Genomic DNA, 144,179 nt, shown 5'->3' on the forward strand with positions numbered 1-144,179 from the left:
ATACCTACCTACTTACCTACCTAATACAAAAGTCCGGTACCTATACACAGAAAGGCATGAAGCAGCAGCTGGTTAGCGAGCAATGAGATCAGCGATGTAGGTACATAGGTACGGTGGCTAACCATACCGTAAAAAATTGTTAAACAAATCAAAATTTTCAAAAATGCCTTTTAATTAGCATCCTCAACTTCACAATGCTAGATGAATAGGTGCTCTGGCAAATTATCGACGCTAACGTGTTTAGCAGTTTTGAAAATGTTGACTACTGACGGTTTAATTCAAAAAAATATGTCCCTATAAAAATATAAAACTTACCACAACTTTTCGTGACAGATAATTTAGCATCGTCAACGTCGACGTATGTAATATTCAAATACTTACAAAACTTTATTTGGTTCATGCTAGTCATCCCTTAGGGAGGAATATTTATGGCTGAAAGGGTCGCTTTTACAACCTTTTCAGTTACAATTCTTGAAATCGAATTTCAAATAAAAATAACGGTACTTTTGTTGCATGGAAATTAACGACAGTCCAATTTTATTTTATCAAGTACCTAAGTAGGTATACCTTGTCTATAGCAGGTATGACTCGTCTAGAGTCTAGAAATACCAATGGACAAATTTAAAAATTACGTAGTAACTTGGGTCACACAATTTTATTATCTGCATGACCATTTTTTGGTCGCACCATGGTTCAAAATAGCCAGATAGCCTATCGATAAAACTAATACCTATTTCTATTTCTTCATCAGAATCACTGTTACATCTAACTAATTATCCCTATTATCTAATAGCAAGAATATTACCTACAGCAAAAACTTTTCTTTGAAACGATTAACTTTTTTATTCATTCTGTCTTAAGCAGATGTGTACTTACATACTCTTCCATCTATAAATAAGTAACTCATTGCGCAGGCTAGTTTCCAATGTTAATGAACACAAATCGCATACATCCGCATAATCATTAATTGAATAAATACGTATTAGATTGTTATAGGAAGGTAAGCTACACCTGTTCTTGATTAGTGCCTGCCATACGTGACGTACTTACATACAAATTCAAAGTCTTCCAATCTAATTTAATATCTGGATAGTGACGAAGCTAACTTCAGATGTTTCTTACTACTTATCTACTAGGTACAATTTCACAAATGTCTTGAACTTATTCCCGTGCCGAATAGAAGTACATACCTACATAAAGATAAAATATTAATTTCATTACAGGAGATACTAATTACCTAGGTTCGTTCAATATTGAAACACGTGTCACTCAGATCGCATGCTGTGAATAAGTCACGCGAATTTGTCATTTTTAGTTTTTGCTTTGCAGTTCTTTTTTGTATCAATATCGAAATAAAATTACCTACTGTACAAAAACAGTGTTCCGAAAACACCTTTAATTAATTCTATGCAAAATAATCACGCTAATAATCTTACCGCGCAGGCTGCAAAGTAGGTAACTACTTATTTTATAAATAAACTAAGGTGATCTTCACACTGCCCCGCATCACGCTGCATCTTGCGTGTCGACGCACCTACGCGTGTTCCTGCGGGAGTGCAGATCTGCATCATCGTGCGGGTTTTTCGCGCACTCACGCGCGTAGGTGCGTTTAGTAGATTCACGCACGGCGGCTTCCATTTTCAAATATACACGTCACGCCCATTCAAAATCACGCGCGGCAATGCGGATTCAGTGTGCCATACCTTGCGTCTCGCCCCGCACCTACGCGCGGGGGTGCGTGTTTCTCCGCATGTATGTGCGTGATCCGCATGAACGCGCGTGGATGCATTTTCAGTGTGTTGGACTATGCGTGTTTTCCATACAAACGGAGATATTTCCATACAACGGAAAAAAACGCATCCACGCACTATGCTGCATCATGCGGGGCAGTGTGATAATCGCCTAACTTCTGTGCTCCCGAATATATATTAAACCTACTATCTACTATATACCTAAGCCTTCTACATAAAATGGACTTGAAAACCTCCTCCTGTTTTGGGAAGTCTGTTAAAAATAGGATCACCTAGCTCTAGCAACGAGCAGGTATGTGACTACACCTAGTTCTAATCGAAGAGAACACAACTAAATAAAGCTGCATATGGCCAGCTACACTTAAGTTTTGCCGGCTAGAACTAAATATAGAAGATTAATATTATCAATGCCAATCTTTAGAATTAAATTAAAAGCATAATTTATATTGAAAAAGTAAAATCAATTTCTTGTTTGCTGCGATCGACTGTTACCACTAGCGCCACGCATTTACCTTGTGGTAACTTCTTGAACTAATGAACATTTACTAACACAATAGATATGACGTACACTCTTTGCACTGATTTCAGATCACAAGAATTTTGAGGAATCTTAATTGCCTATCAATGACTACTGAGTACCTACAGATTATCTCGTAATCCGACTAAGTACCAACCTATCTGCGTGACTAGGCACTAACTTCACTAATCTAATTAACTAATGCTACTAACAGCCAGTTTCTTCATCAAAAGTTAAATCCAAAGTAAAAGTAATGTCTAAAGTTAAAGTAACGGTTAAATTCAATTTTTCTATGAATTTTGCTGTCACTTTAGCCTTGAAAAAACGAATTTGACCGTTACTTTTACTTTAGACATTACCTACTTTAACTTTTGATGAAGAAACTGGCCGTAAGACATCGACATAATATCCATTCTAGTAATTTTTTAAGCATTTTTAATAAGTTAGCTTTATTTGCATTCTTTCATGAACAGGTTTAGCTTACATCACCATTTTACAAAAATCACGGAAAAGGCGCTCCCGTGCCATGCCTACCAAAAAATCGGTGCTAGCACGCTTGTGCATCGTAACCTATACACATGTTCAAATCGATTTTGGTAGATAAGTGTTGTAAATAAATGAATTAATTAAATGGCATAATACTCATAACAAAAATAAAAGACTTTTATACAGCATTATTATATGACTTTTAATACTTCACACAGTAAATTACAAAAGCGATACATGATTCATATTATACTATGTATATAATATATTAAATGTCGTTATGTACAATGAGATCTTCATTATAAGCAGTCAAAGACCGAATGCTTTTCGTTACTTAATCTCGAAGCGAATTTCACACCACCTCTGCTTGAAGATAAATTAATTTATCTATTTACAAAATCCTGAAGCAAAAGTTGACATTAATTGTTACACAAATATTGATACACGTACCTATCTATAGGTACAAAACAGCTTAATTTTAATACATTGCTAATCAAATTGTGGCTAGCGGTTATATTTCCATTGAAAATATGTAAATGTTTCAATGCGGTGCCAATAGTATTAAAAATGTAAGCTCTGGTTTTCCTCCATATTATTTTACACAAATTATAATTATAGATAGAATTTACAGTGGTATACTGAATAAGTGCAAACAAACAAAACTAGATAACACTAATATGACTACCTATGGAACCAAATATTACTCACTAATTTCTACAAATGAAGTGACTGAGCAACACAAGCGTATGAAAACAAGAAATAAACATGTAATCAGCAAACCAACATTATTACCATACTTAATATCATCTAAATTTTGACAAAAACGAGCAAAAATTTATTGAAGTAACAAAAACATGAGAAACTGAAAAAATAGAATAGCAGTGGCAAATTGTTAGCTTCAATTTATTAAAATAAACTAATTCGCAAAGGCATATTTCCCTAAGATTGCTCATTTAATAAATATTTACATTATGTAATTATCATTAGTAATATCTGTATTAAATTGAGGTAATATTACAATAATGTTGTAAAAGCGCACCCAGATCATATTTGTTGGAAAATAAAAATTAAATCAGGAAACGTTTGTGGTGCAGAAAAATTACATAAACAATCCTTTAATTATCTTTGTGATTTTAAACAATAAAACCTTCGAGGTTTTCTTCTAAATGGGACGAAAATGCCCTCAGAATATACCAAACATTTTTTGCTTGTAAGTTAAAGACCCTTAATAATACCCTAATTGATACATCTATCTATTGTGATAAAATTATAAATGAACCATACCCTGACAACATAATGATACTGACAAGCTGCAAATAAATATAGCAAACTAATAAATAAAATAGTAGTCTAAATAAAGCAATTACACAAAAATAATGATTTGGCATGTCAGTTAAATCTAATGGACACTAAAACTAAATATTTACAATATCCTGTCTTTGTTTATATCACCATAAAGTTACTAAATAAACATATAGTTATTGTCAAACACCTAATCAAAATAAATAAATCACCATTCAACCAACAATCCTGCTAGTTCTGCTGCAAAAATAAATACGAAGCGGTAACATTCTATTTAATATCATTTACCAACCAAGTATTTGCGCAAGTGATGATAATAACAAAACTAAAAAAACAATATTTACATAAGATTCATGTCAGATGCGAATGACTTTCTATTTCTATTTATAGGAATAATACTCATGGTAATAAATAATAACAATACACTGGCTTCACAATTTGACATCAACATTCAAGGTTTTTGTATAGCTTTTCACTTGAATTTGATACATAAAAACTATTAATTAAGACAGGTTGTACAAAAGTACCAGCTATGACTATATAACAAATAACAAAATTAATTTGTACTTCATTTTTGGTTGCAAACTGCACTCAAAGCACTAAATATACAAAAAATATATAAACTAACGATTGGTAAATTATAACTAGAACTGTTAATTTTAATATTCTAGAATCATTTTGTATTAACACAGTAAGTCTTGATGAAAGTCTATTCATAAACATAAATTAAGTCATTATTATTGAAATGAAAGTACAAAAAGCAAAAAAATACACTAAAAAGCTGATGGGTATCTAAACAATTGTTGATCCAAAATAAGTATAAGCAAAATTAAAAACTTGACAGGTGATACACAACCCTCCTAATAAATTATATTTTATATCATTTATCAATTTAATACAGCAATTAATAACAAATGAAATAGATGGATTGGTTCATTCAATGTCTAGCTTTTCTTCATACAACAGCTACAGTATTTATTAAGTTTATCAAGAGCTATAATGAAAACTATTGAAAAATCACAAAACTACTTAAGGAAGTGCAAGATTACCATGAAATCCAAGGAGGTTGATTCATTTTACTAATTGGCACATGTGTCATGTTTATTGGCAGATTGACCACTGCATAGCTTTTCTTTAATTTTCTCAATGTACGGAGTATTGTGGCACCACTCCGACCAAGTAGAAATGCTGCTGGTATGTTCACATCTAGCTCCATTCTGAAATGTTTTATACTTCAGTTAATTTATGTACATTTACAGTTGATGAAGCTGAGTAAGTTACGTAATTAATTGACTTCATCATCATCTCAAGTTAGAAAATTATTTTTGCCTCCAAAGTTTAATTCCTATTATTTAATTGTAACAAGCTACAATCATAACAAATTGGAAACCATTTTATTAAAAGGGCGCTGTGTTGTTGCCTTTTTTATAAAGTTACTATCTTTTTATCAGGTCCAAGACAAGTTATATAGCAGATGTAGGCAATAAACCTGCAAAGTTGAACAAGAATTGGGCAGGCCAAATTTTTTTATGCACCCGGATAAGTGGGATAAAATTAGCCCTAATTTGATTCCTGAGGTGAGGAGTGAAGGTAGATGAAGACGGCCTAGAGGCAGACCATGGAAGCTCTGATTAAGACACTTCCCATGCTGACTGGCAACAGCTCGCTTCAGTTAGTTAGGCCAGCAGTGGGAAAGTAAAACAATACTACTACTACAGTAAAAAGATCCAATTTATTTGGGGTTAACTGAAATTTCCTTGTTCCCAATCCCCACCATCAGCTATCATCATTCAGTTTTTATTAATTTTGTCTTTCAGACAATCCATATATTTTAACTTTGGTGTACCCTTCCTCTCTATTCAGAGATCCATATAAATACCTAGACGCACTTATTAATTTCTCTCTATATCTTATGATGACAGGAAAATAAGTAAATCAATAAACATACTTATCGTCAACCATCTCTATTAGATGATCTAGTGAATCATCCCATTTGTCTACAGATTCTGTTATAATAATGGCTCTTGCTCCCGCCTGCTGGGCTTTTGCCGTTTTAAATACAAACGAACATTCCCTGAAATACCAATAAAACATTATGAATATCAAATTAAATGCACATGTAGCAACAACAGACAATCACTCAAGAAAATCATTATAGGATGTGATTTATTCGCAGGTTTGTGTCAGTCACATATATCATACTAGCTTCTGCCAGCGGTTTCACCCGCATCCCGTGGGAACCTCTGCACGAACCCGGATAAAAAGCCTATAGCCTATAGCCTTCCTCGGTAAATGGGCTATCTAACACCCAAAGAATTGTTTAAATCAGACAAGTAGTTCCTGAGATTAGCGTGTTCAAACAAACAATCTCTTCAGCTTTATAATATAAGTATAGATTTAGCAAGTTAAAACTCACAAACAATGTCCTATTCATTCAAACTGCAGGAACTAAATTATTATGATAATAATTCTCACCCTCTTTCTGACAATGCAATCTGCCCAACAATGTCATCATGGTTAACTATGTCAGAGCAGCTATGCAAAGGTACTGTAGGAACCAAACGAGCATCCTGGAATTGTATACTCTCATTCTGAAAAAACATGATGTTTTTATTGAGAAATTGAGTCATTCTACCAAAATGAGCATACATTAAATAATTCATTTATTTTATTACTCATAAAATTATTCTCTAAGATAACGATACTTACGAAAGGTGTACCAAAATCTTTCGCTGGCCTGATCCTATAGGAATACCTAAGTTCGGGAGGATCTAATATTTCGAAAAACACGTCACCAAATATCACGTCGGCTGTAGAAACACCATCATAAAAGTGTAAATCATTTGCTGTAATAGTAAAATTAGGTGTAATAATAAACACTTTCAGGCAATAATACACATAACCTACAACAATTTAAAGAATAATAAATTTACCCCCAGGCGACACAGCACTCGAAAATATGATCAATATTAAGCTAGTATATAAGGGGAAAACCCGCTTTATGGAATTAAATTTCATAATGATTTAGGAAAACAATATAATTTCCTCAGAGAACCCCAAATTTCCACGGGCCGATGCGATGCGATTAAGCTGGATTTTCTCTTCTCTGACAGTTTGTATGACTTTGACAGTGATATGTCACTGCCATTCTAAATCATAGACATAATATAGTAAACAGGACTGCGCTCTTATACCCAAAAAACGAGCCGAGTGAAATAGTTAGTACGGAGGCCGTCTGTCCCTTTCTAATAGGGTGACTATGAGATTAAGCTATGTGAGACAAATATGAATTTGCCAAGATTATTAAACACAGATTGGTATTGAAGTTTTAACTTCCGCAGTTTGTGACCTTAAGAAACGAATATAGGCTTTTAATAATTAGCGGGAATTAGCAGTATAAAAGCAGGAAGATTCGAAGTGAAGACTATTTTTTTTATTTTTGCTTCACATATAGACTGCTGAGCCATTAATGTCACCTTTCTTTATTTTTTGGGAAGCTATAACAATAGTACAACAGTTCTAAAATCCATCACCCATATTTGACTCATTACGAGAATGCATGTTTGCTTTATGAAAATGTTATAATTAACTAACCTGTGGAACGATATATTGCGACCATCATAGGATTCACTTTTGCAAGTATAAAGGCAACACTTTTTCACTATTTCAGTACAAAAAATATATGTATACAAAAATTTAACTACTGAATACGCACCAAGAATGTTCAGGGTTACTACTAGAAAATAATAATAAAAAGCAAAATACAAAATGTTCTTTATGTTTTAAGAATAAATGCGAATAAATTAATGTGATTGTTATTAATTTGTTGACTTACAATTGTTAAAATAAGATAAAAATATAAGTGATTCAATTGTTTCTTGGGTAGACAAAACTGTTGATCATAATTTTTTTTATGTTGGCAAGGTGTTAGAACGAGACACGCGGTCTCCTTTATAACTATCCCTCCCGGATCGGATTTGCCTCTGTGTATTATGCAACCAATTTAGTACCTTATTGCGTTAGAAGAGAGTTCATTTTCGTAAATGTATATAATGATAGTGCGCAATCTTGTTTAGTATATTACATCTATGTTCTAAGTACTCAACTGGGTGACCCATTGTTGGGGTGACCTCCTCAAGGAGGGATTTGCTTTTTTTTTAATTATTTTCATAGCTGATGACTAGATGATGCTGACCTAGGCACATTAATGCATTACAGGTAGGCAGGTAAATAGAGTCGATTTCACGAAAGAAGTCCCGCAGACGCAGCGCTAGTGTCTAAGCGATAGCTCAGTAAATACTTACAAAATTAATAATTCCACAGTTTTCCGCGGGACTTCTTTCGTGAAATGAACTTGACCTGCAACACTCGTACTGGGGAACGATTCTCCTAATTTTACTTAAGCGGCATACGATTCACGTTCGAGTCGATTCGACTGAGATCCAATCCCGACTCGATTACGATTGAGTCGTATGTGGCATTCCGCTATTTTTTCTTTGAAATAAACGTTTGTATCCTTTTCTGTCATTCAATAATGAATCATTTTGTCTGTAAATGATTTACGATTGCAAAATGATTGTACAGCAAACTACCGTATAGACCAAAATCACCAAAATAGCAGACCAATCGCACACCAATCAAATGTCAATCGAATACGATTGGCCCTATACAAAACAGATTTTTTTTATTTTGTTCAGTAATCGGTGAACATACATAGATCCCGAGCGACACATTGAAAGCCACGTGTAAATACTCTATTGTAGGTCTTGGGGCCGCGTCAAGTGCATTTGCATAATCAGAGCATGACGTGTACTTTGCGGCTCTATGGCTTGGGAAAAACCTAACCTCATGAACGAGAACATAAACTTACAAACTAAAGACGTTCCATTTAAAGACATTTTAAAGTTATTAAAAAAATACAATATAATTAATCTATTATGTGATTCATTAAATACTTGATAATGTGTTAGTAGCGATATAGTACAATTAAATGTATGTATTGTCAACTTAAGGACGATTTAAGTGCCTGTTTTTATTTGACTAAAATTTAGAAAAATATTCCGTAAAACGGAAAATGCAGTGGCTCTAAACAGTAATGCCATTTTTTGACAATACGATAAATCTGGGGTAACTTGTATATAACGTGGTGTTTAATCTTTTACATTATTATGTATTTTTGACATTACTAAACTAAAAAGGTTTTTTATTTAAATAATTTCAATGATCTCCTTATGAATGCTTGAGGTCTATGAAGAAAAAAACAGTCTTTAGGAGATATTGAAACTCAATTATATTGGCGAGCTAAAATTCCTTATTGTGTAAACTCCCATAAACAGGGAGTTTTTTCTGTCAGTGTGGTATCCCTCTGGGTGTCAATAAAAACAATAGTGAGTGAGATTTAGAGCCAGATGTAATTTGTTTTGTTCTCGTTGCAGTGAGCGTACTTGTGCTCAGTTAATAATTAAAAGAATCAGGGACAAATTGCAGTCACACTTGGCGTCCAAGTGGGCATTGAGCGCGGACAGAGTGCAGAGTGATTGTGGTCCTCTTGCATCGCCTAATTCAGGTACAAAATTACTATGCATTGTACCGGTCATATCATTATACCGGTAGTTATTTTCACAGAGGACACTTGTGGAAATAATTGACAACAAGGGGTCAGTGGGGCAGCTTAAGCAAAGGCCTATTATTTGGTCCCACCCACCAAGTTACTTATTATTATTATTAAAATATCTTTTCTACTTTATTTACAAAGGCACAAACAGGAATGCCTTCAATTAAAAAGAGAAAGTAGATATTTATTTATTGAGACAACATATTTTATTAATGTTGAAGTTGAAAAAAGTAACTGATATTAGAAAAGACTTGCAGTTTTTTTCCCATACTCTTTAATTTTTTTTTTCATTTTTGGTTTGTAGTTATTTATAAATAGTAATTGCTTGACAAACACAGTGATGCTCATAAAATTAAAGGTCCCTCTCATTTAATCTCCCTGCATTAATCCAAGCCACGTTTCATCTTGAACAAAGCGATGGGTTAAAGAGAAGACTGATGCAGATGGTTTCATCAAGGTGTAGAGGAAGAATAATAAGCCATCTAGTCATAACCAAAACATTGTAAAAATTATCTATAATTGTATAAAAAAGAGAAATATTTTTTTTTGTTTCTTTGTACCCTAAGGGCTCTGAAATTCCGCATTAGGTCTGTAACTAGCTAAAACAATAAATTATTTTTTAGAGAGATTGAAATATGTAGGTATTGTACAAATCAGTAATTCATTAGCCACTAATTCAATTAAAAAGTCTACTCAAGAACAAATTGTCATTGTCAAGGTTCAAGATGGAAGGTGAGGAATCAGATGCAGTGGAACACTTCAAGCCGAGGCCTTATCAGGCGCAGCTGGAAGAGATAGCCGTAGAAAACAACACAATCATATATTTGCCAACAGGTTTGTGCTATTCATATATAAAACAACAAACAAAAACAAAAATATTTATTTCATAAAAACAAAAAACACATTGCACTATTTACAATAAATTTGTCTTGATAACTTGATACAGTATATATTTATTTAAAAAAAAAGTAGAAAGTTGCATAGCAGTTTCGCAAAGACAACATCCTGTACAATTGTGTAACCGGTAGCATAAAGGAGATTGGGCAAGAATGTATGAAGTTTGGTCCAAATGTCCACCACGAACGAGACCTATATAATTAAATAGTCCACTTAATTTAGAGTAACTTTTACTAAGAAAGTAAAAAAAGAAACAATGCCAAAAAAAAGTTATAGCCAAAAATGTATGTTAAGTTTTGGTAGTTTTTGTATGTTATCATTATTATTTTTTATTTTATTCCACTTCCATTTCCGCACTTTATCTAAAATTAAGATTAGTAAGACACATATTTGCATATAAACAGCCCATATTTTTTTGCCCGTTGGATAAACGAATCACTAACCAATTGAGGCGCCAGAAGTGCTTGAATATACTCAGCGGTTCCTGGATCTAAGAAAGTTCGATGTAACTGGTGGTGTCTTCTCTCTAATAATGAACAATTCTATTTTGTCAGAAGTTACAGAAAGTACGAAAATCGAATATTACGAAGAGTAATTGAAAAAATTAAATAGAAAAAATCTAGAAAATGTTTTATTTGATTTTGCTATAACTTTTTTCTGGCATTATATTTTTTTTTACTTCCATAACAAAAAATGTTCTATATTTAACGGGCTATCGAGCCATATAGGTCTCGTTCGTGGTGGACATTTGGACCGGAACCGCCCATTGTCCTTTATATATTGCAGCTTCCTTATAAGTACGATATGAAGATGATCCTTTTTTGGAATAAGTTACAGTATTTTTCTGTTAATATAATACAATTTTAATTTTGCACCTTTTTAGAATATAATTATGGTGAAATTAGATTTGACCAAAAATAATACTATGTTTATAAAGACTGAAATAGTTCATGAACACAATAACGGTTATTTGATATTGATTCTTTATTTATTTTGGTTTGAAGGATATAAAAAAATGACCTCCAAAGCTATTATAACATAAAATTTAAAGTAAATATGGTTTTTGGTCTCTACTCAAGGTACCTACATAAAAGGCCTATGACGGAACACGACGGTTTTTAGTCAGTAAGAGTCTGATACTCCCTCACCGCTGCTAACCCACAGCGGGAGGGGTCATTTGGTGATTTTTGAAGTCGTTAAAAAAAAAATGATGCAGAGAAAGCATGGTATATAATACTTAAACAGATTTCTATCATTTACATCACTTTCAGGTTCTGGCAAGACATTTATCGCGATTTGCCTCATCAAAAGATTTAGGCACGCACTCAAAAAGCCTTGGGGACAGGGAGGCAAAAGAACCTTTTTCTTGGTCAACACTGTGCCATTAGTCACACAACAGGTAATAATAATAAGTTTTGTAGCTAGATTTTGAAGTGACCATTTGTACTTATAGTCCTTTCAGACTATGGTTGGGACACGTATGAACATGTAGCTACAATGTATGACGGTGCAAACGTGTTTTAACCTGTCATCATTCCGCTCTCCCACCTCGCACTCATTTTCCATGTTATTTTTATACACGTACTTGCTTTTGCTTCTCATTTCATACTTGCACGCCTATATTGCATCATCTACTTAGGTATCCGAGTTTATCTGAGCCTAAGCGTTATAGTTGATGGGTTTTAGTAAGGCGATCTTTTGTATTTGCTCGCAAAGCGCTTTAAAGCTTAGGGCTTCAGCTTTTGAAGATTTAGGGGAAACATGCATTTTGATTGAAAAATAACTTTTAAGTAGGCACCTAGCTTATTGGTCGCGAAATAATTTCTAAACTGATACTATAAAGGAGAATTATGGGAGATGTCATCCTAGAATGAAGATCGAAAAGGTTATTTTGTTCTTGGGATATTGAGATCGTAATTCGTTAACAGACCTTTTGTTTTCTTTTGCTCTATAACTAGTAGCCAACGCCCAACATCGGAGGGACAAAGTTATTAGTGGTTAGCTGTTTAGGATAACAAATGCATCATTGTAATGTGTAAACAAGAAATATAACATTAACAAGGCACCATTGTTATGTGAAACTATAACGCAACCCGATAAGCTTATCGAATTTCAGATTTCATTTGGACTCATTTGAACCTTTTAGAAATGTTTGTTTGAGATTATTTTTCCAAATTCAACTTTTGTAATTGATATACCCACATTATTACAACTAGGTTCATCTATTTTAGGTGAATAACAATGAATCAAACATACCCAGCGAGGACATGCTTATCATTAGCCACATGGTAAGGGAAGTTTTCTATCTCTAAATAGGCGTATTTCTTTCTTTTGTTCATTATTCTTCATTCATTTCATTTCCCACATTGAATTTTCATACGGTCCGTCCATACGGTGGTTCAGTTTCAACACAGGTGTTGGGGTCGACGTACCTCTACGAGTATATCAGCCATTGTTAAATAATATTACGCAATATGCAGTACCTACCTACTCTAAATGCAGTGCATGCATAACTGCCCTACACATTGCTTGCTGATTTTGCTAAAGAAGCCATTTGCTTACAGCGTAATTAAACTAGACTAATTTCTCAAGAAATATAAAGATTCAAGATCCTCACCTGCCAAGCCTTTTCCCAACTTTGTGTGGGTCGGCTTCCTGTCTAACTGATTGCAGTGTTTTACAATTAGCGACTGCCTATCTGACCACCTCCACCACCACTATTTACCCGGGCAACCTGATGCCCTTAATAAGACTGGTTGTCAGACTTTCTGCCTTCTGACTGTCTGACCTGTAACGACTGCCAAAGATGTTCAAATGGCAGCTGGGACCCGACGGGACCAATCTAACGTGCCTTCCGAAACACGGAAGGACTCGTTATTACAAGATGGCCACCTATTCTCTGATCGACCCCCAACGGTAACCCAACTTTATATTTAAATTACAAAAATAGGAAAATTAAGTTTAAAAAAAATAATTTTACAGAAAAAGGTAATAGAAGAGCTGTGTGCTGTCGAAGGCGTTGGTGCTTATAGCGGTGAAAGTGGTGTTGATTATTGGGACAAAGATAAATGGGATGCCGAACTTGCACAACATCAGGTATTGTATAAGGAATAAAGAACAAACATTACCTACGTATTAGTTCAATTGATTAATGCAACTTGAATGCAAAAAACTCCTTCTTAAAAATTGAGACGTAAAACAAACGTAAACAAAGTAGGTATTATTAATTGCTCTTTTTATTTTCAGGTTATCGTAATGACGAGCCAAATTTTAAGCGATATGTTGATGCACCAATACATCAGGATCGAAGATATCAACCTGTTGATATTTGACGAATGTCACCACGCCGTCGTTGATCACCCAATGCGTCTTGTAATGAAACATTTCGAGGTCTGCCCGAAGGAAAATCAGCCGCGAGTTCTTGGTAATATAAATAAACAAAACGTTCACTGTATGCAAATCGTTTAGTTTTAGGTGGTAAATGATTTCTGTGAACTATCGATGGACGACTTCCGTTTTTATCGGAAATCTAAATAAATGATCATAAAAAATCAAGACATCTAAATCTATATAAGTGCTTACACAATTCCTAAAGAAATCTTTATTAATCTTATGAAAATAATCAACATTAAATAGGCTTCCATAAAAACTATTAAAATATGGGATGGTATTGCTTTAATTCAGAATTCAGTCGTGGAGAGATATTATTGTAAAATCATCTTCAATTTAACAAAAACAATAACACGAAATGAGGTTAACTATTTCGTGACATCATAAAGATTTATGCAGCTAAATGCGATTCGCGCTTCGCAGGACACAATTTTTGTATCAACGTTTTTGCCGTTAAGTTTGGCGAGAACTATACAAATTGTCATCATCATTATCTCAACTATAGGACGTCCACTGCTGAACATAGGTCCCCTTAGATCTCCACAGATACCTGTTGGAGGCGACCTGCATCCAGCGTCTTCCGGCGACCTTTAAGGTCGTCTGTCCACCTTGTTGGTGGGCAATTGTACCGACAAACTTTTCATTAATATTTTTATTTGTAGGTTTAACAGCGACCCTGCTTAATGCAAATGTGAAAACACATAAGGTCGAGGACACACTACATGAGTTGGAGATAACGTTCCACGCTAAAATTGCTACCGTTGATGAGCTAGGCAAAGTGCTCAAGTATGTATTCATTTATTTGTTCTTAGAATATGTTTTACTAACTAGTTCTAAACTTACCTATAGTTTATTTTTTGTATGGTGTATGAGCATGGCGCTAGATAAAACCCTGGACGCACTTGTAGGCGAATCTTTATTAGATACTAGCTGTTTTTCCGCGTTCTTCCAATCTAACCGGGTGCAGTTGAATACCTGTGTTTTGCAAGGCGCGACTGCCTATCTGACCTCCTCAACCCAGTCACCCGGGCAACTTATAACCCCTAGGTAGGACTGGCTGTCAGACTTACTGGCGTCTGACTGAACACTAACGGCTGCCAAAGATTTCAAATGACCGTTGGGACCTACAATTTATCGTGTTATCCGAAACACAGAAGCACTATAGTTATCGGCACGAATCTTGAGCGCTGACCTTCATCTGCGCAGAAGTGATTTATTAGCAAAGAACCAATCCCGAGTGACGCCTATGGCGTGATGCGCTGCGGGCCAATCACCGCTTTAGCCCGCCCCCGCGCCTCACTTCATACCGCAAAAGGGACCCAATAAATTACTTCTGCGCAGGTGAAGGTCAGCGCTCAAGATTGGTGCCGATAACTATAGTTCTTCGGTCAGCCATCCGCGGACATTACTTAACCATAATAGGTACATGAATAATCAAAATATCTTCATTTAAAATTCCAATTTCAGCTACTCGACAAATCCCAACGAAATGGTACAAACGTACAGCAGAACACAGCCGACTGAGGTGTCAGCGCTTGTCATTAGAAAATTAATGGTCCTTCATGGACTAATAGCCAAAATAGAACTACCTTCGTCTCACTCGAAGCACAATATTCAGTTAAAGAATTCACAAAAGAATATCACTGGCGATCCACAGAAGGTACCTTTAGTTTATTTCTTGTATAATTTTCAAAACAAGCCGTTTTCCCGCGGTTTCATCCGCGTCCTGTGGGAACTACTGCCCGTACCTGGATAAAATATACCCTATGTTACTCGCAAATAATGGAGCTGACCAATGATGAAAGAATTTTTAAAATCGGTTCAGTTGTTTTTGATTTTATCCATTACAAACAAACAAACAAAGTGTTTGTTCCTACACTTTATAATATTACTAAAGGTAAATACACACAATTGTGTAATTTACGTACTGCCCCGTTTTTAGAAAAGAGTTTACCTGTACTTTGTTTCTTAATTAAGAACATTTTTTTTTTCAGGCAGTGAAAGCCGTCAAAAATATGATTAGTTCCATGATTATGTTCATTGAGGACTTCGGCTTATATGGGGGTGCGTTAGCTATACTTGCTTATATCATCATATTTGAACGATTAAAGCGAAAAACTACGACAAAGGAAGAGGAAATGCTTTATAAAATAGCTATCACGCATTCAGTTGAGTAAGTATATACCTAAAGTCTATAGTCCAACTTCACTGACAACATAAACGTCAGTTTTCTCACAGAAGCAGCAGTTTTAAGAAAAAAATGAAATTTATAGTGTAGGTGAACTCGAGCCTTAATTTTATACACATTATACATTTATACCCACATATATTTAATAGGATACATCCTTAGAGCATTTAATACACCTGAGTTGCCAAAAGAAAACTCTATGCCAAGAAAGGGGATGAGGCAAAATTACGAATATTTATATAGCTCAATTTTCTGTTAAAACTAAATAAACTTGACGCATAATGATAATACGGGTATTACTGGCACCCTCATTCCTTTGGCTGAGAATTTTGTTCTCTTGTTCCCTTTTCAAGATATAGAAATCATCAACTTACCCCTCCCGCTGTGGGTGCAGCGTGAGGGAGTGACAGAGTCTTACTGACTAAAACCTACCACGTCCGTTCTTAAGCGTTTTATGTACAGTCAACTGCAGGTCAGTGGTAACAGTTTTATAGGAAAATCGTACTTATTACTATTGAGTCAAGGTGCATGACAGTTACCACTTATGTGCTGTTTACTGTACCAGGGCTGCGGTAACTCTTTCGAACAAACCCGCATCCCCGTCAGGCATGATATCCTTCTTTATTTTTGTAGCGCACGTGCAATTCTGTTAAAAGCAATGGATGACAAGACTGGTTACGAGAAAATTGTGAAATATTCTTCTGAAAAAGTACTGCTCACTTTAAATGTACTTAAGGAATACAGTCCAAAAGTATTGGACACTCCTGGTGGTAAGTTTAATAAATATTTATATCTAATCAGACATTTATAGAACTCATATTTTATTCGTTACGAATCACTTTGGTGTTATTTTATACTGATTAAAGGTCATGGCACACATGAACGGATCGGTTACCCCACATGTTCGCTGTTACCCCACCGTTGGCTTTTTTAAATAAACGTTATAAAAGGTTTGATATGAGATACCTACGATTAAGCGTCAATTTAACATGACAAGTTACTCTAGAGTTGGAGCTGTGCCTTTCATATGTGCCATGACTTTTAGGTTCCAGTTTAAGTGTTTATTAAATTGTTTTTGTGTTAATCCTTTGTGTGCAGTTAGCTATAGATAAGACAATCACCTCTTAACCTTTGTATCGCATTTTATCTCTTAAGTGTGACTTTCCCCCGCCGCGCATATTTTTTCGCTTGTTCAATACTTGATTGATTATTAACCTGCTTATAAATTGGAAGTTATGAGGATAGAATGGAATACTAATGTTCTAAAGAATTTACTTGCTTAAAGGCGCTAATATATTTGGATCTCCGATTAGAAAAAAAAACACAATTGTGAATCCACTTGTCAAATTGTGAAAGCTAGTTTGTAACTATCGTATATCTATAATATAAAAATGAATCGCAAAATGTGTTGGTAAGCGCATAACTCAACAACGCCTGGACCAATTTGGCTAATTCTTTTTTTGTTGTGTTTGTTATTGTCAGGAGAAGGTTCTTATGAATATGAAAAAAATAGGGTAAAGTAGAGAAGTCAGTTGACGGGAGCGAAGCCGCGGGCAAAAGCTAGTTACATTTATATATATAGAAATCATAATTATATACTGTATTCATATTAACGATCAGATAAAAAGGCTTCGCATATAAGCTTTTCGCTATCGTTGAATCTTATGAAATATTTTTTTTTTAGTTACACTGAAAGTAAACAAGTCAAGAAAACCGCTTTCGGCAATTATATTCACACAACAAAGGTTCACAGCGAAAATTTTGTACAATCTTCTGAAGGACGTAATAGATACCAATCCAGCCGAATATGACTTCCTGAAACATGATTTTATTGTTGGTTTTAACGTGAACCCTTACAATAATACTAGAGAGGAATACTACTTGAAAAAAGCTAGTCAACAAGCTTTATTGAAGTTTCGGAACAGGTAAGTTTTTATATTTTTTTAACATTACTGGACCGACTTTAACATGCTCTCTGATGCACGGGTGTATCAATCACCAACTTTAAGACTCTGGGCTTCTTTACGAAAGTTTCTAACACCCACAAAGCGGTTTCAGCCCGACCTCAACCCAAGTGTAGTAGTAAAATAAAACAGTCATCTTAAAAAACTCTTTAACCCCTAGTTAAAGAGTTTTTTCACCGTCAACATAAACGTCAGTTTTCTCAAAACACCTGTTTACTACGACTTTTGTGGCCTTACTACAAAAACTTAAACGTCTGTTTTACACTAGTCTAAAAAAATTGTGGCAGCAAAATGAACCATATTATGTCAACGTCATAATCTGACATTTTTTAGACAAGTCTTAAACTGACGTTTAAAAGTTTTTGCGGTAAGACGGTTGATGTTCATTTTACAAACTACAGATAGTTAAACGGACGTTTTGAGTTGTCGGTGAACTTGAGCGTAATACTTATAGTTGGCTGCTTAATCCATTGTTTATTTCCCAGTGACCTCAACTGCTTGATAGCAACAAGCGTAATAGAAGAAGGAATTGATATTCCACAATGTATATTGGTCCTGCGTTATGATCCTCCGTTAGAATATCGATCATACATCCAGAGTAAAGGTCAGTACACCTACCATTTTCTAATTTAAATAAAATTCGAATTGTGTTTTTTGCAGAAATTAAAACAAAAAAGTTTAACTTGATTCGAAAAGTTTCTGATCACTGATTAACCTCTTTGCATTCATTCGATCAGTCGATTACCTACAAATAACTAAATGCTAAATGTAGACATTATATTTTATAAATAAATTAGCAATTTCTACACTCAACAAAACACTTACGTGTGTTAAAATAATCCTGTAGCTGAAATGTTTTCAAAAAGCCCGACTCATTGTTATAGGTCGCGCGAGGAGTTCGGAATCGAGTTACGTGATTCTAATAGAGAAGTCCCAACAAAATAATTTCATGAAAAGCTATGAACAGTTCCAGCACACAGAACAAATTATACAGAGGGTAAGAAAACATTAAAGCTGGTATCACTAGTTATCGATAAAGTGTCAGTTAGTTATTTAATAGTTAATGCTATCTGCGAAGTAAGTCGTGGTGGCCTAGTGGGTAAAGAACCAACCTCTCAAGTATGAGGGCGCGGGTTCGATTCCAGGTCAGGCAAGTACCAATGCAACTATTCTAAGTTTGTAGGTATGTACTTTCTAAGTATATCTTAGACACCAATGACTGTGTTTCGGATGGCACGTTAAACTGTAAGTCCCGGCTGTCAATGAACATCCTTGACAGTCGTTACGGGTAGTCAGTAACCAGTAAGACACCAGTCTAACCAAGGGCTATTGGGTTGCCCGGGTAACTGGGTTGAGGAGGTCAGATAGGCAGTCGCTCCTTGTAAAGGACTAGTACTCAGCTGAATCCGGCTAAACTTTAAGCCGACCCCAACATAGTTGGGAAATGGCTCGGAGGATGATGATGCTATCTGCGAAGTACGTGCTTAAAATTTCTGCACCATTCAGCTATGATAACTAAAAATATTGATTATATTTTCAGATATTGATCGGTAGTAGCGACGACCGCAACGAGCCGACATCTAGCGCCATTGATCAGCAACTGTATAAAGATGAAGACGTTGAACCATTCATTACACCAAATGGAAGTAAGTGATATATCTTGTTTTTGTATTATTCGATTATTCACATTATTCTTTTTCAAAATATTTTTGTGCTTTATAAAACACATGTAAGCAGGAGTCTTACGTTATGGTAGGAAAACCTTTTTTTTAATATAACGCTTGAGTGTTTGAAATGGTTCATATCTTGGATTAATGAAAATGTGTCTACCGTGTAGAATCTTATTAGCCAGGTTGTATTTCTGAAAGTTATCGAAACCATAATTTTCTATATTTTTAGTAGTTTACCGTGGTATAAATAGGTACCTCAGATTATTATTATTAGCATATCATAAATAAAGAATTCCTTCGTTGTCAATACATTGTGTATTTATTTCCAGGTCGGTTATCTTCAGTGTCAGCCATATCGTTGCTAAACCGATATTGTTCAGTGTTGCCACATGATCAATTCACCGTAATTATCCCAATTTGGATCCAAGAAAGGGTTTTTGATAATAACGGGGTTGAACGCAGGCTGGTCACAATCGTGATGCCGATTGCATGTCCTATAAAGGAAGAAATAAAGGTAATAATATATAATATACTAGCCGTTTTCCCGCGGTTTCACCCGCGTCCTGTGGGAGCTACTGCCCGCACCGGGATAAAATATGGCCTATGTTACTCGCAGATAATATAGCTTTCTAATGGTGAAAGAATATTTAAAATCGGTTCAGTAGTTTTTGAGTTTATCCATTACAACCAAACAAACAAACAAAGTTTTCCTCTTTATAATATTAGTATAGATAGATGACTTAATCACGTCAAAACGTTTGAGATAATTTGGTCGATGCTTGTTGTAAGTTTTCGCGACACACTTAATTTGTATTTAAGCCGAAAGGCAAACGCATAAATATGCTAATACAGCCACGTGAACACAATTTGTACAGACGCCAGCAGGTGAACCTAACCGAATCTGTCCAATTTTACAAATAGAAAATTAACCTTCCACTATTGTGATAAGGTTGAAATTTTATTGAAGAGATTTGTCAGATTTGAGTAGGTTGATGTGCTGTCTGTACTTAGCAAAGAGACTTATTACAAAGGCGGACCTATACTGTATGTTCATCTCATCGCATCTCTCTATCGCTCTAAGGATTGCTGTTAGAGAACCCAGTTCTAGGTTAAGCTCGCCTTTGTACATGTCGTCTCTGTGTTGTGTGTGTGTATGTTTTTTTTATGTTTTGTGTACAACAAAGAATAATAATAATATGTTTTATTTGCATAATATTTCGTATATTTATTCGCCAGGGCTTGCCAAGGTACAATTTAAAGGCGGCGAAACGTTCGGCGGCGTTGAATGCTTGTATAAAACTGTACGAGGCCGGAGAGTTGGATCCACTAACATTATTACCCGTTCGTTATACGTAAGTTACTATTTATTTCTATTTGTTTAAGACTTTGGCCATAGGATTTATATTATTTTATTACTTTATTTCAAGCAACTAAGGCCCATAAAATACATTACAAAAATATGAAAATACCATGAAATCTACGGAGCTATTCGGCCTAATCCTACATTTATACATTTGGAATAATTTAAGCACCTCTCCACATTTTCTATAGGATTGAAACATGTTTTTTTATGAACTTCCAGGTCAACGGAACATTATAAATTATCTTTTACTATCTTGAAAATCCTAATTGTTATACATCGCTATTCCTTCACTTTCATAACCCGATAGGACGGCAATCCAACACGACCGGGAAGAGATCAGGCGCAGGACCGACATTTACGTGCTCTCCGATGCACGGGTGTATCAATCACCAACTTCCAGACTACGGGCTGCTTTGTAAAATTTTTAAAAAAACCCACAATGACATCGCTATATGACCTTTATAATTTGTATTACAGTGCCGTAGACTTCGACGACTCGGATGTCAAATCATGCTTCGCCAACTGGCGAGATGATGACGTGGGTGATGCAGACAGTAATCTGCCTTATCCAGGCACCAAGGCACGAGTACGGAAGCACAGGATTCAGGTTGGTAGAAAAATAACTGAAACAGCAAATATTGCTGAAAATAATTTATATAATTCTATAATTTACGTAAGATCTTGGATGGAAAGGTTAAATATACGTAAGATGTAATGTCGCTAGTTGAGGGAAATAGATGTTTTTCCGTTAAGTGTATCATAAAAATCTTCACAATCTGACATCATCTTATAATAATTAAACTGAACTGTCTTTTTTTTAAGAAGTAATCATGAAAAAGGTAGACGTGTGAAAATTAGGAACATGATTGTTATATAACAAGATCTTTTTTTAGAGCATTGTTTAGGAAACATGAAGACCATAACATACCTTTGACTAATGAATTTTGTATTGGAAAAGCTTGCTTTCATTACGAACCAAAATGTAAGCGTCGATAGAATATTTGATGTCTCAAATCAATAACTATACATTTAAGAATTCTAATAAATGTATTAAATGTTCGCTACCATACACCATCCATAATCAACACTCATATATAAAAAAAATATACATATATCATCATCCTCCGAGCCTTTTCCCAATCCTGTTGGGGTCGGCTTCCAAAAAATATACATATAATTGTACACTAAATAAATTAATAATTTTCTAGTTCCCACGACTGCTGAACAGTGTTCCAGAAGACGTTTACTATTTACACATTATTAAATCCACGACTGCCTTTCAAGAGCCTAAAGATTCCCGCGAGAAGGCGTTATATAACCTACTGCAGAGAAAAGAGGGTTATGGCTTATTGACTCAGCAACCTCTGCCGAGATTGTGTGAATTCCCAATGTTTATGACGGTTGGAGAAGTAGCCACTTCCATAGATGTCAACTATGCTGTTATTAAGCTGAATCAAAAGTTGTTCGAAATTGTCAAAGGGTAAGTATTAATTGTGGTCTGTTTGAATTCATCAACTGATGTCTTCTTAGCCGATTATCGGCTACGGCGGCTGTTCTCATACAAGGAGATAAGCCTACTGCGCAGGACATATTATAGTGCACAAGCATTTGCGCAGACACAGGTGCACTCCCTAATCCTTCACTCTCATAACCCGATGGGACGGCAATCCGACACGACCGGTGAGAGATGAGGTCTGATTCCCCTGAATTCATAAGTTGTGACCATAGAGGACAAAATGACTAATTTGATCTGTTTTAAATATTTAACGTATTACTTCTGTTATAATTTTTGGCCCAATTGTTTCTTTTCTGATAGTTAAAGTTAAGTTTATTTTTTATAAAAACTACTTTTTGTCTGCATATTATTTTTCATTGATAACCAAAGCGTATTTTTTATAGATTTCATTACTTCCTATTCGAACAAGTACTGGCTATAGCCAAAAAGTTCTTGGTCTTTGAGGGCAAAGTGAACTGCATGTATGTTGTTCCCGTGAAAGATGACAATGGATATGATATAGATTGGAATGTTATGACTACCTATACTGAGATAGCGCCAGTCCAACCAACTTCTTATGAGGTAATTATTATTTTTTACTTTGTGTAATAGTAGATGCTTAAGTACGGTAGACTGCACATCAATGGTAACTGTCATGCACCTTAACTCAATAGTAATAAGTACGATTTTACTATAAAACTGTTACCACTGACCTGAAGTTATAATGAACGTATAATGTAAAAATATCTCTGTGTTCAGGAAAGGCTCTTCATAAATGTGACACCAGAAAACTATAAGGACTGTGTAGTTACGCCTTGGTATCGAGTTCAGCCAGATAGGTAAGTCATTTTTGATCTTCAAGAAAATTTTATATGTTGTGTTGTCCTTATATATTTTTTTGTTTTTTTTTTTTTACTATTTTACTTAAAAATTAGTGATACTAAGCAATATCAAAAATAATGTGACATCAATACATAACTTTGATATATCCCCCTGCTGTACACTTCGGTTATAAAGAAGACAAACATCGACGGCTCCTCTTTCAAGTTCCCGTTCAACTCAAAACAGTGAAGAGCAAGAAATATCACGTCCTATTAAATAAAACTTATTGTGACAGTGTTACGCAACCAAATCTAGCCGTACCAGCGTGGCAGAGAAAAGTCGAACGCCGTATCGACCGAACCAGACTTCTCATAAGCAAACTACACCGCTTCAGGGAGGGTAGTACTGAACCAAGAGTAATGCACTTTGTAAAACAGGCGTTCTTGGGGTCTGGAGTGAGCCCTCTCAGATATAAGTCCCGAGTTACAGAGCGCATTGACTTCTTGAAGCGGAAAGTTTGCACATGGACTAACAAAATACGTAAGCATAAGCGACGGATTGAACCAGAAACAGAAACAAAGAAAAGCCAGAAACGCAAGGAGCAGTATGAACAAAGGTGGGTACTGGGCAGATTTTGGAACTACGTCGTCGAAGTAAATGAACGCTTATATAAAGCTGTGAGATTGAGGTTGATTGGATCAAAGTTGTAGTACCTATATGTAGAGAAATGTAGATAGAGTATCTAGAGAAATGAAATTAAAATGTTAGTAAAAAATAGAATTTGGAGTTTCTTAAAAGAATCTGAAGATCAGAAAGAAATATTTTTTACGGTGAGAAAGGCGTACAATTCCGACAGCCATTTTTTTATGTTTGTGATTAACATGGAAGATGATAGCTACAAACGAAATTTGAAAGCACCAAAACTCGAGCAATTTTAATTAAAAGTTCGATTCTTTCTTGCGAACAATATGTCGGTTGGGTTCTGGCTGGTGACTAGCTCTCTTACGTGATCAAAAAAAAACGTATGCGAGATAACCATGGAGAACAAAATGACTAGCGGAGGTGCCGTGACGGAAAATATCTTAGGAAAATAGCTTGCCAAAATGCAGGTGTTTGGTCGACGACGAAAATTACCGTCTTCGGTATTAACCCGTCCATTTTTTGTAATACCAAAAATAATTGACAAATGACTCAAAGAACCCTCACGTCTCATAAGATCACTCGTAACTGATCGCTGTGGTCAGGCCCAACGTACGTATTTGACGAGAAGAAGGCGCCTGATCGGCATCTCCTTACTCCGTGTAGATAACAGACAGATTTATATTGTGGCAGTGGCGTGAAGTAAGGTAATCTAAACCTGAAACAAATGAAAGAGCGATTTTCATCAGCCACTCAGTGCCGGCGTTAGCACCACTGACGCCCCGGGTCCCAATAGTGTGTCCCCAGTTTTAGGGTATGGTGCAAGCAAGTAAAGGTCATCAGCCACACACGAGAAACTGTCGCATCGTCAGTCCCAGGTGCCCAGGCGCCTCGGGCCCTCGCCCCTCCCTAACGCCGGCACTGAGCATAAGATATATGCTAACACTCGTGATGACCTATAAGAGAGGGGGCGAGAGGGGCCAACTGGGACAAATGCTAAAATTGCATCAGCCAACCCGACTTTGATATCGATATAAGATTCGGACTACTATTTAAAAAGTTTTTCTGAGCAAGAAACAGAATGTTGAAATAACGTTCTTATCCGCGTCGAAGCAGGGTTATAAAAACCGTGGATTTATCCGAAGTAACTGCTTTCTCCGCTTTATAGAAAAGAATGGCTAACTATCGGCAAAAATAGAGATAAGTGGAAACGACTGGAGGCCTGTACCCGAAGAGGGGTCTATATCCAACCAAACAAACACTTATTAACATCATCTCCCGAGCCTTTTCCCAACTATCTTGGCGTCGGCTTCCTGTCTCACGGGATGCGGCTAAGTACCAGTGTTATTACGACTGCCTAGCTGACCTCCTCAACCCAGTTACCCGGGCAACCCAATACCCCTTAGTTAAACTGGTTTCAGACTTATTGGATTCTGACTGCCCGTAACGACTGCTAAGGATGTTCAATAACAACCGGGATCTACAATTTCATGTGCAATCCGAAACACAGTCATTGGTGTCCAAGATGAACTTAGAAAGTACATACAAACTAAAGTTGCATTTGGTACTTGCCTGACCTGGAATCGAACGCATGCACTCGTACTTGAGAGGTTGGATCTTTACCCACTAGGCCACCATGACTTTTTCAAACTAACTCTTATTAACTTTTAGACAATAAGCAAAACATAACTAACATACTAACACCAACATTTGAAATTAAAAATTAGGATAAGGAAATAAATACTAGCTTCTACCCGCGGTTTCACCCGCGTCCAGGATGGTGACAAAAACTATCCTTCTCCCGGATCTAAGCTTCCCCCAATTTTCAGCTTAAACGATTCAGCTATTCTTGAGTTATAAAATGTATAACTAACTAACACGACTTTCTTTTATATATAGAAGATAAATTCTCGATTCACCATTACTGGGAAACATAAACATGAACTCAAGACTTTAATTTGGGAACGCCGTTTCGCGACTTCTTTTGTGTCTCCTTTAAATGTATATTTTTCACAGGTACATTGTGTCAAATGTTTTGGAGTATATGACCCCGCAATCTCAATTCGATTCCGATTCCTACTTGACTTTCGCCGATTACTATGCCGATAAATATAAACTGGAAGTCATTGGAGAAAAAACCCAACCTTTATTAGAAGTAAGTTTTTGAACCCTAGTTCTTACTGAATATTAACCTAAATGGCTGAACTGATGAAGATCAAGTGTATATCATAGAGGCTTTTATCATCCTCCTTATCAGACAGGTTTGTTATTTTAGCTTTATTTGAATTCAATACTAATTTATACCTATCCGTATCTGTGATGATGATGCTTATATTTACGCGTCGTCAAGACCCACGAAATAGCTAATCATGTCATATACCTAATTTATATACCTACTCCAAAATATTATAACAAACTAAAATAAGATTGTACTGTAAACCGCACTTCAGTGGTAACTGTCATGCACCTTAACTCAATAGTAATAAGTACGATTTTCCTATAAAACTGTTACCTGGCGTTGACTGTACTTGGTATGATTTAATATGTCATTTTGCTTTCAGGTGCGTAACATAAGCTCTAGAATGAACTGCTTATTACCGAGAGCGGCTACTATAAACGCGTTGACAGACAAGCAAAGGAAACTAGTGTCGGCCTCACAAGGCGACGACAAGACAAGTAGGGGCTTTGCCGAGGTATTTGTCGCTGAATTTTGTGTCAAATACGATTATCCTGGCGTTCTGTGGTACAAGGCTATAATGTTGCCTAGTATTATACACAGGTACTATATTTTTTTTTGTATTGGCAACACATGAATTCATTTGATCTCATTTTTGGTTTACTCAGTTGAAAATTATTGAATTTTTTTACACCAATGAATAATTGTAGAAAAATATGTTATTTTTCAGAGTATTTATGTTGTTGGTGGCGCACGAACTGTTGACTGAAATAGCTGAAAAGACAAAATTCGGAACTCCTATTCGCAAAAAATGCAAGTATTTAAGTTTTTTATAATTTTCAGCTTTGTGTTTTTATAAGGACGTTTTCTATGCTCGCTTGATAAAATATGATAGATCATAAAAAATCACTCTTTAACTTTTATTTTTTTTTTCCAGCTACCGACTGGCTTCCAGTAAAGGGAAGTATACTAATCGCAACAAACTCTCTGCTTGCACAAGTTGAAGAGCCAACACCTATAAATTCAGTTGACAGGTTGGTTACACGAAAAGAGTTAACTATTAAAATTATTAAATTCATTAAAGATTCTCCCTGTGAGAAGAGGCCTGTGCCCAGCAGTGGGACGATAAAAAGGCTGTAACAGTAACAGTAACAATAAAGATTATACCGGACTTATATTTAGAGCACAGCTTCCTTTTTGCATTATGTAATGAAATATATTATCAAATCTTCTTCCTCCTTCCTTCTGCTTTTCCTTCTGTCGGCACTATATGTGTTTTGCTTCCATTCCTCCCTGTCAGTCGTCATAATGGCACTCACCCCCTTCTTATTCATGTCATCTTTCAAGTAATCCATCCATCTTTTCTTAGGCTTTCCACTCAATTTCGATCCATCTTCATTCATACTTAGCACACCCTTTGTTGCATGCGTGTCATCCCTCCTCATGAAATGCCCATACTATGACAACTTCTGACCTCTCATCTTTTCTGTAAGTGATGCTACTTCCAGAAAAAATATATTATGAAATATTTTTACATATTTTAGGATTAACAATGCTGTGGACGATGACAGTAGCAGACGTCCTAATGTACTTTCTATAAAAGACAGTTTGTACCGCCTGCAACAAAAGAAGCTCAGTAAGGAATATCCATGGGATGTAAGTATTTATTCTTGAAAGTCACGTTTCTGAAATTAGTTGAGTTTTATAATTAAATTACTTTACTGATTTTCTAATAATAGTTGTCGTTTTGTACAGTGTTAAAACGAAACTGACATGGACTTGTATGCCATCTCGGATATTTGAAAAGAAAATCGCCAAATACGTAGAAAAATGTACGCTAGATCAGTACTTATTCTATTAAAGATAAGTTTTAATGAGTCAAGGAGCCTAAATTTCAAGTTATTTTGCTTAACTTCTGCTGCAATTACCATCATACTTAATTTAATAAATTGACCAACTAAAGAATGTCGTTCAACTAACAGATATGTTAATATAATCCCTCCTAGCTAATAATACTAAATGCGTAATACCTTTCAAGCGAATTTTCTAGTTCAAGAATAATATTTGTACAGTATCTGACAAAACTAAATGCTCAACTTATTTTTATGCAGTTTGATAGGTACTAAACTGGTTACATGGAAACAACTTTGAATGACGTGATAGTCTTCTTTTTATTACGCTTAACACGTTGAATGTCGTTCACAGGAAAGAATGGAACCGATCGACATAGAACGTAACTTGTCGTCTGTGTCGGTAATGGACGTGGAATGTTATGACGAGTTCGTGTCGGCGCCTCTAATCGCCTCTCCACGTTCCAACTACAATGTGAGATCACCGCAGTCTGTTTATACACATTCTGCGGCTATATCTGCGCCTCCTGCTAAGTAAGTCTTTATTTTATCATCTGCCTACCCTTATCTATACTAATATTATTAAGACGTCAAATTGGTAAGTTTGTATGTAGGGGATAATCTTTGGAACCGCTGGTCGGATTTCCAAAATTCTTTCACTGATATATAGCTACAATATTGATGAGTGCCATAGGCTATACTTTGTCCCGGTACGGGCAGTATTTTCCACAGGACGTGGGTGAAACCTCGGGAAAACGGCTAGTCTCAAATATGTTGAGGTCGGCTTTCAGTCTTACAAATTGCAGCTGAGTACCAGTGTTCTATATGGATCGATTGCCTATCTGATCTCCTTAACCCCAGTTGCCTGGCCAACCCGATATCTTACTATGGGGAGCAAGACTGGTTCTCAGACTTTCTAGCTTCTGACTAACCACTGCCGAAGATGTTCAAATGTCTGCCTGTCACCGATTTATTGTGCCTTCTTAAACACGGAGCACAGATAAGATATTGTAAACATACAAGTTTACACTACTTTTTATTTATTTGGCTCACCAATAATAAAATTAAAAAATGTCTACTAACCACATTCAATTCCTACAGGTACAACGATCAAATACAGCTTCTCAAAGCATCAGCCACCGGCAAAGGGCCCGAACTAAGGGACATTCTAGCTGCGTTAACAACGATAAAATCTCACGATACCTTCAATTTGGAGCGAGTTGAGACACTCGGAGATTCATTCCTTAAGTTCGCAGCCAGCTTATATCTGTACCATAAGTTCCCGAAGCTCAATGAAGGCCAACTGACTAATATTAAATGTCGGTTAATTAGTAACAGGTAAGTAATTTTATTTTCTTATCCTAGGAAATCTATACTTAGGTTATTAAGTTATAAAGTTGTTTTTTTTTTTGTTGGATGTGCTTAATCGGAATCTATTGAAATTATTTGAATGTAAAGTCAATTTAAAGATTGATTTGCACTTTTTAACCGACTTCCCAAAAACGAGGAGTTTCTCAATTCGGCTGGATTTTTTTTTCTATGTTTGTACATCGATTAGGCCGAGGTTTATAGAACGATTTCTCTACAATATTTTCAAAGTATAGGACCCTCAAAAAAGCCCTTTCACGACTTCCTAGTTCAATGCTGGAAAGTAGAAGTGGTGATGAACAAACTTCCCAGCAACACACACAGCTGTCTATTACAATTTAATTATTGGAATTACAGTTCGTTTAAATAACTATAATGCCATTAAAATATGCTTTTAATTTGCATAAGGAATATCTCCTAAATACTTATTCAGGCATATATACTAAACTGCACTATTTTGTACTTTAGAAACCTTTACTATGCTGGCGAGCGGTTCAATCTGGGAGGTCGAATGAAAATAGACCAGTTCAGTCCAAGGAATGATTTCATGCTGCCAGGGTTCTTTGCGCCAAAGGAGGTTGAAGATTTTATTGCTGAGAAACAGGTTAGTTCAAATTTAATTTGTTTATATGTTCAGATGTTATGACAAAAAAAAAATTCTCATTTGCCTCGTTTTAGCAAACTATATTTGGGTCAGTTTCCAATCTAAACCAGATGCAGCTGAAAACCAGTGTTTTACAAGGAGCGATTGCCCATCTGACCTCCTCAACTCATTTGCATTCGGAAAGACTGAAAGCCGACCCCAACAAAAGGGAAAAGGCTCGGAAAATGAGATTTGATTTTTTACTTTCTTTTTGCTACCATTTTCTCTTACCAATACAATTCCGGTATTAACTGTTGATAATCCCTAAATCCCGGGACTAGAAACAAACAGCACAGTTCTTTCGGGATGCAGGAAGCAGATATTAGGTAGGATATACATTGGTTAAAATATAAAAAAAGATAACATAGAAAATTATTTAATACTTGCAGCTTAAAAAGAAAATTTATAAAAAGTTTGGAGCACTCGGACACAAGCAATTTATTATTTCTGTGATCGTCACAGAATTTCGTACAGTTAGGACTGATCTTACTTCGGTAATAGTTAAATTTGCATATTATTCACTCTTTAATTTACGCATGTGTTAGAGTGAGGTAGATTGAAAAGAAAAACGTACACAAGTATTGTACAAAAACTTAATTTCATCACTTAGTTATTTCTTCATTGAGATCGTTGAATTTTCTAGAGTTATTTAACTTAAAACTTAGTCATGAAAAACAGTAGAAATAAAATATTACGTTTTGTGAAAAACAAGTGAATGTGTCTAGTCTCAAGCGCGTTGTTTTTATATTAGTTTTTTTTTTGTAAGCAGCGTATAATTTAAATATCACTATCAATCATCTCAAATATTATATTTAATTCAAGTTTTATAGTATACAAAACAAGGTTTTTTTTTATAAAATAAATGCAATACTAGAATAACTTGTTCCTTTAAAAGTCTTATATGTACATACATTTTTTATATTAAAAGTATAAAACACTTAAAATAATCTCCAACACACTCTACTTATTAAAATACTTCAAAACATTAACATGCATCGTGCAAACTAGATGATTTTTATAAATTCGCCTGATCACGTCTATTACAATAATTCATACAAAAACAAGCTCATTTTAAATGTAATAATGATATGTTATTTTTGTGTTCATTCTGACAAGGCGTTAAAAATATTATTCAACTTATAATCTGCAGTTCAATCGATTTGAAACTTATTTAATTTTCTTATGTAGGTAAGTACCAATGCACGCAAATTAAAACATAGAATTTAGATGATTCCTTTTAATTTGTGAATCCAAACGATCTAAAAAAATAGGTATGTATGTGACGCATTTAGCTGGCTTTTTTATTTCGCAATTCATTATGATTAGGTCAAGGTTCCCAGACGTAATGAGTCGTTGTCAGACTGCGACAAAAAAGAGGTTCAAATGATATGTACAAGGACACTTAGCATGCTAGACATAGTTCCTATTCCGGACACACGATTAATTAAAGTACATTATTTCTTCTGCCGCAATAACTAACAATTTTCTTATTTTTTGTTGTGGAACTTGATAAATTCTTCGACAGAAGCAAATACGTCGTCAGCTAAAACCTTCGGAGTGTGTAGGGCGGCAAAGTGTCCTCCGAAATCGAAAGACGTAGATCTCACTAAGTTCTGGAACTTGTCTCTTAATATCCAGTCTGGTTGATAGGAAACTTCGTATAAGAATTTTATTGCTGCCGTTGGTACTGCAGTCGGTATGCTGAAAAAGAATTCAGAGATTAGTCTTACTGGTACGGTAGATCCACCAGAATCATTTGTTTGAAATTAGCTGACATCATCCCTTCAAACAATATAGGTAGACAGACACTTAATTCGTTAATTTGCTAGGTAATTTGTATCCTAATAGCGAGATTCCTCCAAGAATTTTCGCGCACTTTATTTGCAAACAAAAATTGTGTAGCATCTGTACAAAGGTTACAATTTCGCGGACAATTTAGGCACGCAGTTTGTTGGTGCTTGCTAGAGCGAGTACAGCAGAAAAAAACATTTCAGCGCGTCACGCCACACGCGGGAATTTTGCGTAGAGTCCTACATTCCCGAACAACCAAAGTCTATTCTAGTTAAAACAATGCTTCTCTGTACTCACTTTGCAACAATACTGATATCGGGATGGTAAAATCCTTCTGCATAGAGTCTCGAAGAGGTGACGATGCATTCGTTCACCCAGGTAATGGTCACTGTGTCCAACACGTCATCGATGTCGAGGTTTTCCAAACCTCCGTGAGGTGTGTCCAACTGGTCCCTGTTACTGCAGATGGCTATCTTTTCCATCATGTAAGCTGCTAATCCCGCTGGAGAATCGGTGAGGGCAACTCCTGAAAAGGCAATAATTTTAATATTAATCGGTATTTTGTCAAAAAGCGCAAGTCATTCATGTGGGAAAATAGTAGCTGTTCAAATTCTTAAAGTTGTTGTTAATGTTATTCACAAACAGATACATGATTCTAGCTCATGATTCTAAATATAACAAGATTTGTTATATTTTCCACTTTATCAAATCTTGGTTAAATTATCACGTTCATGCCAAGTCTATTTGTCCCGAATTTAATACAAAGAATAAAATCCATAAAATATATATATAGGTAAAATATATACATAATATATAGGTAACATTTAAATTATGTAATTATAAAAGAGTACCATGTCAACACGATATTACGTGTCTTTTTCTGTTTAAACATACATGTGTAGCGTTATCCGAGGTCATTGCCAAGGTCTGTTCTGTTTATTTAAAACAACGTTTGGTCGGCGCATAAACTTCAATCAAATACACCTGTTTCATGTAAAACTAGATTCTTTCTAGATTTTTTAAACTACCGCTATCTTGCGATAAACATTGCTATAATAATTCGCTTACCTATAGTATCAGGTTTAGTCGATTGAATGTGGAAATATCCACTTTCTCTCATGAGGTACGTGAAATGCTTTTTCAAGGGGTACACTCTTTCTGGGTGATCTGAATCTACGAGGTTCGGGGCTAGGGATCCTATGAATAACTTCAGATAACTGATGGCTCTTGAAGACAGTGGCATGTTGCAGTGGTATCTGGAAAATAATGGATGAAATTGAGTAAATCAAAGATTAATTAGTAATTTTGTTAGTTGTTGTTTTCTCTTTGTTAACATATTTTTGTTACATTTAATTTCTGTGAAAATTCATTTCAAAATAAATTAGTTTTTTTTTTCAAAGATATCGTTATGAAATAGTAAATAACAGAAAAAAAATCTTTAATTGCTTGTTTTTTAGTTTAATATTTTATAAAGGAGCTGCGATTGATTGATGCGCTTTCTGTTGCTAAAAAGAAATATAGTCTTAACTACAAATCCTACAGTAATAAATATTATCTCTTATGTAACTTTTTTTGCAAATTTCCCACCACGTGTATGGTATATTATAGATATGGAATAGATAGAAAACTGATGGATAGGTATAATTTTGGTCATATCTCTGATAACGATATTTAGAAAGTTAACCTTTGGAGTATGTACGTAATAGGCCTGCGGTTTAGTCCCTACAAAACATTTATGTTATGAAATAGTAGTTCATTATCAAATAAGCAAGATATATGGCATAACAACAGGTTCGATTAGATATCAATCTTCTTTGATACCGTTTTCAATAAATTATGGACTCAGGTGTTACTTTGCTAAAATCCATGACATTATGTTTTCCTAATAATTACTGTTTTCAATATATCCTATAACTAACGCCGGCTTCGCATGGGATAACAGTATTTCCCCACTATTTATTGCATGTTATTATACATGTAAACCTTCCTCTTGAAACAGTCTATCTATCTGATAAAAAGAACCGTATGAAAATTGGTTGCGTAGTTTTGAAGATTTAAGTGTAAAAAGGGACACATTGACAGTAAAAGCGACTTTGTTTTATACTATGTAGTAATATTGTTGGTTATTTCTATTACATACTAGCTGACCCAACAAACTTCGTATCGTTTAAACCTTCCCTGGACCTCTACGAACATTTTAAAACCAAAATAACCCAAATCGGTCCAGCCATTCTCGAGTTTTAGTGAGACTAACGAACATCAATTCATTTGTATATATAAGAAGAAGATGTGAAAGGGCCTTACCCTAATACATTTTTAGGAAACAGTGTTGTCATATGCGTGGCGGCTTGTGAGCCCCAATCTCCGGCTTGAACGTAGTACTTGTTAAAACCAAGACGCAACATAAGATTCCGCATCATTATTCCAATCTGCAGTGGGTTCAGTCCTGGCTTGTTGGTACCCTGAAAGCAAAGAAATGATAAGATTCAAAGATTTGACAATAAATACACGTGTATTCTGATAATAATGCACCAATTAGTTATATTTATATCTAAATAAAGAAATCATGATTTTCGTTTCTAGCGAATGGAAACCTGCAGAGTAGGTACTTTTTATTTATTCAAATATTTGTAGGCTTTGTTTTGTAAAAAGATAAAGATCCATTTGTATGCAATTTTTTGTACAAACTAAAAATTGCTATAAAAATACCAGAATCAAACAATTTTGACAATGTGTCACCTATAAACTATCATTTTATTTATTTATAACTCACTACTTTAAATACTACCTCGTAATACACAATAATGTTTTCTTATTGAGGTCAGGTTCGCGAACTTTTAACGCTTCCTGTGTCAAAATATCGAATTACCATGTGTGTGTAAATTTGACCATTCCATTTGGAGCAGCAGACTTATTATGTTCTTTATTTAGTTCCATTTGCAAAATCCGTTAAAATCTTTAAATAAATGAAAATTTGTTTACGTAAATTTTCCTTTGTGTGAAAGATGTCGGTCGAGATAGGTAATTACATATGTATGTACATACTTCTTGCATATATACCTACATCATATAAATAAATCAGGCACATTGTTACAACTTGTCATTCTTGTGTTACTTTCTTACCTCGGAAAACCCGAAGCCGGGCAAGTCTGCAGCGATCACTTCAAAAACGAACTTGTATCCGTCTTTGGGTGTCGTCAAAATTGGTATAATTTTGTCAAACTCCTTAGACGAACTAGGCCATCCGTGCAACAGGAGTATAGGCAGCACTTCGATATCTTTGCTAACTTTAGGCTTTACATGGATGTAATGTAAATCTAATCCCTGAATCTTCGTTTTGAAATGAGGGAATCGATTCAACAATTCTGCCCTCTTTTTGAAGTCATATTTATCTGTCCAGTAGTTCAGTATTTTCTCCAAGTAATCTGTGTTCATTCCGTACTCAGATTGTATGCCTTCCAGTGGTTTTGTAAACCTCCGCCTGTTTTTTAATCTTTGTTTCAAATCTTGGATCATCTGTAAAAAATACACAGGGAATATAAATTATGCCGCAGTTATCATAACATAATATTATTTTCCTCAATGTTGATGATGGTGTTCCAACATGTTATTATAATTTTACCTACATGTTGATTTGACAAATGAGCGGACATTATTAGAGACGAATTTGCAGCCAATGAAAAAATTATGAGTCATACAGTTGAGTTTCAAGGTCTATTACAGTAAATATAGTTTCAATATTTACCGTATCATTAAATTCGATTTTGAATGGCCTTATAGACTCGTCTTCCTTCTGAGGTCTTTTACCGGAGCCCCACCATCTTTGGACATCTATTTCTGGCGGGTCAGGTACTCTAGTAAACTTCATCACTATGTAAGCGCCTGCTAGGACCACAATTGCCGAAAATATAAGTAACTTCATCTGAAAATACAAAAAAGGAATTCATTCTTATGGGCCACAATACGACATTCCTGTTTCACAGCGCAGAACAATCTATAGCTGTTTTAAATGTATGTTTTAAGGCTTAAGGTATTATACATTTAACGTCAGTATGTCTGACATACTAAAATATAATGTGCAGGACTGAAAATCATAGTTCAAATAGAGGAATATTTTTATAAGTTGTCAGGTATGTTCACATGTATTCAGTGTGTTACAGCCTTTTTTTTTTTTTTATCGTCCCACTGCTGGGCACAGGCCTCCTCTCACATGTATTCAGTAGTTAGAATAAATTATTACTAGGTACTAATTACATGGGGTTGGTACTTTGTAATGTATAATGAGAGACTAGAATCTAGATGGTCATTTGATAGGAATACCTAGACAATAGCCAAGATTTTGAAATAGGTACATCATTATATTCTGAGCAAATGTAGGTAAGCGTATTTTGTTAAGAAATAACTGTTAGACAAGCACTAACGACAACATATTATAGTGATTAGCTTTTATCGGAATAATTGATTAATTTATAATCAGCGTTGAAATTATGATACCAAAAATAATTAGTGTATAAAACGGTACCGTTATGCCACCCAAAGACCTGACTTTGAAAAAATAAATTTCTAGAGGTTTCCTAGAGGTATATCTGCACATCGAAACTTGTAGTTTTAGGTTTTTATAAGCGTTTTATTCTGAGTTGTCATATTTGATATATGATAAGTACATTCCTTTGGTAATTGTAACTTTTCCCAGATTCAATTTTTATGAACACTTTAAATAGGTAAAAATAGACAAAGACGTCTGTAGTGCTAAAAATAAACAACTTATGTAACATGGATAAAGATATTATACTTGCAAAATCTAATCAAGAAGTATAATAGGCAGGTAAACATTTTGGCGCGAATTAAAATACATATCGAACCGGTTTTTGCTTGTTTCAGATAATTGTGCCACTATTGAGGTTTTATTTTCAGGTCCGATAAAATTTAAGGCGGGCTAGCCTTCAGGAGAAATGAAGGCGGGCTAGCCGTACTTACGTAAAAAAATATTTCACTTATATTACCCACATTGAGCAACAAATTATCGAAAAAAAGACTCACTTTTACGTTGATCGGAACACTCTTAAGCTTAAAACATACACTTCACGATTATAAATAACAGTTCAATATAAAGTTCGGAGTAAAAACCACAGAAATCTTTTACATTTAACGCGAAACTTTAAAAAGAAAACGTGATAATTTGTTCGCACTTGGCACGTGCGGCGCCGGTGACCGCCGAAATGATATTGTGAATCTGTGATAATAATGCGTTCACCGCATGCCGGCGACCCGCGCGGCGACCGGCACACCCCCGGCCTTGACCTCATTAGGCCCTTATGACTACCTATCACATTTACGTTTTACTACATTATTTATACTCGAATGGATCGTACGTACTGTTCAGTTTACCTTTCGAAGTTAGCCTGAGTTTCTAAAGAAGTCTTAGCAATGTTTTTATGTAGCTTTAAAAATTTATTGTTATGTTGCTAAAGCCTTAACTTCTTCCTGCCTTGTTCGTATTTTTATCTGGAGTTGTCGCAAAATATATTCATTTTCCATTTCTAGCCAAGCGCTAAGGCGGCGCCAACACCTATAATAAAATTGTCCAATCATTATCTATACTTAAATCAATGTAATGGGTCATAACATAAGCGTGTTAATTACAGAACCGATTTGAAAAAATATTTCACTATTGGATACCTTCACTATTTCCGAGTAATATATTATGTAGGCTATATTTTGTCTGGGCACAGACAGAGGTTCCCCCGGGGTGCGGATTAAACTGGGGGGAAACAGCTAGTAAAGAAGCTGTTTTCCCCCATTTTCCCATTTTTTGTGGTCTACGAATCATGCCTGGAAGGCTGGATTTATTCCGCTAAATTCGTATTACTTATGACGAGCAGGTGCATTGACAATCAGTTCTCTCGAGACCCATTATTGTAATATTACAAAATTACACACCAAATCGCTGGACTAAGTGTTTAATTATGTGGGTAACACAAAAAAACATAACATTGCAAGCCTGATAAACTCTCACTTATATCAAACTGATATCGAATAAAATATTTTTAAACCAATTCAGATATAAAAAAATACGCTTCGTATGCTAAGAATTCTTATCTTGCTCAAGTTACCTACGTAACTGTGGGAAATAGAATACTTTTGTTTGTTCGGGAAGTAGGTACTGCAGGAGTATCAAAACATTATTGTTAGGGCATAACTTTAGAAGTCGTTTAACTTCTCTAGAATATTACATAGACTATACATACTATACCGACGTCGGAGTATTAATTAGAACATAATGTGACACAGACTAGAATTTTCGTTGCAATGGAGGTGGGGAGGTATAAATCGTTGAGCCTTTAGTTATTAGATCGGTTTTAATGATCGCGGATCTTCTTCATCTTTTCAGTCACAGGCTGTCTCATGTAATTTTAACATTCGAAAAATGCTGTTGTAAGCCTATTTTGAATAAATACTATTTCATTTGGACGTTCACTATTACATACAAAATGTTTACAGGGGCAAATTTACAGAGCCAGTATAGATTTTTAAATCAACCTGACTTCCTTTATGATCACATTTCAGTATTCAAAAAACTATATTTATTTTCAGATTCGTCCGATATTCCTGATCGGAGTACAATTCCCGCATTCTGAGGTCCTTGATGGCAATCTATCGAAGGAAAGCATGGATATGGTTCGGGATAGATACACCGACTGTGATGGTGCCGCGGAGATTGAACCCCGTGACCGCGCTCAAAATGCAATGCAGCTGTATGTTCATTCACAGGCCGTGCCCGATAAGGTATGTATTTTCTTTGTTGGGAAATCATCAAATGATTCCATCCACTGTGGGAGCAGCAAGAGGGAGTGTCAAGCTCATAAGAGCTTGGTATAAACCCGCCGTGTTCCTTCTTAAGCCCTTTATGTACGAGGACCGCGGTAACTCTTTCGAACAATCCTGCAGCATAAGGTATGTATCAGGTTTTGCTACGCTAAATTGAAGCTTGTTTCAAGGAGAAGTATGTTGGTAATTAAGAACAATGTCATAAAGGTCAAGTTACATAATAATAAATTGAATATGTCTATGAGTGAGTGTAGGTAGGTACTTAATATTTCAAAGGTTATAAGTACGGTATGCGCCGTAAAGGGGAAAATCTTTGTTGTCTTGACATTTTCAACTGATTTAAGTATATTTGAATAGGCAAATTAGTCTATTATTCGCATGTGCTTGATAGTACCACCTTCGCCACACTGAACTTATACCTTGCCTTGCCTGTACAAACACTGAACTTGTTATAAAATCTTCATAGTTTTGGCTGAAGTTTTAGTTAATTCTCGAAAGTTTTAACTCTGAAGCGGATTATAATAATATGCCTAGAACTTAATTCTCGCCTTCTTTGTACCTAGCTTTATTTTTTGTCTTAATGCGTTCCTCAATTCGAAAGAGCATTTAATTTATAAATATAATTTATACAAGTTTTTATTGTCTAACAGATTTTTTAGGTATAATAAATTATAAACAGTAGTCATTCTATGTTAATCGAGATGTTGCTTTACCGACCATGTAATTCATCTGCCTGTAGCATATTTTACTAAGAAGGTGAAAAAATACGTGGCCATTATTATGATTAGGTACCAGTAGAACTGTGAGTACCAGTAACTTGCCTAGCAATTGCCAGGATCGAGCCCTTAATGTTGTATTCTCGGTGGACCAATCAATCGGGTCCATCGATCATACATATAAGGTTAAATAACGCTTGACGCCGTCGATCTCTTCCTTGTTTCGAAAGGCACGCTAAATTAGCGAGTCTCGGTTGTGAAAATGTAAAATAGCACATCGATTTTTTTTGCCTCCGGTGTGTATGCCGCTGTAATTCTAATTTAAAAAAAACTTGTTCGAAATCCTTGAAACAAAAACCGCCTAATCCATTTTTAGTACTGAAGAGAACATCTTAATATTTTTTCTGTGTATATTCGCTGCGGAATCGTTTACACGTGCCATTTCCGACACAGGGCGCTGACATTAATTCCGTTGGCCGAATGTGGAAGATAATAAAAACTGTTTCCACGTGCAAAAATTCGTTCATAGGTCTATGACATTCACACTATGTTTTTTGGACTATGAACCTACCTAATTATTTTAATCTGGCGAAATCTGGTGAATCATACTTAATTGCTTTACAATATACATTTTTTTAATTATGAAAGTGAGTAGGAACGTGGAAAGAATAGGCATGGTGAATGTAAAAAAAATACGTGGTCCATCTTTTAGATTACCCTAAAATAATGGACACGTATTTTTTCTTTTCTCTTAAAAACAATTAACAATGAAGATACAAAACGATTGACTTTTGTTTTTCGTCACTTCTGAGTATACATTTGACGAAAACGTGACGTCACGAGCCCCCACTCTCAATCTTTGTTGCGTTATATCTTAGTAAATATTAAATGTTTTATATAAACTAAATATAAATTAAATAAAAAATGCGTGTCTAATATTTTTTACCAATTTAGAATGTGGACTAATTAGAATCACTACTTTTTAACCCTGTCATCACGCCTATTGACTTATAAACATATTTGTTAACATATGGGTAACAAACAAGTTGAATGTCAATAAATTGAGGTAACGACTTATGACATCAGAATCGTATTTCGGGGTCCATCAATTGATCTCATTGATTAAGATCTGTCGATTTCATGCGTTCCACATCGGAAATAGTACTATAGATATTTATCTATGCCAATATAATAAAGAGGAAACATTTTGGTTGGTTATATCATTATACGCAACACTAGCAGGTTTCCCACAGTTTCTTCTGCGTCCCGGAGAACTTCTTCCTGTACCCAGATAAAATATAGCCTATGTTACTCAGGAATAGTGTAGCATTCCAAATATCCAACAGTGAAAGAATTTTTCAAATTGTTTTAGTAGTTTCGGAACCTTTACAAAAAAATATTCCACTTTATTATATTAGTTTAGAAGGATTAGTACAGATTTACTGTTTATGTTATGTTATGTTTGGACTTTAAAAGATACTATGACCCTAGAGTTTGTTTCGGCGTTTCTTCTCAGGGATAAGTCAGTTAGGAAATGCCGACCCCAGCGTTCTTAAAATGACGCGTAAAAGTGATTTTATGTCCAACTTGCAAAATAAACGATTTCATTTCATTACATTTATACTGTTGACTGAACATCTGAACAGTTCCCATCTTTCTTTTCCAGTCAGTGGCTGATTGCGTTGAAGCACTCATTGGCACCTACTTGTTGAGCGGTGGACTGATAGGGGCCATCAAAGTCATCGAGTGGATGAGGATCATACCCCCACAGGTACCTACATATGTTTATATTTATAAATACAGTCAAAACAGTTTATGGCGACATCATTTAGAACAACATACCGGTTAAATTGACGGAAATCAAAGGTCCTGGCTGAATGCTATATATAAATATAACAACTATCGGTTTTACGACTAAATATGAGTAGTCCCTTCGATGTCGTTATAACAGATTTTGACGAAGAAAAAAATGGTATTAAATGGATTAATTGTCCCTCTGCTGGGCATAGGACTTGTCGCACAGTCAATACAGGAGCATTGACCTTTAACACTAACCTACTGTCGATATATTATTTCAGACTTTTCCAGACCTTTAGTTAGTTAGTGTATGTACCTACCTACACCTACAATATACCAACATCTATTCTATTTGTGAAAGGAAAAAACATTAAATGATCTTTGATCGTTCACAAAGTGGCTGCAAAAACCAATATTTACTTACCGATTGCCAAACATATTCTTTACTAAATTTTTGTTGTAGAACATGTATGTGGGCTAAAAATAAAATTATCGCATACACGATAAGTTTATATTTAAATATTTATTGAACTGCTTGTCCCGAATTGAATTGAAATGAATTGTGTTAAAGTATTTGAATTGAATTGAATTGAAATATTGTTAAACTGTAATGTTCTTAATGGTTGATTCATTTAGTTTTTTTTTCTTTAATATACATATTTTTGATGTACTATTTATGTACACAGTAAACTCATGACAGAAATAGAAGTACCATCAAATAGTACAAAGGGACCCATTTCCATCCTTAAATCTTGACGTACTTGAAATTTTCGTTATGTTATATTTATTTATTTAACAGTTTTTATACACATAAAAACACAGACTAGAATAAATAATACAAAAAATTGTACAAGGGCACAGCTTATCTCAAAAGAAATTTCTTCCAGCAGGCCCGTTATGGGAAAGTTAGAATAAAAAAGAGATACAGATAGACTGTGTAAAAAGAAAACAATTCTATTCTATAGATATGTGGTCCCCTAATTTAAGTAGGTACATTGTCTTGTTCCAGGATGATTTTGCGGAGTATTTACACTTGCGAGTACCGACTGCCATTACAGATAAGAAAGCGACCGAGCAAGACATCGATTTCCTATTGAGACATTGCAGAGATGATGTCGAGAAAATCTTAAATTACAAGTTTAATGACCCCTCTTTCCTATTGGAGGTAATTGATATTCATGAAACATTATTTTTCTTTAAGTTGCTTATTTCCTGAGGCTAGCACTTTCCGCACCGGGATTAAAAGCTATTTTATAACTATCTCCGCCTAGCCTATCTCCAAGGCACCACTTATGTTCGTTCACGTTCGCATTTATAATATTAACAAATATTATTTTCTACCACTCGGCTTTTTCCCACCTAATTTATTATTTATTCTTTTTACAGGCATTATCGCATCCATCATATATTCGGAACAGACTGACTCGTTCATACGAACGTATGGAGTTCCTAGGCGACGCCATTTTGGATTTTCTAATAACATCACACATTTTTGAACATTGCGGGGAATTGAAGCCTGGTGAAATGACTGACTTAAGATCAGCGCTAGTGAATAATGTCACTTTTGCCTCGTATGTGGTCAAACTTGGACTGCACAAGTAAGTACCTATAGTTGAAAATAATTTGATGTTTCTCGACAAACATAGTATTTAGATAACTGGCGAGCCAAAATGGTTGTCTTACAGCGAGTCCAACTATTTTCCATGTTTGGCATGAAATGGAACCATAAAAACAAAAGTTTTTGTGAGTGTGCAAGCGATGTAGGAAAGATAACACCCCGGTTTCAATTGAAATTTAGAACGAATGCGAAAATATATAAAGTTGTTGTTGAAAAATGTGTAGGTACGCGCTTAGGTATTTATTTACCGTTAATCTTCAGTTTGAACCGGCAGTTATATTTTTGAAGCGATTTATTTATATTCGCATATTTAAATGTTATGAATTATGAATTTTAGATATTAAAATACTATTATTAAAATACTACCATGTACCTCTAGAATGAACATGCAAATTTATTCGATACCTATGCTGAAGCCAATAACTAACGGATTTAATATCGATCTTCAATAAATTAATGCAATTTATGTAAATGTGACTTTTTAATAGTGACAACAATTTATTCAATCGTATTAATAATTCTTTCAAATAAGCATATTAATAGCATGGGATCGTGAAAAATGCTTTTCTCATGCAACACAACATGACAAACCAAAAAACATGTTGTTTTATTTTTTTTCTCTCCGTAGATTAAATAAAATTTTGACTTAGAAGAAAGCGCCTGACCTACCTGCCTTATTTCATCTCCTTTCATCTTTCCTTTCTCCATACTAATAGCAAACTTTGTAGAACAAACGTTATTTCACTTGAAAAATTATTATATTGTGTTTCAGATTCCTTTGCTCCGAGCTAAATCCGACTTTAGACACGGCTATCGTGACGTTCGTCGAACATCAAATACAGAGGGACCACGAAATTGTTGAAGATGTACTCTATATGATGGACGAGGAAGAATGTAGTCTTGCGGAATATATTGAAGTTCCTAAGGTAAGTACAGTACTAGTAAGGTAGACCGCCAGCCCCGGATCTTCAATTTTTTTTAGGCGGGGCAAAAACTGAAAAATGCCGCCCCGCCTACCTACTTATGTTTATTTTCACCAACGAAAGTCACTTTTTTGGTAGGTAAAGGACTTAAAAAAATGTGTTCAAATCATTGTAGGCTCAAACTGTAGGCCAAGTTATGAAAGTCGAGACAGATTAATGTACACAAAAAGTTAATAAGTTTTGAAAAGCGTTGTAAAGTAACAAGCAGTCGGAAGCGCAATTTTTTTTGTTTTTGAGGACCCCATAAATATATATTCTTTTGCTACATTTGACGTATAAAAGGTAAGACAACGTGGATTTGATTTACGAATCTAACAAGGAAATGTTTGCATAACATTGCGCGAGCGAAGCGAGCGTGAAATTTTTTGAGCCTCATCATCCTCCGATGATTTTTTGAGCCTATGGCTCAAAATTACCTGATCAAGTACATTGTCAAGTGACGAATTTTTTTAAGATATTTGTTTGAAGACTTACAAATTAAACTGGGAATTATGTACAAATAAAAATAAACCGTGATTAGAGCGAATGCCATTTGTGTTCGTTGATTCGGTGCGTCAATAAAAATAATAAACCATCAGAAAAACAGCACACACATTGTCATTTAGCCGCGAGCGTAGCGAGCGAGAATTTTTTCATTTAGTTGGAGGATGTCAAAAGTGAAAAATAATCTAAATGATCAATCAAACAAAGCGAAGGCAACTTTTTTAGAAACTTTTCTTGTCAGTATCGTGATACGATGGAACTTCCTTATCAAACGGGTGTAATTTCATGGAAATTTCCTGGAGGTGGGGCGTCCCGCGGCGCCCCTGAGACCGAGGCGCCCGGGTTATTCGCACACAGTGCCGGTTTTAAGTCTACCAGCGCCCTGCGTGAGACATATATAGTTGTCGATTGCGCGAGCGAAGCGAGCGCGAATTTCTTTTATTGTTACCAAGTCAAAGCAAAATTACTTAAAATGTAGCCCAAACGTACATAACTCTTTGTTGGTGTTGGCGCCTATGTATAAAAATTTTGGGACTTAAAGTAGTACCGTAAATAAGGAAACTAGAAGTTACTTTCTTATTAATAAAATAACTTAAAACGACGCTACCTTTTTACCTTTTTGAAAAATAAAAACAACTGTAAAGTGAAGCAAGCCCGAAAATTTTTGAGTTTGGGATCACTAAAAGTCCTAAACATCCTACTAATATTATAAACGCGAAAGTTTGTATGTATGGATGTATGGATGTTTGTTAGTCTTTCACGCAAAAACTACTGAATGGATTTTAATGAAACTTTACAATAATATAGCTTATACATCAGAATAACACATAGGCTACAATTTGTAAACATATTGTTCGAAATACTAAACCTGCGCAGACGAAGTCGCGGGCACCAGCTAGTATATAATAAAACGAGACTATGGAGTGAAGAAGCCGCGAGCGAAGGGAGCGCGATTTTTTTTTAGTATTGGGACATAAAAGTAGCTGTATGTGATAAAAATGTAAGAGTAAAGAAGCCGCGAGCGAAGCGAGCGCGAAAATGTTTGAGTTTTGGGACATAAAAGTAGTGTTTGTTCGAGAATTTCTCAAATTTAACGCGGAATTTAACACAAATTCGCTTCGGCGCCCCTGAGCCCGCGGCGCCCGTGTTATTCGCACACCCTGCACCATAGGTTAAGACAGCCCTGATGCTATCCATACATTTGGATACAGTTCTTATAAGTTGCGATCTTTGATGATATTTAAAACAAAAATAGGAGTAACATTGTGATCAAGGATTGGTTGAGGGCGCCTGCGGCGCCCCCTATATAGGCGGTTGGCCCCCGGCGCCTGGGCCGTCGGCCAACCGCACCCTACCCTAAAACCGCTACTTTTCGCACAACTGCACCATAGGTTAAGACGGCCCTGTAGGTAACTATTAGGTATGGTAATCTGTGATGCAGGATTTAAAATCAGGCAGCCGCCTGATTTTGCCGCCCCCTGAATTTGCCGCCCGGGGCATGGGCCCCGGCTTGCCCCCCCCTAGATCCGGGGCTGTAGACCGCACATCAGTGGTAACTGTCATGCACCTTAACTCAATAGAAATAAGTACAATTTTCCTATAAAACTGTTACCACTGATCTGAAGTTGACTGTAATAGTTTATATCATACTATGGTCAATTATTTTTAAACAAAGTACCTATTGCTTTTACCCGCGCGCGCGGTTTCTCCCGCGCCCCGGAGGAACTTGTGTCCGTACCTGGATAATATACTGCCTATATTACTCAGGAAAAGTGTAGCTTCCCAATATTTTAATACTTTTTCAAAATGGTGAAGTAGTTTCGGGGCCTTTAGACTAGAGTAAAAAAAACCTCTTTTTTTGCATAGATTTAAGATTAAGTTACATGAAGGTCGGTTTCAGGTCTCTCTCTATGAAGGGGAAAAATGTCCCAATTTTAAATGGTTTTTAAAATGGAAAGTACTTTTTTCCAATCTTGTTTAGGTTATCAACAGAAGTTTCACACTACAAATACACCTTCGACCATTTTCGACTTGTTGTTGGTAAAAAGTGGCCTTTTTACACCGAAAAATATTTTAAATTTTGCTTTATATACTGTAGGCAGGTATTTTAATAATATGTTCTTAATACTTAACAGGTGCTGAGTGACATATTCGAAGCGCTAGTGGGCGCGATATATTTGGACTGCGGCGGCGACCTACAAGTTGTATGGTCGGTAGTTTACCGTATAATGTGTAAGGAAATACATGACTTCTCGTGCCGTATACCGCAACAGCCCGTTAAGATATTGTACGAGAAAATACACGCGTGCCCCACTTTCAGGTGAGCTTAATTTTATGGATATGAATATAAATGTTACTTGGGAGATGTTTTATGGGAAGCGTTACCCCGTGGCTTCGGTTTCCCTTACATTAATTAGTACAAGTAAATGGGCTCTTGGTGGCCCTAGTATGTAAAGGAACAATTCGCTTCTAAAATTTGTAAAACTAATGCTTGCAGCAATTTCACATAATTACCTACATCTTAAATATTAGATTTGTAGGTCTCATATTTATTTATTTGAAATGATAACATAGCAAGTTACGATTTAAGACGACCGATAAAATTTATCAGATAGGAATATTATTACAAATGCTCCACGTGCATTTAAAATATGAAATTATGCAATCAGGCGTTACTTAGCAGAAATCCATGACACTTTAAATATTTCCAACCTTTTGTTAAAATTAGATATAAAATACATATCTGACTGGACACTGACCGCCAATTTTTTAAAAATCTTATCTCCAATCTATTAGTGGCAATCTTTGACAGATGTCTCAAGGAGCTACGAACTGAACTACCTCCGTTATGGCATCTCACCTCGCTGGACATGCGTGTTGTTAAACGTGGCCTAAACAAACAGTTCAAATTCAATAACTTAACATTTACTTTCATCTTTTCAGGAAACCAGAAGTCATCGATCCTGACATCCCAAAGATACGGATAGGGGTTACAATCACGAAGAATGACTGGCAACACACAGTCTATGGTATTGGTCGAAACAAGGCTCAAGCAAAACGGGCTGCCGCGAAAATGGCTCTTAAAGTCTTGGGCCTTTAAAAAGTTAAAAACTTTCGTCGGCAACATCTTTCTTTACAATATCACGACGTCTTTAATGTTAAACTAAATATAATGTAAATTTTATATTATTTTTAAACGTTAGATATATTTTTTTTATATTTTATAGAATGAATGTTATATGTAAAATTTTATGTAACTAATCGAACACTCAATATATTGTTTAATGTAGGTATTGAGGGAATTGAAATGAATTATTTTAGCGCAATTCTGAATTATATGCTTGAAATATGGTTAAAATTATAGGTCCTAAAATACAATTATGTTTCTTCATATCTCGCCTCATATTCAGCATGCATATAAAAGAACTAAAGTTCGAGAAGAGGGTAGCTTTCAAATCGATTCAGTGCTTTAGGAGCCTTTATAAACACAAAACAATTACTATAGATAAATAATCGTAGTCAAGTTATAATCGGAATAGCTCTCCTATTATTAAAGGAACCAAAAATGTTTAGAACTATATATAGGTATACCTAGGTAGAACAAGGAATGTGTGTTAAAAGTTAATTGATTACAGGGAATGTTCTTAAAAGTCGAGATTAAAATTGAGATAAAAATGATCGTATATAAATGTGAAGTACCTAAGGAAAAAATTGCATGACTTTAAAAATTATATATTTGGTATGTTTCTTGGAGGAGGCTTTCACTCGTAGCGGTTCCATACAAACGTAATACTAAACTTGTGAAATAACTACTAAAAACCGGCCAAGTGCGATTCGGAATCGCGCACGATGGGTTCCGTACCATTATTTAGAAAATGAGCAAAAAAACACGATTGTTGTATGTGTCCCCCAAAATATTTTTTTTTTATTTATTAAAATTTGAAAGCTTAATTTTTTTATAGCATAATAGAAATGTGTTTAATATAAAATATATAAATGTGCATTTATTTTGTCAAAAAATATAATGAAATTATAATTATTAGGTATAAGTCAATTCGCATCCATTAAATGTATAAGTGTAGACATGATGCTAACTCTGGACTTTACTCTCCAAGTTTTTTTTTAAATAGGTAGTATTTTGTTTTTTGAAAAAAAATTAAACAAAAAAACTATTCAATTAAAATTCTAATTTGTGAGTAAAAATCTTGCGTTGGAAAGTAAAGTTATTACACTGTTGGCAGCATTGATTATTTTATGATGAAATCTTCGTTTTAATTACTTCTGTGATTATCTGGCCCATTTTCACCGATAACATAAACGCCCGTTTTTTTTTCAAATAACTGTTTAGGTTAACTTTGAAAATTGAACGTGAAAATTCATAATAAACGGTGAACTTAGACCAAGGATAAATAGTTTGGAAATCTCAAAAAAATATATAGATGAAACCTATCTGAAAAGGAAGAGAACGTACCTACCTATCTGGGAAAACGGGATCTCAATAAATTGGGAAAGCGGATAAGGCGTAGTCCCAAATGTAGTTTTGCCGCAAATCTAAGTAAACCATATTCGAACCCTTCGCCTCACTGTTTCATTTTACTCAAACTTTTTGTATATTCCCTCTTCCTTTTTCAATGGATTTCATAATTTTAACTTACGATAAAAAAATTGTGTGAGAGCGTAGTCAAGCCGAGCGCATACGCGATGATAAAATCTGCGAGTCTAAAATCTTTCGTAAAAATGCTTTGTCGTGATACACAGGTACCTAGTTTATAGGATATGTTCGTTGCATATTATGTTGATCGGCCATAGATAGTCGGGCAACAGTATAAAGGAGATTGGGCAAGAATGTATGAAGTTTGGTCCAAATGTCCACCACGTACGAGACCTATATAATTAAATAGTCCACTTAATTTAGAGTAACTTTTACTAAGAAAGTAAAAAAAAAACAATGTCAAAAAAAAGTTATAGCCAAAAATGTATTCTTAATTTCCGGTAATTTTTGTATGTTGTCATTATTATTTTTTATTTTATTCCACTTTCATTTCCGCACTTTATCTAAAACTAAGATGAGTAAGACACATTTGCATATAAACAGCCCATATTTTTTGCCCAATGGATGTAAGAATCACTAACCAATTGAGGCGCCAGAAGTACTTGAATACTCAGCGCTGCCTGGATCTAAGAAATTCGATGTCACTGGTGGTGTCTTCTCTATAATAATGAACAATTCTATTTTGTCAGAAGTTACAGAAAGTACGAAAATCGAACATCACGAAAAGTAATTGAAAAAATCTATAAAATGTTTTATTTGATTTTGCTATTATAACTTTTTTCTGGCATTATATTTTTTTTTACTTTCATAACAAAAAATGTTCTATATTTAACGGACTATCTAGCCATATAGGTCTCGTTCGTGGTGGACATTTCACATCGCCCATTGTCCTTTAAAAAAATGTAGGTATTTAACTAGATACTGTAATTCCTATAAACTTATTATTTTATCAATTTTTTTACTATATATCTAAGGTACTTTATTTTTAGATCCTGCGTATTTACTACATCTGTATTTATTTAAACATCGAAATAAAAAGATGATAAATATGGACGAATTTTATTTTCAGCAGTTAGTGACATCGCTCGTTTCGCACGGGCGGTTTATACCTATCTGCACGCATGTAAAGAACTGAACGTCATAACTTAATTACCTCCTCCCCACTCAATGGTTACTTAATCCATTCCTTAGATTTGTATGACATTCTGTCACTAAGGAGTGACTTAATCATTCTGAGGTGTGTGAATCTATAATTATGGGTGTGTGCAATAGTAGTGAGTGGGGAGGTAAGAAAACAAAAAATTGCCTAGCCCTTTTAAAACTTTGTTGGTATTGGCTTCGTCTAACAGGATGCAGCTGTTCAGTGTTTTCTACGGAGCAACTGCCCCACTGCTGGGTAAACTCTTGGGCCCTGGCCCTGGCACTGTCTTTTATAAATGAAACACAAAATTTGTCCCACATCAGGATGTGGATTTAAATTATTTTATTAATGCATAGGTACATAATAAAATTAGAGGAAGTAGGTGCTGGGCCTCTTGTATGCGAAGGTGTTGAGGCGTTTGTGGTGGTGCACGCGCTTGGGCAGCGGGAATCTGATGTGGCTGTTGTGGAACTGCTTGACCTGTGGCCGACGGCACGCCGACGCCTTGATAACTTCCACTTTGATGATCTGGAACAAACCACAGAAAATTTGTAAAGTTATTAGGTAAGAAAAAGAGAAGAAAAAATGGCTCATAGTAATTATCGATAACATTCAACTATCTGCAGCATTTCAAATAAGCGCTTACTGTTTGACTAAATTAGTCATACTGTTATGAATCTGGGATCATTGAATTCCATAGATGTTGCAGTTAACTGCGGCGTTCAAAAAGGCAGTTGGATGAAACAGCTAGCAATTTGACTAGTTAGCGCCATCGAATCTTATTTGCATTCCATATATCGTTCAGCCAACTTGTTACTGGAGCATTGCAATGCTTAGCCAGCTCATTTTTCTAGTCTAACAGACCTTAAGACCTTGGTAAAAAAATGCTAGCTGTAGAACTACTTCAATTATATGACAGCCCTTGAATTCACAATAATGATCAATGTTTTACTCAAGTACAAATATTATAAAGCTTTGAAGGAGATGGTTTGTTGGATAGAAACTATCTCAGGAATCACTGGTTTGATTTGAAAATCATTCAGATCTAATATAGGGATGAAACTATACAGTAATACAGCTTGTACATTAAAATAGCACTCAAGATGTAAGGAATGGCTCAGAACGAATCAAGATGTTAATAATCTAAAAAATCCCATATGTTGTTAGTTTTATTTTAAAAGTTTACCTGGATAGAGTGAGCACGGGCTCTGTGCCTGGCTCCCATATCACGGTAGCACTGAGTGACTGCGCCTCCAACACTGAGGTCACGGTACTCGCGGTACATGTTGTGTACACCGGAGCGAGACTCGTAGCGCAGCCAGATACCGAAGTTCTTGATCTTCACAGGGCTCTTCTCTGGGATTTCCTGTAAAGGTAAAATTCACAATTTTAAGAAAGTCTTTTCAAAAATATTTTGATTTCTTGTTAAGAGTGAATTAAAGAACCTATTCCAACCACTCCCACTACTGGGCAAATGGCATAGGCTTTGTAAACAGACTGTTCATGTGGAACATTTAAACCGGTTTTCCTCGGGACCCCTGGGACCGATTTCAAAAATATTTTAATTTCATGTGTGAAGTAAAGAACCTATTTCAATCACTCCCACTACTAGGCAAATGGCTCAGGCCTTGTAAAGTGACTCTTCATGGAGAATATTTGAACCGGTTTTTCACCCGGACCCCAGGGACCGATTTCAAAAATATTTTAATTTCATGTTAAGAGTGAAGCAAAAGAACCTACTTTGACCACTCCCACTACTGGGCAAATGCCAAAGACTTTGTTAAGTGACTATCTAAGGAGAACATTTGAAACGGTTACAGATTTCAAAAATATTTTAATTTCATGTTAAAGTGAAGTAAAGAACCTATTCCAATCACTCCCACTACTGGGCAAATAAGACAGGCTTTGTAAAGCGACTGTTCATGTGGAATATTAGAACCGGTTTTTCTCCGGACCCCAGGGACTGAGTTCAAAAATATTTGGATTTCATGTTAAGAGTGAAGTAAAGAACCTATTTTGACCACTCCCACTACTGGGCAAATGCCAAAGACTTTGTTAAGTGACTATCTAAGGAGAACATTTGAATCGGTTTTTCTCGGGACCCCTGGGACCGATTACAAAAATATTTTAATTTCATGTTAAAGTGAAGTAAAGAACCTATTCCAATCACTCCCACTACTGGGCAAATAAGACAGGCTTTGTAAAGCGACTGTTCATGTGGAATATTAGAACCGGTTTTTCTCCGGACCCCAGGGACTGAGTTCAAAAATATTTGGATTTCATGTTAAGAGTGAAGTAAAGAACCTATTTTGACCACTCCCACTACTGGGCAAATGCCAAAGACTTTGTTAAGTGACTATCTGAGGAGAACATTTGAATCGGTTTTTTTCTCGGGTCTCCTTTGACCGATTTCAAAAATATTTTAATTTCATGTTAAAAGTGAATTAAGGAACCTATTTCAATCACTCCCACTCCTGGGCAAATAAGTCAGGCTTTGTAAAGCGACTGTTCATGTGGAATATTAGAACCGGGTTTTCTCCAGACCCCAAGGACTGATTTCAAAAATATTTTGATTTCATGTTAAGAGTGAAGTAAAGAACCTACTTTGACCACTCCCACTACTGGGCAAATGCCAAAGACTTTGTTAAGTGACTATCTGAGGAGAACATTTGAATCGGTTTTTTTTCTCGGGTCTCCTTTGACCGATTTCAAAAATATTTTAATTTCATGTTAAAAGTGAATTAAGGAACCTATTTCAATCACTCCCACTACTGGGTAAATAAGACAGGCTTTGTAAAGTGACTGTTCATGTGGAATATTAGAACCGGGTTTTCTCCGGACCCCAAGGACTGATTTCAAAAATATTTTGATTTCATGTTAAGAGTGAAGTAAAGAACCTACTTTGACCACTCCCAGTACTGGGCAAATGCCAAAGACTTTGTTAAGTGACTATCTGAGGAGAACATTTGAATCGGTTTTTCTCGGTCTCCTTTGACCGATTTCAAAAATATTTTAATTTCATGTTAAAAGTGAAGTAAGGAACCTACTTCAATCACTCCCACTCCTGGGCAAATAAGTCAGGCTTTGTAAAGCGACTGTTCATGTGGAATATTAGAACCGGGTTTTCTCCGGACCCCAAGGACTGAATTCAAAAATATTTTGATTTCATGTTAAGAGTGAAGTAAAGAACCTACTTTGACCACTCCCACTACTGGGCAAATGCCAAAGACTTTGTTAAGTGACTATCTGAGGAGAACATTTGAATCAGTTTTTCTCGGTCTCCTTTGACCGATTTCAAAAATATTTTAATTTCATGTTAAAAGTGAATTAAGGAACCTATTTCAATCACTCCCACTCCTGGGCAAATAAGTCAGGCTTTGTAAAGCGACTGTTCATGTGGAATATTAGAACCGGGTTTTCTCCGGACCCCAAGGACTGATTTCAAAAATATTTTGATTTCATGTTAAGAGTGAAGTAAAGAACCTACTTTGACCACTCCCACTACTGGGCAAATGCCAGAGACTTTGTTAAGTGACTATCTGAGGAGAACATTTGAATCGGTTTTTTTTCTTGGGTCTCCTTTGACCAATTTCAAAAATATTTTAATTTCATGTTAAAAGTGAATTAAGGAACCTATTTCAATCACTCCCACTACTGGGTAAATAAGACAGGCTTTGTAAAGCGACTGTTCATGTGGAATATTAGAACTGGGTTTTCTCCGGACCCCAAGGACTGATTTCAAATATATTTTGATTTCATGTTAAGAGTGAAGTAAAGAACCTACTTTGACCACTCCCAGTACTGGGCAAATGCCAAAGACTTTGTTAAGTGACTATCTGAGGAGAACATTTGAATCGGTTTTTTTCTCGGGTCTCCTTTGACCGATTTCAAAAATATTTTAATTTCATGTTAAAAGTGAAGTAAGGAACCTACTTCAATCACTCCCACTCCTGGGCAAATAAGTCAGGCTTTGTAAAGCGACTGTTCATGTGGAATATTAGAACCGGGTTTTCTCCGGACCCCAAGGACTGATTTCAAAAATATTTTGATTTCATGTTCAGAGTGAAGTAAAGAACCTACTTTGACCACTCCCACTACTGGGCAAATGCCAGAGACTTTGTTAAGTGACTATCTGAGGAGAACATTTGAATCGGTTTTTTTCTCGGGTCTCCTTTGACCGATTTCAAAAATATTTTAATTTCATGTTAAAAGTGAATTAAGGAACCTATTTCAATCACTCCCACTCCTGGGCAAATAAGTCAGGCTTTGTAAAGCGACTGTTCATGTGGAATATTAGAACCGGGTTTTCTCCGGACCCCAAGGACTGATTTCAAAAATATTTTGATTTCATGTTAAGAGTGAAGTAAAGAACCTACTTTGACCACTCCCAGTACTGGGCAAATGCCAAAGACTTTGTTAAGTGACTATCTGAGGAGAACATTTGAATCAGTTTTTCTCGGTCTCCTTTGACCGATTTCAAAAATATTTTAATTTCATGTTAAAAGTGAAGTAAGGAACCTACTTCAATCACTCCCACTCCTGGGCAAATAAGTCAGGCTTTGTAAAGCGACTGTTCATGTGGAATATTAGAACCGGGTTTTCTCCGGACCCCAAGGACTGATTTCAAAAATATTTTGATTTCATGTTAAGAGTGAAGTAAAGAACCTACTTTGACAACTCCCAGTACTGGGCAAATGCCAAAGACTTTGTTAAGTGACTATCTGAGGAGAACATTTGAATCAGTTTTTTTCTCGGGTCTCCTTTGACCGATTTCAAAAATATTTTAATTTCATGTTAAAAGTGAATTAAGGAACCTATTTCAATCACTCCCACTCCTGGGCAAATAAGTCAGGCTTTGTAAAGCGACTGTTCATGTGGAATATTAGAACCGGGTTTTCTCCGGACCCCAAGGACTGATTTCAAAAATATTTTGATTTCATGTTAAGAGTGAAGTAAAGAACCTACTTTGACCACTCCCACTACTGGGCAAATGCCAGAGACTTTGTTAAGTGACTATCTGAGGAGAACATTTGAATCGGTTTTTTTTCTTGGGTCTCCTTTGACCGATTTCAAAAATATTTTAATTTCATGTTAAAAGTGAATTAAGGAACCTATTTCAATCACTCCCACTACTGGGTAAATAAGACAGGCTTTGTAAAGCGACTGTTCATGTGGAATATTAGAACTGGGTTTTCTCCGGACCCCAAGGACTGATTTCAAATATATTTTGATTTCATGTTAAGAGTGAAGTAAAGAACCTACTTTGACCACTCCCACTACTGGGCAAATGCCAAAGACTTTGTTAAGTGACTATCTGAGGAGAACATTTGAATCGGTTTTTTTCTCGGGTCTCCTTTGACCGATTTCAAAAATATTTTAATTTCATGTTAAAAGTGAAGTAAGGAACCTACTTCAATCACTCCCACTCCTGGGCAAATAAGTCAGGCTTTGTAAAGCGACTGTTCATGTGGAATATTAGAACCGGGTTTTCTCCGGACCCCAAGGACTGATTTCAAAAATATTTTGATTTCATGTTAAGAGTGAAGTAAAGAACCTACTTTGACCACTCCCACTACTGGGCAAATGCCAGAGACTTTGTTAAGTGACTATCTGAGGAGAACATTTGAATCGGTTTTTTTTCTTGGGTCTCCTTTGACCGATTTCAAAAATATTTTAATTTCATGTTAAAAGTGAATTAAGGAACCTATTTCAATCACTCCCACTACTGGGTAAATAAGACAGGCTTTGTAAAGCGACTGTTCATGTGGAATATTAGAACCGGGTTTTCTCCGGACCCCAAGGACTGATTTCAAAAATATTTTGATTTCATGTTAAGAGTGAAGTAAAGAACCTACTTTGACCACTCCCAGTACTGGGCAAATGCCAAAGACTTTGTTAAGTGACTATCTGAGGAGAACATTTGAATCGGTTTTTCTCGGGTCTCCTTTGACCGTTTTAAAATATTTTAATTTCATGTTAAAAGTGAAGTAAGGAACCTACTTCAATCACTCCCACTCCTGGGCAAATAAGTCAGGCTTTGTAAAGCGACTGTTCATGTGGAATATTAGAACCGGGTTTTCTCCGGACCCCAAGGACTGATTTCAAAAATATTTTGATTTCATGTTAAGAGTGAAGTAAAGAACCTACTTTGACCACTCCCACTACTGGGCAAATGCCAAAGACTTTGTTAAGTGACTATCTGAGGAGAACATTTGAATCGGTTTTTTTCTCGGGTCTCCTTTGACCGATTTCAAAAATATTTTAATTTCATGTTAAAAGTGAATTAAGGAACCTATTTCAATCACTCCCACTCCTGGGCAAATAAGTCAGGCTTTGTAAAGCGACTGTTCATGTGGAATATTAGAACCGGGTTTTCCGGACCCCAAGGACTGATTTCAAAAATATTTTGATTTCATGTTAAGAGTGAAGTAAAGAACCTACTTTGACCACTCCCACTACTGGGCAAATGCCAAAGACTTTGTTAAGTGACTATCTGAGGAGAACATTTGAATCGGTTTTTTTCTCGGGTCTCCTTTGACCGATTTCAAAAATATTTTAATTTCATGTTAAAAGTGAAGTAAGGAACCTATTCCAATCACTCCCAATACTGGGCAAATAAGACAGGCTTTGTAAAGCGACTGTTCATGTGGAATATTAGAACCGGTTTTTCTCCGGACCCCAGGGACCGATTTCAAAAATATTTGGATTTCATGTTAAGAGTGAAGTAAAGAACCTATTTTGACCACTCCCACTACTGGGCAAATGCCAAAGACTTTGTTAAGTGACTATCTGAGGAGAACATTTGAATCGGTTTTTTTTCTCGGGTCTCCTTTGACCGATTTCAAAAATATTTTAATTTCATGTTAAAAGTGAAGTAAGGAACCTATTTTGACCACTCCCACTACTGGGCAAATGCCAAAGACTTTGTTAAGTGACTATCTAAGGAGAACATTTAAACCGGTTTTCCTCGGGTCTCCTTTGACCGATTTCAAAAATATTTTAATTTCATGTTAAAAGTGAAGTAAGGAACCTACTTCAATCACTCCCACTCCTGGGCAAATAAGTCAGGCTTTGTAAAGCGACTGTTCATGTGGAATATTAGAACCGGGTTTTCTCCGGCCCCCAAGGACTGATTTCAAAAATATTTTGATTTCATGTTAAGAGTGAAGTAAAGAACCTACTTTGACCACTCCCAGTACTGGGCAAATAAGTCAGGCTTTGTAAAGCGACTGTTCATGTGGAATATTAGAACCGGGTTTTCTCCGGACCCCAAGGACTGATTTCAAATATATTTTGATTTCATGTTAAGAGTGAAGTAAAGAACCTACTTTGACCACTCCCAGTACTGGGCAAATGCCAAAGACTTTGTTAAGTGACTATCTGAGGAGAACATTTGAATCGGTTTTTTTCTCGGGTCTCCTTTGACCGATTTCAAAAATATTTTAATTTCATGTTAAAAGTGAAGTAAGGAACCTACTTCAATCACTCCCACTCCTGGGCAAATAAGTCAGGCTTTGTAAAGCGACTGTTCATGTGGAATATTAGAACCGGGTTTTCTCCGGACCCCAAGGACTGATTTCAAAAATATTTTGATTTCATGTTAAGAGTGAAGTAAAGAACCTACTTTGACCACTCCCACTACTGGGCAAATGCCAGAGACTTTGTTAAGTGACTATCTGAGGAGAACATTTGAATCGGTTTTTTTTCTTGGGTCTCCTTTGACCGATTTCAAAAATATTTTAATTTCATGTTAAAAGTGAATTAAGGAACCTATTTCAATCACTCCCACTACTGGGTAAATAAGACAGGCTTTGTAAAGCGACTGTTCATGTGGAATATTAGAACCGGGTTTTCCGGACCCCAAGGACTGATTTCAAAAATATTTTGATTTCATGTTAAGAGTGAAGTAAAGAACCTACTTTGACCACTCCCAGTACTGGGCAAATGCCAAAGACTTTGTTAAGTGACTATCTGAGGAGAACATTTGAATCGGTTTTTTTCTCGGGTCTCCTTTGACCGTTTTAAAAATATTTTAATTTCATGTTAAAAGTGAAGTAAGGAACCTACTTCAATCACTCCCACTCCTGGGCAAATAAGTCAGGCTTTGTAAAGCGACTGTTCATGTGGAATATTAGAACCGGGTTTTCTCCGGACCCCAAGGACTGATTTCAAAAATATTTTGATTTCATGTTAAGAGTGAAGTAAAGAACCTACTTTGACCACTCCCACTACTGGGCAAATGCCAAAGACTTTGTTAAGTGACTATCTGAGGAGAACATTTGAATCGGTTTTTTTCTCGGGTCTCCTTTGACCGATTTCAAAAATATTTTAATTTCATGTTAAAAGTGAATTAAGGAACCTATTTCAATCACTCCCACTCCTGGGCAAATAAGTCAGGCTTTGTAAAGCGACTGTTCATGTGGAATATTAGAACCGGGTTTTCTCCGGACCCCAAGGACTGATTTCAAAAATATTTTGATTTCATGTTAAGAGTGAAGTAAAGAACCTACTTTGACCACTCCCACTACTGGGCAAATGCCAAAGACTTTGTTAAGTGACTATCTGAGGAGAACATTTGAATCGGTTTTTTTCTCGGGTCTCCTTTGACCGATTTCAAAAATATTTTAATTTCATGTTAAAAGTGAAGTAAGGAACCTATTCCAATCACTCCCAATACTGGGCAAATAAGACAGGCTTTGTAAAGCGACTGTTCATGTGGAATATTAGAACCGGTTTTTCTCCGGACCCCAGGGACCGATTTCAAAAATATTTGGATTTCATGTTAAGAGTGAAGTAAAGAACCTATTTTGACCACTCCCACTACTGGGCAAATGCCAAAGACTTTGTTAAGTGACTATCTGAGGAGAACATTTGAATCGGTTTTTTTTCTCGGGTCTCCTTTGACCGATTTCAAAAATATTTTAATTTCATGTTAAAAGTGAAGTAAGGAACCTATTTTGACCACTCCCACTACTGGGCAAATGCCAAAGACTTTGTTAAGTGACTATCTAAGGAGAACATTTAAACCGGTTTTCCTCGGGTCTCCTTTGACCGATTTCAAAAATATTTTAATTTCATGTTAAAAGTGAAGTAAGGAACCTACTTCAATCACTCCCACTCCTGGGCAAATAAGTCAGGCTTTGTAAAGCGACTGTTCATGTGGAATATTAGAACCGGGTTTTCTCCGGCCCCCAAGGACTGATTTCAAAAATATTTTGATTTCATGTTAAGAGTGAAGTAAAGAACCTACTTTGACCACTCCCAGTACTGGGCAAATAAGTCAGGCTTTGTAAAGCGACTGTTCATGTGGAATATTAGAACCGGGTTTTCTCCGGACCCCAAGGACTGATTTCAAAAATATTTTGATTTCATGTTAAGAGTGAAGTAAAGAACCTACTTTGACCACTCCCACTACTGGGCAAATGCCAAAGACTTTGTTAAGTGACTATCTGAGGAGAACATTTGAATCGGTTTTTTTCTCGGGTCTCCTTTGACCGATTTCAAAAATATTTTAATTTCATGTTAAAAGTGAATTAAGGAACCTATTTCAATCACTCCCACTACTGGGTAAATAAGACAGGCTTTGTAAAGAGACTGTTCATGTGGAATATTAGAACCGGGTTTTCCGGACCCCAAGGACTGATTTCAAAAATATTTTGATTTCATGTTAAGAGTGAAGTAAAGAACCTACTTTGACCACTCCCAGTACTGGGCAAATGCCAAAGACTTTGTTAAGTGACTATCTGAGGAGAACATTTGAATCGGTTTTTTTCTCGGGTCTCCTTTGACCGTTTTAAAAATATTTTAATTTCATGTTAAAAGTGAAGTAAGGAACCTACTTCAATCACTCCCACTCCTGGGCAAATAAGTCAGGCTTTGTAAAGCGACTGTTCATGTGGAATATTAGAACCGGGTTTCTCCGGACCCCAAGGACTGATTTCAAAAATATTTTGATTTCATGTTAAGAGTGAAGTAAAGAACCTACTTTGACCACTCCCAGTACTGGGCAAATGCCAAAGACTTTGTTAAGTGACTATCTGAGGAGAACATTTGAATCGGTTTTTTTCTCGGGTCTCCTTTGACCGATTTCAAAAATATTTTAATTTCATGTTAAAAGTGAAGTAAGGAACCTACTTCAATCACTCCCACTCCTGGGCAAATAAGTCAGGCTTTGTAAAGCGACTGTTCATGTGGAATATTAGAACCGGTTTTCTCCGGACCCCAAGGACTGATTTCAAAATATTTTGATTTCATGTTAAGAGTGAAGTAAAGAACCTACTTTGACCACTCCCACTACTGGGCAAATGCCAGAGACTTTGTTAAGTGACTATCTGAGGAGAACATTTGAATCGGTTTTTTTTCTTGGGTCTCCTTTGACCGATTTCAAAAATATTTTAATTTCATGTTAAAAGTGAATTAAGGAACCTATTTCAATCACTCCCACTACTGGGTAAATAAGACAGGCTTTGTAAAGAGACTGTTCATGTGGAATATTAGAACCGGGTTTTCTCCGGACCCCAAGGACTGATTTCAAAAATATTTTGATTTCATGTTAAGAGTGAAGTAAAGAACCTACTTTGACCACTCCCAGTACTGGGCAAATGCCAAAGACTTTGTTAAGTGACTATCTGAGGAGAACATTTGAATCGGTTTTTTTCTCGGGTCTCCTTTGACCGTTTTAAAAATATTTTAATTTCATGTTAAAAGTGAAGTAAGGAACCTACTTCAATCACTCCCACTCCTGGGCAAATAAGTCAGGCTTTGTAAAGCGACTGTTCATGTGGAATATTAGAACCGGGTTTTCTCCAGACCCCAGGGACTGATTTCAAAAATATTTTGATTTCATGTTAAGAGTGAAGTAAAGAACCTACTTTGACCACTCCCACTACTGGGCAAATGCCAAAGACTTTGTTAAGTGACTATCTGAGGAGAACATTTGAATCGGTTTTTTTTCTCGAGTCTCCTTTGACCGATTTCAAAAATATTTTAATTTCATGTTAAAAGTGAATTAAGGAACCTATTTCAATCACTCCCACTACTGGGTAAATAAGACAGGCTTTGAAAAGTGACTGTTCATGTGGAATATTAGAACCGGGTTTTCTCCGGACCCCAAGGACTGATTTCAAAAATATTTTGATTTCATGTTAAGAGTGAAGTAAAGAACCTACTTTGACCACTCCCAGTACTGGGCAAATGCCAAAGACTTTGTTAAGTGACTATCTGAGGAGAACATTTGAATCGGTTTTTTTCTCGGGTCTCCTTTGACCGATTTCAAAAATATTTTAATTTCATGTTAAAAGTGAAGTAAGGAACCTACTTCAATCACTCCCACTCCTGGGCAAATAAGTCAGGCTTTGTAAAGCGACTGTTCATGTGGAATATTAGAACCGGGTTTTCTCCGGACCCCAAGGACTGATTTCAAAAATATTTTGATTTCATGTTAAGAGTGAAGTAAAGAACCTACTTTGACCACTCCCACTACTGGGCAAATGCCAAAGACTTTGTTAAGTGACTATCTGAGGAGAACATTTGAATCAGTTTTTTTCTCGGGTCTCCTTTGACCGATTTCAAAAATATTTTAATTTCATGTTAAAAGTGAATTAAGGAACCTATTTCAATCACTCCCACTACTGGGTAAATAAGACAGGCTTTGTAAAGCGACTGTTCATGTGGAATATTAGAACCGGGTTTTCTCCGGACCCCAAGGACTGATTTCAAAAATATTTTGATTTCATGTTAAGAGTGAAGTAAAGAACCTACTTTGACCACTCCCACTACTGGGCAAATGCCAAAGACTTTGTTAAGTGACTATCTGAGGAGAACATTTGAATCGGTTTTTTTCTCGGGTCTCCTTTGACCGATTTCAAAAATATTTTAATTTCATGTTAAAAGTGAAGTAAGGAACCTACTTCAATCACTCCCACTCCTGGGCAAATAAGTCAGGCTTTGTAAAGCGACTGTTCATGTGGAATATTAGAACCGGTTTTTCTCTGGACCCCAAGGACTGATTTCAAAAATATTTTGATTTCATGTTAAGAGTGAAGTAAAGAACCTACTTTGACAACTCCCAGTACTGGGCAAATGCCAAAGACTTTGTTAAGTGACTATCTGAGGAGAACATTTGAATCAGTTTTTTTCTCGGGTCTCCTTTGACCGATTTCAAAAATATTTTAATTTCATGTTAAAAGTGAATTAAGGAACCTATTTCAATCACTCCCACTCCTGGGCAAATAAGTCAGGCTTTGTAAAGCGACTGTTCATGTGGAATATTAGAACCGGGTTTTCTCCGACCCCAAGGACTGATTTCAAAAATATTTTGATTTCATGTTGAGAGTGAAGTAAAGAACCTACTTTGACCACTCCCACTACTGGGCAAATGCCAGAGACTTTGTTAAGTGACTATCTGAGGAGAACATTTGAATCAGTTTTTCTCGGTCTCCTTTGACCGATTTCAAAAATATTTTAATTTCATGTCAAAAGTGAATTAAGGAACCTATTTCAATCACTCCCACTACTGGGTAAATAAGACAGGCTTTGTAAAGCGACTGTTCATGTGGAATATTTGAACCGGTTTCTCTCCGACCCCAAGGACTGATTTCAAAAATATTTTGATTTCATGTTAAGAGTGAAGTAAAGAACCTACTTTGACCACTCCCAGTACTGGGCAAATGCCAAAGACTTTGTTAAGTGACTATCTGAGGAGAACATTTGAATCAGTTTTTCTCGGTCTCCTTTGACCGATTTCAAAAATATTTTAATTTCATGTTAAAAGTGAAGTAAGGAACCTATTTCAATCACTCCCACTACTGGGTAAATAAGACAGGCTTTGTAAAGTGACTGTTCATGTGGAATATTAGAACCGGGTTTTCTCCGGACCCCAAGGACTGATTTCAAAAATATTTTGATTTCATGTTAAGAGTGAAGTAAAGAACCTACTTTGACCACTCCCAGTACTGGGCAAATGCCAAAGACTTTGTTAAGTGACTATCTGAGGAGAACATTTGAATCGGTTTTTTCTCGGTCTCCTTTGACCGATTTCAAAAATATTTTAATTTCATGTTAAAAGTGAAGTAAGGAACCTATTTCAATCACTCCCACTCCTGGGCAAATAAGTCAGGCTTTGTAAAGCGACTGTTCATGTGGAATATTAGAACCGGGTTTTCTCCGGACCCCAAGGACTGATTTCAAAAATATTTTGATTTCATGTTAAGAGTGAAGTAAAGAACCTACTTTGACCACTCCCACTACTGGGCAAATGCCAGAGACTTTGTTAAGTGACTATCTGAGGAGAACATTTGAATCGGTTTTTTTTCTTGGGTCTCCTTTGACCGATTTCAAAAATATTTTAATTTCATGTTAAAAGTGAATTAAGGAACCTATTTCAATCACTCCCACTACTGGGTAAATAAGACAGGCTTTGTAAAGAGACTGTTCATGTGGAATATTAGAACCGGGTTTTCTCCGGACCCCAAGGACTGATTTCAAAAATATTTTGATTTCATGTTAAGAGTGAAGTAAAGAACCTACTTTGACCACTCCCAGTACTGGGCAAATGCCAAAGACTTTGTTAAGTGACTATCTGAGGAGAACATTTGAATCGGTTTTTTTCTCGGGTCTCCTTTGACCGTTTTAAAAATATTTTAATTTCATGTTAAAAGTGAAGTAAGGAACCTACTTCAATCACTCCCACTCCTGGGCAAATAAGTCAGGCTTTGTAAAGCGACTGTTCATGTGGAATATTAGAACCGGGTTTTCTCCGGACCCCAAGGACTGATTTCAAAAATATTTTGATTTCATGTTAAGAGTGAAGTAAAGAACCTACTTTGACCACTCCCACTACTGGGCAAATGCCAAAGACTTTGTTAAGTGACTATCTGAGGAGAACATTTGAATCGGTTTTTTTCTCGGGTCTCCTTTGACCGATTTCAAAAATATTTTAATTTCATGTTAAAAGTGAAGTAAGGAACCTATTCCAATCACTCCCAATACTGGGCAAATAAGACAGGCTTTGTAAAGCGACTGTTCATGTGGAATATTAGAACCGGTTTTTCTCCGGACCCCAGGGACCGATTTCAAAAATATTTGGATTTCATGTTAAGAGTGAAGTAAAGAACCTATTTTGACCACTCCCACTACTGGGCAAATGCCAAAGACTTTGTTAAGTGACTATCTGAGGAGAACATTTGAATCGGTTTTTTTTCTCGGGTCTCCTTTGACCGATTTCAAAAATATTTTAATTTCATGTTAAAAGTGAAGTAAGGAACCTATTTTGACCACTCCCACTACTGGGCAAATGCCAAAGACTTTGTTAAGTGACTATCTAAGGAGAACATTTAAACCGGTTTTCCTCGGGTCTCCTTTGACCGATTTCAAAAATATTTTAATTTCATGTTAAAAGTGAAGTAAGGAACCTACTTCAATCACTCCCACTCCTGGGCAAATAAGTCAGGCTTTGTAAAGCGACTGTTCATGTGGAATATTAGAACCGGGTTTTCTCCGGCCCCCAAGGACTGATTTCAAAAATATTTTGATTTCATGTTAAGAGTGAAGTAAAGAACCTACTTTGACCACTCCCAGTACTGGGCAAATAAGTCAGGCTTTGTAAAGCGACTGTTCATGTAGAATATTAGAACCGGGTTTTCTCCGGACCCCAAGGACTGATTTCAAAAATATTATGATTTCATGTTAAGAGTGAAGTAAAGAACCTACTTTGACCACTCCCACTACTGGGCAAATGCCAAAGACTTTGTTAAGTGACTATTTGAGGAGAACATTTGAATCGGTTTTTTTCTCGGGTCTCCTTTGACCGATTTCAAAAATATTTTAATTTCATGTTAAAAGTGAATTAAGGAACCTATTTCAATCACTCCCACTACTGGGTAAATAAGACAGGCTTTGTAAAGCGACTGTTCATGTGGAACATTAGAACCGGTTTTTCTCCGGACCCCAGGGACCGATTTCAAAAATATTTGGATTTCATGTTAAGAGTGAAGTAAAGAACCTATTTTGACCACTCCCACTACTGGGCAAATGCCAAAGACTTTGTTAAGTGACTATCTAAGGAGAACATTTGAAACAGTTTTTCTCGGGACCCCTGGGACCGATTTCAAAAATATTTTAATTTCATGTTAAAAGTGAAGTAAGGAACCTACTTCAATCACTCCCACTCCTGGGCAAATAAGTCAGGCTTTGTAAAGCGACTGTTCATGTGGAATATTAGAACCGGGTTTTCTCCGGCCCCCAAGGACTGATTTCAAAAATATTTTGATTTCATGTTAAGAGTGAATTAAGGAACCTATTTCAATCACTCCCACTACTGGGTAAATAAGACAGGCTTTGTAAAGCGACTGTTCATGTGGAACATTAGAACCGGTTTTTCTCCGGACCCCAGGGACCGATTTCAAAAATATTTGGGTTTCATGTTAAGAGTGAAGTAAAGAACCTACTTTGACCACTCCCAGTACTGGGCAAATGCCAAAGACTTTGTTAAGTGACTATCTGAGGAGAACATTTGAATCAGTTTTTTTCTCGGGTCTCCTTTGACCGATTTCAAAAATATTTTAATTTCATGTTAAAAGTGAATTAAGGAACCTATTTCAATCACTCCCACTACTGGGTAAATAAGACAGGCTTTGTAGAGTGACTGTTCATGTGGAATATTAGAACCGGGTTTTCTCCGGACCCCAATGACTGATTTCAAAAATATTTTGATTTCATGTTAAGAGTGAAGTAAAGAACCTACTTTGACCACTCCCAGTACTGGGCAAATGCCAAAGACTTTGTTAAGTGACTATCTGAGGAGAACATTTGAATCGGTTTTTTTCTCGGGTCTCCTTTGACCGATTTCAAAAATATTTTAATTTCATGTTAAAAGTGAAGTAAGGAACCTACTTCAATCACTCCCACTCCTGGGCAAATAAGTCAGGCTTTGTAAAGCGACTGTTCATGTGGAATATTAGAACCGGTTTTTCTCCGGACCCCAGGGACCGATTTCAAAAATATTTGGATTTCATGTTAAGAGTGAAGTAAAGAACCTATTTTGACCACTCCCACTACTGGGCAAATGCCAAAGACTTTGTTAAGTGAATATCTAAGGAGAACATTTAAACCGGTTTTCCTCGGGACCCCTGGGACCGATTTCAAAAATATTTTAATTTCATGTGTGAAGTAAAGAACCTATTTCAATCACTCCCACTACTAGGCAAATGGCTCAGGCCTTGTAAAGTGACTCTTCATGGAGAATATTTGAACCGGTTTTTCACCCGGACCCCAGGGACCGATTTCAAAAATATTTTAATTTCATGTTAAGAGTGAAGCAAAAGAACCTACTTTGACCACTCCCACTACTGGGCAAATGCCAAAGACTTTGTTAAGTGACTATCTAAGGAGAACATTTGAAACGGTTTTTCTCGGGACCCCTGGGACAGATTTCAAAAATATTTTAATTTCATGTTAAAAGTGAAGTAAGGAACCTATTCCAATCACTCCCAATACTGGGCAAATAAGACAGGCTTTGTAAAGCGACTGTTCATGTGGAATATTAGAACCGGTTTTTCTCCGGACCCCAGGGACCGATTTCAAAAATATTTGGATTTCATGTTAAGAGTGAAGTAAAGAACCTATTTTGACCACTCCCACTACTGGGCAAATGCCAAAGACTTTGTTAAGTGACTATCTGAGGAGAACATTTGAATCGGTTTTTTTTCTCGGGTCTCCTTTGACCGATTTCAAAAATATTTTAATTTCATGTTAAAAGTGAAGTAAGGAACCTACTTCAATCACTCCCACTCCTGGGCAAATAAGTCAGGCTTTGTAAAGCGACTGTTCATGTGGAATATTAGAACCGGGTTTTCTCCGGACCCCAAGGACTGATTTCAAAAATATTTTGATTTCATGTTAAGAGTGAAGTAAAGAACCTACTTTGACCACTCCCAGTACTGGGCAAATGCCAAAGACTTTGTTAAGTGACTATCTGAGGAGAACATTTGAATCGGTTTTTTTCTCGGGTCTCCTTTGACCAATTTCAAAAATATTTTAATTTCATGTTAAAAGTGAAGTAAGGAACCTACTTCAATCACTCCCACTCCTGGGCAAATAAGTCAGGCTTTGTAAAGAGACTGTTCATGTGGAATATTAGAACCGGGTTTTCTCCGGACCCCAAGGACTGATTTCAAAAATATTTTGATTTCATGTTAAGAGTGAAGTAAAGAACCTACTTTGACAACTCCCAGTACTGGGCAAATGCCAAAGACTTTGTTAAGTGACTATCTGAGGAGAACATTTGAATCAGTTTTTTTCTCGGGTCTCCTTTGACCGATTTCAAAAATATTTTAATTTCATGTTAAAAGTGAAGTAAGGAACCTACTTCAATCACTCCCACTCCTGGGCAAATAAGTCAGGCTTTGTAAAGCGACTGTTCATGTGGAATATTAGAACCGGGTTTTCTCCGGACCCCAAGGACTGATTTCAAAAATATTTTGATTTCATGTTAAGAGTGAAGTAAAGAACCTACTTTGACAACTCCCAGTACTGGGCAAATGCCAAAGACTTTGTTAAGTGACTATCTGAGGAGAACATTTGAATCGGTTTTTTTCTCAGGTCTCCTTTGACCGATTTCAAAAATATTTTAATTTCATGTTAAAAGTGAATTAAGGAACCTATTTCAATCACTCCCACTACTGGGTAAGTAAGACAGGCTTTGTAAAGCGACTGTTCATGTGGAATATTAGAACCGGGTTTTCTCCGGACCCCAACGACTTATTTCAAAAATATTTTGATTTCATGTTTAGAGTGAAGTAAAGAACCTACTTTGACCACTCCCAGTACTGGGCAAATGCCAAAGACTTTGTTAAGTGACTATCTGAGGAGAACATTTGAATCGGTTTTTTTCTCGGGTCTCCTTTGACCGATTTCAAAAATATTTTAATTTCATGTTAAAAGTGAAGTAAGGAACCTACTTCAATCACTCCCACTCCTGGGCAAATAAGTCAGGCTTTGTAAAGCGACTGTTCATGTGGAATATTAGAACCGGGTTTTCTCCGGACCCCAAGGACTGATTTCAAAAATATTTTGATTTCATGTTAAGAGTGAAGTAAAGAACCTACTTTGACCACTCCCACTACTGGGCAAATGCCAAAGACTTTGTTAAGTGACTATCTGAGGAGAACATTTGAATCGGTTTTTTTTCTCAGGTCTCCTTTGACCGATTTCAAAAATATTTTAATTTCATGTTAAAAGTGAAGTAAGGAACCTACTTCAATCACTCCCACTCCCGGGCAAATAAGTCAGGCTTTGTAAAGCGACTGTTCATGTGGAATATTAGAACCGGGTTTTCTCCAGACCCCAAGGACTGATTTCAAAAATATTTTGATTTCATGTTAAGAGTGAAGTAAAGAACCTACTTTGACCACTCCCAGTACTGGGCAAATGCCAAAGACTTTTTTAAGTGACTATCTGAGGAGAACATTTGAATCGGTTTTTTTCTCGGGTCTCCTTTGACCGATTTCAAAAATATTTTAATTTCATGTTAAAAGTGAATTAAGGAACCTATTTCAATCACTCCCACTACTGGGTAAATAAGACAGGCTTTGTAAAGTGACTGTTCATGTGGAATATTAGAACCGGGTTTTCTCCGGACCCCAAGGACTGATTTCAAAAATATTTTGATTTCATGTTAAGAGTGAAGTAAAGAACCTACTTTGACCACTCCCAGTACTGGGCAAATGCCAAAGACTTTGTTTAGTGACTATCTGAGGAGAACATTTGAATCGGTTTTTTTCTCGGGTCTCCTTTGACCAATTTCAAAAATATTTTAATTTCATGTTAAAAGTGAAGTAAGGAACCTACTTCAATCACTCCCACTCCTGGGCAAATAAGTCCGGCTTTGTAAAGCGACTGTTCATGTGGAATATTAGAACCGGGTTTTCTCCGGACCCCAAGGACTGATTTTAAAAATATTTTGATTTCATGTAAAGAGTGAAGTAAAGAACCTACTTTGACCACTCCCACTACTGGGCAAATGCCAAAGACTTTGTTAAGTGACTATCTGAGGAGAACATTTGAATCGGTTTTTTTCTCGGGTCTCCTTTGACCGATTTAAAAAATATTTTAATTTCATGTTAAAAGTGAAGTAAGGAACCTACTTCAATCACTCCCACTACTGGGTAAATAAGACAGGCTTTGTAAAGCGACTGTTCATGTGGAATATTAGAACCGGTTTTTCTCCGGACCCCAGGGACCGATTTCAAAAATATTTGGATTTCATGTTAAGAGTGAAGTAAAGAACCTATTTTGACCACTCCCACTACTGGGCAAATGCCAAAGACTTTGTTAAGTGACTATCTGAGGAGAACATTTGAATCGGTTTTTTTTCTCGGGTCTCCTTTGACCGATTTCAAAAATATTTTAATTTCATGTTAAAAGTGAATTAAGGAACCTATTTCAATCACTCCCACTACTGGGTAAATAAGACAGGCTTTGTAAAGCGACTGTTCATGTGGAATATTAGAACCGGTTTTCTCTCGGACCCCAGGGACCGATTTCAAAAATATTTGGATTTCATGTTAAGAGTGAAGTAAAGAACCTATTTTGACCACTCCCACTACTGGGCAAATGCCAAAGACTTTGTTAAGTGACTATCTAAGGAGAACATTTGAATCGGTTTTTCGCGGGACCCCTGGGACCGATTTCAAAAATATTTTAATTTCGTGTTAAGATTGAAGTAAAGAACCTACTTTGACCACTCTTACTACTGGGCAAATGGCTCAGGCCTTGTAAAGTGACTCTTCGTGGAGAATATTTGAACCGGTTTTCCTCGGGACCCCAGGGAGCGATTTCAAAAATATTTGCATTACGTGTTCAGAGTGCACTAAGGAACCCCCTGGAACTACTCCCATTGCTGGGCAAACTATGAGCCCAGACCCTGGCATTGTCCTTTCAAAGCTAGTATTAAACAGAAGAACATGTATACATAAGTAGAAGGTAAAAACATCATCATCCTCCGAGCCTTTTTCCCTACCATGTTGGGGTCGGCTTTCAGTCTAACCGGATTCAGCCGAGGTAAACAGTCTCAACTAAATACCAGCTTAAGGATTAATCTACAAAAGTTATAGAATGCACAATGTATTGAACCATTGTTGAAGTTTTTACCATGTTCTGTTTGCTATCTTTCAATTTTCTCAATGACCAGACTATTATCCATACTGAAATGTCATTGAGAGCTATTTATAGTATATGGATTTCAGATAAACAGTGACGTTCAGTAACACTGGCACTCAGCTGTATCCAGTGCAGTCTAGAAGCCAACTACAATGAAAACGGCTGGCTATCAAATAAGACCTTGTTTACACTTCAACTGCTTGTGACCTAGACCTAATCCTCATGGGAATATGAACAACTCAAAACATATTCTACACAGACAACATAATTCCGATTGGCTTGATCCTTTAAGGAGATTGACAAGGACTCTTGTCTGCAGGCTGAGCTCTTAAGTTCAACAAGTTCTTTATTGTCTTCAGTAAACTGTGTATAATAATTTACTTTGTGTACTAACCCTGATAGAGACAATTTCACCAGTGGTCTTCTTGAACTTCTTCAACTGACGCAAGAAGTACCAGAAACGGGACTTGGCCACAATCTGGTCTGGGGAGAAGATCCTCATCTTGTATAGAGGAGGCTTGGGCTCGCTCTCCGAAGGGAGCTTGCGGCCGATGACCTCATACTCCTTCAGCTACAACACATATTGACAAATTTATTAGACCATTTCACCACTGCATTCTAAGTTCACAATCATTAATGGAATATAGTCCTTATTGATATATGTATTTTTCTGCAATATCTTGAACCAATAAGAGATAAGGTTTATATGAAAAGCAGGCAGCATCACAACATGACATAACCTAAAAATGCACCTATTATTTATGTTTCAATGTGATTACAACCAGCAAGTTAGGTATGAAATTCATAGTAAATACTAAATTAACAGCATTGCGAACATTATTATAATTTGAAAATGTAAAAAACAATACAGCTTCCCGAAAAAAAATTGACGGGGTGCACCGACAACGTGTACGCCACACTCATATCGACAATTTCACTTTTTAACCACTGTTTTTAGTTATTCACCTGTCCGTAGCGAAATTTTGATTTACTTTATCCATTTTTGTGCGATTTTATCACCATTTTATATCAATATTTCGAGACTTACCTCTCCTTTAGCCTTCATTTTCGGAGGTTTTATTCTAAAAGAATCTGTCAACGGAAGCCAGTGTTGCCAGATGATGATCTAGCATTCTCCCCAAATCTCACTCAAAATCCCCCCAAAATGTTAGTATTTTGAGAAAAAACCCCCCGTACTTAGAAAAATATTTATTTAAATACAACCATTTATAATAATTTAGCAATTTTGCTTCCATGACTGGATCAGCATCCTTACTTGCGTCGTCGGCTGCAGTTCCATACATTTTCTCCGAGTTAAATCTCTTGAGCATCTTTGAAGTTACTTTAAAATTAACACATCCTTCCGGCATTGAATGTCTTACTCTCAAAATAGATTAGGCCGTGTTGATGGCTAATCTGTTTCTCAGTATGTCTCTAATAATCGCAACTTGCGAGAAAGCTCTTTCCACAACCTCGTTAGAAAGAAAAAGGCAACGACAAAATTCCTAATGCCAATTTGCTTACATGTCCGTAAGTTTTATCACCAAAACTGCATTTTTGAAGCCATATGCCATATGTGTATGTTTTTGTACGTGGTTCTATGGTGCGTTCAAATTAAGTAGTGAGTAATTTGGTCGCGTTCATTCATAAAACTTTTTCGAAAAATCCTCCAACTCCCTCCAAGCCAATTTTTAATCCCCCCGCTGATCCCCCCAAAGGATTTGTCCCCCCAAAAAATCCCCCGCGGGTAGAAAATACCCCCAAATTTGGGGGGAATCCCCCCAATCTGGCAACACTGACGGAAGCGGAACACTGACGCGAAAGAAAGATGGCGCCGAACTTCGGAAGTTGCCACTAGAAGAACATTTATTTCTTCTAAAAAACACAGTGCGTACAAACAATATACAATGTGTCCCGGGGATAAGTGACCGCCCGAATTTTTTTGAATATTTGTACAAAATTAAGGATAATTTCTTTTATATTTTTGAAAAAAATCATTAAAATTTTTTTATTGTCCGGCCTGTTAAAAACAGGCTTTGCTCTTTTTTTACCGAGTTGGAGTCAAATTTCAACTGACTGTATTTTTGCATTTGTTTGAAATAGCAGCAAACATTGTTCTGAGCTATTGTAGGAAATATCATGTAGTTTATTAATAAATTAAAAGAAAGTGATATTAAGGGGGCATTTATTGGACTTATTTTGGAAAAACTGAAAAGAAAGGCGTTATTTTCTTTGAATTTTTATTTTCTTTTTTTTCTAATAAATGTTTTATTACATTTTTGTTATGTTTGATAATTTTAATTGATAAGATAGGAAGATAGGCTAGTCAATAAAGAAAAAAGAATTTTAAAAGATGTAAAAACTTAGGAAATATCTTAAAAAAACTGCAGCACGTCACAGTATTTACTAAAAAAAATAAAAAAAAAACGAAAGGCGGTAAGTCCCAAATATAAGGGAAATTATCCTTAATTTTGTACAAATATACAAAAAATTTCGGGCGGTCACTTATCCCCGGGACACATTGTATACAAAGTAAGTATTTACAATAATCAAAATTACACATATTGAACTAGAAAATCTATGTTCAATTTTTCAATGAATAAAATTTTGACTAGTCAAGTATTGGTGTCGTGGTGGCCTAGTGGGCAAAGAACCAACCTCTCGAGTATGAGGGCGCGGGTTCGATTCCAGATCAGGCAAGTACCAATGCAACTTTTCTAAGTTTGTATGTACTTTCTAAGTATATCTTAGACACCAATGACTGTGTTTCGGATGGCACGTTAAACTGTAGGTCCCGGCTGTCATTGAACATCCTTGGCAGTCGTCACGGGTAGTCAGAAGCCAGTAAATCTGATACCAGTCTAACCAAGGGGTATTGGGTTGCCTGGGTAACTGGGTTGAGGAGGTCAGGCAGGGCAGTCGCTCCTTGTAAAGCACTGGTACTCAGCTACATCCGGTTAGACTGGAAGCCGACCCCAACATAGTTTTGGAAAAAAGGCTCGGAGGATAAGTATTGAAAATTCTGAATACTTTTTTTTCTACCAAAAGATTTTTCCTTGAAAAACGTGAGTAGTACATTAAGGGTAAACATTACTATAAGCAGAAAAACTATGGAAGCAAAAGATTTAAATTGAACAAAATATATGGGGAACCTTTTTTCATTCTCACGACTGTAACGGCTGGTTTACACGGTACGAGTTAGCGTGCGAGTCAGCCTGCCGAGTAGCTGCACCGCAATAACTCGCACTGTTTGCACTTCACTTACGAGTAACTCGCAAGTGCGACTTGGACAGTAGCTCGCATCCGAGTTTCTTCAACTTTTTTTGTTTTCACTCGCCTGCTCACCCGGCAGCAACTCGCACATGACAGCGACTCGTGCGTCGCTCGCATCGTTTGGACGCGTTCGGCTGTAGCTCGCCAGTGCCAGCAGGGCAGTTGTGAGTGAAACCCATTTTTTTTGTGTGCTACGCCTGTGTACTAAATCCTGTTTGAAATGGCTGCGGATAGATGGTCTTCTGACAATAATATTTCATTTATGAAACATGTTCACTCGACATCGCGACACGACTCGTACTGGGCTGTAGCTAGGTGTCGTGTAGACAGCAAAGGCAAGCCGAGCTACTGGCGTACGAGTAGACAAACCGAGTAGTTGTCTACTGGCCAGGCAGCAGCTCGCACTGTGTAAACGAGCCTTAAGGGTAGGTACCATGGTTCCACCTTCCTTATCCATGTTTCTTTTTCGCATTTTGCATCCTTAAACTAAGAGGTAAAAAAAACTCTATCTATCTATCACGAAATTATTCTTTTAAATCACTACTTTAAAAACAATTGTAGTTGAAACTGCGATGACTTTGAATGCAATACAGAAAGCGTTCTCGACAGCATCACGTTCTGGGATCCTTAAGAACACTTATTACGTGCTGTACGTCATATACAGCACGTAATAGGCTCCATCTAGGCCGCCGTCGGGTAAAAAGAAAGGGATATTATTTCCATTTTGCTTTGATTGATTTGATCTTTTAGGAATGGGAAGTTATTTAAGAAAATGATATGGCAATATTGAAGATACCGTCATGAACATAGACATAATATTAGTAAACAGGACTGCGCATATGAGGCATCGTTCAGACCAAACGTATTGTCGGCCGCTGACTGTGAGCGCGCGTTACGCAGTTTATTGCTTTTCCATATATATTGAAATTGTCGTTCACACCGAACCGACTATACGCTGTTACGTCGTCTGTTGTAGCTGACTCTCAGTGGCCGATTATTTTACTACGCGACTATGCACGGCGGACGCGGATTGGCTACGCGGACGCACTTGCCGAATAGCGCCGCTCCGCCACGTACGCACCGCCGCGCCTCGGTTCAGTACGTCGATAATTAGTGTCCCTTTTATATAAACTTAAACGTATTAAAGATAGTAACTCATCGAATGTTTTACTGTCATACGAAAATATTTCTTGAACTTATTTGGATAAAGTCTATATTCGAAATATAAAGTATGAAATTGACCAAGAAAACATCTCTTCAAATTTAAGGGATGTACCCACAATATCTTCTTTTTATTATTTTCGTCTTCCTCTAGAGCTTCGCAAATGGCAACTATCTGAATGCGCATCATTTAATTGAAATATCAGTAAAACGTCTGATTTGAAAAACATAAATTACGCTAGTTTTATCGTTTATAAAATACTACGAGCAACTTCAAATACTGAGCCCTTTTATGTGTAGAATAGTCAGCCGCTCAGCGTACGCATCTAGTGTGAACCTACAAGAGCCTATTCTTTTGTTCACACATGTAGCGCATCGTACGCTATAGCCTATTGTCGGCTTGGTGAGTACGCGTACTGCAGATTGAGTCGACGTTCACACTGGGGCAGACAGTGAGTATACTCACAGTCAGCGGCGGACAATACGTTTGGTGTGAACAATCCCTTAACCCAAAAAACGAGCCGAGTGAAACAGTTAGTACGGAGGCTGTCTGTCCCTTTCTAATAGGGTGACTATGAGATTAAGCTATGTGAGACAAATCCGAATTTGCTAAGATTATTAAACACAGATTAGTATTGAAGTTTTAACTTACGCAGTTTGTGACCTTAAGATACTAATAAAGGCTTTTAATAATTAGCCAAAATTAGCAGTATAAAAGCAGGAAGATTCGAAGTGAAGACTGTTTTTTTTGTATTTCTACTTCATATATAGACTGCTGAGCCATTTATGTCGCCTTTCTTAATTTTTTGGGAAGCTATAACAATAGTACAACAGTTTTAAAATCCATCACCCATATTTTGACTCGTTACAAGAATTCATGGGCACCCTAGTAGTTTGGTTTACGAAAATGTTATTATTAGCTAACCTGTGGAACGATATATTGCAATCACCACAGGATTCACTTTTGCAAGTAGAAACGCAACACTTTTTCACATTTTAATAGTTTAAATTGATTTAATATAAAAAAATATAAACAAAATTTTAAATGCTGATTACGCGCCGAGAATGTTCAGGGTTACCGCTAGAAAATAAAAAAAAAGTAAAATAAAAATTTATGTTTTAATAATAAATACGAATAAATTAATGCGATTGTTACTAATTTGTTGACTTACAATTGTTAAAATAAGATAAAAATATAAGTGATTCAATTGTTTTTTGGGAAGACAAAACTTTTGATCACAACATTTTTTTATGCTGGCAAGGTGTTAGAAAGAGACAAACAGCCTCCGTTCGAACTATCCCTCTCGGCTCGGATTTGCCTCTGTGTATTATGCAACCAATTTAGTACCTTATTGCGTTAGAATAGAGTTCATTTTCTTAAATATATATTTTGAGCGTGCGCAATCTTGTTTAGTAATATTATATCTATGGTCATGAATGACTTGATTTTGTCATTGATGTATTCCTGCCCTATGGGCAAAAAAAAAAAATCATTGATGTATTGAATGACATTGACAGTGAAATCGTAATTGAATGATGACATTTCTTTCAATGTTCACGTCCTATTTGCATGGCTGTTGAGTGCCTTCACGTAGAAAACAGTTTTAAGTAGTAATATGTGACTATTACGTAGCAACTAGAAACTTGTAGATTATAAAGATGTTTTCGAGAAAAGTAAGTCGGGTGGTGAAGTATGGACTGTACGGCAGTGTAGCAATAGGTGGTTCAGTCACCGCTGCCGTAAAACTTAACGATGGTGATTATGACTCCTTGGCTATCGTCAGACTCTCCAGGACAGCGTACACGGCAGTGGAAATTGGGAGGACGTATAAGTCGTTGCTCTACAGCAAGGAATGGGATAGAAGCTCAAAAGAATATTTGGAGGTCAAGAGTCAAGCTCATCAAATTGGGGCACAGAAACTGCTTGAGCTATGTAAAGCCAACAAAGGTGTGTACATAAAGGTAGGGCAGCATGTAGGCGCCTTGGACTACTTACTGCCCAATGAGTATGTGATGACAATGAGAATATTGCATAAGGATGCTCCACAAAACACTGTGGAGGAGCTGTATAAAGTGATGAAAGAAGATTTGAAACAGGATGTAAGTAGTGTACCTTATAATATTATTTAAATAATATAATATTGTGTAAAGTTATATATGTATATTTTACATCATATGTATATTTTCAAAGTTTTTAGTAGGACAAGATTATTTCACAATAATTTCATGTTTTAGCCCAAAGATTTATTTGAAGAATTCGAGCCTGAACCACTTGGTACTGCCTCACTAGCACAAGTACATAAAGCTAAATTGAAAGATGGCACAGACGTGGCAGTTAAAGTTCAACATTTCTTTGTCAGAGACAATGTGAAAATAGACCTCAAATGGATGGAATTCATCATAAACACAATGTCAAAAATATTTCCTGACTTTGAAATGCAATGGTTAATTGATGAAACCAAAAAGAATATAGCAAAAGAGCTGGATTTTATACAAGAAGGTCGTAATGCAGAGAGAGTGGCTGAATTATTTAAGAACTACACATGGTTGAAGGTGCCAAAGATTTTCTGGGATTACAGTACTGAAAGAGTTCTTGTTATGGAGTATGTCAGTGGTGGTCAGGTCAATGATGTTAAGTACATTGATGTAAGTATGAACATATAATTTCACAATATCTTTGTACATTACACATGAATGAACATAAGGATGTTTCATGAAATAATCTATACATAGGAACTCCTTGTATTTGCATGACCTACTTTAGTTGATTGGTGTATTAAACTTTTCAAGTTTTTATTAATATAGGTAAAATTATTGCATTTTTTATCCTAGTAACAAAATTCTCAATATTTTAGGAGCATAAAATCAATAGGTTTGATCTGTGTAAGAAGCTGGGTGACCTGTATTCGCACATGATCTTCATCAGTGGTTTCGTACACAGTGACCCTCATCCGGGCAACATACTTGTAAAGAAAGATCCCAAAGATAAGGATGTTACCGTCTACCTATTGGACCACGGTTTGTATGCTGTAAGTTGTAGCTTAGTTTCATACAGGTATTGACTTTATCTAACTTTTTAAAATGAATTCAAACACTAGCCACTTTTGATGTCATCTGTATTTACTGACCAAGTTATTTCAATATGAGGTAATTTTGGAGAATCTATGTTCAAGGTTTTGTAAATTACAAAATGTTTGCATAATGCTATGAGGTACATTACTCAAATACGAATGAGTAGGTACTGAATGTTTCACTGTCAATATAATAAAACTATGGTGCTATGTGAAATAATCACCAACCATTATTTAAATAATTAGTACCTATATAAGAAAATTATGTTAATAAGACTATGTTATGGGAACTATTTATGTAACAATTTTGGAATTTAGAAATTGACACCCATAGAAAAAAGGGAGTTCTTCATTTTGTTGGCAAAGTACCAACTGTCGTATATTTATACTTCTCACTCACGATGGTACCTACATATGAATAAATATGGATTGGTCTGGAACACGTGACTGATAATATCGCAAATTGCGTGACATGAATAAAGACAAGACAGGAGTCACAATTATGAATTAAGTTAACCATTGTATTCTAGTTTAAAGGTTTTCCATTGTAAAGTTTCGATCGATCTTGATTAGCTGTTTTGAAGGTGGAAATAAGCCGTCCATGATGGTGACGCGAAAAAAAATAACAGTATAGTTATAGCACCTGCGTGATCAAAAATCGGTCCACGAGATTTTATACGTCACAAGTTCTACAGCCTTATCATATTTTCCTTTCCAGCAATTGACGGAAAAGTTTAGATATCATTATTCAAAGTTATGGCTATCAATAATTGATCGCAACCGGGATGAGATGCGGGTTCATGCGGAAGAACTGGGAATACGCAAGGAGTTATACGGGTTATTTGCATGCATGGTCACTGGGCGACCGTGGGACACCATTATGAAAGGCATTGGTCGGACCAGACCAACGTCTGATGAGGCAAGTATACGCCAAAATTCCTCATCCTCCTACCCTTATCCCAATTATATTTGGGTAACACAGCATGTTTTTTCATCAATACTCTTCTATTTGCCGTCACCTCACAAGTAACATTATTTCTAGCCAAATCGATTTTCACACAATCTATCCATGGTTTCTGTCGTCCCCTTCCATATTCACGCTCAAAACCTTCCTCACGACAGAATCTTCATTTCTCCGCAAATGTGATACAGAGTAATGAGCCAGACATTCCTACCTTTCGGATCTGTTCTCCTTGCCTATGATGCATGAGAATTCTAGATTTTATTACTATACTATAATATTTTATAATTAATTGCGTGCGTTCTTTGCAATTATTCTTGAATATTTTCTGAAGACGTACCTAATTTATTAGTCGTAATAAAAGTCGAAGAATAATAACATTTTATTTAGTAACGCAAGCTAAATTTTTATGTTTTTTTTTTGCAGAAATCAACATTCCAAAATGAGTTACCGAACATTTTGCACTATGTTACACAATGTTTAGAGCACGTCGACCGACAGGCTCTTCTAGTGTTGAAGACGAACGATCTTATTCGCAGCATTGAGTACGCTCTCGGTATGCAAGACCGAATGTGCGGCTTCGTTATCATGAGCCAGTGTTGTGTGCAGAGTGTCTACAACCTCGAGTATAAGGTAGGCAAACAAATTGCAAAATTGACTATAATGTTTGTTGAAGTTTGTTTGAGTTTTATTCAAGGCTGTATTACAGTAATCGGGTATTAATTTCCATCAGCAGATGAAGACCCAGTTGCACCATTTAACTATAACGATAACCAAACCATAACCAGCCGTATATTTGGCGCTCATTGGTCTAATCGACGAATTTAACCATTGGAAATGGTTCGATTATCATTATAGTTAAATGGTACAACTCGCTGTTAATGTTATTATTTCTTTTCCATTTAATGTAAACGGGAACTAATCAAAGAAATTTATTAAATTAATTTGTTGTTTCAGAATACATCGTCGCTGCTCAAAAAGTCTTATTTAAACCTTAAGTTTGGCTGGTCATTAGTGTTGTTATATTTCTACAGTTTATATTTAAAGGTACACTTTAAATTTTCATAGAAATAGAATAGCCAATATTAGTCCAATTTGGGTATGGTAAAGGGATTTGTAAGTCTGAGCAAAGCCACTAGAAGCTTTGAATATAATGTACCTACCTATTTATTTGTTTAGAATAGCTCGCGATGTATGCACAGCGCATTCAAATAGTTTACTGAAAATGCAGTCGGCTTGAATATGTAGAACGTTTGCTACGCACAATTTGCTAAATTCAGGCCATAGTTTTGATAGCATTTGACATATTCACAAGTGATGTTTTTCTGTTGCTGTTATTGCAGCTACTATCGCTATTAGAATCGAATTTATATTTTAGAGTGGTTCCATACAACTATGAGCGCATTGCTATCGCGATTTGCACTGACGATGATTGAAACTTGTCTAATGCTAGGTAAATGTACGTAAATTTTCACGTTTTATACATAGTTTTAACAGATTGGGGTTGTGTTTAGCATAATAATAAACAATAATGCAGATAGGCAAGACAAGAGTAACGTTAATATCCGGTATGGTTCACAAAGGTGACAAGTTGAGAAACTTGTAACTACAATAGTTACGCTAGTCCAAATAATACCTCCAAAGGCAGGCAGAGTATTATTTTTGTACATAACCAGTGTTAAACTGATATTTGTAAATAATAATCAGATACAGCAATTTTATACCATGTATAACATAAATTATTATTAAAATATGATAATGTTACATTGTTAAGTTTTATTTTTGAAATAGAGATGTATTTATTGTAAATAAATGCCTTTTTATTTTACCGAAATACTGTTAGACTTAATAACTTAAGTAAGAATAACAATAGAAAACGTTATTCCAGAATAAAAGACAATATAAAGGAGGATTTTATATTTAAACGTAAATAAAATTCTCTGAGATATAAAAGTCAGGATGGCAACTTGTTTTCTAAGACTGACAATTTATTGCTCAATGTGGATAAATCGCTTTGTATTTTTAGCAGAATATTAGTGAAGTTGTCTCGGCTCTTCCTTCCACTGAGTTTGAATATAGAAGTGCTAGAGATACGACAAGACATTTCCGACTTTTTATTGAAGTCCGCTAGGAAGTTGCGTGTTGCCATTTTGGGCTCAGGAATCCGATGTTTGTTCAATGCCATTGTATCATTCGAGACTGTGGTTTGAGCTGGAAATAACAATATCACGATTAGCATGGCTGGCCATATAGGTAGGTATACACCTGTTTTTTTGTGATCTCTAGAGCTAAAGTGTTTATTTATTTAAATGATAAAGCCCTTTCTACTGATTCCTATGCGCTTGTAGTTTGTAGTGTTGTTAAATGACCCGCATTTCTCAAATAGGTTGATTTCTTACTCATAACTACTATTGATGTTTGCCCGGATAGAGACAGTTCTTGTTGGCAGCGTCTGGGCGGCCAATAATTTTCGAATAGAAAACTAATTAGCACATGTTTAATCGTCAGTCTAACCATGACCGTGCATACATATACGAAGGCCGACTTTACATTATAATGAGAATGGTGTCCAGCGGCGGCCCTAGCCATTGCGAGGCTACGTGCGGCAGGTCTATGCGAGGCCCTTTGTCCTACGTGAAAAGTATGTGTTGCGAGAGTAAGCTGGTGTTTTGATTTAGCTAATCATCATGTTTGAGGAGAAATGCTCAAGTTAAACAATTTATTAAAATTTTATTTTTACTACAGTTTATATTTAAAGAATCACAAAATTAACAAATATTAAAATGATCAATATTGATGAAATATTGCTTGCGACTTTTCTTAAGACTAAAATCTTTAATTATTGTAGTATTGAAAAAAACACCGTAAACTGAAGAAGCGAGCGCGAAATTTTGATTTTTGAGACGCAAAGAGGTAGAGAAAGAGATAGTGTAAAGTGGAAGGCGCGAGCGTAGCGAGCGCGAAATTTTTGAGTTTTTAACAGAAGTTCCCAAAAAAGTTTGAAAAAAAATCGGTAAAAAAGCTTTTAAGTTAAACGGTTTTACCTTATGTGTACTGAAAACTAGAAAATAAAATAAAACTTTACTACCTATCCCGGTCATATTAGACTAAAATAAAAACGTGGGGCCCATTACCTAACTATTGCTGTAAAACTTCTAGAGGTATAATAGGTGTGGATTGCATCGACTTACTATAATCGTAACTGGAGATTTTCACAATCAATAATCAACCGTAGCGGCTTCACCAGCGAACGCCGAGCTCACGATCTACCAAAGTATAAAGATATGCTTTGCCATAGGTAGGATTTCAGAGGGCCCCCAAGTTTTTATTTTAGTCTAATATGACCGGGACCACCTACGTAGGTTTATAGGTAAGTAACAGTTTTATTTTATTTTCTAGTTTTCAGTACACATAAGGTAAAACCGTTTAACTTAAAAGTTTTTTTACCGATTTTTTATTTTATAGTTTTTAGTATTTAATGAAAATGCCTACCGAATATTCCTCAATCTAATTATGGGTCAGCAGCGGTGAGGGAATGCCAGACTCTTACTGACTAAAAACCGTTGTGTTTCGTCGTAGGCCTTTTATGTACCAGGACCACGGTAACTCTTTCGAACAATCCCGCAGCCCAGGCAGGCCTTGGCCCTGTTGGGCCCCGCTGGGGTTGCTGACAGTATTCTACTTGAGTAGCCCTTTCATTTGATACCCATATTGAGAGGGTTGTGGAAAAAATATGTAATCCACCATTTTGTACCGGCGGCCATCTTGGATTTACAATGTTATTGATATTACTATATTGTATTGTCATCGGAATTGAAGGTGTGTACCAAATTTGAGATCAATCTGACAACAGGAAGGTACTTAAATTTGAATTACTAAATTTGACCCAAGAATAAATAATAAAACAAACAGGGTGAGCTAAATAAAACCGTTTAAAAAGCACTGTAAAGTGAAGAAGGGCGCGTAAGTTTTGATACTTGTGACGCAAGAAGATATCTAAAGAGATTATAGAAAAATTACATTTAATTACAATTATAGAAAAATTACCGCCAAGTGTAAGGCGCGAGCGCAGCGAGCGCGAAATTTTGAGTTTTGGAACAATCAGACAAGTTAAAACAAAAAGTAAAAAAAACTCTAATTTAACTTAGAATTAAGCACAAATTAAAAGAAACCGTGACTTAAGCGAGAGTCAGTTTGTTTTGCTACTTCGGTGCTTTCTTTTTGCTAGATTGAGGACTCAAAACGTAAGCGAAGAAATTAGAAATGAAGATAATTTTTTTTTTTAACTTTAAGGAATTAATTAAAGTAATCACATAAAAGCAAAAATACAAGAGAAGGGTGACAGTCGGACTGAGAGGGGTGACCGCCTCGATGTCTCACATATGCACTGTTGTACTTTTGTTTAAAATTTGAATATCGCGCAGTAAATGGTAGTGAACCTAGGCTTCGCAGATTAGAAAGGCACCCTTAGTGACTTGTCCCTTCTGCCCGCGCCATCCTGGTCGTGCAGATGATGTGCCGACCGAGATGGCATCCCCCTTGATGTGGCACCCGGGGCGGACCGATATTTCAGCACCGAGATAATATTCAGCTCTTCGTGTAACTGATTCAGGGCCGTCTCTAGCTCATGTAGCGCCCGGGTGCAATCATGACCCAAGCGCCCCTATGTATTGAAAGATTGTGACTTGAGTAATTCAAACGTCGCGTCGTAAATAAGAAAGTTCATACGGAAACTAGGAGTTATTTTCTTGTTAATAAAAGGACTTAAAAGCGGCGCTACCTTCTAGGTTCGGCTAAAAAAGGATGAAAAAAATTAAACAAGTGAAAAGTAAAGCCACCGCGAGCATAGCGAGCGCAAAAATTTTTGAGCTTTGGGTCACTAAAGCACCTAAACTCGTATAACGAAGAACAGTGCAAGGTGAAGTCGCGAGCGTAGCGAGCGCGAAAATTTTTGAGCTTTGGGACATAAAAGTACTCTAATCAAGTTAGAAGGAAAGGTACTGGCAAGTGAACAGTCGCGAGCGTAGCGAGCGCGAATTTCACATTTTTTTTCTTGGAGCTGATATATATTTTTAATTATATTTTTTTATATTTGTGTGGGTTGTAGCGCGAGGCCCCCCCAAGCGCGAGGCCCTGTGCGGTGGCACAGTTCGCACACCCCTAGGGCCGCCACTGATGGTGTCTGCATGAAATTTCCTTTTAAGTGTGTCAGCCATAGGCCTGTTAAGTGACTGACTGCTAAGGAGGTAAAATGATTCACTTTCTATCTATCTATCTTTAAACATTTGGTCAAAATGCGTATACTCGGATACTCGGCCTCATTTATTAATTATCTATTTTTGCTGTTTATCCCTTACACGTAGTAAGTAATTGCCCTATATAAAATCTAACTTTCCCATGCAGAAATTTCTGGAATAAATCAAAAAGTTGGTCAACCAGTTTTACCAAGCAGCATTAAGTTGCCAGGGTAACTGGATAAAGGAGATTAGATAGGCAGACGCTCCATGTAGGTACAACACTGGTAGGTACTCAGCTGCATTCTAGTAGACTGGAAGCCGACCCGAAAATAGTAAGGAGAAGGCCAGGACAACGCTCAATCCTTCTGTATGAGAGGAGTCCTGTGCTAAGCAGTGGGACGATAAAGAAGCTGTTGATGATAATGGTACTTACAAAAACATGCACAGACACATTTTTCCTCAACATCACGACGGTCTTCGTAAATTGTATTGTTCGTAGACTGCATTTGATTTCCATAGTGTGACTGGTCGTCCCCATTGCCAATGGTCAGCATATTATGCATCGTGGTCGAAGCTGTACATATACGAACATATTTTTGGCAATCGCTACGTATAAGCGTGATAATTTATTCAGTAAATAATGTGCGTCAGACGGAACGTGGTACGAATCGGTTAGCACTTAATTTATTTGTCTCTAATGTGTTTACTTATTTCATACTTAAGCTTTCAAGTGAAAGTTGAGGTTTATTTATAGTTATATTTGTCCCGTGGTTTCACCTACGTTCCGAGGGAACTACATCCCACACATGCATAATAAAAGTAGCCACTTATTTGGTATTCTCATAAAATTGTTGCTATGAAAGAGGAACAGTCATCAATGTACGAACTGTAGGTACTTACATAGTCGATTATTCGGCAACCAAACTTCGAGGATATACGGGTACTGGGGGTCATTGCCCTTTCGCAGATCAACAAGAGGAATCACGACATCGTTGCTAGACTTCAGCACGATAATTTCTTCACAAAAATCCGGCAAGTCTAGCAAATGCCACACTTTTGTACGCAGCACTGATATTGACGCAGAGGGTTTCACAGAAATGTATCGGAGATTTTCTTCAAGAACTGGGAATATGGAAAAATAATCTCGTAATATCTGGTACCTTTTAGCAAACTTATTGATTACAGCCTCCTTAGCAGCGATTTTCTTAGATAGGAAATATATTTACCTATACAGGAATGAATTTTATTCAGTGCGCAAACGTTGTCAACTTATAGTTAAATAATTTTATAGATACGTATATTTTTATTTTGTCGTGTTTTAGTACAAAAATAAAAGTTATTGATATCGAAAGATGTTTATTTTGTAACCGATTGTACGGTCACAGTCGTCATAGTAGGCACGGGGGCGACGCGAAACCGGTTTACTGACGCGAGCGCTGCTCCAAGCGCGTAAGAATAATTGTATTTACATATTTTGCTGATTTTAGGGCGGACAAGAGTGAATAAATTTACTGATGATGCAGATATGTTCTGTTGATGATTCTGGACCACCAGTTTTTTTTTGTGCACTGCTTAAAATTCATTCCTGTATGTTAAGGCATTACCTACTTATATCTGTAGCAAAGAAAAAATATAGCAAGTACTTACTTCCCAAGTCGTACCTCCGAATGATGACAAATGTAATGACTTCTTTCTTAAAAAGTTTAATCGGTGCTTTTAAGAGCTTAACTAGTGACATTATAAATAAAGATGTCACTTTTACCACCCTTAAAAGCTAGGAAAAAATAAGTCTCTCTCATAATATTCTTATCGCATTTTTTAATTTTGTAAATATTCTTCGATTTATTTTTGGCAAAGTCAGATTGACAACCGATTTTGATTATTCGGACTTTTAATTGTTAAGTAGAAAATAGGTCAAATAATTATGATGCAACACAAACTTCATGCATAAATAGCATCTGCGATAATCATGAGTTTTGAGATTGTGTTGTAAAGTGGTTGGAATAAAATATATGTATGCTTGAATCTAAAAAGAGTTAAACAGGTGTAGGTAAAGTTCTCGCAAAACTCAATGGCGGTTCGCAACAAATTTCCGAACATACCCAATTGGTTTCTGCCCAGCGACTCGGGCAATGTTCTTTGACGGCAAAAGTTTGGCGAAAACTGTACTGTGCGCTTTAAAGTACACAATCAGAATTTAGTACTTTTATATTTTTTTATTTTGTTAGACTTGTTGAATACAAAGTTATCAACGTACCTATGGCTCAATCTTAGAGCCCTGCCTCACTAAGACGCCATGGCAACGTCGCCAGAGGCGCAGGCTTGGCTACTTCTGGCATCCGTAGGTCGCCAAGTCGAGTGGCCATGGCGTCTCGACAGTCAGTCGTTTAAATCAAATAAGTACTATATTTCGAGTGAGCGTCCATAAAATGGCTGCTTACTGGCGACCACACTGGCGACTGAGTGAGGGAGGTGCGCTTTACCGTGTACATTAATAGTGGCAACCGTGGTAGCGTCGCCAAGCTGCCACGGTAGCCAGAAGCCACGTAGGGAAGTGAAGTGTTGCCAAACCGTCGCCAAGTTAGGTTCCATACATTTCAATACTAACTGCTTGAATACGTAGCCGGCGACGTCGCCATTGGCGTCCTAATGAGGCAGGGCTCTTAGATGAACCGATATAGGTTTTTTGGTATAAAATTAAGTGTTACAATATAAAACAGATAATAAATAAAACATCGAAAATAAAAACAATTAAGGTAGTTATATTGCAACCACTTTTATAAATAACACTTTTACTTCTAATGACAAATAACAAGTACATATATGTATTTTGATTGTGAAGCACAACTTATTTTCGAACAAACAAACGCCTATGAATTAAATTCTTACCACAACATCACTTAACTTAATTTCACAGCCTGAATAGCATACATTAATTGTTGGAATTCCGAAAAGTCCCATTTACCAGTAACTGGGTTAAAAGTTACGCCGTAAGTTAGTTCCACATGGCAATTATCTGAAAAACAAAAAACAATTTTTTATCACTTATTTTTCTAACGGTTTCTATATTATACTTCAAACTTCAAATACAATTGTATTCCATCTGCATAAAGAAAAAATAGCACGAATATTACGACTTCTGAGATGACGGCAGATAGAAGACCATGGAAGAAAACATGCTGCGCCGATCCTAAATAAAATTGGGATAAGGGCAGGAAGATGATAATGATGATGAACTGAAGACTTTATGTAAAAGTTAACTTGACATAGTCACACAACTTCTTGATGTACCTATGTAATATTCTATGTAAATAAAAAATCTTAAATGAATTTTGCTATTGTGTTGACAGCATGTTTAAAGAAGGAACTAAAATACAGAATTACTTTTTCTTATTCGCCATTTACTTCAATGAGGGTACTTACTTCTTTCTAACAGGAAAGTGAGTTCAGTAGGGGTGATAAACTTCTCAAACTGATGAGCTCCTTGAGGTATATATTTGAGTACATTTTCGCCGAGGAATATAACAGCAAACTGTGACATTCTCGTTCTGTTTGGTGTTGTGAAGAAAATCCTCCCTCCTGGCTTTAAAGTGTGGACACAGGATTTGACGAATAATTCTTGGTTCTGCACATGTTCTATAACTTCAGATGCTACTACGCCATCGTAGAGGTTGGAAACTTTCTTGGCGTGGTCCTGAAAAATTTGAAGTTCAATTTATTTACTGAGTTTATATCAAATACGTTGAGACGACTTTAAATACTTTTGGTGTTCTTTCACCTAAAATACCTACTATCAGTCTCTGTAATTTTTGTAATTAATAAAAAATCATGATTGATGTTACATGTTTTTTTATTAGTGTGAGTTATTGTGCTCAAAATAAATATATGCAATTTTCTCAGGTACGAAAATAACGGTATGATGGTCGGTCACGGCCTTCATGTTTGGAATTATATTGATAGTAGTGTTGCAATATAGATTACAATCCTAAATTACTTAGAAAACATTTAATATTATAAAAAATCTTACCTCTACAGTAGTATGCAGGTATACAGGTTTATTATATGCTATTTTTGGGTCAACATTTTTATGTTCGTCTGCCACTCGGATGAGATCCTCGCTTGCATCAATCCCCGTAACGAAAGCGCCCAACCTTGCTAGTCCCTGAAAAATATTTAGTTATAAACATTTCATAATAGAGTCACACAACAATGAATTTTAAATGGTACAAGTGGTTATCATGACATAGCTTAGGCTAGACCAATCATTCATTTCAGTATTGTTTTACTGAAATGAATGACATGTATTTTTGTACTTGATAAGGTAAATCTGGGAAGGAAGGAATATTTTATATTAATTGTTTATTAAATTATATAACTGTTTGCTGATAGCATATACAATACATATCCCTCAAATTGAAATTGTTACTAATATTAATGTGAAAGTAACTACTGTGCATCTTTCATGCCTAAATTACTGTACTAATTTAAATAAAATAAAGTACCCCAGATATTGTAGAGCTCAAGAAAAGGATAGGTACTATGTACCATGTACTATGTTTGTTAATTAACAATTTTTACATTATCTGATTCCATCAAGGTAATGAAAACCAGGTAATATTGCAATTATTAACCTTTTATTATTTAAAAGTTCATAAAGTACAGAATAAATGTGAAGGTTGTCCTGGCCTAGATAAAAAATGATCAAATTGATTAAGCTCTGCTTTGTCTCTCAGGGTATAATTAGAATAGTTATTACAGATGAACACTGATAATCCGAATTAATTGGGACTAGGGTTGATTTGGATCTACAGTAATGCTCATTTAATTATCTCAATCATAGTAAGTTGTAATCCTATCAGGCCTTAACATAAATTACAAATTATAAAAATTCACAATAGTAACATGGTAACAGTCACTTAGGACTGATTTTAGATAATTGGCATTCTACTGTATAGTTATCGGCGTGGATATTGAGCTCTCGGCGGAAGAGTGGGGATTGCTTTGCGCACCGTACACTTAAGGCAATAAATCACTTCTGCGCAGGTGAAGGTCAGGGCTCAATATCCTTCTCGATTATTATACATAATATTAACATTATTACATAAGAAGCTAGAAACAGACATTAGTTTATACTTATTCACATTTGATCTTGCTCTTACCTCAGATAATATACCTCCTCCGCAGCCAACATCCAATATCTTTTTATCTTTGAGCGGGTACAATTCTTTTTGTGCAGTATTTACGAGGCCATCTCGGACAAAAGGAACTCTGGAAATGAATTATGAAAAGGCTTAATTTTGGGAATCATAGTAATTTCATTGTTTTTTTATTTGCATTTCTTACTGAAGAAATTTTAGTGGGCTAACAAAACTAGCTGAACAACATATAATGTGATCGAACTTAGAAAATAGGACACTTATCTGGGTGCAGAAGTAGTATGCGGGTGAAACCAGAGTGGAAGTCATACAAATAAACTAGGTATAATTATATATATTAGGTTCTAAATAATGATCATGTACTTTTGAGTGTGTAACTATAACATACACATGATTTTGTTGCTATACATAAGGAGACTCCATGATTTAAGATTTAGTACATTTGTATATGTAGGTACAGCTAGGAAGCTCTCAAGTACAGCTAAGTGATTTACCAGCAGTAAAACTAAAATGGCTCTGCAGAGAGTATATTCTGAAAATTCGAGGGCTATGTTTTATCATCAAATGTTTTATTTTACCTCAATAAATTCATACTATGTAGCAGACGCATTTTTCCGTACGGATCCCACCACTCATTCATTTGTTTTGAAAAGAACTCGACATCAGCGGCATCAACGGTTGACTGGGATTGTGTAGTACGACCTTCGGTTTGGAGACATCGTGACGATATCACGGGTTTCCATCTAGGTACTTTGAATACTGTATTTCTGTAAAAAGTAATTCAAAATATTACAAAAAATTTAACACTCAGATTTTGAACACACTACACAATCCAAAGGCAAAATGACTTACTTAGTTTTATCTAAAATACTTCTAGTTAATTTTTGAGACCACATTTTCGTATTAGTAAGTAAATTATTTGTAAATAAACGCCGGTTTTGAAATCTAAAGCACTTTGACGTTTAATAACATAACCTCACTCACACAAATGTCAAAAAATATAGTTACTGTGCTAAACGAAACGAAACGGTCAGTATATGCGATTGGTATAAAAAAATATTTTAACAGGATTTATTAATGACATCAAACAAATTAACGGACTGAAGTAACGTGCTGCTAGTCAACGTCTTTGCAACTAACTGAGTTGAGTGGGTGTTACACTATTCAACGAGTCGTGAGCCAAAAGATAAACATAAAAAGGGTTCTTTATAATTCACGATTGAAGTAGTGAACATATATATTTTTTAACAATAACTTCGGAAGTAATACACTGACAATAAATATTAGAAATGATATTTAAGAACCATAGAACGATGTCTGTAGAACTTTTGTAATTCTTCCAGACTTTTTTGGTTTCAAATATCATAAATGGTGTAAATTATTTTCTTAATTACCTATGTATTAAATCGTTTACATGTAAAACAACCTAAAAAAAAGACTTGATTCTCAAACACGGAACGCATTTTAATGCTACTCAATTGTAGACCACAGATATTGTGAACATTTTACATCAAAATGTGACGTTTTGTCATCGGTCGGGTTATTCCCGCCATCTTTAAAAGTTTGAGAAACATAGTTTTTTTTGTTAACACTTTGGCTCAAGCCCAGTTGAATAGGGTAAAGGTGGAGTTTAAAATTTAACTGACGCATCCGTATCTGCACCGCGAGTGCTAATTTTATTCTATTTTTGGTTAGTGGCAAGCGGACTTCTAATTAATTGTGCTTAAAGTGTTCGTGACTTCGCGTCAGCGAGTGACAGGAAGTGTCGATGAAAAAAGTCCGAGAATCGTACCACCGTGCGTTTTCACTGCTACCGTCATGTTAGGTTTGTAATAATTTTCGTAAAAAAACTTTTTTGAACATATAAATCGTAGGCTTTCAGAGAAGAGATAGTGCATTGCTGGAAGCCTAGGTCTCAAACTATAGGTAGCATAAAAGATTTTTTGGTTAAAATATTGAAAGTAGTTTAGGTTTAATAGGCAATAAACATTATTTGTAAACGTATTCTTGTTTCTCTGACTATGCGTAGGTACGTCCAGTTTTTGAGTCTAATCGTAAAAATACAGACCACTCATCGTCATCATCAAGAACCAGAGACCAGCGGGGCGTTAGCGTCTTGGAAACCATAGCACTAGTTCCTGCTACTGGCTACGCCCGTCCCGAACAATTTACGTTATGAATTATTTTACGGTTTGAATATTCTTTGCCACTAATCAAGTCCTTCGTGGATATGTTAGCTACATAGGATATAGGAAATAAGATTTTTTTAAGTTAGCTAAAGTCGTACGTAATCACATTTCAGAAAAAGGAAGAATTAATCTCCTAGTGGGTGAGGCAGTTGCGTAGGCCAGTTGGCCTTTTGCTAAATAAAACCTTAAAACCAACTATGAGCAAAGATAATATTAATATTTTCAGTTCAATCAAAATGCAATAGATGCGATGACGTCACTGCATTGTCATTTTGTATGTCACATTACTGGAAGATCATTTTAACTATTATACAGTTAATTTCATATTCCGAATGAGTAATAAGAGCTCACCGAGTAAGGCCCCAATTCTAGATTTATCTAGCTTTTGCCCAAGTGCATTCACCCTAACTTTCGTGGTCGAAGTAGTTGGAATTGATGTGTGGCATGATTGCAATGAGGGATGGCTAGACCTTGGACCAATTGATCAAGGCCTCAAGCTGACTTATCAATTGTATCCTGGGCAGATATTTGAAGTGGAAATTGTGATATGGCCACATGTAGCGAAGGTGATGGTTGATTTAAACCTATATAATGTGTACCTACTTACTATATATATCTTCCCATGATGCATATCCAATCAATGATTTATTCAGAGAACGACTCACTAAACACAGGGTGATTTTTGCTCTTGCTTTTGTGTAGGATGAGACATTTTGAAGATTTCATCATTATAATAATTAATAAGAGAACCTTGTGTGTTAGGTATATTACGGAAATAACTACGACTGGGTTAGAACGTGGCAGTTCTTAGAAAGAAGATGGCTTACATTCACAATTCGCCATGCGTATCCAGTACGAGTGATGGAACTGCGCAACTTCGTGGCAACTGTGGTTCCACATGCTGGATTGGGAGTTCTTAGTGCGACGTAATTAAACTATGACTATTATATTAATTATATGTAGCTAATGTAAAGTCACTATGCTTAAATTATATATTTGGCTTGAAAATTACTACATTAGGTACCTGAGGCATAATATCCAACATTTCCCATAAACCTGACTAATTCATTGGTATATAAATAATCGCTCCGCTCTTGTGTAGGTTTAAGTTTGGGTACCTACATAATATATTGTCGAAATGTACCAGCAGCCCACAGTCTGTATTAAGAGCGTGTACGTCAACCGCGCGCCATTTGGCCTAAAATGGTACTTTTCAAACCACCGTTTCTCAGTAACTACTTTTCCTATAACTATGTTATTTTTTAATAACGCAAGGTAATTTCACTGTCCATATAGTTAATTGAACATAAATTTCAATTTGTGTAGTTTATATACTTAAAACCCCTATAACGTAACAGATGTTTTATAAAATTCCCGTTCAGCGTCTATTTCGAAGCTTAAATTCATATGAAAACAGTGGCAAATCTAATCATATTTATTTTTTTACTCATAGACGAAATCCCCATGCCTATAGTTAGTTGAAAACATTTTTTGATTTAGGTCTCTATCTTTCAGAAAAAAATATTTTAACAATGTGAAAAATTGTGATTTTCAAATGCTTTTTTTACCTATCTATCTTACTTAATTTAATATAACAATTATTTACTATAGTAATATAACTCTTTCTTTAAAACATAAATTTTATATTATAATTTAATCTCTCGTTTTTATTTTTTTATAAATTATTTAAAAACTACTATAAAACGCTGCACGCGAGTCAACTCAAACCAGACCGCCGCAAGGCTTCACAGAGAGAGGACGTGTCGCTCCGTCACATCGCGTAGGGTGAATAACCTCTGCCGTGGATACCGAGAATAGAGTACATTTCAAGCGCGACCAACAAATCTTGATACATTACTATTTTATTTAAAGCTCAATTTTGAAGCATATTTTTTTTATCGATTGAGTTGAAATTTTGTTTGAATGTTCAGTTTTAATGACAATGTATGATTCTATATCCAATATGGCGGTATACCCAAGATGGAGAAAAAATGTTTTAATGCATTCCTACGATATGGGTATCAAATGAAAGGGCTTGCTATGAATAACTCGAAAAAAAATGTGTCGCGAGTCTAAATCCAATATGGCGGACTCCTTAGGCTAGAAATCACTTATTGCAGATGTCTGTTACCAATCAAGCGATAATTTTTTTTTTTCATTTTGGATGTACCCAAATTTTGACTTTTGATCTCGAATAACTTTTGAAGCATATAGGATAGATAACTTAAAACTTTATTTGCAATGGTAAACCCAAGCTCTTCACCAATATTTGGCTTTCCGGCAATTGTTGTTATTTGACCACAATTTTTCGGTCTGGATGGACTGGACCATTCATATAAACAATCAATTTTTCAAATCGGTCCAGGCGTCTTTGAGAAATGAGAACAATCAAATTGAGAACAATCACAAAACAATCTAATTGAAACCTCCTCCTTTCTTTTTTTGAAATCGGTTAAAATACAGAAACTCTTAACATTGTCATTAATCATCAGTCGACTATTTAGTACTGTTGAAAATTGTATGTAATATACAGAAAGTCCTCAAAACCAAGGTTTTCATAGGTGCCCGATTTTTTTGCAAAAGAGTGTAAGTATTAACGACTTATTTTCATGCTTTTATATTTTAGACATCCATAGACTTACACTATTTTCCCGCTATTAACTATTTACTAAATAATATATTTTTTGTTCTACCAATTTCACTCGAAAGGATCAAAATGGTTTGTGTGACTATACGTGAAGTATGATAGGCACGCACACAGCCGCGACGCTAGTCTGCGCGGTTTTTTGCGTTGAATTACCTAAAGTTGACATCGCGCGCCGAGCGTACACGCTCTTAACTTTTATTCAATTTCTTAGAGCAACAATTCTCTGTTCAATGGTATAAAGCAGTAGTAGGTACTAGCAGTAGTTCTCGTGTAGCGTGAATCTATCCAGTCTTTGATTTTCTTCAGTGCTAAAGCCGAGAAGGCTACAGAAGTATACCTGCCTCCTCTGCGATTTAATGAACGTCGTCAGTTCGCTCAAGTTGTGGAGTCAGAGTACCCCATGAAGAAGTATATCGAAGATATGATATGGTTTCGCGTTGTTGTTTACATACCGACCTCTTATATGGATGGACTGTTTGATACTCCGTATCCAGTACAAGGTAAAGAAGTAGTTTTTTCCTGGCTGTGTCAGAAGGAGGTTGGGTTTGTTTGAAGTGTTTTGCAATCGCTCTAATTTTCTGTTTATTGAAGTAACTTTCTGTATACTGTCTTCAACACCTACCTCGTTAAATTTCTGCATGATACGGAACTTTTATCAGCATACTTTGATTGTGTGGCATTGTTATTCAGACAGCATATTTTCGTAGGCTTCATTTCTTAAGATTAATTGGTCATTGAATTCACTTGAATTAGAGTATCCTTTGCAGACATAAGACACCAAGATGCAGCACTGTTTCAAGTACAAAATGTCATCTTAAATCGTGCAGTAGAAGAAGAAGTGGAAGAATTGGAGGTTCCTACTGCCCCTGTGAAAAGCTCGAAATTGAAACTTCCAGTCAAACAAGAGAAGAAGAAGCCTGTAGAAGTTAAATATGAAATCAAGTTGTCTGGGGATTGGTTATTAGCCGGTAAAGTTTTATAAGAACATCCTGGATAGGGCCTAATAGTTTACAAGTAGGAAAATATATTAACAGGATTTGGGCGCAACTGAATCTAGAACCAGATTACTGCGTTAACAAAAAGGTAAAATGAATTACCTAAAAGTAAAGTAGTAAGTAAGTACGCCCAATATTTCAATAAATTGCCAATATTTTTTACAAAGCAGCTAAACTAACGTAATTCAAGGGCTCGAGTCAATTTATGTAGTTGGAAGGGTCGAACGCCCTATTACGACCTTTTTAGACATGAGTAGTTATATACGATGTTACCACGCTATAGGTAACTTAACTATGGAAATTTTATGAAGGTAAGTGATTAAGCTATTTATTGCCAATCTATCTAACAGAAATAACCAGGAATAATTTTTAATCAAAGATGATTCGGTTATGTTTTGTTCATTTATGAAATTGTCCTAGATTACTGTTTTTGTTCGTCTAAAAATTATTCCAGAGTATTGTCTATTCTTATATTTTATTACTTATAGGAATAGGCAGAGTGATACCATTTCAAGTGGTTGGCGATCATCCTTCAGACCAAGGAGAAATAATGGTTGTGATAAGCAGCACCAATTTGCCCGCGCAAGATGATTACCCAGTTTTCTTCGTGAATTCTTGCAATCTCACTGAAATTCCTACGGCACATTTAAAGAAACACAGGTGCATATTTAAAACTTATTTTCCGTCTTATTAGACACAGTTGGGATGTGGTTCTGATTTGAAGTAGTGCAAATCCTACAGGTAGGTATATCTTGCAAAATAGGTTTGACAGGTTCAATTTTGAAAAGCAAACTTCTCGAAGAATTAGTTCACCAGTAGGTACTAGATAGCACTACAAAAAAACAGAAACATAAAAATCATGATGACATAGGCCACGCCTATTTCCAGAGTTATATATATATAGGCCACGCCTATGCCTTCTGGTGTTGACCACATTTGTGGTCAACACCAGAAGGCAGTGTCCGTAATAGTTTGACGATTGTTTGTGGTGCAGGGTAACTGCCTATCAAGCTCAATGGCTATTCTATTCCGCTATTTATCGGTCATTAGAACCTTGTTATGGGCCAGTGGTAAAGTGAACCACGCAATTAGACGTGGTAACGCAATGAAATGAATTTCTCTTCTAGATTTACGCATATTTATACAAGGTGGACTCTCAGTGAAGAAGACCATTCCTCAGAACGTCAAGCCTTAAACTCAAAAAAACTTAAAACAGAGATTAATTTCAATGATCATCATGCGGTGCCGTTGTCAAATGTTTTGGCTTCGGAAATTATGTCTATATTTTTGGATGAGCCTTTTCGATTAGAGGTAGATAGATTTATTTTACTAACTTTAATTAATGACGTATTATTTTACGTGTTTCTTGGAACGAAAAAGAGAGATTGAAAAATAGTTTATAATAGTTGTGTCTAGTAAAGTATGAACCTTAATGTCCGCATTCATTTCAATCTAAAATTATATTTTAGCTCCGCGGAATAAGGACTCCACCACCAATAACTGAAAAGCCGAAATTTTTTGGTTACGAAAAAGGAGACCGTGATTTCGGCATAGGCGTCCCTCCTCCCTTTCCTAACCAGGATGTGGATATTCTCATCGCGCAGACAAGAATTGATGCAAGAGCTTTAACAAAAATTAATGGTACTCTCAATGGAGAGTTTCCATTGTATCCCCCTGAAACATATTTGGTGCCATTAGAACGCGAGGGAATTTGCACGAACGATATTAATGCAGTAAGGGCGAAGGTGCAGCCAAATTTAGTTATTCAACCATCAGTTATATTAGAGGCACAGATGACGTTAGAACTATCTATGGGTCTCGTTGGATGCAAACCTCCGCAATTAACTCAAAGATATTCTCGACTATTCTGTCTTATTAGCGATGCTGCAGCTATAATGACTATATTACGACAGATAACAGAAATAAACGAGAACGTTTTGATATCAGGGAGTAGAGAAGGTTTGTTGACAGGATTCGGATTGGATACAGGAGATACGGTAATGTTGTACGTAGAAGGTCCAAAGGAGGGACAGATTCTGCGTGTTTGGGAACGTACGGAAGACTTTCATCCAATTGTGAAACCTGTTTTTTCGACTTCAGCCAAGTATCGGGCCCGTTTGTATCCCGGTAAGGAATAATTACTTTATTTCTGTTATTATAATAGACGTTTAGTGAATTCTTTTCTATCCACCTTTTAATGACGTATTTTATAAATCTTTAGTTTAACTATGTGTTATTTTTGAAATGCAATCTTTCTTCTCAGAACTACTACTTGCTGCTATGCCATTTAACATTTTGAAGATGTTCGTTCCTCTGTCAGTATTATTAGGTTTGACACCGATTTACGCTCGTCCATCATTACCATTGCCAACTCGTACTGTAAGTAAATAATTTCTTATTATAAATACATTGAATCTATACTTATAATAAATCTGTAGAGAGGTCAATTCTGTACATTGAATATATTTCCAAAATAACTATTAGGGGGTGATTAGTGATCGATACTGATGCCAAAACAGCAATCAGTAAAATTTTTGTCTGTCTGTCTGTCTGTATGTTCGTTATGGAAACAAAAACTACTTGACGGATTTCAACGAAACTTGGTACAATGATTCTTCATACTCCTGGGCAGGTTATAGGACACTTTTCATCACGTGACGATCAATAGGAGCAGATCAGTGAAGGTAAATGTTAGGAAAACGGAAGAATTTACTCCATTTGTTATGCTTCCGTCGCGTGTGCCGCCTTAATGGTTAAAGATACACAGAAACCATGTAGGATAAAATTATGTAAAAAATATACCATGACACATTACAAATTATTAATAGTTTACATTTTATTTCTATTTAGGTAAAGTAGAGGTAGTATCTAGTAGGCACGCAAAGATTTAGATAATTGGATAGGCTGGTGTTTATTATTTCTTCCCCTCTTTGCACCAAGTCCGAATCTAACGCGAACGAAGTCGCTGTCAGAAGCTAGTATTATAATATATTTATAGACATATAATTTACATTTTTAAAATATTATCTAAATATAAAAATAAAATACATAAGAAATTATAAAAATAGGTGGCCACCGATATCAGGCACAGGGTCCGAGGTACCAGTGGTGAGGGTCCCATAATATTCAATATATTTATAACGTTGTTAAGCTGTAAAAATCCGTAGCCTTAGTTTGGCATTATTGTTTCACAGCGACAGCAACTCTATGGCTAAACAGAGCTTACAATTTCTTTACCTTAGAAAAGTAGTCCTTTTGTAACTGAGTCTTGCATATGCCTCGTTTTTTTTACAGGCAGTCCTCAAGATAGGTCGTTTGGTGGCCAGTAAGTTCCAATGGGCCCCGAGTCACCATGAAATGCCAACAGCCATGGAACTCAAGAGCTTTAGATTGGAGCTCTGCGTGGCACCGCGGCCCCCGCCCGTTATCATTACAGACACAACACCCAAAATAAACAACTCACCTTCATGTGCGTCAATAGAGAAGAAATCGCCTACCATCACCGTTGAAATTATAGATCACAAATTATCGGTTTCAAATTCTGGTGACGGCTTGTAACAGTCATCATTCTTGGCCCTGAGATTGGTGATCTTATACTGAGGTGGATGTTAGAATTCTTCCAATTCAGGTCTCTCACTAAATGGGGAATTATTACTGACAAGTACAACTTGTACATGCCTACAATCTTGGATGATACGACAAACATCACTTGCTGTTCCATTCAAAACATTGTGATTTCTGATGCAATGTGATTATGATATGTAGAAGACTTTCTGGTAAAAAATGGGAGGTTATCAAGTACACAAAAATTACCTATCTATAGAGATAGGTACAATTTCAATTGGCACTTAATGCACATGTCAATATTAATTGTATATAGAATAAAATATTTATTTATAGATCCCTCGGACCAACAAAATATTCCTTCAGACCAAAGTGTAACGAGGATCAATTGGGACAGGAAACTCTAAAAGAAAACACTGAATTCCCAAGATACCTGCAAATTCCTGAGGTTGGAGGGTAATAATTGAAATGAATCACAATTTTTTATTTTCAATTTTTCTTTTGTAACCATGTTATCATTGTTTGTTATGTTTATTTTGCACAGATTTTTTACCTATTGTTTAAATTCAAAATAAAATGCACCTCCCAAAGTTTTGTATTTTTCACCTAGTTAGAAGTCTATTTGTACATCCTCCATTGGAATCTAAGCACATATTACACATATACTTAACACCCATTCAATAACTTTTTGTTACTTTGTTTTCTTCAACAAAGTAACAAAAAGTTGCTTTTAAAATACCCGAACAAATATATGCTGCTACAGTTTATTTACTTGTGATCTAATTAAGGTTTCTAGAAAAAAACATTACTAATGTAGATAACGAGTCCTCAACCAAATTTCACTTCTCACTCAAATTCTAATTTGAACCCCTTCTATGTCAAGTCACATACGCTTGAGCTCCCAAACTTATAGCAAATCGCGTCAAACTTGAAATTTATTATGTTTACAACTAAAATTAATTGTAGTCGCGTGTAACTACTTAGCATTCTTAGAACTTTAAGAACACGTAAACTTACATCATTTTGCTTCAGTAGGGTACGAAGAGTTATTTAAGGCAGTAGGTTGGTTAAACTTGGGAGTTACGTGGCTTGTTGTCTTGTGCCTCTTAAGTCAGGTAAGGAGTTTACTACGGCGCTGGTTTGGGTTTCTGTGTTCACAATTTGTGATACGTTAGCGAAATTGACGTGATTGACAGAGCTGGGGTCTTAGATAGAGCGATCGAGTAACAATATGTTGTAGGTACGATGTTATTCGTCGGGTTTATGATTGGGAATAGAACGGATGGGCTGTACGTTTAATCGAACCCAAGATATTATAACCAGGAGTAAAACTGGAAAACCCACCTAAAAATACGAAATGAAAACACTGAAAGTCAAGTCATTGTTAGCATAAAAATGAAATAAGCAGGCATTCAAGATATAGCTCCAGCAATAAATTAGTGTGTCATAAAAATGAAAACGCGATAGCAATAAAATCTGTCAACTTAAGTAATGCCGTCGTGTTTTAGGCTTATCTGTTAACGACGACAGAAATCTACGCCTCCGTGAAATTGGTAAGATGGTAAAGTAAAATTTATCGCATCGCTTGGGATAACCTATTTTAACTAACAGATAATTAAACGTGGCTCAAATTGACGGGTGAATTGATCGTCTTTATATGGATTATATGTTACAGGTCGCTTTTATTACTAAAGGAAAGCTGAAGCACTTAAGAATTGGAGCTTCATTCGAACCCAAAAATACCACACTCATAAAGATAGCGAGTATAAAAGAAATATTTTTTCTATTTAATGGAAAAGAAGTCGACATAATTTATAGAAAACATAACATATCAAAGTTGGATTGTGTAGGAACGATTTAGGTTAGTCTGTGAAATGGCCTTTTGAGGCAAGTGCCATACAGAATGGAGTGGACGTGTCCAGTCAGTTGGCACGCGTGTGTAGGACTACACATAAAGTCGTCTATATAGTTTATCTCAAGCTTTGAGTGGAGAGTATAAAAGGCTTAAAATAAGAAAATCCTTTAAATAACAATATAAACTTAAGATTCTTTTAAATTAGATGTATAGTATCGGGGCAGCAACGGTGCCTTTGTCGCCCGGCGCGCGAACGTCGGCCTGTCATGCGGTTGCCGCACTGTGGCCGCACCGCAGTCGCACCGATTTTGAAAAGGTGATAACGTGGTGGGAAGGGACTTTAAAAAAACCCTATAAGAGATCTCTCTTTATCACCTTTTCAAATGTTATGAAAATTGGTTCAGCAGTTTTCCGGTGCTAGCAAATTAAACGGAGTAAAATCCGAGAATGACTTGCCGAAGTCTAAATGCTATGGAACAGTGTAACGGTCATACATAGTAAACAATAGAGACAGATTCTCAGCTCCAGCTATTAAAAAAGTACTCTTAACGTCCTCACAATGAAAAATAGTCGCAATGAAATATGTATAAATGGAAATGCATTATTCATTTGGATCTTTTCCAGTGGACATAAAACATTGAATCTTTTATCACTGCTACTTACATGACATTTAAAAGTCGTGTCTCATCTCATGTTGAATAGCATGAATTTCAAAAGGTTTTTTGTTAAGTATAGTAGGTAACTGTTTGTATTTATAAATGTTCATAAAATTAACATCTTTTGAATTGAAAAGCTCCTAGTAGGTATATATGAAGCCATGGTTGGTGATTCAGATACATTTAGTTATTAATAGTGGAATTTATTTCTAAAAAAAATGATTATCTAATATGACTTACTTACCATTAGGTCGCATAGTATAAGCAAAATGCTTAATTGCAATAAATCAGATTGATAGTTTGAATGTATGCCGTAATAATTATTCATGATGTGCATATTCTCACTGATTTTACAACATGTTACACTAATGGCGTATGACAAAAGATTCTATTTACTACTCAAGACTATTTAAGATCAGTGACTTTGCTGTTAAAACTTCATAAATCATTACACAAAATGGCTTGAAGTATTTTATGAATAATCTTGAGGCGCGTAATGGTGGAAACTTGGTGAGAACGCAGTTGACAACAATATAGCATCACTTATTCATTTTAACATACTAGGTACTCCCGACGATAAACATTCCTTTAAACAAAGTGGGACGTTAAAACTTCAGTGTTTCTACTAACTTAATACAACATTTCGCACACCTAAGCGGAATGAAGTTGATAATTATCTAGACACACGGCAGTGTGTCCGCCAAGTTCGAGCAAAAAAGGCGACACACCGGCCGTGGGTTATATTACACGAACCATTTCGGGCCAAATTCGACCCCCCTGTAACTCAAAATCTATTTTATTTACGCATATCAAATTTCTAGTATCTGTTGAGACCCCCTCACTTATCTAAAATACAAAATTTCATTAATATACCTATTATAGGTCTTGAGATATTGACGTCAGAAAATCGCTATTTTTACTATACACTGATTCACTTATTCACTTATTCACTTATTCACTGATTCACTGATTCACTGACTCACTCATCAAAAACCTAGACCACTTCCAATGGTCGTATTGACTTGAAATTTGGCATGGAGGTAGGTCTTTATGTCAAGGTAAAGGGAAAAATCTGAAAATGGCCAAGTGTGAGTCGGTTTCAAAATAATGAAGGTGTTTTATACCCGGTGTAAATTTATACCCCTAAGGAACTAAAACGAACTAAATTTATCTATATTTATATAATATATCTTCGAATGGTACAAAGGTTTGTATTTAGTCAAAGTAAAGTAAAAATCTGAAAACGGCCAAGTGTGAATCACTTTCGAAAATAACGAATGTGTAACTTTGATCCACGAACATAATATATGATAACATGCCATGTCAGTCAGTTGGTAAATCTAGTCATAGTTAATCTAGTTCATTTCTTTGTAAGAAACATAGTGCATATTAAAAAATCTAAAAGATAGTATAAATGAGACATTTCTTTAACTAACTTCATCATAAGAAAAAAATAAAATAAACAACCTTACAAAAATAAATGAAATCCCACCCAAAACAAAAATGTGAAAGACTGCCAAGTTCGATAATATGGGAATGCTTCGCCTATAAAAGAAGTGAGATCTGAATAAGTACCAAGTTCCATACACATACCTCAGTTAAAAATAGTTACTTTTTAATGATGATTACTTGGCAAGTTTTAATAGAAAATTAAATACTTGATTCATTGCGTTTAGTAGGTTTATAACAAGGTATATGAAACTTGCCAAGTAACATCATTAAAAAGTAACTATTTTTAACTGAGGTATGTGTATGGAACTTGGTACTTATTCAGATCTCACTTCTTTTATAGGCGAAGCATTCCCATATTATCGAACTTGGCAGTCTTTCACATTTTTGTTTTGGGTGGGTACATAATTTACTTTTACAACTTTATGAAAGTTTACGCGAACCAGCCGGTAAATTCGGTAAGGTGCTGTAACTTTTCCCCATGTCATAAGTTGGTAACTTTGACATTATCACTGTGTTGTGTTCACACTTAAGTTATTGTTAAGCGTCTATTATATTACCACCACGTGTTACAAATTCAGAGACGAAATTTTCAATACAATGAGACAAAGTTGGTGTCTAGTCTGTGTGTCTTTTGAAATTATGACATTATTTTGTACTTTCCACTTTGAATAAACACCGTATCTTATTTGGTTAAGTAAAAGTTTTTTATTATTTCAGTAAAGACGAAATCCTTTAACCTTATTGGATTCGTTCTGAATGCTAAACTAATCCTTGACGGATCATCTCCACACTTTTCAATTTCAATCTATAAATCTCCCGTTGAACGGTGACTTTACAGGGCTCGGGAATCTTAGAGTGATAGCTAAACATCCCCCTAGTAAGATTAATTTGAGTTTTTCGAAGTAGATTTATGGGGAAGGTTGGATCCCGAAAGCATGGGCGCGAGCGTCGACCGTTCAGTTTCGCCGATCATTTGTCAGTGTCTTGGCTTTATCTGATCCGAAAACTGAATGAATTTTGGCAAACGCTTTCAGAATGCCTTGATTGGATCACAGTAGACCGATGTGTTTATGTAGTGGTTCCCGAAGTTAGTTTAATTACCATTCGTTTGAGCGGCGGCAATTTGTCACCTAACCTTTGTGTGGTTTCTCACATTACAAAATAGAAATTAAGTATATTCTAAAATATTTTCTTTCTTAACATCTAATTTTAACAATAAGAGGACGAATTAAAATAAATCCTAAAATGTAATATTTATCATTGTTTTATCGCAAATACCTCTGAAACTTAAATCCTTGCTAGGTAACACCTCCGTTAAGGTAAAGACATCAAGAAGGGCCTGAAATAATACGAAGAGGTGTCTTTCGAGACATGGGACACTGGCGGCGGACTACGGGAAATAGCCTTTTCAACCCTTACGTGACATGCTTGCAGACTATCTGATTTTTATCACAATTAATTTAGCTTTACAGACCCAAATGTTCCTCGCAAAATATATGTCGCCGATTTTATTGTAAATGCCCGATAAGATTATTTTATTGTGTTGGAATGTTGTTTAGCTTACGGATTCGGTTTTAAAGGAAATATTTAAATGTAAAACTAGTATGTAACAGCCTGTAAACTGTAAACAATTGTACAACTGATATTTATAAATATATTTTTGAAGTCAAAACTTCATAAGCGGCGCTGTGTAATTTGTTTCAAGTAACATAACAGTGAAGAAATAAGTAAAGGCTTGCAACTATTCGAACTATTAAATCCAAACACAAGATATGACATTGACCTCATGCTGAACATTTAGTATATAAGAACATTCGAGCAGGCATTCGAATCATTTTTTAAAATCTTTCTATTTTTCATTATACTGAGCATAAAAATGATATTTGAAAAATATTTAGTTGATATGGACGAAAAATAAAAATAATTCACCAATTTTCCAAATAATTTTAAATTTCGAACAGCGTCACGCTAAATAATTTCACCCGCAATATGAAAGGGATAGATTGATATGTGAGAAAGAGTAAACAAATGTTTATATCTAAACAAAACACACGCCAATGACGTCACGCACGAAATGAAAAGGACAGAGTGATATGTGGGAAAGAGTAAACATATGTTTATGTCGAAACAAAAGACACGCCTATTACGTCACGCACGAAATGACAGGGACAGATTTATAAATTAGACAGAGATAAATAGATAATTAAAGCAATTTTCAGGAAAAACAAAAGTCCAATTTTTTTATATGAAACTAATTCTAATTTTGAAGTGCATAAGATTGATATTTCCTGGAAAGGATTTGAAGGCGCTGCACTAGTTTGGGCAGTCGAAGCTAAATGCTGCCTGTAGTATGTTTATGTTTTATAATTCAGATTTTTACATGCGAGCTACTTTCATTTTCCTACAAGCGGGTGGAACTGCAGGCAAACAGCTAGTTTTTACACGCTTTTTATTAGCTTCACCTGTATGTTTGTATGTTTGTAACCGACTTCTTTGGGCGCGATTTTGACCCACTTTAAACGGCCAGATTTCGTTCAAACTTTGTAGATTTATTGAGGACCGATGACAATACACTAATTTGATAAAATTATTCCATTTTTAACCGACTTCCCAAAAAGGAGGAGGTTACTCATACACATCGATTACTCCGAGGTTTATAGACCGATTTACGTGATTCTTTTTTTGTTCGACTCGGAATAGCTGCCAGTTGGTCCCATAGTCTTCAGGTCAGGATCTGATGATGGAAACCCTGAGAAATCGAGGGCAACCTACGAAAGTTGTAGGCATACATAGGGTAAAAACTTGACACTCAGGTATACGCCTAAAAGCACTATTCAACTGTGAAGATTTGGAGCTGACCTGATGATGGAGACTAGAGAGGGTCCAGGGAACTCGACAACTGAATATGTAAACTACCTCGTGTTTGGGCTTAAATTATTTGTATTGACAAGACCTTTGCAACAGTGAAGGTTTGGAGCTGACCTGATGATGGAGACCAGAGAAAGTCGAGGGAACTCGACAACTGAATATGTAAACTACCTCGTGTTTGGGCTTAAATTATTTGTATTGACAAGACCTATGCAACAGTGAAGGTTGGGAGCTGACCTGATGATTGAGACCAGAGAAAGTCGAGGGAACTCGACAACTGAATATGTAAAATACCTCGTTTGGCCTTATATTCTTTGTATTGATGAGAACTTCCCACTTGTATGGGCAGTGACAACTATTCGTATCACTGAGAAGCTTTAAACAAAAAAAAAAGTAGAAAATAAATAATAGTTTAAAAAAAACTAAAAAACACGCTTTTTATAGAAAACCGAACTAAAAATTAGAAAATAAATTTCAATTAATATACATTAATAATAGTGTGAATACAAAAAAAAATATTTAAAAAAAAGCGTGGGGTGCATGGTGTCAATAGTTATAAATATTTTATTGACAGATATGAGTAGAGTGATTTTCATTTCGATAAGAACTTAAAAAGCACCCCACGCTTTTTTTTAATATTTTTTTTTGTATTCACACTATTATTAATTTATATTAATTGAAATTTATTTTCTAATTTTTAGTTCGGTTTTCTATAAAAAGCGTGTTTTTTAGTTTTTTTTAAACTATTATTTATTTTTCGTAAAGTATATTCATAGTTAAGTGAGTAAGTATATATTTTTCTTTCTATTTATTGTTTGATGATAAAACATAAAACAAGTTTATGTCCAACTTATTTAACCGCGAACCTTCCTAGGATGAGGTTATAAACACAAATGATATTTTCTCGTAAAATCTCGCGAAGAACCTTAAAATTTTATGTGTTAAATTATTTTCATCTGATCATCCATTTTTGCAGATTAAATATCTGATGGATTTTTGCTTTATGATACAAACTTCTCCATACGGGTTCTTTTATTAGGTATATCTGGACATTTTTCAAAAACTCTGTATAATTATAAACCTAACTAGGTACGTGGTTGTATCTCTGTGGTTTTAACTATTGATCAAAAGAAAACATCAGTTAGTCTCTATTGTATTTTGTAGATAATATGCATAGGTAGGTAATCTTAAAAGACAGATCAGAAGGACAAACGACGTTTGAAACAAAATAAGTTCTGAAGAATATCGTAGGTATTCTTGATTTAAAGATTGATAGAATTAGAAAGCCAGGTTTAAGACGTTTTTAACTTTCTTGAGAAAAATGTTTGCTGCTGTGTATGGTAACTTGCTTTTTAGGTACCTACATTTTATTGCTGCAGTGGAGGCAAAACTGCAAATGATAGATGCTCATTTATTTCCATAGCAATTTTCTGAATCATAGAACAACGAGGTCAAGTAGGTACTGGCAACCAAAAATCTGCGGATCAGCGTTTATTCGAATTTCAAATGCTTGAAGCAGGCACGCTGCCAACTGCACTGTTTGATCGCGACAATTGCTCCCCGCAGCATTTCATACCGCGACCTTATAAATCCTTAGCAATAAGTCATTTTCACAACTTTTTACGTCGAAATGTCAGGAGGCAATTTGTGAGACTTGTTTTGTGTGCGTCGTGATGCTCACGGCATGCGATTTATGAAACTGCACGTTAAAAACTACCGGGTTTAAGTTGCATTGGACCTATCCCTTATCTCAAAGTATTAGAGATCATTTTCCAATGTTTTGATCGTCGTAGCTTTATTCCAAAGCAATATACAGGGAGCTGAATAACGGTCGGGTTGTCTGCGATTTATGCTTGGCGAAATCTGTTATTGGGATCCGGTATAATAGACACTATTTATTACTTTAAGTAGGTGTTTAAGTCAATAGATGTTTGTTTGTCTTTCTGTGAAATGTAATAACTGAATATTTGCGATGGAAAATGTAGGCATTTCCTCATTTTGTAGATTTCACTGTTTTTAATATATTTAGACAGAGTCTTTTACGGTGACATGGCTATTCTATTAGCTGATGCACCTACATAATTATCACAATGGGTTTTGACATTTGAAAATTCGTCTTCATTTGAATAAATAGGTACTTAATTTAAGTGTTACTTAGTAAAACTTGTCTTACGTGTAGGTAGATGTACTTTTACATATCTACATTCAAACCCATATTAAAGAATGCAACTTTATTCGTTCGTTTATCTTTGGCTTCAAAGGTCGCTGCATTTTCCAACACAACAATATTCAGCAGAAATCTTATATCAGACATGCGCCAAGAACTAAAGCACAGAAAGAATAATAGATTAAGGTAGACAGTCTAGGCGAGGTAAATGGGCCATGACGGGGACTTTTCAGGTACCTTCTAACGTTAGAGCTAGGCTAGGTAGGTATATCTTTTCAAAATTTATCTGGAACGAGTGTGGTGTGGTTTAAGATCTATAAAGGTGTCTACTTTTATATGCAGAGATTGTTGTTTTCCTTAAAGAAATCTTAGTCTTGTACTTATTTGTTAAGCTTTTACATTAGCAAATTGAGATTTAATAATTCGATAGGACCCTAGAGTCGCCTACCTTAGGCAAGTAGTTGTTTTTTTTTTATTAGGATATGGGTACCTAAGGGTAGGATAGGGTATAAATAGCCTTCAAAACATCCTAAGGCGGGATTTCACCAGTGCATGTGGGCGTTGTGACGCACACAATTGTTTACCTGGTTTACTCGCTGTAGCAAACATTAGTTGATAAATCACGAGCGAAAATTTATAAGAAGTCCGCGAAATTGCAACCTTTGTAAGTGACATCTTATACCTACATTATATATTATCTAGGTACATTTTTTGTATAAGAAAATGTGTGCGAACAGTTTTCGTAGAATCTCGCCTCTACGCTACCTATTTAAAATATAGCCAAATTAGACGTTTTTGTGCGTAAATTGGCGGCTTGTGGTAGCTATTGTTTAAAATTGCTATCTATGGGCTCTGAGCGAGTACCTTTTTCAATCATTTACGCCATAACGACTGAAGGGTTTCCAATGAAAAGGGTTCGAACATTTTTGAATGGAGACGAGCGTAGCGACCTACTCCTATTGTTTTTCGTGGCGTACGGTACTAGGCTGGTGGTTTTTGTACTTATAGGTACGCTGTTCTATGTATAACTATATAGATTATTTGAACCATCAATATATCTCCATGAGGAAATAGTGTCCTAGAGTCATCTTATTGAAATAATTCTGGATCACTTGATTATGTAATATGGTGCGTGAACATTGCCTAATTTATTTTAGTTTCAGTTAATCTAAAGTGCATAAGTCAATTTTTTACAAAATCGCCATGAACATCTAATAAATAGTAGGGGTGGTCAGAAGCTTGTAAGCTAACTTATGCACAATTGTACACTAAAATTATGAAACGTGTTTTGAATGGCCAAACAGAGCTATGTATTTACAGAGTCTTGGGACTGTTCGAGAAGTTTTAATAAATAAATAATGCAACTTTATTGTAGTTTATACCATCAATCATGTTATGAATAATACGAAGTAGGTACAGTGTTAAGACAAATTGATTGTCATCGTAACAAGAGTCCCAGTTTCCTAACCCATAGCTTGTTCTATTAATAATTCAAAATTTTGTCCTACCCCGCCGTTAGGGGATTTGTTTCGGTACAAATTGTACTACCTACATACAGTAAAGAAAATAACCTTATAAACCCCACATGATTATTTTGAACACATAATGGGGTATTCTATAAATGTACTGACAATGCCACTTTTTCCTCTTCCGGGTGTTCGTTGTAAATGATAATTTAATGACAATGCTTACCCAAATATAATACTGTTACCAACGTCTAATTTTGACATAGAAACACACAAATGAAAACAATCGTAATACTGTTACTATGCTCAACAGTTGCTAAAATAAAACATTATTTTGACTACACATAGGCTTAACTTAATTTCAATAAATTAGTTCATCAAAAACTATCTGATACTGTACCGTACCGTACCGTACAATATGTCACACGTTACAGTAAGTTACGACCGCGTTAGTTAATAGTTATTCAATTTTGCTACGATACTCAAACCTTTTCTATAAATATTATTTTGACACATAGGCTTACTTTACTTATATAATTTCAATAATAATTTATATCTGCCCCTGTACGTACCTACCTACATGTCACACGTTACAGTGTATTACGTCCGCGCTAGTTATTCGCGGACTGTTCGTAATTCTATTGCTATACCTAGATACTCAACAGTTTCTAAATTCGAACACAATTGGACTGCACATAGGCTTAATTTAATATCAATCAACAGAATAATAATAGCTAATAAAAAAAGCAATTAATTTATCATAAAATATCTGCCCCTGTACCGTAGGTACCGTACATGTCACACGTTACAGTATATTACGTCCACGCTAGTTATTCGCGGGCTGTTCGTAATTCTATTGCTATACCTAGATAGATACTCAACAGTTTCTAAATTCGAACACAATTGGACTACACATAGGCTTAATTTAATATCAATCAACAGAATAATAATAGCTAATAAAAAAAGCAATTAATTTATCATAAAATATCTGCCCCTGTAGCGTAGGTACCGTACATGTCACACGTTACAGTATATTACGTCCGCGCTAGTTATTCGCGGACTGTTCGTAATTCCGCTGCTATGTTCAGTGAATTTAAGTGGCTATTAAGTAGAACGGACGGTACCGTCGACGTGCTGTATGCTTTACTGCTGTAAAATGTCTAACTATTTGGTAGGACATTTGGGAGTGTGTAGTATGAGAAACCGTATGGCCTTTTCTATGCTTACCATCTATTTGGGTTACAAAATAATCTTTAAAAATACCTAAGGAATACCTACACGCTTTGTGCGGCAAGACGGCAAATCTACCTGTACCGACCTATTTTGAGCAGCTTACAAACTATTTCTACTTCCAATTAAGTCATATCATATCACTTATTCTAAGTTGAATAAAAAGAGTAATTATGCCAGATAGAAAATTCCTTCAACACATTGGAATAATTACGTAAGAAAATAGAGCTGCATGCGATCTCATTACAGTTTCTTGCAGAAAAATCCACTTTTATCCCGGTTTCACGTGGCTTGCACATTAAAAATGATCCCATTGTCTTTCTGATATTAAAATACTTATGTAAGAACGATTCTCTCTGCACAGACTATTGCACTACTCTATCATGGGCGCTCCTCGAAATTGCATCGTGCCCGGAATTAATTTGAGATAGCATAGCGGAATACCTAACGAGCTTATTAACGTTTTTTATATTAAGTTCGCCTTAAAATTTCATCATTATATCACGGTTCAAGGCTTTCAGTTTCCTTTCTACCTAAGAAGGAATATTTCATGAATCCAGATAGAATATCTTATGGTTTTTTTTATTATTAGGCAGACAATTTTATAGTAATATTTATTTGCACAAAAGTATAGGTGATATGAGATTTAACAACGAAATAAAGGTATTGCAATCAAACTATCTAGGCCACGAAACCAGTAACTTTTCCTTCCATACAGAAAGTTGAAGGCTCGATACTGTTGTTATACAGCTTCTAACGAAGCGTTATCAACAATGCTCCGCTGTATGTTTCGGCAAAAGTTGTTATCGGAACCCCTAACTTCATTCCCATTGCAGCCGCCAAGGAAATACAAAATGTTCCCCGTATACATCAAATTCCATATTCATATCTGATTAAAAGTTGTCAAAATCCACTTGAAACATCTTATAAAAGTTAGGGGTGCTTTGCAACGCTTGGTATGTTCTCGCGAATAAATTTGATTTAGTTATCAGACCCTAACCTGCTTTACAAAGGACGTGACCTGCATACATTTAAAAGACATTCAAGCGGAAACGTTTTCTCGAGTTCCGAATAAAAATATAGAAATGAGGCCCCAGATTGTGACTGGGTTTCCTATGAAACACATCGGTATGAACGTGGATTGTTATGTGAATGGAATTGCGAACATAAAAGTTAAGTGTTCGGGGTTCTAATCAAAATATCACTTATCATATTTTTATCGGTTCCCTTTTGGAATAAGTCACATTTCCTGACTCGGTAATTTTCCACCGCGTTCGGAAGACAAAACCGCTGGTATCTCTGTACAAATCAACTGACTGATTTATTCGGCCGAATCTGTTGGGATTTGCTTCGGAATTCGGAACATCGGATCACATCGGATGCCAGTTGCTAGATGCTGACAGCTAGATTAAATTGTGTTAAAGTACAAATGTATTACAATGTAACGACAAAGTCATATAAATGAGGGTAAATCAATAAGGGTTCAGATAGCGGAGTGTATTGATGTGGCTTTTAACAATACGTTGAATAATAATTATTCAAGTCATCTGTGGTTAATTGGAATGTGCATTTGTAAATTAAATTACAAAGCCTTTTCATAAAGTGTTTTCTGTATATCGGTGTTTGTGTGTATCCGATGTTCGCTGCCCAGTGTTCGAAATAAATTTTGCCTTTTCTTTTTTCCTTTTATTCGCTATGAATAATGATGATCGTGGTCAATATGAGGCGATATATTAAAGCAATAAATAAACATTGCTATAAAACAATTGTTGCATATTTTTAGATAAATTGTTATGCTTTCGAAAATAAATTATTTAAAGTGTATGAAATTCTAACCGTCATTGGTTACTGTCATTACGGGAACGAAGTTTTATTTCTAACGGAACCATAATTTTATTGTAGGCACATCTAAAAGCCTTACCTCTCTTTGGCGTCGGAAGATTGACGGAAAACGACTGCATGGTATTTCTCCCCTCCAGTCACGTACGCTACGCTTTTCAAACTTCCCGTCCTTGAAAACTCACTGGCGGTTGCATCAAAATTCAAGTCGTTTCAACACGTACCTTTTGCTTACCTATACCTACCTACTATATTTTATTATGTTACATTTCATGGGGACATGAAGGCAATATAGTAGACAAATTTCAAATAGAGAATTTATTTTTTTAAACGTAAGGCACTCAGATTTTTGGAACCGATGCGCAAAAATTTTCTACTGCGAAATAATCTACCAAATAAATGTAGGTCGAACTGAAACTGTCAAGCAACAACTTAGCTCTCCACTTTGTACCAAAATTAAATCTTGGACATAAAGTAAGTGCTTTATTCGTCTCCTAACTGTCGCGCTATGAGACGGCAACACTTTCCGAATTTGTATTCGTCCCAAAGCAAACATTACTTGACTGGGATCTGGCCTTAATTACGGACGGCCTTAATATAGTCCTTCATAAATTATAGGCCACTTTGACGGAATAGATCAGACCACCGTTGTCTAGAAGTCTCTGAGGGACAATAGGTTTGTGGGGTCGTGCTTGAGGATTATCTGTTGTCCGCTTATTTAGATGGAATTAAGTTTTGAGGCGACTTGTAACCTAGCAGATAATAGGATTTGGTGTACATGCTACAGATTAGAGGGAGATATGTATTATGTAATGGAGAAAGTTGACTGATGTTTTGGTGACTTCGAATTTGGTGTTTGGTAAGAAAAGGAATGACAAGATTATAGATATAGGACTTAATGACATACAGACAAGGAACGTGTGTACTGTGTAAATTAGATTTTCTCAAGATATTTTCTTTAATCATTGCTCAGTCGTTAATACAACATTATCAATATGAATAAGAATCCAACCAAAGTTTCTTGTGGTTAATAAAATACCTGCATTAGGAACAAGTCCTGCTAATTGGGCCGTTCAAACAATGTTGTGAAACACAATCTTTTCAAGGAACGATATGTCGAAGAGAACAAACCTCAAGGCATGTTTTGTAAAAACAACTGGAACCTTTGGTGCGGTCAGACACATTTTTCACGTTCAGCGTCGATATCCGGGCTATTTCGCACTCGAATAGCTTACACTGAACGGACGACATGTATCTTTTGTGGAATACTTATAGCTGAATAGGCGAGCTTTATTGGTAAGAACATTAAAAATAGTTTTCTTGATTTGTGACAAAATGTCATTTCTAATTTTACGCACATTACTTGTCTGTATCTCCAACCTCTTTATGCTGTGCCCTACCGGATCCATATTGTTTCAACTTTATAAAAATACCACCTGTATTTAACATATGGGACGCAAATAAAGAATTGAGTATTGAGGTTTGTGCCGTTCAGGGAGACAGTAAAAAGGCCGATGATGCGGCATAGCAACGTTTTCTAATAGGAAGAGGTTTTCCATCTTTTAAAAAAATAAATGAATTGGAACCTCACGTCTTGCAGTGATGTTTTCATCTACTGAGTCACAGAGGTAGTCACTTACCTATACTTACTTTATTGCATTATCTACCTCTATAACGTAAATAAGTACCTTGTTGTGGCGTTCGTTCACGTGTTTACTCAATTGCCTTCAGAAAATATGTTTGTGAACATTTTTATTCAGTTCGCGATAAGTTAACTCATACTTAGATATGGGTCATTGACTTTTACATGTTTGCCAAAGTTTTTATGGTTGGATCATTTATAAAGTTGTAACAATTGATGACATCGAAGGGCACGTATTAACTGTTTCTATGACATATTTTTATGGATATTTTTTTAGGTAAATTCATAATAGATGACAAAAGAAAAATGTTAATGAAAATTTGTAACATTATGAAAACTAAATACTGAAAATAATTAATGGTCCAAAAAAAGCTCAAAGTTCACATTGTGTGATTAAAAATTTACATTCAAATTGGTTCTTTAGCAAAAACTAACCCGACTAACTGAAAATACTAAGAGACGTGCAAAAATTCCTAAAAATTATGCATGAAAATGTACAAAGAATACGGGGGCCTAGAATTATTTAAATAAGGTAAAAAGTAAGTCTACTTAACCTCTTTGGGGCTATTAGGATGATTTTCCGTGTCTATAAAGTGAATACAAAATCTGGAAGGTTCACTGAGCAAACCTCTTTACCCTTTCATAGCTGAAAGATTATAAGAAAATATATATCTGAATTGATATGTCGATGTTGGCCATTGATAACTTGAAAGATTGAATTAACATAAAGAACGAACGGTTCATGATACGAGTACCTACTGTTGCTGACGTAGGAAATCTATCAAAAATCTGAAATTGATCTAAGTATTTGTGTAATTTGTATTCTCTTTCTAGAGATAAGTAGATAGTATGCTGTGGGAGTATGTGGGAGTTCATACTGGTTTAGATCAATAGGTACTCGATATATTTGCACAATGCCTATAGGTACCTGTAAAGTCAGAAATTAAAGAATACTGAGCAAAGTAAAGAGTACACTGGTCTAGTCTACACAAACAGAGGTTGAGTACAATAACCCTTGAGATTAGGCTAAAATAACCACTGTCATAATCTTCGTTATTTCTCTCCAAAATTAAAGTACCAATAGAAGTCAAGATAAGATCGTTGCATTACAAAATGCGCAGCCAGATACACATCTGGCGTTCGGAGTTTATAATCAAATTAAAGAAGATCGTCTTAGTAGATTATTATCTAAATTTGTGAATGCTAATGTTGGGTTTGTGTTTGTAAGCCTACCGGACGGCTATTGTGGTGAAGGGTATTTTGACTTGTTTGTCCCTTTGTTGCCTAATAAAGTTGGGACTGTTTGGGCTTAGCTTGCTGCCGTACTCAACTTGTTTAGTTGAGTTTTCTGGCAATAGATAATAGATGTTTAATCTTCTATTGCGTAATTGTATCTTGAAATAACGAATTTAGTCGTGCGAAAATTTCGAGTTGTCTTTTGTTTTCTTAATTTTGGATTTGTTCTTTTTGTTCTTGTCTGTCAACGACCCTTTATTGTATTGCCTATAAACATTCCAGTCAAGGAGTTGTTTTTAAAACAAGCTCTGAATTTTATCAATTCTCCCACCTCCCAAACTAAAAGGAAATAAGACCTCCAATAAATCAATTAACGTACTCGACTAACAAGCTAAGAGGTATTCTACAATGGGTCAAGCCAACAAAGGCCTTAAACAATTCAATTGCAAAACAAAAAAAAAAAAAACATACAAAAGAAAATCAAGTTAATATCGTTACTCCGGCGATATATTATGTAGGTACACACGACAACACAGGTATCGAGCCATTTCATTAGCTCTTTCCGCATCCCCAACAGATTACACAAAGAGAAACGAATAAAAAACATATTTTTCACCTTCGCCACTTATCTTGTAGGCCGTAACGTATTGTTGTGAATTAGGTGATAATACGAAACGTAGCACGGCGTGATACGTACTTGAGTTTGTTTATTGCATTTTCTGTGTACCAACTTAATGTATTTAAAGGACGTTTTTTTATGAACTGATTATTTTTGGTTATGAAAAGGAAATTGTCACGGTGCACTGCCACTAACTATAACTAAACGGATTTCAGTTGTCAAATCTCCAATTAGACTAATATATTTCAAGTATTCGACTGGTTATGGTTTGGTTATTGTTATAGTTCAATGGTGCAGTTCATCCGTGCACGATAATTCTGTAAATTGCTCTAGTTTCATCAACCCTTCATCCAATAAAGCATACACCAATAAATAAGCTTAAGACGAAAGTAAGATGTACCTTTATTTTGGTAATGGTTTTACGACATGAAAATGTAGCTAATAACAAATAGCCATAAGTACATAGGATAGACATAAGTACATAAGGATAGATATAAGTACATAGGGACAGACTTAAGTACGCAAGGATAGACATAAGTACATAAGCGTAGACATACATACATAAGGAGTAGAGTTTTGCCCTTGAACTTACACCCGATCAAAACCACACAGATTATTACATAGAAATAAACCAATTTCTATTAAACGGGACTTATCTCGAAAGTTCTCGGCTGCATCACGTCTTTGCGTCTTAATCCACAAAGATACGTGTGACGCAACAGTGATTCAAGTGGTAACTTAGTCGGAACAGCCTCAATCAATAATGCACGAACTTGGTTCATCTCTTCAGAAGGAATACGTGAGAGGATGCTGTACCAAATTATTGAGTTACGGAAACAGGTAATGGTATTATCAACTCATAAATTGTAATCGAGGTTATTCTTATTGGTTTAGTTAGGTAGTAACACATAATATTATGTATGTATTTACATTATAAGAAAAGGATATGTTCGTATATCGTACATGTTATTTTTAAGACCCACGAAACATGCACAATTTATCATCGACCAACTATAAATTGATAGACAAGGCGAATGATTCAACGGAAAAAAGTTAAACACCTTTTACGGGACATTACAGTTCATAAAAATAAATATCATTTTTATCTAATAAGCTTAACAACATCAAAGAAATATTACTAACAAAATAATAATACTCCATACTTATAACTTATAAGTTGTTCGTTGTGAAATGTTGTTATATTCCAGCACAGAGGTTCGCAGATCAGATGGTTAGTTTCCGTCCAAGTGACAGCTCGCGTTTGTTCTTCCTAAAAGTATAAAATTGTCCGGGATAGCTTTCCGTACGTTGTTACGTAAGAGTGCGATATCACGGACTATATATTTTTATTTCCTACGTTTAAGCGATATAGTACTGTGATTTCCAACATTTTCAACACAAAAGTTCAACAGGATTCTCTGGCAATAACATGGAAGTCAAGAAAGTCTTATAAATTTTATGGCTACAAGGAGATCGGGGGCAAGTCGACAGATAAAATTTTACAACAGACTAATGCGGACTTTAATATATTTTTTTATTGCTGAAAATTTCATGATCCCTCAGATGTTAAGGATTTCCGATGCAAATACTTCCTAACAGATTTTTTACATCGGCTTATCAGTTAGGTTTATTCACATTAACTGAAATACTAAAATTTGGAACCAAAATAAAGCAACAATAAAAAAGTGGTCAATGTAAGAGTTCCGGCTTTTAAGGATCGTACGTTAATGTTACGTTTTAATTTATTTAATCGCATTAAGTTTGTGGGTTACTCAGGGACCGCATCGCTGAAAGTCGAACGGTGGTCGAGTTTCGGTTACGGCTAGGAAAACATGTTCATCTTTGTTATAAAAGGTGTATTACCGTAACGTGTACTTACCTGTACCTTCAGTACTACTGGACATGAAGTATGGCTGACGTAATTGAAAGTTATGGCCGTGTAGGCACTTTACATTACAGCGTAGTTCTTACGAATGAAAACAAATGTATGCGGAGGATGTTTCCTATGCTCTGTTGTAATGAAACAATGACGTAAATAGAGCAGGACGTCGTCCCACTACTTTTCGGTCATATACAATGAGAGCACTGAATACGGGCCGGAGGTAAGATGAAGATTTATGTCGAAGGCTCTACATCCAGATCTGACAAGCAGACTAAAGTAAAATAAGAAGAAAATGCTTACTATTCCATTTAACAAAAAACTGCTTATTACGCCAAGGGATATGACGAATAAAGCATTGCGACATGGAAGTGAACGCAATGATTGGAAAAGCGTTGGCATACGCCCATAACTATTCAATACTCGCATCTCGACTTCAATAAATTTTTTCACACCATTCATATTCGAACCACGATCGGGAACAGATCACGAACAAAACTAGGAATATCGGAGATCAAGTGGTAGGTCCCAGGGGAGTGACTAACTATAAATGTCACAACGACGCAACCCCTGCAGCTTGTTGAAACGGTTTATGGACTATAAATCGGAACGTAGCACCCCCCTTAAGTCCTCTGCTTGGTCAGATGTTGAAATGTTTTATTCCCGACATTAAAAGGGTGAAAACCTTTAAAGTAACAAATTATACTTTTTATTGAATCGTAATTTACTCATTGAGTTTACAGCCAAGCAATGCTTTTAATCGAGCGACTCAATTGCTTTGACTTAGTTGAAGTAAAATTCCCAAGAGCAAGCTTTAGAACTGATTTCAAATGACATTTCTCTCTATGCAATTTTGGTTATTTGAATTGGGTTCACAGTTATCTGAGTATTCTAAAAGGGGTTCTTGGAGTAAAAGATTGAGAAACGTATGGAAACGAGCAATGTGTTATACGCTTAGCCTTAGGCTATTAAAATACCTTCCAGCTGTATTGATGACAATAATGGCGAGGCCTTTGCTTAACAGACCGGCGATAATCTCCTAGTATTCTATTCCACCTAGAATAAAGGATAAAGGTCAGAATAAGGAATTTTAGCGAAGAGCCGAAATTAATTACGTGATATAAGGGTGCGTACTTGCGAAGCTATGTAATTTCGTCGTGTTGTTTTCAATTGAACTGTCTTATTTTACTCGGCTTCATTTGAATATCTTTAATATAATAGAAGAGGATTATTTATGAGCATCAAACGATTGTACTTTTGAATGAAATAAGACAATCGACACCGTCGTGGTAAAGGGTTCCCTGCCTCTCAAAAAGGACATGAAAGCTTAAATTATTATTGAGAAAATTGAGCGTTTCCAGGAAAAAATCTACCGTTTATCCATTTGGGAAAATAAATAGAGTAGGTACTCTGTTGATTTAAATCTAGCTTGAAGTTAAAGAAATACTGTTTAAGTACCTGTTCAACGAATTAGTATTCACTAATCGGGTTCTAATTCTAAAGGCCTCTGGGTACCGATCGCCATTTGATTGGGCGCTGACAAGGATTCAGAATAATTGATAGGATTAGAGTACGCACTTAGTGAACGATGTTTAACTTTACGCTAAATACCTGGAGTTAAATACTAGGTTAAAGTTCCCTCTACTAGAATTACTCAATTCTTAGCAATACAATACAATGGGTTTGTGAGAACAAAAGGAAATGAGGGAAATGATTTTAATTCTTGCAATCACATTGGCTATCTTGGTCAGTTGCAGTTCATAATATGTGGATGTGGATCTACTAAAGATAAATCATTTAACATTAAATTATAATAATTCGGTGTTAGCTATATCAACTGCGTCAATATGTACCTGAAGCAATCTTTGACAAATTATATACTTTCATGTAAAATATTTCAAAAACTTTATATAACCTACATATTATGTATATTGACCGTCGTACAGCTTATTCCAATATATAAACAATTTTCCGACCCTAATTATTTACCATGTGTAAAATATACAACTTTGTATCAGGTCATGCTTACCGAAATTATATTATAAATAAACGCCAGATACGTAAAATTGAAAACCAAATAAGTAAATGCCTGCTAGCGAACATTGATTTTGCTAGCGATGTTATCGTAATTTATTACGCTGTTAATGTGATTCGATGCGATACGTCTAATCTGGATAGACTATTGGGAGGGATTGGTGGGATTGCTGCTGCAGGTGGATACGTCCATATGTTACATAGTAACTATTTATTTTATTTGTCTTATCCTTAAATTTCTATTTGTTTTATCCTCAAAATATTAAGGTAAGTAGGTTCTGTTTGTTTTAGGCAACCTATAGAATGGCTTCAATATGTTTTAAACTATGAGTCAATGAAAATATGTAGCGAAACGGCGCTCGGCGAAAAAGTTTTGTTCAAGACATATTTTCGCGAGTTTCCTTATTCAATGTAGTACCCATGTGTCTTATTTTGAGGCATCTTTACAATCATTCATAACACTACTAATAAACTATGAATAGTCCTAATACAATGTCCGGATAAAATTAAATTAATAGGTACACGTGTATCAAGATCTAGACGGGTGACGCTACGTGCTATCCCGTACGTGACGGTAAGATTCGAGGTTGTGTTTACAATGAATGGCTTTCTCTATAGCATTCATTAGTTATGTTAGAATAACTAGATGGAATGGGAAGTAACCATGGAGAACAAAATGACTAGCACAGATGTCCTTACGCAAAAAGTTTTTAAGAAAGTAGCTCGCCAAAATGCGAGGGACGAGGAACGTTACTTCCTCCGCTCTTATGCGCCTTCTTTGGAACACACCTATTTTTGTAATACCAATTATTTTTACAGAAGCTTCACATAACAAGAATCGTTTCAGTCATGCTCGCCGTACGTATTTGACCTAGAAGAAGGCGCCTGACCTACCCGTAGTATGTCATCTCTGGTCACTTTTCCTTGCGCAGTGAAATAACTAGACGGAAAGGGGAGCTACAATCAGTGACTATCCTCTTCATGCCGAGTGCTTTCCAATGCGTGAAAGGGTCATCTCTCGGAAAGCACTTCTAGCCGTTGGCCGGCTGTCATTTATACCACTTTGATAGACGTTACGGGTCGTCGAAAGCCTAAAAGTGTAACAAATAGTCTGCCAAATGGTTTGTTTTACCTAATAGCTACGGTTGTGATTAATAATAGGACGAAGAAGTAAGCTAATGAGCTATTAGGTACAAAATGGTGTCCTTCCTTTAACAATGCTTGTGAATCAGGACCTCAAACGCGACCCAACCACAGCTTTTACAAAAGGCTTAGGTTATATTAATAGACATTAATTTAGTCCTTGTTGAATTCCAAAATTCGGGTATCCCTACACAGTCTAATACATAATCTACTAACTACCCAAATAAAAGCCATAAATACGTAGTCCCGAATCGACAAAATTAGAACAATTTAACTATTACCCATTATTAGTTGAGCTGTGAGCAAAATGGCCGGCCTCATTGATTTCAGGACGACTCGATTAATAATGCCTGGGGTTTGAATGGCCCAACAAATTGGCGTAAATTACTTCGATTCACTGATGTCGCTTACGACCTATTCGTCTGGATTTTAGGTACAGGTTTATTGGGTTTAGAATGTGATTTAATTTTCGCCTAAAGGGTATTTCGATCCCATGTTTGTAGTCGACGAACGGTGTAAGTACCTATTGCCGTTGAAATACATATAAGTAAGTATATTTATGAATTTGTGGTTTTATTTTTGCCAAAGGCTTATTGTTGTCATCAGACATGCTGTCAGTCTCTTGGGTAAACTTCCAACCAGATGACAGCGATGAGGAAAAATTTTATGACGCTATTTCAGGTGTATTTTTTATGATTGTTTGTTTTGTTACGACGACACATGTTATAAATGTTAAGTAGCAGCGAAAAAAGAACGCTGTAAAATACAAATATTACACAATAGATATGTTATTTCTTGTAATAGTCTTTTATATTTTATAAAAAATATCTGCCTAGAGATAGTTTTAGGTGAAAGAAGAAAATGAAAAAATAAGACTTAACAACTCACGTACACAAATTAAGCTGAATAGGATACCGTCACGTTCTCAAGTACCTACCTAAATCAAAGAAAAAAGTCACTAAAATCCCAGGTGACATCACAAACGGGCCAAAACGTTTAGTTTGTCAAAAATTTGTACATCAAAAGAAATCCTTCCACTCAATTCCCGAGATCTCAACGGAATTCGGCATTATTGATACGAGAATTTGCAAATATACGAAAAATATTCTCTTGGGGGAGGATTGCCCGTAATATACAAATACGTAGCTCGGAGAGACGTCTTTTACGACGTGCCAGCGGGCTGCGATACGGAATAAGGATATTATGTCGAACCTATCCGCACCGCAAAATAGTGTTTTCTTATAAACATGGCACGGAGTACATTTTGATTTAATAAAAATCTCTGCCTAACCTTAGGGTGCGTGAATACGGAATTACATCACGCTCCTGTATGCGTGTGTTGTTCTTTTTTTGACGGGTAAGTTGTGTACTGTAACTGTAGCCTACTACACTGTTTTTGTGCAACATATCAGTAAGATTTTTTTCTTTTAGTTTCAAGATATATCTTTATTGTATTATGTGCATGAAAACAAGCTACTAAAATAATAATAATTTTAACAAACCTGAAGCTCAGCATAAAACGTATTTTTTTATCGACACAAATTAATACACTTCATTCAACCTGTCACAGAAATATTGTAAATAAATCACTCAATAAAATTATATAAAATTAATTGAATTTTCGTATGTAATTCGAATGTAATAAAACGAATAGTGCGTACCATTCGGCCAAAATGGCAGCCAGTCAGACAAACCGCGTACAAACGACGCGTAATGTGGTGTATTACGACACACTCATTCTGATATATTGCACAGAGACCTGACAAGATTAATTTATTCAATCACCACGAATTTTGGTTGAAGCTCACTCTTTATTTGTTCAAGCGTGCCCTGTTATTCCTGGATACGGATAAATTAGTGACCTTCTTCTAGTCGGTGTCGGAAAAGTTATTAGTTAAGGTTTCGTGAAATTCGTTCGTATAGTGTACGCGTATTAATAGTAATAGAATCGAGTAGTCAGACAAGGAAATACACTTTAGATAATAATAGATGAACTACAATTAAATAAGGTACATTTTAATGTAATTTAATAGATACTAGCTAGCCATTTGAATCAGTTTTGTATTGCGTTCATACCACATTTTATATGTTTGAGTTTTTCACAACTATCTGTTTTCTATGCATCGCGTTGAACGTAATTAACATTTAAAATTCTAACCCAAACCACTACTGACAAGACAAGACAACCAAAAAGCTCCTACTATTTTCCTCACTCGAACCATTTTGGGTGCTCTAAAACTCGTAGTGGTCGTTACTAATGGCCTCACTGTGGGACATATTATCTGGTGAGTCAGGTCCTGAATCACACAGTATGCATTTCCTCAGGCCACAAGAACAATATATTGTCCCAGCGGACACATCGGTAAGTGCATGCTCTTTAATGTGCGGACGCTTTGCTAAGAGAGAAATTTACCGATCTAGTTTATGGAACAATTGTGAAGGAAATTTGGTGCTTCAAAAAAGATGTTGTTAATAAAAGAAACGAGAGCTTAATTCTGAGAGCAAATAAATTAGTTACGCAAGTTTTTACTGAAAATAACAGAACGTTGTATGCGATAAATTGAACATAATTTTGACCATATCGAACATCTACTCAGCAGAATTTTTAATGTGCATTCTTAGTTGAAAAACATCATCAATTCATCAGTCATACCAGAGCTACAAAACTTCATAACAATCCTTATATCACAATGGCTTATCAGCTATTCAATCACACAACATAAGCAGCCTCATAACTTATCCCCAAAAAAATATGACACCCCTAAATCACAAACCATTCGCGACATTGAGTTATGCATAAAATTCAACTAGAGCGTAAAATGAACCACGAAACAAATTTAAAATTACATTTTCCGCTACAGAGTCTCAATTGGTTGGCAGATTACCAGCCCAGGGTGACTGGGGTTATCAATCAGAGGGTGTCGAGGCTTCGTGCCTGTTCCGCTTATAAATCGTGTGTCGTGAAGCTTTAATGGAGTTCCTTGATTATTATAGAGAGGATGGGTTGGTGGTTTGACTGAGAAATTTCATTTTTTAAATAATATGCACCAAATTTTATTATAAGAATGAATAACTCGAATGAAACATCAGAAAGCTTATTAGAAGTCCTATGAAGAAACCTTTTAAGTGCACAGCAACTATAACATAGTTAACTATTAAAATAATTATTACAACGATCTTCAAAGAGACCTCAATTTACACAGAAAAAAGTATCACACATTTCAATGTAACATTCACCCATTCACAGATGAAATGATTTTCATAATGAATAGTCAGGCAGTCATATAGGTCCCCAGCCCCTACTTTATAACGAACGGTTTCACCGACAGCACTTTACTTCAGCCTGAAAAGCGCGTGCGATGAAAAACTTTGCGATTTAATTAGAGACTGAGCAATCTCCCTTCGTTTTGAACTAGTTCAATTAGTTTTGCGTTTAGTTACAACGTTTTTTTGCTAAGTTCTGTAACTAACGCGTGATTACAATCCAAACTAATATTATAAATGCGAAAGTAACTCTGTCTGTCTGTCTTTTCTTCACGCCTAAATTACTGAACCGATTTGTGTGAAATTTGGTACAGACATAGTTTGAAACTTGAGAAAGGACATAGGATAGTTTTTATTACAAAAAAAAATAAAAATAAAATTATTCCGGACATATAGCGCCATCTATTGGTCAAATCAAAAATCTGCTGGTAGTCACTATTCCACGCGAACGAAGTTGCGGGCAAAAGCTAGTAATTTATAAATCATAATGTTCTGTATTTCAGTATGTCTTGGTGTTGTCTATTTAGTTTCTAAATGTGAAATTAAGCGTTGTTCTCGTCACAAAAGTAGATTAGATTCCTGTAAAAAAAAAACAACCAACTAGGCAAAACATCGACAAAGTGGCAAGCTATACATCACACACCATTACGTTAAACAACTACGTCACACTATATCCTCTAGCTAGAGACATTTCCCACCAATCCCTTACAAACAAACTTCTCAAAGCCAAGTCAACAAAAAGCTTGGTACTCGCAACAAAATCTGGCAAAAGATTCCGCGTTCATATTTCGGTCAATCTCGGTGCGTGATGCGCAAGAACCAGAATGATGGATTAATCCTTAATTGCTGTGACAACACCAACTGTTCTCGAGTTTCTTCAGTTCAATTAGAAAGCGAATTATGCTTCCAAAACACTCTCCCCTCTTTAATTTTTAATGCAGTTTCACTCGTGGAGGTTACTTGAAAAATATTTTGCAAGAAAACGAGAGTGAAAGTCATTGTCTTGTTGAACAATATTTTGACAGGGTTGTTTTGAAGTTAGTCGAGTATCAAGCAATTTCAATAGCTAACACCAGATTTTTCTCTGTATTTTTTACTCATAATCATCCCCCTCCATATCATGATGACTCATAGTAGGTATTCATTTTTTAATTGCAGTCGGATTAAACACTCTTTTATTTAGTGCTAATGAATGCAAAAGTAATAACTAAATTAAACAAATATAATAATACATTTACAGTTTACAAAAACGATTTAAACTAACTGACGTAAAAAGCTTTTGTCTCCACTATCCGCTTAGAATACAAAGCCACTCTATTTATAGTTTCATTCCATTCATAATAGGGGCGTACGTGTGTTTTGGCACAAAACGCTCGTCCGTTCAGCCGGTTGAAAACAACGACAACAAAGATAGTTTTTCCTCAATAAAAACTGGAGTATAACAAGCTTTGCCATATTGTTGTGAGACCGGCGACATTCACGTAATGTGTGAATAAATGAAACTGGCGAGGACTGGTGTCCGGTAGGCCTTTTGTGTTGTTCCTTATAGTTGCGTGCCGATTATATTAAGGTCAAGCTACTTTAAGTACAAGCTATTTAATACAAGCAGACTGTATCATATAGGCAAAGGGTTAGTGAACCTGAAAAATCAATCACTAACAAAAAGTAATTTTACTGTATAATATAAAAAATCATCCTTTAGACTGTAATTGGTAATAATTGAGTCGTTTTAATAGACTGACACAGATCACTAGCTCTCAATTAATAAAGTGTTTTTTCTTCAAACTTTCTTCTTTGAAAAAGTTTTGTAAACTCATCAATCACGTACTTCTTCCCTTTAATTATTCAATAATTCGAAATTTCAAACGATCCGCCGGATATTAATAAAGATAATTGACCTTTAGTTCGAAAAAACAAAGGAAATTGCGTTTAAAAAACCTTCAAACTTTTCTTCATGTAAGTAGTATGTATTACCAAAGGCAGACAAGAATTCAAATGATTACAAATAAAAGTCGGTTAACAAGAAAGTAAAACCACTACGTATTCAAATAGCAAAAGAACAAAAACAAAACACAGTCGACATAGCCTTAAGCAAGGCAATGTTCACACTACAAACGAAACCAGAGTGAAGTTGTACAAAACTGCGTTCTGCGGGTCTCCCCAACCTTTACAAATCTACTATCACGGCCATTTCTTTGAAGGTGCTATATTAAAACGGTCGCAGTTTAAAATATTCTGGCGTTGAGTGCATTCTAAAGCTAGAATGTTTTCTAGTGCTAGAGAAAGTAATGGTATTTTATTTGCTTGTTTTTGCCGCGAAATGGTGCACTTGTCGTTCTTAGCTCTTCAGTAGGTGCGAGTTATTATTTCGAAGGCATGCAATTTTTATCCATTTCACTTAATACAGTATGATATTAATATTATAACAGTTAACTGTTGACAAGTTATCTACTTCATTATACTTGGTTTATGAGTAGATTTGATTACAGATTCGATTTACAGACTAAATCTGAAATTCATTTATTTACTCGTATGCAGAGAGTAGGTTAGGTAGAAAGTTCAATGCATGAATATCATTTACCTACTATTTGAAGCAAATTCAAACAGGTACCTACTTTGGTGTTATTATCACGGAATATGTTTAACTACTGCTGGATCCATTTAATACGTCCATAATCTGGCTATTTGAACTAGAGAGGCGCAAGTTTGGTCGTTATCGAAACTTTGCTAACATTTGATCTCAAGTCTGAGTAGCAACCATCGATGTTGCAGCTGAAGTTAACGATACATAGTTCTCAATAGCTGCATTATCAATTAGTGTACGAAAATTATTACTTCTATGTATATTGATTAATTTTTATAAGGTAGAGAAGTCTTCTAAGCGTGAGAAAGTCGGCTGAGGACTCAAATTGACTTCAGAAAATATAAAAATTTTTCTTTATAAATATTTTTATAAATTAATAATATGTTTCATGGTCCATGTTGCGTATTTACAGAGTATACATAGCCAAAACGCATCCATAGGAAACTGCTCGCTGATACTTTGTAATGCTGTTTTTTAATTTGTGATTTCAAAGTATACACGAATTTTGCGTACTGCTCGCGTATAATTCGTAGCTTAGATCTTCACATGCATCTTTCCAATTTATACACGGTCAAATTTACCTATACAAAATTTATATTAGGTAAAGCATTAAATAAAAATGGCTTTGAATCTGAGTTTGTTTATTAAAAATGCTAATTAAACAGGCTTCTTTTTAATATCATTATCCGCCCCAAAAATGTATGTTGCCTTCTAAATAATAAAGTCAGCCACAATTAACGAGCATCTAAATAATACCTACTATCTTAGCCACTAGTTATCTGCTAAGTAAACCACTCTAAATACAACGCAGCATGATGGTAATTTTTGCATCTTTTGTAGCAGGCATTCTAACAGTAAACTTCTAAAATACTATTAAATGACATCATAAAATATATTTAATTAGCTTCTAATTTTTTAACTCAGTACGTTTAAAATGTAAGCAAGCAACATGCAGCAAGCATAGCTTCTGTCACGGCTCCGGCGCTGCGGGGCTCCGGCGGTTCCATGCGAGCTTATCGTCGCAGATGGTTTTCACGCTCACCACCGCAGCTTCGGCTTGCTGGCCGGCTCTGCCGGCCAGCCTCAGCCGCGTCGGCGGGCGTTAAAACTACCTGCGCTTCAGCTCGCAGGCCGCCTCACCCCTCCGCGCCTACGCGGTTTTTAATTGCACTCTAGGGGTAGGGCAGACAAGACTACGTGAAGTCGGTTTTGCAGCGATTCGTGTTCGTCACTAACTTCAATTTTTAATACAATGATTTTTAATTGAACGAGCATTATTAATATTTAAATTAACATTAAATGCTAGGTCGTGTTTTAACCAAAATGGCGAGCATGCAACTGCTCGCGAATAGATTGGAATCGTAAAGTTTTTCGCGCCTATTCCAATGTATACACGATTAGTTTGCATGCGGACTAGCACTGTATATTATGGAACAAAGCAAGTTACTTTGGCCACTACAAAATATATGCGAGTATTTGCGTACTGCTACTGTATACATCGGAAGACTTTGTATAAAAAGTGAATTCCAATCTATTCGCGACTAGTTTCACACGCTTGCGTACTAGCCATGTATATACTGTAAATACGCGTCCATGTTCAGCATAGATTATTCTATATATATATTATTAGAAAGACAGAGCAAAAATTATTCAAATCGGTTCTATAGTTCAAATGTTTCCTCTTTATGAATATACATATGTATTTGAATAGATTAACAGTAAACATATTTATGTATATTCTTTTCCTGAAACAAATCTGGAAATACCAATGCAACTCGAACTAAGCCAAAAATCTTGAGCCAAGGAAGTCACAGTGATACATAAATGAAAACTTTTCCGTCTCCATTTCGTTTGGCGTTTTATTCTGTAGGAACGACATACGAGACTATGTAGGATGTGGTAAAACATTGAGACTCCCGGCTCTTGAATTATTTCAAGCCTTATGTCTCAGACCTTTTCATTCAGCCACTCTACTGGATATAGAAAGAATAATTGAAATCACGGTGGACTCAACAAAATGAAAATCCTGTCAGTGTAAACGTTTTTCTTCTTTGCTTTTAGGAGAATACTTTGTATAAAGAGGTTTTAGTGCACAAAACTAAAAGTTAATCTAACTTTCAGAGATTTATTATTCTCTATGGAGAATATTTTTAAATAACATTAAAATGCACTTACTTAAAATAAAATTGAAAATATATTTTGGACGAAAAATTCTGTGGAAGTGGAAGACAAGAAAGTAGGTTACCAAGCATTGTGTTTTTTTTGGAGATCACTAAAGTGGTTTTTGAAAAACTTTCTACTTTTGAGACGTGATTTTATTTTCAAATAAACGTAAGAAAAATTCTTCTAATTGTCTTCTATATAAACGGGAAGATTTTGCAATAAATCTTATATAACTTAGTTCGCTAATTGATTCTAATGAAGTATTCGTTCGTATTTGTTACTGATTAGTAGTATTCTCGTAAATGTAGTCTTCATCAATACAGATTGCGATGCTTATATATTTTGTTTTAAGCACTATGCTGAGAAACATAAATATATACCTTTTTCTCGAAGCCGCCTAAAAGTCTAAACTTTTACTTTAGTTTAAGTTGAAAAAACGATGTCATTCTTCTACCGGAGACTGGAGTCGTATAATATTAACACAGAAACACGCCAAATTTATTTAAGTACATACTTGCTTTCTAGGTTGGAAAAGAGAAATGTGTGCCGACTAAACTTTTATGTTTGGCAACAAATACAATATTGTTGCCGTAAGTGAGCACCGGAGGACGGAATTAAATGTCGGATAAGATTGACGACTAACGGTAAACTTCTTGCACCTACATATTCTAGAGATAGATTGGAGCTACGTTACTTAATATTTTTTGAACTATCCTATTACTATTTTGATTTAGTTACGTAGGGAATATCAAAACGTCACTAGGTTAAGATTTCCTTAACATATTTTACGTGGACCGACTGTCTAGCTGACCTCCTCAACCCAGTTACCCGGGCAACATGATATCCCTTGGTAAGAGTGGCTTTTAGACTTACTGGCTTCCGACTACCCGTAACGACTGCCAAAGATGTTCAAATTAAATTACAGAACCCACCAATTTAATATGGGTCTCAAAACACGGAGGCAATTGATCAACCCATGTGTATTTAAAGAACTTATCAAACTAATATGGAGAACTATATAATTCTACATAAGTATCTGTAGGTACTTTTTATACCAGTGACCTCAATGAACCAACACGAAAGTCACACTAACCATCGGATACATTGTTTTCCTTTCATTCCGACACGATCACGGGGAATTTTCCTCGTATCCCGAAGCCCTGAATAAGGAATAATATTGAGACTGACAGATGTTTTCGTAATAAGAGACAGGTGTCTCGTCAATATTGCTGAGCCCTAAACTAATACGGATAATGACGTAAAATAACAACGGAGGCTTTGAATTTATGAGGCTTGTTTTCATTTATAAGGTAAACTTTTTATGAAAAAGGAATTTAAATCGACCTTCTTTTTGGCGAGTCGATGGCAATCCGTTTTACCTTTTAGAAGCCTAGTATTTCGCCACGCACACGCTATTAAAATTGTAATCATAAAATGTATCGATATAAATCACAAGACATCACATTCGAAATTGCTTCATATTATGTGGATATTGCAAAAAACTCGATGGCATCGTATGTATATTTAAGAGGTGAATTTAAAAAGTTCCTTCTCGAGTCAGGTGCGCGTTGGTAAATATAAGCTTTCGGCACCCCTGACTTTATTTGTAGGATGTCATCTTTGGCACAAGTGTGTATTTTTTCGTTTTACTATGTGTATACGTCACGTCGTTTATCGCGTTGCGATTTAAGGGGTTCATTTCACTTTTTAGGGCCGTTCGGAAGAGTTATGGCGGCCCTGGAACGCAGAAAGCATTTGTAGGAACCAAAACATTTTGGAAAGTTTGTTTTGTTGACTGCGATTTCCCATTTATTGTCTTTCTGCTGAGAATTACACAATAGAAGAATACATTAATTATACTACACAATAGAAGAATACATTAATTATAGAAATTAGCTTTTATATATAAGCGTTATAGTTTTAAGCATAATTTATGTTATAATTTTCGCATGCCTACTGAAGGCGAGATATGTTGTGACTTTTTTGTTTTTACCACCTTTTGTGTAAACCATATCTCGGCGAATAAATATTTTCATTTTTCATTTTCATTCAATTCACGCCAAACGGACTAAATGATTAAATATACTTTAGTAGTCAGATCATCTAAGAGTTTAGAGCCCGAAAAAGATATATGTTACTTTTATCCAGGTGCGCGTAGTTAGGGTGAAAGTAGTTCCCCCGGACAACCGCAAGGACAAAAGCTTGTTTGACAAAATATATTAGTCCCAATAAGTGTTAACTATATTTCTTCTCGTTTTTGCGTATTAGTGCCTTTTCTGCAATTCATGCGTTAGAAAAACCTATAATATTTATTACAACAATAATACAGTATGTGTGACCCTGTTGTTCACGTATGGACGCTTGACCCAGTTCCATCCCATGTCTCAACTTGTGACGTTGATTTATTAATGAAATAAATAATAACGATACGGTCATAATTAACCTCCTTACGTATTATTATGAATTCAATAATTATGCGGGGTTATTCTTGGATTGTTACTACTGAGTATTTAACATTATTACGTATTTATTTTTAAGTGATTATATTTTTCTTGGAGTATTAACTTACTCTCGATAGTGAAGGATTAAAATTGCAAAAAAATATCAGTAAACCAGTATTTAACTACAACATTACTTAGCTCCAAACAAATAAAAGAAAGTCTTAATTAATCGAACATCAACCCAGAGCCTTAATTTGAAAGATTACTAATAGTAACTAATGACTATTCATTACTTCGTAATACTCTTCAAAGAAGTTTGTCCCTCGATCAAATTTATACCAACCTTATTGTTTAAATGGTTTGCTAAGTATTGAAACTTAAGTGTGATATTGCCTATATCTAGAACTGCCTGATACGTATGATAAACGGGTAATATATTATTATTATGTATGATAAATAGGCAAATGATTAATTGCTCTAGTTGTAACTGTATCTTTGGCCGATTTACCTACAGCTATTAAATATATTTTTTTATAGACTTCTTCAGATTGCTTTCGTTTGAGAAAATTCACCTTCAATATACGTAATGCAGTTCATTTCATTTGCTAAGTTCTAATACCAGACTTAAACAAAGTTCTTTCTAACAATAAGTAATGTTAGGACCTTAACTAACTAAGCAGGAGTAACGATGCATATAAACGAAATTAAAGTCGATAGAAACATTTAGTTTACGTTGTAACAAATTACTCGATTCATTGACTCCCTAAACGGAGCTTGTAAAAGAAATGCGCTTACGACGCCCGGGGCCAAGACACAAATTGCCAAATAATTAGTTAAAACGTGTCCTCCGAACAGAGTACACTGTTTGGATAAAAAACGGGTTCTGAGTAGCAAAAAAATGCATTTGCATTTGTAGCTAGAGAATTTTAAAACGAAAAATATAAAGTATATTCTTGAGTGTTTTCGTGAGTTGCGAATGCATAGCAGTAGATTGTCGTGTATGTTGATTAATCAACACACGTTATTAAAATTGAAGATGTGTGTCCATAATGCACTCGTGTAATATCGTTTCCCATTGATATAAATAGCCAACAGAGAGCATGAAGTAAGTACTTTTATTTTTTAAATCTACACCACACGTAAACATACCGGTATAAATATTTAAAAAACACAGAATCAATTTCCCATCGTCGTGTGCTTCGTTTGAAAGCATTTTATTCGAAAAAAAGTCGGGAATCTCATAAAACTTGTACATAGGAAGGCTTATGAAAGCCGATGGTACAAGGATGGCGAATAAAGAGAGCAAGTTATTGCCCTCGTTTTTCTCGACTCTTCAGGAATGCGATGCAACATGCCATGGTATGGCGTAAAGATACTTCTTTCTTTATTGAGCTTGCCGTAAAAAAAACATGTCTTGAGATTTAAAAAGTCGTTACTTGGTAAAGGTAAAAACAAGGTAAAGACGGACCATTCGAATTAATATGAATTGGGATGCTATAATAAGTTTCAAAAAAAAAAAAAATTAAAATCAGGAACAAATAATTGTAGTCACGCCCATTACCGAATCGGTTTTCTGCATTTCTAAGCGCAAAGCTATATTCATTTACTTAAAATCTTAAAAAAAAAACTTCCTAGCTACCGGGCTTACAAAGACCCCTGAAGGCGATCGTTACCGTCTAGAACGAGTCCATGAGTTCTCGCCTAGATCTAAATTAACGAACAGATTTACTGACCAGGAAAAAGAATTTCGCATTTGTTTAAAAAAGGGACGAAACGAAACTTAAGGTAGTAAAGCGTTGTAATCATGGAGAACAAAATGACTAGAAAATAGAAAATAGCGCGCCTAAATGCGGATGATTGTGGGACGAGGCACTAGCTCTGCCCTTACATGTACACGACCTCGATGGCGCAATGGTCACCATGCCGGACTGCCGAACCTGAGGTCCCGGGTTCGATTCCCGGTTCGGTCGACATGTGTGTGATGAGCATGTTTGTTGGCCGTGGTCTGGGTGTTATGATATGTATTTATCAATATGTATATATGTAGCTATATGTAGTTTATCAGTTGTGTTAGCACCCATAACACAAGTTAACTAATAACTTACCATGGGGCTAACCGACCGTGTGTGAAAATGTGTCATCCTCCGAGCCTTTTTTCCCAAACTATGTTGGGGTTGTCCAGACATTATTTATTTATGTGTTCCTTAAAAAAACTCACCCAATATTTTCAAAATAAAATCACCAATCAATCAAGCCCAACCTTTCACAGACTGATTTTGATTTGACAACGAACCCGAACATCTTGTTAATTGTAGTAACTGATCATGCCTAGTGTTCGTAATTTGACCTGAAGGCGCCTGACCCAGCTTCGTCATGACACCTCTGTCTTTCCTTCTTCCGTGGTTGTAACGAAATAACTATAATTAACATGACTTATTTACTTGCGTAGGCGCTTTTGTCAGTACAATGTCACAAAGAACCTTCTCTTGGGTAAATTAAATACTCATTCGTGTACACGTGTCTACGCTTAGTATAAATAGAAATTAATGAAACATTACATACCTTTATTAGCACCCCGAAATAAGCATTTATTTTTAGATTAATAACTCTTGTAATAATTTCTTATTGAATGCCTACAGATACGATAATGTCTATAGATGAGAGCTTCTCTATGCCTGAAAATAGAAACTACTTTCAAGTAGTAAATTAACAATTAATCCTTATTGATGTGGTTGCTGCGTATATTTTTATATCTGTAATATTAACATCAGTAAATTATCTAAAGACTACACTGTAAGTTAATTTTACCTACTAAATGTAGCAGGTACAGTTACTGCAAAAAAATGAAATAGTTTTGAAATGTTACAATGTTAAATGTTTGGAATTCAACCTGTTGACGATGTTGCATTGCTTTATATTACGAGTGCATAGCAACAGAACATTCCAACAGAATGCCGGGAATATGTCGCAGAAAAATAATAAAATGTTTATTTATTTATTTATTTATTTATTTGGGACAAACAAACAGTAACACATTATTTCTGCGCAAATAATATAAACAAGATATTATATAAATGTGAAACTCACACCGTTATCCACAGCATATACAATTCATATAAATTTACTTTAATGAACAATCTATGCGAGTAAGATTACAAGACTATTTAAATAACTATACATCGGAATCCTTAAGTTTCTTTAACAATGCAGAACGAAATCTATTTGCTGACACTGAGAATAAATCTAATTCTGCAGTTTCTGAACAAAAAACATTATAGTTTTTGCACAAGCGACGTAGAGGCGCCCGAAAACCAGCATTGGTGCGGCAATGAGACACAGCAAAAAGAGGACGTGCGCGCACCTCTCGTCTAATAACACATACCTGAACTGCAGTACAAAATTACGAAAATATGGTCTTTCTTTTTGTGACGCTAATGAAACTAAAAAATACATTCTTTTCGCCTTTCTTTTTGGGAAGCCATAGAAATTAAACACATTCTTTTTGACATAATACTGACGTGGTCATGCGGTCACCAGTCGGAAAATATGCAACTAAAATTAAATGTTTTATGTCATCGTATAGTGCCAATGAAATTTTTTTACAGGATTAAAGAGTACTTTTTCAACTGCTAAGATTATAAATGTGAGATAATCTGATTAACACTGCTTACACAATCCTCCATATTTATTGGCCTGAATAGAATATATTCTAGTTTAACACAGAACAGACCATTATTTACAAACGAGTTTCCATATCAGGGACGATAAAAAAAGGTTACAAACAAACTACCCTACAATGTGCACCGTTTAGGAACATACTAGACATTTTTTTATTTATTACTAAACGTGTTACGTACATGTTTTTATGTGGTCGAGGATTTAGTCGCGTACAATGCAAATTGTGGAGTTTCGGAGCAATTGTAGGGAAAAACACGAATTACAATGATTCGGGGTGATACTTTAGTGGTGTAAGTACCACATTATGTATATTGGGGAGAAACTTACTGCCGTTTACGAGTCACATTTCGAAATGTATGTTGCGGTGAAACGAAACATTATGCTAATTACAGTTTCAAGTGGAGTTTAAATTGACAATATGGCTTGTAGATTGGTTAATTTGTACTGTATTGCCATTTTCACATTTGCTTCACCATTAATAACCTTCTTTGCATTAATTTGAGTTCTATAAAGATTACTTTAAGACGCTGTGGGAGACCATACAAAAACTGACTCGCTTCGTGTATTACGGAGCTATAAAATGCTTCCACAATACACACATAGACTCATCCTTCTTAGAAATCAAATCAGGAATTTTGCACTTGCTAGACAGCGAATAATAAATCAATATTGACCCAAACAGAATACAAGAAAACGTGCGTGATTTACTAAGTACGTGCGTAAATCATTATTTTTCGATTTTTCCTTACCCGTAGAGATTCAAGAACAAAACTGCGCTTTGTAAAGCCTGGAGATAAGCTTCCCTTTTGTTCGCTATTCTGGATCGCAGCTATATATTTTGTTTGGCCATTCAATATTTTTAGATAGTGTAAAGTTTCAATACAACATTTTCGGTTTACATTACTCTGCATTATTGATAAAATAAACCGATTACGACACATGATTTGAACAATCGTATTTATTTGTAATGTAAGTATTATTATGTTATTATGTATTGATTTTCATTTCATAAATCTTAGTTATAATATCTATTACATTTCAGAACGATAGGAATGCTTGGCTGATGTACTAAACGTTTCTGATAGTACACTTCTTTTGCTCATCTCAGGTATCTACTTACTGTTATTTGATCACAGCAAAAAGTTTTTGAACGAGAACTAAAATGCGTAAGGGAACACCTACACTAAACTATAAGGGAACTCGTTTACTGACGCAAGCGCTTCATGTGCAATACCAGTGTTCCGTAATCGACCCGTGTAAGTTCGCTTTTCAAATAGTTTTTATGTCTTCTACTTCCTCACATATTACTTATTATAAAGTGAGGGAAGTAAAGTTTTACGACGCTGAATAAAAGGCTCAGTTGACAACCGTTAAGGTTCTATCCTTATGTCGACAGCTCGTAGAGTATTATACTAAAGCCATTTCGTGACAACCTCGTAAAAATAAAACGCCCTTGAACCTTGGCCATCGTTTATTTATTCGATAGTCAGGTTAAGTAAATAGTCTACCTCCTAATCTGATCTCGTGGCGATTTCAATAGGCGGTGAGACTTGAGAATAATTGGATTTTTGATAGAAATTCTTAGCCGTACAAAACGCCAGGTAACTATGAAAGCCGTACTGGGCCGCATATTTATTGTACTGCGTCAAGTACATTTACAAGCTTTGGAAATGATAAAATCATATTTTATATTGGAAATTCAATAACGTGATATTCGTATTTACATAAATATTAAGGTTCGTTTTTTAAGTTCTACGAATTACGCTTCGTGGTTATGGATTTTTGCAATATTATGTGCACGTAAAAATATCTCGGGCAAGTTAACGATTTTAAACTTCACCTATTTTCTAGTACCTCGTTAAATTAGGTGAGGTACAAGAAAAATTAACCTCCAAAAATATTTTCATTCGGACACTTTGTTGGGTCAACTATACCTACAGGGTAGGAATTTTCATAATGTATGACTTTATAACAGTTGTCATTTCCCTCATACTAAAGATGCAGTATTTTTCATTTGATATTGCCATAGCAAAAATCTAAGCCATTCTCCGTGGAGTCTGAAAAGCCCGGAAAGCTTTAAATGGTGCTATTTCCAAGTAATGCGGTAGGTACTCTCTACTAATGCACTATTACTACCACTTGGCTTCATGAGGTAGAAACCGCTTAAAAACAACACCCTGTTTGAGAATTCAGACTGAGATTTCGTGATTGTTTGAATTCTAGTATTGTTTTGGAGCAAAGGACTTCAATTGAGCAACTGGCTTTTTATGTAAGAATATTGTTTTATTAAGTTCTAGTTTCACACCTGAACATTTCCAAGACACACACAATGACCAAAAGCACGAAACGCAGGGTCGGTAGGGCGTTTAGTAGTTTTGGCGTGTACGGCCGACAGACAGGCAGACAGTAACTTTTGCTTTTATAATTAAGGAAGGATTTTTCTTGCTCTTAGCTACAGAATTATTATGCTCTACTTATCAATATTCTTAAATTCTACTTCAACTTAACGAGCAAATAACCCTTCGAGAAAAACACGATGTATTTTCTTTCTCTAATTAGGGTCACTATTGAACTCGTTATTCATACTTTAAGAAGAAAAAAAGACCATCAATAAAATTGCATTTTCTCAATGGAAAATATGTTCTGAATTGCAGCATACTATGTTTCGAGACTAATGGCAGGAAAATACGTCGCAGAAGGTTCCAGATGCAGTTTTCTTGAAATAAAATATTCCCATAAACAAGTGAATATCATAATTTACTGGGCGATTTTCGATGTTGCCAACTGAAAGTTTATGTTCGGTTATAAAGCAGGCGAGGCCCGATCGAGCGTTCGGAAACGAATATTTATTGCTCCCGTTATCGAGTTACAAAATTAATTCAATATTTCCATTGACAGCAATATCTTTGAGTCGAAATATTATATTTGCTTAACGTGACGAGTTTAAATAAATAATGAAGTTGAAAAATATTGGTTAATTGATTCTTTAGTGTAAATATAATGAATGTCATTGACCCATTATTTGCGTACATTTTGGTATGTTATTAAAAATAAAACTTTGAAATGTAGACCATTAGCGAACATTTTCTCAAAGCAATAATAAAGAGTGTATTTATACTCTTTTGCATTCAGGATTTCGAATTTAAAATATTAAATAAACTTTGAAACATTGCAAATCCAAGTCACAGAAACTTAAATATGACGAAAGCGTAGGCTTCGTAGCTACGTAGCAAAATTATTCTGCTACGCTTGCTTCGAGCTGCAGCTACGACGAGACGTATCGCGACTCCTTAAAAATACATTGGAATGTACGTTATTTCCTAGTTGGTGTTTACTAGCTTTAACATGCCATGTTGGCGTCATTCACTATATGGCTCCATAAAACCCATAATTTACCTTTTAATGGAATTTGACGCGTGGCCAACATTGGCCATAATCTACAGGCTCCATAAAATATGCCGCACAACTAAGATTTACGAGTGTAGTGACCAGAAACTACGGTGTTTACGTCAATACAGATTAAATATTTTGACACGGGGAATCTGAGCAAATTGCTTATTTGCTCTAACCTCGTGACATTGTAGTAAATCAGTAGGCTTAGGGTATTTGGCTTATGTCCAAGTAGATTGAGTGATTTAACCAAGATCTTGGGCCAAATTTTCTCATTTGAACCAGACGCAGTGTAATTTACGCAGTTCGTCTCATGTGGTTTATGAGGTCATTAAAATGTATTAAATCTTTATATTTGTTAAGTCTATTATAAAATACGCATCACAATGATAGATTTACTTGGAGTCTTCGACGAAAAACTGTACAGCGATTCTTCCCTGTAGTTCTATAAAAAACCAGGCACGACCGACATTTCCCACGAATTTTGTGAAAATATTTGAAAGGATTTTTTTCATGCTATTTAATGGATTTTTCTTCCAAAAAGCTGCATTACTATGGTTCGCCGAAGCAGTCTCGGGAGTGCGCCAGATCGAATGTACTAGCTTGTAAATGTATATATTGTGTTCCCAAGTTGTTGGCAACTAAGTTTAGAATTTCCTATACTTGAAAGCAAAGTAAGATTTTCATTAAATTCCTAGCGTAAGTATTCACAATATATTGAAGGTTTTCGGACATTTTATATGGTTGTAACTTTTGTAACATGTTTTATTAGAATATTCTGTAAAGAAACTTTGAGGTATTATTTATATTTGAAACTTACATAACAGTAATTTGAATTTGATGTCTGCAAACATTAATTTTAAATATTATTTGACGTTCAAATGTACTAAATAAGTATGAGAGTATTTCATTTCAGTCATATTTGTGCTTGTACCATATTTCTGGTTTAATTATTGTTTATTACTTGGCAATATATTTTCATCATGTGTGGAAAGCAAAAATATTGTGGCCATGCCCTCCCATTTACTAATTGTGGACGTCTAAACGTAAATTAGTGCCTTGGCCAAAATGGCTTTCTGGAATGAAGTATTGATTTTAGGGAATGGGCTTCGCTCCTATTTGCCTGAGTTTCCATTCTTATATTATACATAGTGTAACATGATGTGGTGTCACTATGTTATGGTGAAAAGACATAAACACTAGTCTTGAATTTGCAGATTTTAAGAAACAAAAATACGAATAAGAATTATTTTTCTTTGATTTCTGACCAGGATTCAGATTTAATTTACTTTCCAGTGTTTTTAGGGTAGCGGTAAGTCAAGTTTTTCTGAGCTCTCACCATCTTCGAGATAAGTAAAAAGAACTTCTGAAAATTCAATTAAACTTAGATCTACCTTAGGACCCAACTTTAGGCTACACGGTCCAGTTAACACTACCAATAAATTGGCTTAAAATATACATATATAAATAAAATAAACCAATTATTTCAGTTGTTTCTGTACATTGTTCTCTTGTGAGCCATATATTTTGTAAAATAGGACGCGCGAACAACCGGTCAATTAGTGAAAAACAGAAAAAGCTTCAATAGTTTTATTTGTCTGAACAAAAAGCTGCATTGGTACATGAAACCACAAAGTTTTTGGTTACTTAATTATTGTTAACAAAACCTCCACAGGGAAAACTTACAATATTCAGTTATACAAAAATATTAAAAAAAGAACGTAATTCCTGACCCAATACTATGATTGTTCACGATACTGAACGTGAAAAGATACACGAAATTATGATAAGTTTTGCACTGTTTTTTTTCGGTCTATATTGTCATCAAAACACCATCATTTGTCACAATTCTTTACACGTTATACATTGCCCCTTATCGAGCTCATTCCAAACTTTCGATGTCACCATAAAACGTAATGCATACCTCTATTTACTTTATAGTCGCTGCGAGCGCGAGCAAGCTAATAAATGCGACGTAAATTCGTACATCAATTCTGTTAATAATAAATGGAGCAATACTTGCGAAGTACGAAGTTAGCTACATAATATTGTTTATTATTTTGAATGCAGTCAAAGCAGACATTTTAATAGGACCTTCAGGAACTTAGGTAAAGGAAAAGGTTATGGTAACTCCTTTAATATGTATATTCACAAGGAGTTTTAAATGAGGGAAAGAAAATCGATATGGCAATGGTTTTCTATTTAAGCTGTAATAATTTTAACTGTAGGTGTTGTAAAGGTGAAAAATCGTCTCTATCGTAATCTAAAATCAAATTAATTAATATTTGCTTGAATCCATGGTGCCAAAGTACTGCCTTGTTTAGTATAAAAACATAGAGAAACAAGACTTCCAAAATTGTATTAGGTAGGTATTTTTAAACCTTATCCCATTTTGGTGGTCCCATAATGTATTTAGCGGAAATTGCAGAATCTACTGTGGCTTATTGCTCGTATATTCGCTAAATGTATGCACGCGCGGTGATTCTAAGCCCACTGCGATCCCAAAGGAGTGTGTATAAGGCTCGAAACTCCTTGGAACGGTTTATTCTTTTACTCATATAAAAGTATCCGAATGATATCCGCGGAACGTGACTATTTGTCTTGTTTTTAATAAAAATATATTTTAATAAAATAAAATAAAAATCATTTAGGTAACGTTTTAATAATATTTGTTGGAAAGCGAAAATGATTGAATACTTTACGGTCGCATTACGCACTAAATGTAATATTACTGTGGAAAATAATTAAAAAAAAAAAAAAACTCTTCTTTATGTGCTAAATAAAACCCAGTATAGGTAATATAGTAAATAAGAAATTGATTCATAATAATTGTTAATTACGAATAAACAAAATTTTGTCAGTTTTCCAATTTATAAGTTAGTACTTTGAAGAAATGCTTACCTAAGTTTGTTCCAAGTTGTCGGCTACCTTTAAAGTTTACAAAGTCATTATAATTTGTCTATAATATTCTTATTACTCGGTTGATTTCCCATTCGAAGTTTTCGTCGTTTTCAGAATAATTGGCGTTATTTGAGATACTTTCATAATTTCTTGGTTGTGTTCCAAGGCTATTAATTTGTTGATTAATATCAATATCATATTTAAGTAAAATTTGTGTCAAGGTTACTGCTTTTAAGGAAGAGCTCGTGGCTAAGTCAAAGCCGCGCGGATCGATCGATCATAAGGTTAAGCAACGCTTGGCGCGGTCGGTCCGTGGATGGGTGACCATCTTGTCATAATGAGTTCTTCCGTGTATCGGATGGCACGATAAACTGTAGGTCCCGGCTGCCATTTAAACATCTTTGGTAGTCGTTACGGGTAGTCAGAAGCCAGAAAGTCTGACATCCAGTCTTACCAAGGGGTATCGGGTTGCCCAGGTAACTGGGTTGAGGAGGTCAGATAGGCAGTCGCTCCTTGTAAAACCCTGGTACTCAGCTGCATCCGGTTAGACTGGAAGCCGACCCCAACATAGTTGAGAAAAGGTTAAGCAGATGATGTTACTGCTTTTAAATTTTCATTCGATCTCATATTTTGTCTGTTTAATTATAATATTTATTTATTTGATGTCGGTTTTTAACCACGACAGAAGACTTTTTAGCGATAAGCTCCCGAGTATGTCAACAATATTGTTAGGTATCAGAGAGCAGAGTTCCTAGTCCTAGTTCCTATCACCAGTGGACTTTATTAGGTACTCAGGTCACAGGCCAATCAAGCTATGATCGAGCATCATGTGGTAACACGGTGTTTTCCCCATAATAACATTCTCTTTGGCACAGCGGGTAGCTATTTCGCGGCCGGTACCAAAAATACAAGCCAAGGGCGCATAATTATACCGCTTAATTAAAACTAAACTTAGTAGGCTCATAAATTGAGTTTAAAGTACGTTTTAAACTGAGTTGAAAGTCTTTCCTGCAAGTGGGAGGCTATCATTCTGATATTTAGGTGCTACTGTTTGAAATATAACTTGAAAAAGCATTACATAAAGTATTATATAATATGCCTACAAATATATATTGCTAGCGGGTCACAGGTAGCACGCCAATAAAACAAAATAAGTTATTCCAAACTCATATGAGCCGGCCGCCAATATCGTCACACCTCAAATTGATTTGCCAATTGATTCCGGCGTTATAGCAAACGAACTTGAACGATATGGGTAAAATAAAATCCCTGCGCACCGCTTATTATATACGACAACCATAAAACCATACTTTTTATACTCATGGCAACGAAAAAGCTTATAACAATAAAGTATGCAATAAACCGTCGAATAACGGCTTATCTCCTACCATCTAATTCTCGGTCGCTTATTATTTATACAGACGTTATAGAGGTGTAGTCCGTGAGCCGAAAGGGTGGGAATTAATGCACGAATAGTTTCTAAGGTTCTACCTTAGTATTCAAAGCCGGAGAGCTATAAATCCTCTGTCAAAATGCTTCCTCGGTAACCGCCCATGGTGCACCTTTAGCTTGCATTTTGATCGAATTGCGGCGATAATTCGTATTTGCACGCTGAAATGTATTTTATGTACCAATTCGTATAGTTTGATAGACGAATACTTAGTGAAGAATAAAGATTTATTTTTATTTTGCTTTATAATGTCTATTTGGCAAGTCATTAAAACAATAAATGAGTCACGGTAACTAAGGCAATTTAAACATTCGTAGTTATACATGTTTTGTGACACATAATAAATACGTTAATTCATGAGCGTGAAATTACGAGTTTAAAATAATTCAGTGTTAATAATGAAATAAATATACCTGGGTATTTTAAATGGTAGCTGAATGTGTAAAGCTGTTTTGAAAGCGGCCAAATAAGGGAATTATTAATACGAGCAAACACAAATAACTTGCTTATAACAACTCTAAATAATCTGAAAGATAATTGTGACGTCAGGGCTAAAAGAACAGTGGGTGCTATTTATCGTTTCATTGTGAACAAGCGTTGCTTAAGATTTCAAGCCAGTTATGGTCGATTTATCTCTGGATCTGTTGCGGATTAAAACAAAGAGTGGGGTGTGGGGGGTGACCTAATCTTGTGAAATACGGTCCGGGGAGGGGGCTTATCTTAAGTGAAAATGCGTACCAAAATATTAGCAACCGACGAACCCGGTTTTTTTGTTCTTGCGGTTCAAATAGAAGCAATAAAATACGTTTGGGGTGCGTCGTTAATTTTTATGTTCGAAATTGTTTTCCGGAGTTAGAGTGGAACATGTGGTGTTAAGTGTGGACGGGATTTCAGTTCACATTTTTTATACCTACGTGGACTCTTTATAGTGAAACTGGCTATTGTGTAAAAAATCTGTCCTTTCTGCTTTTAACGTTTATCCTTGGACACAAAGTTCCAGAACGACCAACATAATAATTAGCGGAGCAACGAGACGTTTTTAATGAAAACGGTTAAACTACCCATTAGAGTTAATAGGCGATGTTCAACTTCGCGTAGTTTTATATCAAGTGTGCAAAATTACACGTAAGATAAGATAGTGGGACCCCCACTAAGCGAAGTAAGCGAGCTCGTATATTCACGCGAACTCATTTCCCCACACGAGGGGCTGATTAAGAAAATGCCCTCTAAAAATGTCTAAGTAGGGGCAATATCTTTCAACCTCACTTACACCTGTTACTTAAACATTTTGTAATTGAATTTTCTTTTAGCTGTAAATAAGGTCCTAGGAACTTACAGCCGTTGAGAGTTCTATCAAAATTTTATATTGAGAACTTCTGACGTTGATGAATCGATTTCATTTTCTGATCTGCTTTATTTATTAGCTTCACGTTTAACTCATTTTATTCTGAACAAAATGCTTGACATTATATTATTTTAGGATCAAATTGCAAAAACCAGACACATTGGTTGGTTTATAGAATTTCATCAAAATTATCGTATTTCATTAAGCCAGCCAGGATTAGCATTTGAGACAGTTTTACTAACCCAGTTTGTATGTAGTTTTAGACAGTTTATTTTAATTAATGTAAGCACAAAACCTCCAACATTATTTAGAACAGATAGTATGGTCGTAGATACGGCCTAGTACATAAATCGTGTTACAAATAGCTCGGTTGCTACCCATGGCTTAATGGTCTGTCGAATCAGTTCGGTGGCCCAGCTACT

At 35.7% G+C, this 144,179-nt stretch overlaps 8 protein-coding genes and 4 long non-coding RNA genes across 19 annotated transcripts; 3 read left to right on the plus strand and 9 right to left on the minus strand.

Moving 5' to 3' along the window:
- Positions 1-2,930: 2,930 nt before the first annotated feature.
- On the minus strand, positions 2,931-7,178 carry LOC110381612 (PRADC1-like protein). Of its 2 annotated transcripts, XM_021341958.3 has the most exons (6): positions 6,990-7,178; positions 6,766-6,902; positions 6,532-6,647; positions 6,005-6,130; positions 5,106-5,273; positions 2,931-3,155 (listed from the first exon to the last, which is right to left on the minus strand). In XM_021341958.3, exons 1-6 carry the CDS (start codon positions 7,072-7,074, stop codon positions 3,146-3,148), a joined length of 642 nt encoding a protein of 213 aa, XP_021197633.2. In that variant the 5' UTR covers positions 7,075-7,178; the 3' UTR covers positions 2,931-3,145. The 2 variants fall into 2 exon arrangements, with proteins under 2 accessions (XP_021197633.2, XP_021197634.2); XM_021341959.3 differs by lacking the exon at positions 2,931-3,155 and having other exon boundaries at positions 4,963-5,273.
- Positions 7,179-9,416: 2,238 nt separating this feature from the next.
- Positions 9,417-49,952, plus strand: LOC110381609 (endoribonuclease Dicer). 4 transcript variants are annotated; one of them, XM_049847750.2, is made up of 36 exons: positions 9,417-9,622; positions 10,389-10,504; positions 11,839-11,966; positions 12,799-12,855; positions 13,550-13,663; positions 13,814-13,991; positions 14,620-14,743; positions 15,425-15,617; positions 15,952-16,130; positions 16,779-16,915; positions 17,830-18,070; positions 18,595-18,713; positions 18,994-19,106; positions 19,650-19,755; positions 20,109-20,293; positions 21,016-21,131; positions 21,620-21,749; positions 22,351-22,622; positions 23,042-23,219; positions 23,397-23,476; positions 23,755-24,075; positions 26,115-26,253; positions 26,660-26,877; positions 27,005-27,087; positions 27,212-27,308; positions 27,819-27,930; positions 28,480-28,658; positions 29,226-29,462; positions 29,961-30,096; positions 38,521-38,712; positions 41,137-41,241; positions 42,277-42,432; positions 42,654-42,865; positions 43,658-43,811; positions 46,487-46,671; positions 47,295-49,952. In XM_049847750.2, exons 2-36 carry the CDS (start codon positions 10,396-10,398, stop codon positions 47,449-47,451), a joined length of 5,442 nt encoding a protein of 1,813 aa, XP_049703707.2. In that variant the 5' UTR covers positions 9,417-9,622; positions 10,389-10,395; the 3' UTR covers positions 47,452-49,952. The 4 variants fall into 4 exon arrangements, with proteins under 4 accessions (XP_049703707.2, XP_049703708.2, XP_049703709.2 ...); XM_049847751.2 differs by lacking the exon at positions 12,799-12,855; XM_049847752.2 differs by lacking the exon at positions 23,755-24,075 and having other exon boundaries at positions 9,418-9,622.
- LOC110381611 (juvenile hormone epoxide hydrolase) lies at positions 30,496-37,164 on the minus strand. The gene is made up of 7 exons (XM_021341957.3): positions 36,967-37,164; positions 35,672-35,848; positions 35,050-35,442; positions 34,231-34,388; positions 32,995-33,182; positions 32,224-32,452; positions 30,496-31,836 (listed from the first exon to the last, which is right to left on the minus strand). The coding sequence occupies exons 2-7, from the start codon at positions 35,846-35,848 to the stop codon at positions 31,623-31,625; spliced, it is 1,359 nt and encodes a 452-aa protein (XP_021197632.3). The 5' UTR covers positions 36,967-37,164; the 3' UTR covers positions 30,496-31,622.
- Positions 49,953-50,352: 400 nt separating the features above from the next.
- LOC110381613 (large ribosomal subunit protein eL20) lies at positions 50,353-72,018 on the minus strand. The gene is made up of 5 exons (XM_049847756.2): positions 72,000-72,018; positions 71,250-71,299; positions 70,596-70,772; positions 51,231-51,410; positions 50,353-50,572 (listed from the first exon to the last, which is right to left on the minus strand). Exons 2-5 carry the CDS (start codon positions 71,265-71,267, stop codon positions 50,414-50,416), a joined length of 534 nt encoding a protein of 177 aa, XP_049703713.1. The 5' UTR covers positions 71,268-71,299; positions 72,000-72,018; the 3' UTR covers positions 50,353-50,413.
- LOC135117168 (uncharacterized) lies at positions 54,618-56,409 on the minus strand. Its single transcript, XR_010276674.1, has 2 exons — positions 55,156-56,409; positions 54,618-54,858 (listed from the first exon to the last, which is right to left on the minus strand). It is a non-coding gene; the product is annotated as an uncharacterized LOC135117168 (long non-coding RNA).
- LOC135117169 (uncharacterized) lies at positions 56,435-59,829 on the minus strand. Of its 2 annotated transcripts, XR_010276676.1 has the most exons (4): positions 59,732-59,829; positions 57,960-59,437; positions 57,369-57,664; positions 56,435-57,221 (listed from the first exon to the last, which is right to left on the minus strand). It is a non-coding gene; the product is annotated as an uncharacterized LOC135117169 (long non-coding RNA). The 2 variants fall into 2 exon arrangements; XR_010276675.1 differs by lacking the exon at positions 56,435-57,221 and having other exon boundaries at positions 57,257-57,664.
- On the minus strand, positions 61,126-62,615 carry LOC135117091 (uncharacterized). The gene is made up of 2 exons (XR_010276642.1): positions 62,538-62,615; positions 61,126-62,245 (listed from the first exon to the last, which is right to left on the minus strand). It is a non-coding gene; the product is annotated as an uncharacterized LOC135117091 (long non-coding RNA).
- Positions 63,485-68,945, minus strand: LOC135117090 (uncharacterized). Its single transcript, XR_010276641.1, has 4 exons — positions 68,442-68,945; positions 67,849-68,144; positions 64,899-67,552; positions 63,485-64,308 (listed from the first exon to the last, which is right to left on the minus strand). It is a non-coding gene; the product is annotated as an uncharacterized LOC135117090 (long non-coding RNA).
- A 4,132-nt stretch (positions 72,019-76,150) lies between the features above and the next one.
- On the plus strand, positions 76,151-80,480 carry LOC110381144 (aarF domain-containing kinase 1). Its single transcript, XM_021341357.3, has 6 exons — positions 76,151-76,735; positions 76,871-77,281; positions 77,491-77,664; positions 78,425-78,625; positions 79,094-79,300; positions 79,625-80,480. Exons 1-6 carry the CDS (start codon positions 76,295-76,297, stop codon positions 79,733-79,735), a joined length of 1,545 nt encoding a protein of 514 aa, XP_021197032.1. The 5' UTR covers positions 76,151-76,294; the 3' UTR covers positions 79,736-80,480.
- Positions 80,481-80,569: 89 nt separating this feature from the next.
- On the minus strand, positions 80,570-85,918 carry LOC110381147 (uncharacterized). Its single transcript, XM_021341360.3, has 4 exons — positions 85,552-85,918; positions 84,805-85,026; positions 84,338-84,478; positions 80,570-80,878 (listed from the first exon to the last, which is right to left on the minus strand). The coding sequence occupies exons 1-4, from the start codon at positions 85,640-85,642 to the stop codon at positions 80,622-80,624; spliced, it is 711 nt and encodes a 236-aa protein (XP_021197035.3). The 5' UTR covers positions 85,643-85,918; the 3' UTR covers positions 80,570-80,621.
- A 728-nt stretch (positions 85,919-86,646) lies between these two features.
- Positions 86,647-90,072, minus strand: LOC110381146 (ubiquinone biosynthesis O-methyltransferase, mitochondrial). Its single transcript, XM_021341359.3, has 6 exons — positions 89,913-90,072; positions 89,639-89,827; positions 89,064-89,172; positions 87,932-88,066; positions 87,328-87,598; positions 86,647-86,920 (listed from the first exon to the last, which is right to left on the minus strand). Exons 1-6 carry the CDS (start codon positions 89,954-89,956, stop codon positions 86,805-86,807), a joined length of 864 nt encoding a protein of 287 aa, XP_021197034.3. The 5' UTR covers positions 89,957-90,072; the 3' UTR covers positions 86,647-86,804.
- A 1,428-nt stretch (positions 90,073-91,500) lies between these two features.
- On the plus strand, positions 91,501-99,036 carry LOC110381143 (uncharacterized). 3 transcript variants are annotated; one of them, XR_010276673.1, is made up of 10 exons: positions 91,501-91,815; positions 92,012-92,175; positions 94,203-94,396; positions 94,664-94,864; positions 95,380-95,551; positions 96,019-96,202; positions 96,361-97,018; positions 97,155-97,270; positions 98,186-98,720; positions 98,792-99,036. XR_010276673.1 is itself a non-coding variant. In XM_021341353.3 (10 exons), exons 1-10 carry the CDS (start codon positions 91,582-91,584, stop codon positions 98,860-98,862), a joined length of 2,169 nt encoding a protein of 722 aa, XP_021197028.3. In that variant the 5' UTR covers positions 91,501-91,581; the 3' UTR covers positions 98,863-99,036. The 3 variants fall into 3 exon arrangements, 2 of the variants coding, with proteins under 2 accessions (XP_021197028.3, XP_021197027.3); XM_021341353.3 differs by having other exon boundaries at positions 98,186-98,360; XM_021341352.3 differs by lacking the exon at positions 98,792-99,036 and having other exon boundaries at positions 98,186-98,781.
- Positions 99,037-144,179: the final 45,143 nt, after the last annotated feature.

This window comes from Helicoverpa armigera, chromosome 7, assembly GCF_030705265.1.
Source record: "Helicoverpa armigera isolate CAAS_96S chromosome 7, ASM3070526v1, whole genome shotgun sequence".
Lineage (NCBI taxonomy): Eukaryota > Metazoa > Arthropoda > Insecta > Lepidoptera > Noctuidae > Helicoverpa > Helicoverpa armigera.

What these genes read in the sequence shown, in the direction of transcription:
- LOC110381612 (XM_021341958.3), bottom strand. Translation starts at nt 7,074, where the DNA reads ATGAAATTTAATTCCATAAAGCGGGTTTTCCCCTTATATACTAGCTTA. An exon ending in GAGTGCTGTGTCGCCTGGGG is followed by an intron (nt 6,903 to 6,989) that starts GTAAATTTATTA and finishes TTACTATTACAG; the next exon opens with CAAATGATTTACACTTTTAT. An exon ending in AAGATTTTGGTACACCTTTC is followed by an intron (nt 6,648 to 6,765) that starts GTAAGTATCGTT and finishes ATGTTTTTTCAG; the next exon opens with AATGAGAGTATACAATTCCA.
- LOC110381609 (XM_049847750.2), top strand. Translation starts at nt 10,396, where the DNA reads ATGGAAGGTGAGGAATCAGATGCAGTGGAACACTTCAAGCCGAGGCCT. An exon ending in ATTCATTACACCAAATGGAA is followed by an intron (nt 19,756 to 20,108) that starts GTAAGTGATATA and finishes ATTTATTTCCAG; the next exon opens with GTCGGTTATCTTCAGTGTCA. An exon ending in AACTCCTATTCGCAAAAAAT is followed by an intron (nt 27,088 to 27,211) that starts GCAAGTATTTAA and finishes TTTTTTTTCCAG; the next exon opens with CTACCGACTGGCTTCCAGTA.
- LOC110381611 (XM_021341957.3), bottom strand. Translation starts at nt 35,848, where the DNA reads ATGAAGTTACTTATATTTTCGGCAATTGTGGTCCTAGCAGGCGCTTAC. An exon ending in AAATCGAATTTAATGATACG is followed by an intron (nt 35,443 to 35,671) that starts GTAAATATTGAA and finishes TATTTTTTACAG; the next exon opens with ATGATCCAAGATTTGAAACA. An exon ending in CCGGCTTCGGGTTTTCCGAG is followed by an intron (nt 34,389 to 35,049) that starts GTAAGAAAGTAA and finishes CTTTGCTTTCAG; the next exon opens with GGTACCAACAAGCCAGGACT.
- LOC110381613 (XM_049847756.2), bottom strand. An exon ending in GTGAAATTGTCTCTATCAGG is followed by an intron (nt 51,411 to 70,595) that starts GTTAGTACACAA and finishes TTACCTTTACAG; the next exon opens with GAAATCCCAGAGAAGAGCCC. An exon ending in CCCGTGCTCACTCTATCCAG is followed by an intron (nt 50,573 to 51,230) that starts GTAAACTTTTAA and finishes GGTTTGTTCCAG; the next exon opens with ATCATCAAAGTGGAAGTTAT.
- LOC110381144 (XM_021341357.3), top strand. Translation starts at nt 76,295, where the DNA reads ATGTTTTCGAGAAAAGTAAGTCGGGTGGTGAAGTATGGACTGTACGGC. An exon ending in AAGAAGATTTGAAACAGGAT is followed by an intron (nt 76,736 to 76,870) that starts GTAAGTAGTGTA and finishes TTCATGTTTTAG; the next exon opens with CCCAAAGATTTATTTGAAGA. An exon ending in TCTACAACCTCGAGTATAAG is followed by an intron (nt 79,301 to 79,624) that starts GTAGGCAAACAA and finishes TTGTTGTTTCAG; the next exon opens with AATACATCGTCGCTGCTCAA.
- LOC110381147 (XM_021341360.3), bottom strand. Translation starts at nt 85,642, where the DNA reads ATGTCACTAGTTAAGCTCTTAAAAGCACCGATTAAACTTTTTAAGAAA. An exon ending in GTTGCCGAATAATCGACTAT is followed by an intron (nt 84,479 to 84,804) that starts GTAAGTACCTAC and finishes GTATATGTACAG; the next exon opens with CTTCGACCACGATGCATAAT. An exon ending in ATGTGTCTGTGCATGTTTTT is followed by an intron (nt 80,879 to 84,337) that starts GTAAGTACCATT and finishes TGTTATTTCCAG; the next exon opens with CTCAAACCACAGTCTCGAAT.
- LOC110381146 (XM_021341359.3), bottom strand. Translation starts at nt 89,956, where the DNA reads ATGTGGTCTCAAAAATTAACTAGAAGTATTTTAGATAAAACTAA. An exon ending in CATAGTATGAATTTATTGAG is followed by an intron (nt 89,173 to 89,638) that starts GTAAAATAAAAC and finishes ATTCATTTCCAG; the next exon opens with AGTTCCTTTTGTCCGAGATG. An exon ending in CACTTTCCTGTTAGAAAGAA is followed by an intron (nt 86,921 to 87,327) that starts GTAAGTACCCTC and finishes TTTGTTTTTCAG; the next exon opens with ATAATTGCCATGTGGAACTA.
- LOC110381143 (XM_021341352.3), top strand. Translation starts at nt 91,582, where the DNA reads ATGAGTAATAAGAGCTCACCGAGTAAGGCCCCAATTCTAGATTTATCT. An exon ending in TCGGGCCCGTTTGTATCCCG is followed by an intron (nt 97,019 to 97,154) that starts GTAAGGAATAAT and finishes CTTTCTTCTCAG; the next exon opens with AACTACTACTTGCTGCTATG. An exon ending in TACCATTGCCAACTCGTACT is followed by an intron (nt 97,271 to 98,185) that starts GTAAGTAAATAA and finishes TTTTTTTTACAG; the next exon opens with GCAGTCCTCAAGATAGGTCG.